Here is a 138348-nt window from a genome sequence, read left to right as displayed (position 1 = left end):
AATCCAGGGTTTTCCAATCTGGCTGCAAGTGCCTTAATATGAAAGGGATCCCTGCTGGAAGCATCTGACCAATCACAAACAGAAACAGATCTACTGGCAGCAGAGCGACTATAAAAAGAAAGAGATACAGAAAATGAAACTAGCTGTTTCACGCTACGTAGATGAACAGAATCCATTTTTTGGGATCTCCTTACCTAGATGATTGAGCATGCATCAAGACAAAATCAAACTAGTATACTAGAAAAAAACGAAGGATAAAGCTGTTTAGAAGTTGCCAAGAATCTACATTATATTTCTTACTGATGCTCATTAAGGAAAGAATCTTCCAGGAATGGCGGCGCTATTTTCCAGAGAACAAATTGGGCATGGTTTCATGGCTCCAGATCTGACCTGCTCAGCATCAAAACTCGCTATGGAGATGTAAACCTGTAAAACGTGAGCTGCCTTCCTGCTTTCTACTGCAGGCCTCCATCTTTGCTGTTCCTCTGACCTTGTCTGAAAGGTTGAGTGTCTTTTGTTTTGGACCACAAATGAACTCTGAACGTGGACTCCTTTCATCCGTGTGGTTTTAAGCTGCAGTGACAAACATTGCGTTCAACCATTTTTAGACTTAAAAGGTGATGCTTTGAACACCTGACTTTACTCATGGTTTTGAACCTATAGCAGCTCCTTTTTGTGACCAAAGCGTTTTCTGTAGCTGCGGTCGTGCACAAGTAGCTGCTGATAGGGTAACACTTTTGACAGATCCGCTAAACGAGAGCAAACGTACTTCACTGGACCACGAGTTCCCCAGACCACCAGAGATACATCACTGCAGCTATAAAGTCATAAAAATCAACAGAGTCAGACATACCTTGCTGCAGTTACTGAAAATCACTCTGTCACAATGTTTGAATCCCAGATGTCTAAAGTTCTTATGTAGTATTGGTTTTCCAGGTGACTGTGGTATGTAGCTACAAAACAACTAAAGTAGCAAAACTAGATTAGTAAGGCTCCAAACACAGCTGTGTAGCCTGCCTTGGTTTAATAAGGTACTATGATCGTCGAGGATTTCACGTTAGATCACCGAGGAAAGTTTGGCTGATGTAGCGCCAGGAAACTTGAAAGCTGCAGTTAGGGACCGTCTCAAAACAGTTCGACGAAACGAACTAGCAGAACTTCTGAAAAAAAAGTAAAAGTTTTCAGCATTATATCCATTTTCATGTTAGCATTCTGCAACAATCAATTTCGTCTTTGTGTTAATAACTTCATACATTTAAGACACTACTAAGCTAAGGTCATCTTCATCAGATCCACGTAAACAATCAGCAGTTTAACACATGAAATATTTGCACAAAGGGCAACATACTCCAAAAACCCCCCCTAACGACCAAATTAATGTCAACAGCAATCTGATTCTTAAATTAAATACAAACATTACTCTTCCACATTGCACCCATTGTATATGTAACATGCCAACAACTAAATGCATAATATCAGTTAGATAGTGAGAATCTGTCTGTGCATAAGAATGGTGACAGCTCTATGTTTTTGTTATTGTTACTAAGTGAGGCTAATATTATTGTAGGTTTACATAAAACTTTAGGCTCTAGACTTACAAAGATCAACTTTTGAAACTTGTTTTGAACATATGGGAACAAGTTGGGCTGTTGATAAGTAAGAAAGCACTAACAAGTGTGCATTTACAGCCGTTCACCCTCACCTTCATCCCTCCTGACACATAGCAGCTATCTGTCTCCTTATGTTGACCTCATTACCTATCTGGGGGTCAGCTGCAGGGAAGGTCAGAGACCTAACAAACTCTGTCTCTGTTCCTCTGCACTGTTAACTCATATCTCCTCCATTTACCTTTTACCTTCCATGCTCTTCCTTCTTTTATCAAAATTCAGCTGTTCAGAACATTTCATATGTCAGTCTTGTATGTCTAAGTCCATCTTACCTTTACCTCTACTAGTCTCCCCCGTACACATTTGCCACCCTGCCCCTCTATCCCAAGGTGACCCTGCCTCACAATCCCCACTATCGGTCAGGCTCGGGCCCCTATTAATCCTACTTCATTTGTCCTGCCTCTCCCCTTCACTTTGGGAGGAATTTATGACAGTACCTTAAATGCTAATGGAGTCTAATCTGTGGAGAGCTTCGCTCTTTTCTAAAGACTCCTATCACTCTTTGTGCCACATGCATACAATGAGTCCACACATATAGGGACGGAGCCAGACTGGTATTAAGAGAAAGTTCCCTCAGTGAATAGACAGCACATGTCCATTCAAATACATTTCCACCCAGGAAATCATGTTCTCTTTGTGGACTGGTGCAAATAATATTTTTTGTCAAAATGCCTCAGGTTGAAAAGATGAATCCTCTATCAAAGTTCAATGGCTCAGAGTAAGAGTCACTGTAGTGAACTGGAGAGATTAATTTTGGCCCATGGTATTTTACTGTGACTAAATGTATGTCTGTCCTGGTGTCTGTCAGTCTGTCACAGTGACAATTAGTATGAAAACTCCTGAAGAATGTTTAGCCTCACTCAAGGATAAAACCTGTCAAAAATAAATGCCTCCTTTCGAAAAATTCGTGTTTATAAGAGAGAGGATAAAACTGGACAATTTTCTGCCTCACTAGTTTATTCAGTGCAGGGGTAAAATAATGCACATTTTAAATGGATGTAATTACTAGTTATCATTGGCAGTTACTCCGAGTCACTTTGTGCTAGAATAGAGTAAAGGGACCAGTGGTTTTTCACTTCTCACTTGAAGCTATATACCAAACACACAATGGCTCTGTGAGGAGAACCATTACGACACTTTATTTCAGCACAGAGATCCACTTCATGCACTCAGTGAAAACAGTGTGAAGGACGATACTCGTGAACAACAAAGACGGAAAAACTGTGAAGGATCTGTGCGAGTAGATGGACCTAAATGACTGTATATACATGCAGATCACACACACATGCACACATGCTCATGCTTACCATCACAGACCACAAGCTGTGATCTCAGTGCATTAATCAGTGAGACATTTGTCTGTCTTGCATACCTTAATATTCTAATCAGTTTGAATTCAAATGGTCTGATAATGAAGTTCTGACCCCACTTATTTTGATTAAATGTCACATAACTAAAACTGCAGTTTAGACGTGCGCACACGCAAGCTCCATAATTACACTAATATTTAGCATGAATACAGTCCTGTTATAAATCTGAAATCAGTTACCTTTGTTGTCTGCTCATTTTCATTTTAAGATTTTACCTAAAAAAAGACGATATATAAAGAAAAAAGACGATATACTAGTACTAACTTAAGACAGGTAAAATTCCCAAACCACCGTAAACATTTTATTAATGAATGACAAGTTAAATAATTAAACACAAACACAGAAGTTTGAACTGTGGCTGAAATTGATCGTCGCTTCCTAAACAATACTGTATAGTCCACAGACAAATCTCTTTTAATAATCAACACAGCATAATTACATCCGTAATATCAATGGAGGAACATCATATTGGAATCCACTGAGGCGTGTGTGTGTGTGCGATTGTGTATGCGCCGGGGTGAGTGCGTATGTGTGTGAGTGCATGTCCACGCACATGTTAATTCTGTGCTGGTCACTGGAGGAAGCTACGCAAGAGAAGGCAAAGCTGTGATTGCGTTGAGCACTGTGCTGCGACCGACAGACTTAATACCAGCCCCACTGGGCCGAGATCAGCTATTAAGATAAACCGGGCCAACTTAGTTTAATTCCTGGGCAGAATTACGCTGAAACCTGGCCTGCATTTGCATTCATGGAAATTTCATTAAAAGCCTAATTTTTGCAAAGATTTAGGTTCTCCTGTTATTTCTTAAAGCAGACCATTGCCATTTGAATGAATGCATTATGCATGAGAAGCACTGTGACATAAAGCAGTTTAGGGAAAGACACACCTTTTATTTCAAGCCCTTGATTTATATGAGAGAAAAGAGCGCACGTATGATCCAGCATCATGCACAGGCCCCATGTACAGCTGTGCTCTCTTTGTGGTCATGACCTCTTTGAAGATGCCTGTGTGTGGTACAATTGTTGGTCCATTTATCTGAATATAAATTGAAGCAGGTCACCGACTGATCCAGCAGTTCAGCCACACAATCAGATTAACCACGTCTGCTGTGACTTCAGTGAGGCTTCAATAAAGCAAACTGTAACAAACCTGGTCACCCTACGGTTAAAACACAGCCTGACAGTGAGCTATTGGTTCCTGGAACTGTGGCTACCCATAAGGCAGTTCTATTCTCATAATCACCACACATAATGGATGATATGGGTCAACGTGGAGGTGGGGTATTTTTCATGCTCACTTTTAGCCAGCCAGCCTATTCTTTTTTAGAACCTCTTCATGAGCAAGTTGGAACATCGCTGAATCTCACACTGCATTTCTTCCTGTTTTAACCTTGGTTTGACTTGTTTACCTCGGTACGTCAAGAGGAGGTCACGCTCGAGGCTCTCAAAAGACAAAAAAAAAACCCTCTAAAAACTGAAAACAGCATGTTGTGACGGTGGCAACAAGTTTTTACAAAATTGTATACAGTAGACTAACACGATTCTCAAAAATGAATTTACACCAAAAGTGAGCAAATAGCTCTGAAAACCATTTTTGATGAACGTGTAATATGCACACACGTCTGTCAGATGTGTTATATTTTCATATATGTTTTTATATTCAGCCATGCATTTATTGCTGTGTCCTGAATATAAAACACAATAAACCATATGGCGTTTTTATTTGTTTTCTGACGCAGGTTTACGGTGACAAATAAAAGTAAATCTATAGGTGTTTTATGACAAAGGAAATGGCACGAGGCTCGCTGCACCCTGATGACTGAGGACAGTAAATATGACCATCAGCGGCCAAGAACTGTAACCTCTGAACATGACTTTTGCTCATCGCATCTATTCATTTGTATTACAAGACATGCACGCTGTTGACGCTGGCCCCCGGTTTGCCAGCATGCTTATATTTCTCTGCTTGTCACACTAAGACTTTTTACAATCATGCAAGAAATAAATGCATTTATCATGTCCAGTGTCTTCTTCTCACATACTGTACACACACACACACACACACACACACACACACACACACACACACACACACACACACACACACACACACACACACACACACAGAACAGCTATAGCCTCGTGCACTTTTGCCTCCCACTACCTAAATCCACACTGTAACACTGTCAGGGGGGTTTTAGTGAACATGTTTACAGTGCTGTGCGGACAGTGATCATGAAGTAGCCTCTTTTCCCCCCAGCTCCATCTCAACCGCCTTAAACTTTAATAGTGGACAGTTAAATATTAATAACTGATATCAGTGGGGGCTGCTTTACTGTTTTTGGCAGCGGTACAACATTTGGCCGCTTGAGCTCCATAACTACTGCACTGGTCCTGCTCCAAAGAATGCTTACACACACACACACACACACACACACACACACACACACACACACACACACACACACACACACAATGCAGAGACACAAAGGCTGTTTTACGGAGAACTGGTGTATTACTCTGTTAGGCGTATTGTTGCAAGTATTGTTTACTTAAAAAAACAAACAAAGAGAAAGATTATTCCTGGAAGTAAATAATTTGAAGTTACATAACACAAAAGAATTCAAGGTAAAATAATCCAAGAAAACTAAAAGTAGGCCAGAGAGTGCAGGTGTTTTTTGCTTGTTTGTTTTTCTCTATTTGAAAAGGTTTCATTTTTTTTGTTAGTTGAAAATAAAATATGACTAAGACAGATTTTTGTCCTGAATGTGGATTCATGTTTCTATGCTTGTACTATGCACTACAAAACATCTGATCTTAAGTTATTTATTTAATTTATTGTACTACCGTATATCTAAACAGTAATCATGTTTTAATAATACACTTCACCAACATACTTTAAAATACAGGCAGTTTTGTACAGTAATGTACTTTTATGCAAATATAGCTCAATACTGTAAAAGTTGATGACTTTGTGGACAAATTTATTAAGACAGGCAAGTATAATGTTATATATATATGAATGTAAACATGCTTTTTACTTTACTTGAAGGATCTTTACTGAAACATGAAATCTTTAACTTCCAGCCGCTGCATTAGAAGCATTGTTAATTTGAATTCAGTTCTTTATTTAAACGCAGATTGTTGTGAATGTGTGATGCTTCTCAGTCTATGTGTGACAGAGAAAAGCCTTATGATATAGCATAAAAAACACCACCATTACTATCATGCAGCGATTCATCCTCAGGATAGTTGTTAAAAAGGTAGCCAGGTGTGTCAAAGTGTAGTGGATTTGCAACAAAGCTGATATCCTGTCACAGGTGAAGAACACGCACACAAGCACGCAAAGTGAAACAATGCCAATTAACAAAGAAATGACATCACTGTATGCAGGTTTTTAGCTCACATTCTAACTGTTGTTGTGGATTACAGATACTTCCATGAAAAACAGTTTAATGCTGGTAGAGCTGGCTGGTTATTTATTCAAATTCTCAGTGAAAATTCCTTAAAATGTAAGAAACACCATTTGAACATTAAAAGGAAAAACACACATGACTGCACGTGGGTACAAATGGAGGACAGAGAACAAAGGAAAGGCTGTCATTGTAGTTCAAAGACACATCATCAGTTTGGGGGTACTAAAAATTAAGCATGATGCTTATTTTTATTGTTTATTTTCTGCTGTCTTATCTGTACAGTATGAGATCTTATTTCAAACAGCATCCATGTGCTCTGCTTCTTCATGTTCTCAGGTATGCCAGCTTGTTGACAGAGATGTCTCAGTTTGTCTTTCCGCATCTTTATTAACACGCCGTGTGTCCACAGGTCATCTGACATTCCCCTATCTGTCTCCTGGTGCTGGAGGGTCTCAGGTTTGACCTGGTACCTCCACCAACCTCCACCAACTATCAGCTTAGCGCTGCAAAAACACAACCTTTTCTGCCTCAAGGCTATAGTAAAACAGGCCACACTTCAATCACAATTACCTTAATTAGAAGAGAGAAACTAAAACTCAGCATTTGCACGAGCGACAGAAAATGCTGGAGACAGTCAACAGAGGTTTAAATCAAAATATAAGTTGTGTGCTTGAACTTGTGGTGGAGGATTTCATCAGCAAAACTAAACTAGTTAACAAGCCCTTGACTTGAGCCTTGCATGTGCACATTCCCTCATACACCCCCTTTTTCCATAGAATATTATCTTCGAGCTTCAAATATGGTCAACTCCTTTAAATTATTCTGAAGCATATGAATGTATAAATAAGCGAAAATGTGGAATCAAATTGTTCGGGGGTACTTCACAAATTTCAAAGTAAAAGTAAACAAAAACATAAATAAATATTTCTCAACTAAACACATATTCCCAACGAGAATTTGCCTATTTATGTTTTATCTGAGGAAAAGACTCATCCAGCCGGCACAGAAGAGCGGGTGTCAGCAGTTTTGGTCCGACTCCGTTCTCTCTGTTCTTGTTTTCACTGTTTCTCTCCGTCTCTCTCATCCTCTTGCCTTATGTTGTGCTTTGCATTTCCCAGATGAATCAGATGGGTTAAGAAGTGAAGTGAGCACATACGCAGTAATCCTTTATTTGCTTGACGAACATATTTGTTTACTCCAGGGTCCTCGCTCTTGGAGGTAATTACATCCCCCCATATCTCAACCTCTAATTACAGGTTTTGTAGTACAATCAAGGTCCTCAAAGTCACTTGCAGTGAAACACCTTTTTATGAGCTTTATTTAATATAATTTGCTGTTAATCATATTCCATAACCTAACATTTTGTACAAACCTCTTTGCACACTTTGAGAACAGCTCTCTTTTAAAAAAAAATGATACTCAACCCAATTTTAGTTAAACTCCTAAATGTCCTCTCTTTCACCCTCCCACATCCTGTGAAAGTCTCCCTATAACCACCGTTCATCTGGTGAAACTTTGTTGACTACCAGTCGCCGCGATGAAGCTTCAGGCATGCAGCTTGTAAGCCTGTTCTCATCCAGAGGTCATTGTGGAGGAGAGCTCAACGGGCCGGCACCGGTCCCCACTGCGCTGCCAAGACGAGAGCAGGAGCGCACTAATCTGAGAATTGGGGGGGATTAGGCTGCACTGTTATTGTCTGTTTGATGAGGGATTAAATTTGGTTAATCCAGACCTTCATATGGGATTCCTCATTTAAGATAGCAACCCAGTTCCATCACACAGCTGTACCAAGCCTCTCTCACCCACTCTCTCTGTCTCTGCCTCATCTTTCTCATACCAATCAATATTTCCTCACCCTTTCTCTCTCTCTGTCTCTCTCTCTTCCTGTATCTACACCTTCACTCTTCATTTACTCTGATTGTGATCTTTTGGTCACGTCCGAGCATGATTTGGAAATACTTCTACCTTTGTCTCAGCGTTAAGAGAGAAAAACATGTGTAGCAACTGCAATAAGTCTTAAAAAAACAAACTCAAAATTAATATGTGGGGTTTGTAACAAAGAATATCGTAATATTTCACAGGTGAATACTGAAGAGCGGTATTATGAAAAAAACATTAATGAGCTTCATACATTGATCCATCATCCTTCAGCCAACAAGTAATTTATTTACTATAATTTTGATTTATTTAGACAAGGTCAGATGTTCCATACGTCACCTGCTGAAGATAAAAATTATATTTTTCTTTCAATACTGTCTTGTTATTTCAAATATATTTTTTAATATATTTTTTTATATGTATGAAAAATAAAAAAAATCTGAGAACGATGCAGCTCACTTTCAAGTGTGTTATTTTGCTTTTTTTGCTTGTTTTTTGTCCTTAAACGTGCAGATTCAGCTTTGACAGACCATCTATCTTAGCATAATTTTTCAAAGATGAAATATTGACATCATTTCTCCTGTTCATAACACTGATTGATGAAAGTGAATAAATTATTTCTCAACTTCAAATATTCATGATTCAAATGTAATTTTCTATATATTTCTGTAGATGCAGCGAGTCTCCAGAGAACACATAAAAAGACAATAACAATTTTCTAAGTACCATTTTGCTGCATCATCAATGTCCCTGCTGATGTATTCAGTTTTATTGTGCTTTTCATTCAGTCGATACAAAAAAGGAAGTGGCTTCTAGATGGCTCGCCACTTGCCAATACAAAGGCACAACCATAAAAGTATATGATCTAATTGATTCGTAGTGAAAATATATTCCGGAGTTTTATGCATCCGAGTAGAGCCTGCACAGAAAACAGATGTAGATATATTTCATTATCTCCCAAAATATGCTTACTAGTGACAGGCAAATAAAGCCACATATGTACATTTAAACAGTTAATAAAACAAAGGCTGTTTAACAATCAGAGCGTGTGGGAGGGCAGGGGAGAGAGATGGGTAGAAGTCGGTATATCATCCATTTATATCTGCACAGCAGCTTGTAAAATCCCAAGCATTGTCCTTGCCACACGTGCACTGCTTCCTTCTTACTGACATCTCCCTCCTCCTCCTCCTTCTCCTGCGTTCACTCAGCTCCGACACCATTTAGAACAGTTGGCATCATTAATGGGAGGGATTGCCTCTAAATTGGCAACAATGAAAAGACAAATTATGAGTGGCAGAGTGCTGGAAAGAGAGAGAGGGTGGGTGGGAGGAAGAAGGGAAGAATTAGAGTATTTGAATAATTTAGCCCCCTGTGGCTGGGATGACAGGAGTGTTATTCTGAAGGAAGGCCCCGCTGCTTGAGAAATGAGAGGCTGTAATGAAACGTAAGCACGCGCGCGCGTGTCTCCGTGTGAGTGTGTACGTGTGGGTGAAATGCGTTGCTGTTCCTCAGTGTGTTTTTCCTTTTTGTCAGAAACAGAGAGGCAGTTTGGCATGTCAGCAGCGAGGTTTTTGTTTTGTAAGCTCTGTGCACACTTTCTCCAAGTCATTACTCTATTTACCCCTGAAACTATCCTGTATGTACAGCAGACCAGAGCTTCCACAACTTTAGTGTAACTTTTCTTAAACAATATTGAAAAAAGGAGCTAGTTCCCAAATGTGGTGCAATCCGTGAAGCATTTGTACTGGACCAGTCAAACAGTCTCTGTCTTCTAAATGTATGTGAATGTGGGCCCAGTGACAGCTCCGTCCCTCACCTGTCCCCCACAGCGCTATCTAGGGACCTCCTCCCAGGCCTTCTCTGTAGGGAAGAGGGGAGACACCCCAGACACCTCCCCACACTCAACTCCACTTCTGCCTTTGAACACTTCCACTACTTCAATGGGAACTTGTATAAAAAAGCTCCTGCACTCCATTCCTCACACAGCCACTTATAAGAAAGAATTCTCTCTTTCTCTCCTCTCCCACCAGTTCTCCTTCTCCCTGCCTTCTCTCTCTTTCTCTGCTGGCACTTGTAATTATCTTATGCCTGGGAGACAGGTTTTAAGCAGAGGTGTCAGGCCAGGTGCTTCCTGACAGCTGGGGATGATTAGGAGACTTCTGGAGTTCTGTCACTGGTCTCCATGGTGCTCCCCACGGCGGCCGGGATGCCTTGTTGTCACAGCAACAATAGCAACTCTTAATTTGTTGACGGGGAGAAATTCATCAAGGCCTAGGTGGCTCTGCAGCCCTAAACAACAGGCCCTCTGGGGGGTAGAAAGGCGCACCAAGGGACCAGGAACTGGACTACTGATGGAGAGACAAAACTTCTGCAGCTACTCCTCACTTTGCTCAAAGATTATACACACTTCAGCTTCTCACGTTTTATCCATTGCCTTCTCTCACTTTCTGTCTCCTGATGCTCCCTCTCTGCAAAACTCTCCATCCCACAAATTGACCTCGGCCCATTTATTTCTCTCCCTATCCACACACACAAAGACAGGTATACAACGACGCACGGACTGATTAGTTCGTTAGAGTCCAGCTCACTGTTCTTGGTATTCCCGCAGTGTCTGTGTGTGCATCTGTCTGGGGTTTTTGTGTGTGTTTTTTAGGTGCATGTTGTAAAGCACGTCTGGCAAATGTGCTTTCAAGAGCACTAACAGCCATGTGTGTAACTCTTCCTGTGTTATAACCTGTGTTTTGAGACTACAAGAGGCCAGAGAGTTGCACACAGACACACAGACCTCATAAATGTTGGATTGGAGTCCCTCTGCTGTGCTACAGACACTCTCACTCAGCCTAACAATTGAACCAGAGTGCTGCTGGGATACATTACAGCCCCAAATCACACATGCACAGCCTGCACAAGTACAGAATGAGACCTGCAATGTCTCACAACAGAACAGTTTGAATTTAAGCGTGTTAATATGTATATAAATATATATAAACTATGTAGGAATATTATGGAAATGTATTAATTTTTATTGGACGATGTGGATACATCGACCTGATGCAGGTCTGACAGTGTCAGTCTAAAACTGCATGTAAGCACAGTAATGCTGAAAAGAGCAATGCAAATATAATATTAATATTAATATTAATATTTACATGAATCTGAGAAAAACTATAGGTGGCGGAAACATAAGAGGTTAAGATGTCTTGATGCATGCGCAATCATCCAGGTAAGGAATAAAGACTAAGACTGAAGAAGTCACTTGGATGAGTGACGAAGCATTTCTCGCACCGAAAACGCTACGTCTATAAGAGGTTAAGGTTATCTGCAATGGCACTAAGGAGTACGAAAAGATGGAAACATCTTTTTAAAAGAAATGGCTAGTCTGAAAGTTAGAAACATCTGACACCATGTCTTTTTTGCCCTTTCTGAATCACTTCAGTTGACTTTGTGACTGTAATGTGTAAATTAATAACCAAACACAACAGATCAAGTGACTCCTTCGTCTCTGGTGCTGGACTATGCAGGCAAAGGATCCAGAAGAACAGTTTGACAGTAGTCTACCCTCCTTAAGGATACTACTTACTGAGTACTTCTTGCCTACTTAGGCATCTGCTAACATCATTTCTTTTTACAGTATGCAAAAAAAAAACCAAACCTGCAAGCTAACTTGTAATTTGGGGGTTTTGTATAGTGCGTACTGTCTCCTCTTTGTCTGTCATCTCCAACATGATTTTCTGCAGTTCTAGACATACAAAGGCAGTAGCTATCCTCTTCTATAGCATCCTACTCTTTGTTTCAGTTTTATGCAGGTTGTTAACCTGCATTAAGATCCAAATGAACGTAGCTTCCTGGACTTAAAAATGAAGCCAATGTGGAAATGGTTGAAACCTGCATTCTTCCTAAAAGCCAGGAGGGGGTGATTCCTCTAGTCAAATCAGACCTTAGCCTCAGTAAGCACTTTCCTCATTATTTCATGGTCTCAGTTGCTAGTTTCAAGCTGTAATGAATGCAACATGATACTTTTTTAAAACTTATGGTCAATATTATAGTAAAAAAAACCCAAACAATAAAGCAGGGTATGCTTTTGTGCAGGCCTACGTTTTGATTAACAAGTCACATCTGTATGAGCGTGCAGTGACCTCAGGAATCAGATCCACCCCACACTTAACAAATCTGGTTAGCAACGGCAAAATACACTCAGCTGCAGTCTTCAAGATGGAACTTTACTAATCAGTAGGTGGTGGGTATGTCCATTTATTATTATACATTTATAATGTTATGTTTAGGATATTATTATGTGTGTGTCATCAACTTGATATCAATATTTAATCGTTTTTATTTTTTTATTTTTTTTTTAAAAAAAGGCCTAAATACAGCAGGGCTAAACTCAACATTTGTTGGCTGTGCTACTGCGCCATGCAAGCAAATCCCTCTAAAGCTATGTATCGCTATTTGTGGGGCACACACACACACACACACACACACACACACACACACAGTGAGAGGAACAGAGAGAGAGAAAGAGTTGGCCTGTCCAATTATGTCTAAGTGATCAGTGAGAGAGATTTTCAGCGGAAACACTCTTCAGTTGTCTGTATGATGAACTCAGCGGGGTGAAAAGCACATAGAAACATGCACACACACACACACACACACACACACACACACACACAGGCTCTGTGGAGACCCACGGTGGCAAAGCGAGAAGGTCTAATTGAGGGGAGATAATGAGTGAGTTTGGGCCTCCCCGCTGGCACCACCATGGTTGCTCTCTCACCTCTCATCACATCTCCATTCACTGGCAGAGACAAGGTGCTCAACATGCAAAGGAGCCTCTTAGTGATGCCGCTATTGATTTGCCTTCATGAAAGGCCTGAAATTAATATTGATTCAGAAACATCCACATGATAAATTTATTATGCACTTGGTATGTTTGATACATCTTAAAGGCAAAGAGAATGAGCAGGATGCGATGGACTGAGTAAAGAATAACTTTTTTTTTTGCTGTTCCTACCCATAATGACATTTTCAGGGAGAGGGGGTACACTTTGAGAAGTAAAGAGAGAAAAAAAACAAGTTAAGAGGGAAAGTTAAGTAAAATGCTGATATCGGCAGAAGAGCGTTCGTTGTGAGCATTGTTCGTACGCTTTCTTGCAAATACAGAAAAGAGGAATACTAGAGGGGAATAGGAGCTAATTAAAACCAAGATCAAAGCTTCCCTCTAAGTGTTTTTCCTCGACACATCCGGGGAAAACTCAAAACACTGCTTTTATTTTTCTGCCACCTCAGATATTTCATTTTGGGAAAAAAAAGACAAATACAGTGAACTTTCTTTGAGTACATATCGTTAACTAATCATCCCATTCAATTTGCTAACATGACCTGGTAACAAAAACACTGTGTCAGTCACGATTTGTGTGTTGTGATAACCAGCACTCGTTTATGACCCTCCTGCACATGCCTGGAACCTTTTCACAACCAAGATTGCCCAGATCCTGATTTAATGTCTCTTCATAAACGATCTTGTCCTAATCCAGCACCAAGCAATTAAGAATTGAGTCTTCATCTCCATTAACATTTCAATTAATTTTCAGTGCAGTGTGTGTGCGTGTCTGTGTGCGTGTGTGTGTGTGTGCGTGTCTGTGTGCGTGTGCATGTGTGTGTGTGTGTGTGCGTGTGTGTGTGTGTGCATATGTGTGTGTGTCTGGGGCCCAGGGTACTGATAGATCCCCTGTAGCTCTGCGAGGATTACACCCCTAATCTACACTGTCACTCTGAATGAGCCCATAGACACACACTGCACTGAGGGGTGTGGGAGCTGTCAAAGCTTGTTATTGTGGATGGTATAGCCTCACACATACACACACACATGTGCACGTACACATAGGCCCCTCACCCACAATGGATTCTGACACAGTATACATACTGTATGTATGGCTGATATAAGGTTCCCTGTCCACAGAGAGTTTTTACCTCATCAGTAACTTCCAGTTACTGTCCCAGATTTGTGGGCTTTGTAATTTGTCTTGCTAACAGCATTAGGTAAGAAAATCTGGGTATGAGTACATGCTCTGTCTCTTTTGAAATCATAAATCTCTGTGAATGACAAAAGTGACATTTTTCAGAACGAATGCACTCCATCCTAGTGATTTTATATAGGTTTAAAGTAACTGAAAAGTGCTTCTGTTAGATTCAATACAATTTTAGCTCTGCAAAAGCAAAATACCAGTATTTTCTAAGTACAGTTTGCAAGTGCACATGTTTTTTAACACGTATTTTTCATTATCAGCTAACTATGGTGCAGTGATAGCACCTTTTTGCTACAAAGTAAGAAAGTTCATTGTTTGAACTTTCTTACTCTGTTTGGTTGCTTCAGCCTGGAATCTAAGCAGCATCTTTTTCAGGTGGTCAGCTGTCATGCAACGTTTCATCAAAGTATTTGTCCTTGCTTATACTGGACGACAGTTAGTCAGTAACACACCTGAAGATACCAGGAGTTGCAACACAGCCTTTCATTAGCTCTGCTGTTTATGGGGAACTAACCTTGTCCTTGCTGCCTGATGTTTTGGACATCTTCAGTAGCTTCCTCATAACTGTCCTACGAATGCAGCCCCATAGCCCTATAGTACAATCCATGTAGTGCTCAACCATGTACCCTGGTGCTCCATGCACCAGACAAATTGATGTTGCCACTCATGACTTGAAGAACTTTGGAGTGGATTTTACAGATGGGTTTATTGCCCGGAATCATCTGCAGTGAAAACATCAGCTTTGTGCATACGCTGAGACCTGATGATGATGATAATGATAAAAGGGAATGTCAGAAGACACACACACGCATGCACACACACACACACACACACACACACACACACACACACACACACGCTGCATTAAGTGTCCAGGAACTGGCCCACTGGCTCCTATTTCCCATTATAAAATGAGCAGCCCTGCCTTATAAAACCTTACATTTTTTAAAATTTAATATCTCAAGTCTTTATGCAGGGTTTCAGTTAAAAGTTTGATTGTGAACTATTTTTCAGGCAAATCGTCACTCTGCAGTTATTTAACTTCTTAAACTGATTATTTAATTTGTTCCTAGATAAGCTCATGTTGATGAAATAAATATTTTGTTAATATTCAGGGTAAAATGGAATTACATTTTCATGTAAAAATATAATATAGAAATTAACTTTTGATCCTTTGATCTCTGTTGAACTGATTTTATAGCAATAACAAAATATAGCAGTCTCCTGATTTGATCATGTCAAATTTCTACTACAAAAACGTTGCTTCCGTGTTATGCCCCTATTTCCATAATTGCAAAATGCTTCTTGGAACAGATTCAGAAATACTGAGGCGATCCACTGAAATTTGGTATCTACAAGTATGTGAGTCCCAATATGAGGGGAAACATTAAAGTAGATTTATACCCAGTTGAAGCTGTAACATCACCATCACTCTATAGGTTTGTGGAGGTCAGAGTCATCTTGTGATGCTCTCTGGTCCAATAGGAAGTGACATTATTACCTGGTCCACTCAGAATTGTAAGTGATTGAGTTGTGCTGTAATGTGACACTGTATTGAGTTAGACCCAGACAGGTCATGCCAACCCTTCTTTCCTCATTAGCATCACCAAGCCTTAAAAACGGCCTGCTCACACCGATCAATGACCCTAATATACATACATTTGCATACTAACCTAATGGATCTCTGGCTTGATCAGACCTGACCGACACATGGACATTTGACTGTGTGTCAAGCGCTTATTTGCACTAACATCAGGTGTCCTAACATGTCATGAAATAAGGTTTCAGCGCAAAATTATCAAGCTTGAATTCTTGATTTGGACACACCAACCAGGTTGGCAGTCGTTCCAACTTTGTGGCTCTCCAGCATTTGTTGTTATAAGCATCAAAACTGATTGGCCATTTTAGTTTTAATCAGTATTAATATTGTAAGATTAAGAAGATTAAGATTAAAGGAACTCATTTAAAGACAAAAATTGATTGTGATAATAATACAGTTTCACTGAGCCATAGTGTTAGTACAGACACTATATCAAAGATGGATGTAGCCACAGTGATGTCCCACATTGGTCTGTCTCTGTGGCCTTTGCTATCACGCTCTTTTAGGGTGAATAAACAAACATATTTGGACAAGAGAATGTTAGGCTAATGCCAGCAAGCTTAGCATGAATAGACTGTATAGGTGCATCCCACAGTTGCAGATGTCTATCATGTTTGAACACAGTTTGCACTCAGAAATCAGACTCAGCACAGTGACAGCAGTTTTAAAGTGCTTATTAAAAAGTAGGAATGAGTTAACTGAGAGCGATCCTTCAGTAGAAACGCAATCAGGAGTAATACCAGAGAAGATAGACGGAGTGAGAAGTGGCAAAGGTGAGTTCATCAGAATCTTGAAAGCCATGTGATCAGTTTCAGTGGCTTTACTTATTTGATTCTTGCACAGGAGGTCTGGAGGGGAAATAACAGGCAAGCAGAGATTCAAAGCAGCTGGGTGAGTGACAAGGGAGAAGGGAGAGGCAGGTAGATTACTGGTAAATACTTGGGTAAATGGGTAAATTGGCTGGCAAGTTCTGGGATCCAGGGCAGCAGTGATCCAGCTGAGCAGGTCTGCAAACAGACTTCGAATAGGAAACTAAGCAGCAGACAGAAAAGAAGCTCTGCCCATGTGCAGGCTGACAAGGAAGTGCCTGCTACAACTCCACCTGAGAGATAGGAGGAGAACTGAGAGAAAATAGAGAACAAAAACTCCATTCCTGCAAGGACCATAACAATATCTGTTAATACATCTAACAAAGAAGATACAAAAACTTTATTTGTGTCAGCTATATAATAGAGTTATGTGTAGTATACTAGATTCTGAACAACAATATAAAAACAAAACAAAATAAAAAACCTTTTGATGTTATGAACCTTTTAGTTCCCATATTGTAATCTAGTATCTCGTTTTCCTTTCAAAGACCTTTCCAAAGACCTGTGACACATGACTGTGCAGGCTGGAGGACTTGTTGTTCTACTCCATGGGTCCATATGTAGTATCTGTTGTTTTGCTGCTCCTTCAAAAAGCTAATGCGCTCTGAGATTGTTTTCACATATATCCAGCATTTATCGATATTTCTGTGTCTGTCTGCCTTTCTCAATATCTATCAATGCGCGACTCTCTCTGATCTCTAACAAAATCACTATCACAAGAGAAAGAAAGAGTGAGAAAGAAAGCTGACTGTGTAAACTCCTGCCAAGTATCCTCCTCAGGGCAGGCTTAGACGAGTCTGTGGCAGTCCATTTATTTATCAGTGAGTAAATTCAATAAAAATGCCCATTTATGAAAGAGGGGAAATAGGAGTGCTGTCTGACCAGAGGATATATCACAGCTGGGAAACTCACTGCTGCTCTTATCTGTCCAAAAATGTTCAGATTTTTCAGCGCTGATGACGTATAGCACTCCCTATGCGCTTTTACAGTGGCAGGGTGGGAGATACCTTTGCTGGGGGAGATACCATTGATTCTTTATAACGTGTAGCAGACAATGACACACACCAGCTTGTGATATAATAACAACAATGAATAAAACAGCCGCAATGTACATTTTTAGTGTCAGTTGCTGATCACTCATTTAATGCAAGTTTTTGCCCTTTTTCAGAACCGTTGCTTAAATAGATATATCCAGATTATTAATTAAGTAATTTCCAAATTTATAACATCTTAAGGCAAGACAAGACTTTTGGTATCGCAAGCTTTCTGGTTTCCATTTGTAGTCCACTTGTGCTGACTAGTACTGACCATTCATGCTTGATTTTGGTTGCTTTAAAGTCCATGCTTTAAAGCTGGACTGCAATCCCAAAGCCATCGGCTACCTTCAGATGATGATTTTAATTTTCATTAGTTTCTTTTTAATTGTTCTGAAAAACGACGGTCACACAGAACCAAAAATATTGACTGGGATGTCCCCAAAGGCAAATTTGGCAGGAAAACTATGCACACACAAATGCACACACCCCACACAGACAAACATCCCGTAAACACTCAAAGTTGTAGCACAATGACCTGAACTCAGAGCCATTACAGCATTATTAAGTTGAACAGTGACAAACACATACACACACCCTCTCTGAGTGCACATCCTGAGATGTTTACAGCTAACAATGTAGGAAACCTCGTTGGACACTTGGTGATTAAATGAGCAGGACAGGGCAACAGCACAGTCCCCTGTCACTCAGCTGATGGCAGATTAGTTGTCTGAGTGGCAGCCATCAACTGCCATTCTGGACACACGCATACACAGACACACACACACTTGCAGGTGTCAGCAGGCCTATCTCTGTTGACAGGTCTGGCCACATGTTTGCCTGTTCCACTGCCTGTCCAGCCCTGTCTCACCACCTATCTGTCTTTAGGTCCTACATTAACCACGTTACTTGAATCCTTTTTTTCTGTATTGCAGTTGGTGAAATGCATACACACCCTTTTCTGCTCCTAACCGAAAAACAGGCCGGGCAAGCGGCTGAATGACAATTGGACAGATCCATGCAGGTCCCCAAGGGCAACTGCAGTGAGTGTGATTAGGTCCACTCATGGGTCATTGCAGCAATTTACACACACACAAGCACACACAAATTGACCTGACATAATATTCTCGGGAACCATGGCACCTGCTATTGAAAGGTGAATAGATGTGTGTCAGTAACCTCGCACACATCTATTCAGGATTTTTTAAAACCCTCTTCATTAGTGGCTGTTGATCTGTGGTAGATCAAATGAGGGGATGGGATGGAGTAGTCTGGAAATGAATTTGGTATGAATAATTCACAGTTTGGGTTAGTTCATGCTCATATTATTAATCCAACAGGCTTAAAGATCAGATATAAGAGTGGTATTTTAGTTGATGGTTCACCAACATGCAAACAAGCAGGAATACCAGTTTTCTCCTTTAAATATGTGGATTTTTTTAATTGTAGGTTCTTTACAGTGTGAAAGTGGTTTATAAAATTTTGCCTTCATACACTTTTTTACACTTTCTTTCTACACTTAGCATGTTTTTTGTTATTCACAGTTTTATGACACATAGACATCAAAAGAACTACTTGGTTAGATTAAGATAAAGGCATTATCCATGAAAACCTGCTTTAATATAAAACCACTTGGCACTTTTAATGTGGAATGACCAGTATTGCACTGATTTAGTTTGTACGGGACTAGAAAGTGCCATGTAGCCAGTGTCAGTATCATTTGTCATTTGGAATACGGTGTTACCTTTTCTATTTCTATTTTTACTGTGAACCTGCAGTTTACTAACTGCTAACAAAATAGTGGAAAAATCTGAAAGAGGGTTTGCCTCATATTTTCTCCTTTTGGGTAAATTGTAAACTGTATGACTAGTTCATTTTCAGATTTTGAGAAAGCGTTTGTAAAATCTGTGATATGGCAGGAGTATGGAATGCATGAATGTGGTCAGGGTTGTCCATACACTTTCGACGACAGTCGTTCTTACATCAGTCAAGCTTTACAACTTAATTTTCCACCACACAAAGAAAGAGAACTTCCCCTTTCTCCATGGCTGCATTCCCATGGCAGTTTGCACAAACCCCTCTGGCAAAGCTTTATCCCAGAGCTAACATGCTGGAAAGCCTCTGAGTACCCCAATGATCAAAGTCGCCCATTTGTTTGAACACTCTGAGACAGAGTCATTAGAAATGCATATTACACGACAGCTATTGCATATTAACACAGTCAGGCAGCCAATTAATCATTAGCTCATCAATATCTCATTTGCATGAAATTATTCTCTTTTAAGAGCCCGTGTCTGAGGTGACGGGGTGAGCTCATCGATAATGCTAATGTCCCTGCGGGCCTGAGAGAGGAAAGGGAAGAGAAGGGGGGTGGGATAGAGAGGGGGAGACCTTGTTCAAGTGTTTGACTCCCACTTTAAATACCATATGAAGAGAATTAGCATGTACATCAGCTAGAAGAGTTTTATATCAAAGAGGTAAGGGGGAGTAAGTGCAGGAGAAATAAATGTATGCAGGTGAGACGTGCTTAACACATATACAAATATACGCACATGCACACAGACACACCTCCACTTATGCTATTGGCAAGGCCAGTGTGAGTGGAGTGTCTCAAGGTCGCCTAAGGCTCAGGGCTCTTATAGATTGCAGCTATGCTGTGTGTGTGCCCTGACCACACCTCACTGTGTGTCAGCGTGTGTTCGAGGGCTGGTAGATGAAAATGGCAGCGCTGGGACTGATTCTGTCACCCTTCCCTAAAGAGGAAGGTGAGATGTGCCATGCTTGTTATCCATCAAGACATCGATTCCTCAGACGGAATATAGAAAAAAGGGGGAGAAGCGGAAATCCAACAAGGAAAGACATTAGAATTACTTGTTAGCCAATTTGTATAATGATGAAGGAGACAGCAATGCGAATGAAACATGTTTACCTAAAGCTCTATGATAAACTGCATCTGAGCAATTTTCCAAATAAGCTTGAAAATTGATTTAGAGAAAATTTACAACAACTTGCTATTGTAAGAACCTGCTTTTTCCAAACTTTGAAACGTACATGTCAAGAACAGTAGTTTTAATGGTAAGAGCAGCTGTGCAAACTCCATCTGCTGATGAGCAAAGTGGGATGGGTTGAAAACTCCAATAAAAGCTGTTGAGTGAGTTAGAGTTCAGGTGTTTACAGTCTTTGCAGTCTGTGATTATAACGGTTCCAGTTACCGATAGATGTGAACAAAATCTCTTTACTATACCAGATGCAGATGTGTGCATATGAGCGTGCGAAATTTGTAGGCAAAGCGCAAGTTTTTGGCGCCAAACATTTTCTTGACCAATCATGTTTGAGCTGGTTTTGTTTGCATGCAGGTAGACAGTCTGTGCAAAAAGAAAAAAAATGGATATTCTGGTTAAATCAGAAGTTCCTGGTTTGCAGAGTTGCTGTCAAAGTTGTCTTTATCATATTTGGCATTCTTTGCATGACAGAACCTGCATTTGTGGATGGCATAGTGAAACGTTTTCACAGACAGTGATGTCTGGAAGTGTTCTGAGTTCGTGCAGTGATTTCCATATCAGACTCATACATGTTTTTAATGCAGTTCAGCAGGAAAATCATCAGTGTCCAGTATAGATTTTCAGCCTTGTCCCTTGCACACAGAGATTTCTCCAGATTCTCAGAATCTATTCATCATACAATGTACTGTAAATGATGACATAATACTGAATTTGTAGTTTTTTGGAGACTCTCTAAGATGCTCTTTTTTTTTTTTTATAGCGAATCGTGTTACTGAATTGTTCCAAATGTGTTTTTTTTCTAATACAATTTACATTTCCAGTCTTTTGCTACACCCGTCCCATCTTTTTGAGGTGTGTCAAATTGAAAATGACTGTATTTTTTTCTTAAAACTGTACATTTTCTCACTTTAGACTGTTGTTTTGCATTTTATTCTAATGTTCGATTATGAAAACTATAAATGTTTATAAGATTTGCAGATCACTGCTTTTTTAAAAGTTTGTAGAATTGTGGTCATATTTTGATGATTGACCCCGAGGATTATTACATAAAGCTGAAATCCATCTTGTCCTCTTTCAGCAGGCTTCTTTCTCCTTCGTGTCCTCGTCCCCATTCTAGCTCGACAGGGTCATACAGGCACTCTTAGCTGATTACCAAACATGAAAAGGGTTTCCTAAGTTCAAGACTTTTCATTGATTACTGATGTTCTCCTCTTTCTTCTCACTCTCTGTCTTTCCTCTCCTCATTGTCAGTCCTCCCACTTCTCCCCCACCTTTACATCTTTCTTGGGCCCTTCCTCTCTTTACTAGCACCAGACCCTGCACATGTCACCCACGTTAAGTATGGTCAACATAAAGCAACGCTGCCAATTGCTGTAACTGTGCATGTGTGCATGCACACATCTGTGTGTCTTTCTATTCAAGTGTTTGTGTTTGAGGATACACTCGAGGCCTAATTAGAACTGTTATAGCTGCAAAGGGAGTGGTATAATGGCACATAATGAAAAATGCCAAATTTCCTGTCCAATAAATGGGAAATTGATTAATGAAAAGCACTTTGATATAGAAGAGGTAAAGCGTTGTTGGATATAAAAGATGATGTATTAATCCTCTGCTGTTACAGATGGTTCAACCCTCCTGACAACTGCTATTCTGTCGAGACACTGTTAGCATGCATAATTATGCTAATTAAGACCTAATTAAGTGCTAATTCTTTAGAGAGTCTCTTTCTTTGGTTCTAATTTAACACGACTCAGCATTTAACACTTCTTAAAGAATTTCACACCCCCTGTGATCCTGTGATTCATTTGTAGTCCTCGTTTCATTTGTTATAAATTGTAGACACATGCAGGCCTCCGTGCTGGTCAAACAATGATGTAAAAAAAGGCCACGGTTGAGAGAGGAAAGGGCCTGGAGCAAGAGAGAAAGAGAAAGCGAATTCAGTGCATTGCAATGGTCATACACATAATTACATGAAATTAAATTATGATAGGTTGGCTTATATTAGACTCTGTCAGCCTATCAGCAAAATTTGGACATGGCTAATTAGTGAATAGTTGCAACACTTTATTGATTTTTATTTTTTCAAGATAGAGTTTGACAGGAGATCACTATTTACTGGTTGGTGTTTTCACTCTCCATTAATGATAACAATGTGCAGTGGCTACACACTTTGCATTTTTACTGTGTTTGTGCTTTTACTTGTTCACGTGGAATTAGTTTTCCAGCAGGGCGACAGGACATTGTTATTTTGAGTGACACACAGCTCAGAAGTTGTTACAGTATATTGCATCAGAGAAAAGTGAAAACTGTGTGACAGCGATCCAGTACGTGTTCAACAGTGACCCCCGCGTATATACAAGCAGTGACTCACTCCGTCATTAAAACAAAGCCATTACAAACTTGACATGACATCTGTCACCCCAGCCATCATCAGGGGTCAGGACTCTTGACCCTTCCCTGTCGTGGTGAATGTAGTGATCAGACATAACGCAACTCACTGATTGGCTGGGAAGCCCAGGAGCAAAAGCTGTTTCATAATGCTGTCCACTATACATTGTTTGAGTTATTCACTGTCCCATCATTGTGTCAGTTAGGACTTTTTTCAGATGCTGCAAATTAGGCGGCATGTTTTCTTGGATATATGATGTTTAATGGTTCCCAGCAATCTGCGTTTCACTGAACGTCACAAAAAAAGCCCTTACCGGCGAATGTTTTATCTGATGACATGTTTTTTCATAGTGCGTGGGAGTATATCCACACGTTTAAGAGGCTGAATAAATTCCAGATTGTATCTTTAAATTAAAATCACTGAAACCTGAAGTTACATCAACCACAGACAGAAAAATATTTCAGGAGACGAAACAGATGCAGTGCAGCGAGGGGATTTTCTATGTTACCTTAAATCACCGATAGGCCTGTAGCTTTGGAGCCGGGTGTGTGCACATAATGAAGTGTGCCACTAAGTAACTGTGGAGTCCCTGCCAAAGCTTAATTAGAGATTCATCCACTGGTATATATCACTGTTAGTGTGTGTCAACAGGGTGCCATGCATCAGCCACTGGCAGAAAGGGGTTTATGGCTCAAACTGTTTGTGTGTGTGAATGTGGGGGTGTGTGTTACAGCCACATCTAGGACTGTGAAATTAAAGACCAGTAATTAATGAGAGGTGGGAAGTTCAGCACCTGTTTCGCTCTATTGTTAATGGGGATCTTGCAGGAAATCCACTGCGTAGGGCCAGTGGGTGACTGAAAGATAAACAAGGTGTTTATGTCTGTTGTTCTTTTTAAATAAGCACCCATGTAGTCTGGCTCTGCATTGTTTCCCAATAAGCTTCATTAAAATAGCAATGTAAAGATTTTATAAGAAGTGAAAATATAATAATGGAAGTAGAGGATAAAATAGATTGAGTGGTAAATCTAAGAACCTCTAGTTTAGATCAAGTAACCAAAATGTAACTAAAAATCACAGCTTAAAACAAAATCTTCCAGTTTAGAACATTACATTTAAAAAACTAAACCTTATAAATAACATAAAAAATCGAATTCATTGCCTTTTTAATAAAATGCAGCCGCAGAACCAGTCGGTATTACTGAATGCAAGGAGGACCGGAAGCATTTTGCAATTCTGAACCTGTCAGTTTAGCCTGTAAAGTGATGTGGTGTTCTTTTGTCCCAGTTAAATCAATTTAATTTAGCACTATTTAAATGTTTGTTTTGTGAGCAGAAGTTGTGAAAAAAAAAAAGCTAAACCTTTTCTAAAATAATTTAAAGTTAATCTAAATCAAAAAGAAAAAGAAGCATAATTAACCTGGTGTGTGTAAAATATCCTAAATATTTAATTTAAACATGATTAAAATATACATGAAACAACGTTATTAGTTATTGTTCCTTTTTGCACAGTTGATCTAATTCACAGAAATATTGTACATACAGTTTACGGACGATTTGTGCCACAAACAACCAATGATTATTTCTATCATTTTACATCATTTATAGTCTTTTTTCACTTTAAACTGCACACTAATGACTAATGAAGTTCTAAAAAATAATTAATAGCACAAACTCAGTCCATCTTAACAACTGAAACATACACTTATCTGGGACCCATGTGTTTTTTTCTCCTTCATGCTCAGAGTAAAGGCAGACCTACAGTGTGGACATATTGGTGCCCCGGGAGAGATGTTCCACTCAAACATCTGGATTTATATCTGATTGGCCAATAAATATGCTACTTGATATTCAGATTGCAATTAGCTGTCTATCACAGTCTATTTTATAAAGGACTATATAAACATAATAATTATGGGCACAATACACTAAAACATTTTTTTAGCAGTGATTGCTATCAAAATAGTATTTAATGCAATATAAATATTTTTTTTAAAGATTAAAGTGTGCATAGGACATCAGCAGTAGACTTTTGAAAGGAGACAATGTAATTCAGACTAATCCCAAATATCCCTTTGTCCTCTTTGGCTCACTTACAGCTGGCGGTGCCTTGCTCACCTACTCCTAAAGACTTGTCGGCCTGAAAATGTCCTTGCAGACGTACATATATGCAAGTGGATGCTGGCACATATCAGCCCCCACAGGATGGTTTGTGTGTGTATGTGTGTGTCTTTTAGTGTGTACTTGAGGTAAAGGCCCCAAAGGAATTGATTACGAGCAGGTGACCATAGTGCCCAGAATATTTGGAGGAGGAAGCAGCACACAGTCTCTGGTCCAGTGACACATTAATGCAGCCCCTGGGACTTGAGCTTATACGGGCTCTGTGATGTTGCTGGCTGAAGTTGGAGTGACACACACACACACACACACACACACACACACACACACACAGAGTATAATGAAAAGGTCCCCCTGCAGACAGCACAGTACTCAGACAACACTGAAGGTTTGTAAGTGTCTGGCAGCAAAGGGCTTCACCACATCATGGCCTGTGAACTTTTATTTCAAGTGTGACCAAAGAGAATATTTAGATTGTCAATATGTGTTTGGTGCTAAAGACATTGGAATATTAAGTAATGTAATGTACACATCGCATGTTTCTAGTCTAACTGACCACTCAAAGTGCCAATGCAGTGCTTTATTTCATACACATTACCTACCCCACATCCATGGTCAATTTAGAACTCACAGGTAACCTAACACACATGTCTTGTGATGCATGACTGTGGGAGGAAGGCAGGAAGCCCACACAACTTCAGGAAGACCATGCAAAATCCAAACAGAAAGCTGCCAGGTGGGATTTGAACCAGGACCACAAGGTTTCTGGTTCCACTCCACTATAGCATTTATGAGATGCACACAGTGTGCCTATTCCATTCAAGACAAATTTCAGTTTAACAATATGACAGTGTACAAACTAGAAGCCAGTAAGCACAGTTAAGTGGGAAACCAGTCTAGATACCCAATAAACAAGCACTGTTTCTAATGATATAACAGAAAAGCATCCTGGAAAAGACAAGAAAGACTCTGAGGTCATGAAACACCAAAACAAACACAGAGGCAGCTACAACTGAGGCAGAAAGCAAAAGATGGCAGATTGTCACCCTTCTCATGGTGAGAGTAATGACTAAATGTCACGTTGCCCCCCAAATCACAGATAGGAAGAGTGAGTTGTTCACACCATTACTGTTCAACCACTCATGGAAGGATTACCTGTCCTGACACGATGATCATCAAAAAGAGTCAGCAACAGTTCTTCTGTGGGAGCTTGCTGGAAACCATAATTTTATTACAAGACTTCATAATTCATCTTCTAGTCATTGCAATCTCAGACCAGAGACCTCATTGGTGGTTTGTGCTGGCAGTAATCATTTCAATGATTCAGTTTTTATTTCACCTGCAAGTGAAAGAGCATACAACAATGTCCTTAGTGTTACTCAGGAAGCTCAGAAACTTGCTAAACAATGATAATTTTCTGTAGTTTTATGTCATGTTCATCATCATGCATCATGCTGCACATCATGCTACAAATATCTCAAATCTGAGATATTTGTAGTCATATTATTAATAAAAGATGATAAAAGGAAATGTTCTATTTCATTTCAGTTTCTTTTGCATGTGCAAAAAGCAGAAAAACAGGTTGTGAGGTAAACAGTCAGAGAGTGAGAAAGAAGACTGAGGGAACGGGAGAGAAGCAGAGAGTGAGTAGTGAGACAGAGGCTGACTGTACAGCTTCACCTCATTGTATTAGCAACATGTTTCTTAGCTGTGTCATTTAATCTGGCTAATTGAATGCTCCAATAATTCTAAAGAGATTATAGTCCGACAAAGCGTCACACGTGGGTCAGAGGTAAAGCAGGCCATGATCTATTTGTCAAATACATCAGGCTTTCCTCTAATTTGCTTTGATTGAAATTGATCATTTTGTAAATGCACTGTCCAGATGGCTGATGAGATTTATTCCCTTTGTGTTGGGGGATGTTGAGCTAATATTATGTAAAGGAAGTGCGGATAACTCTGGATTAACTGGAGATCCGTGAGGAGAAAGCTGGTTTAAAGGCTCCATCTGCAACAAGCTGGGGATTTCATGCAAAGCTATCATGGTTTATTTAAACATCCTGTTGTCTATGGATCAATTTGACCCTTTTTTAAGGTTTTATATAGGAAATAGTTTGTTTGTTTTTTATTTTGCTGTGAGAAAAACACTGATAATTTCATACAAAGCACTTTGTAATAAAATTAACGATTACTACTTTCACTTAATTGTTTTATAAAAATTACCCCCACAGCATATACTTACTCAACTTACTCATGTTGGTTACATCAGCATTTAAACCAGCATGATCTTAGTTAGTTAATTTTTAAAGAAATTTATTCCAGCCATTGATGGATTCACTTTTGACATAAAATAAATGAGCACTAATGTTTCTTGCACAATTTAGCTTTGTGATAATTTCACACTGACAAATTTGAAACTTTGGAGAAACAGAGATCAGATTTATAAACAGAGAAATGTATTTCTATATAAATCTCCTTTTACGTTCCCCTGCTCGGCTTTATTAACTGTGCTTTGGTTTGCTCAAAAGTCAAACATTTGAAAACTGCGAGTGGACAGCAACTGGTTCGACATGTATGCAAAAGTGAGAACGCCCTCCTTCCTTCCTATGTCAGTGGCGTTTTTTACAAAAACGTTTTCTCAGATGTTTTGATGAGTAAACAACACAACACAGCGAAAACACAAAGAATTCTGTGACGTTGGTGCTAGCATTTTTCCAACATGTTAGCTTGTTTGTATTTTACTTACCAATAACAGGAATTTGCAGCTAGCTCTGCAAATAAGGAAGGGAAACATGCTCCTATAATCAACTGCAGATAATTAATTACAATTGGTGCACAAAGGTAAATGGCCCACATTTAGCATCTTCTAACCTATCATCAACATTGTGCTTTACAACCAGTGTTGGGTAAGTTACTTTAAATTAGTAACTTAGTTACATTACTAGTTACTTCTCTAAAAAAGTAACTCAGTTACTTCAAGTTACTCGTTACTTTCAAAGTAACTAGTTACTAGGGAAAGTAACTTTGGTTTTACTCAGAATTCTCTTGTTAATGTGTTGCTTCCGTAACTGGATACCCAGCAAGATTACCAGTCTTCTAGCTTGCTTACTTGCCACAAGTGCACTGTGCCACCTACCAATAGAAAGGAAAAAATAATGTGCACATTTCCACGAGAGAAATCCCACGCCTGGACCGTCGTTGACTGCCGCCATGATTCTAGCCTGCTTTTTACATCCAACACAAAAACTGCAGTCGTGGTGCTTTTGATTGTACTCAGAACTTGGAAATTCTGCCTTCTGAATAGGAAGATGTAGGTAACACCAGACTGCAGATGAGCTGCATACAGACCTGGACTGGGACAAAAAAATTGTCCCGGGCATTTTGACTAGAGACCGGCCCACCATTATAGGAAAAATCATAAAGCCTTTGAATGAAAACAAACACTGTTGTGACAGTGATGTGCACTGTTCTGATGGTATATATGTATCAATCTATCAATTGTTTGTTGTAAGACTCAGATAATTATTTTTTTAAAAGCGAGACATTTTAAATGAGAATAATAAAGAAAAGTATTTCCTTGTGCCCCCCTTTCCCTGTTAATGCCCTACCTGCCCCCCGGCAACACTTTGCTAGACACGCCCCTGCACAGTTACCAGCTGTCAGCTACGTAGAAAAGGATCCTGGTGTTATTTGTCTCTCAGAAACAGTTCATAACTTCCCTTCAACTCATTCATGTCACCTAAAAGGTAAACCTGTTTCTCCATCACCTGTTCAGCTCTGATGATTCAGTAAGGACATCTCCTGGTTTCATCTGCATGTTTCCCTCTCACCAGATATACAAACCGATATCATGACCAGCAGCTTTACAGCTGTGGCTCCAGCAAACATTAGCTGATACTAGAAATTAATATTAAATAAATTCTAACAACAGCTGATCAAGCTTAAACGTGCTGCTGTTGTTTAACGCGACATCCGCTGGTTTCCTCTTTCTGGCGCAAAGTGGGCGATAAATAAACAAGAGAGAAAAGCTGATCAGCTGATCATTGATCAGTTTCGTGATTGAAGTAGAAACAGGAGAGAATGAGAGAAGAAGAGGCAGCTGTGCAGCTTCAGCTTTGTGTCTTTTTCATTGTAGCTGAAGTCCGGGACAAACTGTGTTCCTTTTCACCTCAGTACGAAACGCGTAATATTTTCTCTGAATACGAGACGATTCTGTTTTTTACGGGACGGTTGGCAACTCTAATAATTAACCGTATGAACAAAATAAAGTTCAACATCAGTAACATAGCACCCACACAGCTGTATAGAAACTCCGTCATGCTAGCTAGCACGCAGTACGAAAATGTCAGCATACCGAAAATAAACTCCACCTAAACTTGGTTTATATCTGACTCCGATAGACTGCAGGTCATAACTTCTTACCTGAAGTTCAGTTCACCTGACACGCGGACCGGCGGCCGCTTCGGGTCTCTCCTCTTGCCTCCCTTTTCCTTCATCCACCTGCTGGCTTCCACCACTTGCTAATGTTATTGAATCTGTGGAAGCTCCGCGATATCCACCACACGAAGTAACGAGTAACGGGCCTATCTAAATCCCAGTAACGAGTAACGCGTTCCTGGTTTTGGCATAATAACTAGTTACCGTGCTCGTTACCACAATAATAACGTAGTTACTGTAACGCGTTACTTAATAACGCGTTAGTCCCAACACTGTTTACAACATGTTTCTCATTCACTCAATGGAGCTGTAATAGCATCGGTAACAACTTGTGGTTCAGTGTTTTTTCAATGATACTTGAAGATGTGAAGAGGCTGGGGATCATACCACAAGCCCTGCAATTAGTGGACAGCCTGGTTGACCGCATGAGCCACCGCCAGACAAAAACAAGCATTAAAGGGAATACAAATACAAAGAGACAATATCTCCACCCTGATTTTATGAGGAATTCTAAACCAGTCATCTAACCAGAAAAGCATTTTATACAATGTGCCCTATCTGAAGTCCTTCAACCATTTGAAAGCACCAAACTGATTCTGGTTGATGTTGCACAAACCACAGCTTGAAGAAACAGTGTCGTAGAAAAGTGATCCAGTGAGACAGAGATGGAAAGAAAGAGTAAGAGAGATGACATTTTGAACCGCAGACAATTTGATATTGACCTGTCATTTCAGATGGTTTGGGTTTGACTCTATAGTGCAGCTACGAACTGCTGAAGTGCATTTCTCTCCTGACATTCCACAATATGAGAAGAGGCCAGATTATTCCAAAGTCATTCCAAGTTTACCAAAGCAGGTTGTTTCTCCCCTAAAAAGTCACAGTCTATGTTACTCAACGTGATCCCAGCTCAGCATTTCGGCGAGTTTTCTGTCAGCCTTGCAAAATAAACAGGTCTCTCTAATGCCCCCTTTCGCCCCCTCCCCTCTTCCGTTTCTGTCTCCCTCTGTCTTTCCCTCTCTCCCTGTCAAAGCTGCTCATTCGCAGGTTGATGGGAGGCATCAGAAGGGATGAGTAAGAGGCATTTGAGACAAGTGTGTGAGAGGCACGGCGTGATATCGGTGGAGAGCGACGTCTCTCTGAGAGCTTGTCTCTGGTCATATCAACAACCGGGAGACAACGGATGATGCAGAAGAAAGGATAACCGGGGCAAACACCCAGGGGCAGGACGGCAATGTGGAAAGGTTACCATAGAGCAAGAGTACACGGGGGCAGAGGGGTCATCAGGGTGAGTGTGAGCTGGCTCTCCAACTCACGTCCCATCATTTAAACTCTGTTTTTGTCTGCCTGATGCCCCCTCCCTCCACTTGCCATTCTCTTCCTGCCCAATCATTCCCTACATGTAGAGCCCCGTCAACCAGATCCGCACTGACAGGCCCGAGCTGCATGCGTATACTCTGACCGACTGCTCTTTTTGACTTTGCGTATGTGTTTGTGTGTGCATGTTTGCGTGTACATTTATGTGCAAAGAGAGGTGGGGGAGTAAATCTCGTTTCCCGGCCTCTGAAGGATCTTATTTTTGTGGCAGGGCTGTCAGATCTCTGTTGCCTCCACGCCAGACCAGTGCCAGCACCAAGTAAGTGGCAGCGCCTGATGAGAGTCACCAGCCTCTCTGACGGGTGCCCACCGTGACAGGGAATATGTTCTTCCAAATAGCAAGCTGGTAGCAACAGAGTGATGCGCACACAGTGGCACTATTGAGGGAAATTGGTTCCTTCACCGCTAACAGTTTTTGTTGTTGTTGTTGTTGGCAAACTGCAGACTGCAGGGACTTAGGCCTTCAGCAGGTTGCAATGTTTCTGGATTTTCCAACACACATGTGAACCATAAGCTTATGGGATGCTAATTCAATTGTAAAAATTTAAATGAAATTATCCTAACTTATCCCATTTATCCATCCTATCTTATATAGGATATACATACATATATATATATATATACCACAACAGACTATAGATAGACTAAAAAATTAAATAAATGAATCCAGTATCATTAACTCAACATTTTTATTTTAACCAAAAAGGTAGTTACTAAAGAAAAGTATTCAGGAGTTAATCATTTTTGACAAATTGCAGCTACACGTGTTGGTTGACTTCAGAGCCTTATTTCAGTAACGGTGAATATGCTTCTTCCCAAAATGCCAGTGGTGATTAAAATATGCAGTGTGATATTTATTATGTGACATACTATGAGAGAAGCAGGTCTGTTGAAAGTCTTTTAGATGATGGATTTGACTAATATGTAGCACGCTGCTTTTGCAAAGGTGACCGATTACTAAAGCCTCATAAAACGGATTAAAAACCCCTCATCACACAAGCCCACAGGATGGCACATTAACAAATATTTCAGCTCAATTTTCATTCTTTTTTTGTGTCTAACTTGAGGATATGACTGGATGCTGAATGTAGCCCAATATGACGGAAAGACCACAGTGCAATAAATTTTACTGAGCACATTCTTTACCAAAAGCCAGATGCGAAAGACAAGATAAAGGGACCGCGACAGAGGAAGGCATTTAATACACGGCACCAAAGCCATAACGCTAAGTAGATGCTGCCCACTTAAATCTTTACATTCTTCATTCACTTTAGCTCACCAAACACGACAGTCCCCATAGGCGAGTAATGAATAATCATTAGCAAAAGGTCCACAAATTATTGATGTAAAATAAGCAATGATTCTTTTTTTTTGTTTCGCAATTTATTGCCATTAACAAGTAACTTGCAATCCAATAAATGTCAGCATGGCTTTCAGTTAATTAAAGGGAAAGATATTATACAGTAATGCAGGGTGGCGTTTATATCTCGATTTCCACAGACTGCAATTTACTGCTGAGCCTTTATTTGAAGGGAACCACAAATAATGGCTATTAAGCCGTCAGAGGATGGACAGGGGATCACATTAATGAAATTAGATAAGGTGGAATGGTGATCTACACAGCCTGGACTCTGGAGGCGCACAAACCCATACAGACAAGCTGCATGCAAGCATGACACATTAGAATTGGGGGCTGTTTAGGTCCCTTTTCCACTTCTTCTTATTCCCCTGACCTGCTTGGCTCGTGTTTTCGTTTTCTTCTTCACCTTTTCTACACTTTGTCCGAGCGCCAGCCAGAGCCCAGCAAGGTGTTCAACATGAGGGCCTGTCAGCTCATCAGGGAAAGTTTCCCTGTTTGTCCTGAGCTCTGTAGGCAGCCAGTCAGTCCATCAACCCCACCATCAACACTACCAACACACACATACACAGACACACGTGTCCACATCTCCCCCACTAACAGGGAGGTGTCACTCGGGGAGGCAGCTGCAGTCGCTGGTGTGACGGCTCTCCTCAAATCAGAGACCCTCGTCCCTGTCAACAGCAACCTGGCCCTGAGGCTACCACTGTCACACAGCGTACACCCCTTCCAACACGCACGCACACACACAACCACACGCACAAACCCAGAACGAGGAGCTGAACGAAGAGCAGATGGAAGAGGTGGCTGTGTTCTATCTGGAGAGCTGAAACTTACTGCGTTAGGTGAGCAGGGTGATCGAGAAGAAGAATAAGAGCAGTAGAGCAAGGGGGGAAAATGGGAGAGGTAAGGATTAAGGGAGGGGTGAAGGATGAGTGTTTTAGTGAGAACAGTGGGCCTGATTTCCTTCCTGACAGAGAGGCCCAATTATTAGCTGTGACAGTTTAGGGAAATTGGCCGTGAGTGAGATGGGACAGATAGGAGCCGAACAGATAGACGACCTGAAATTCTTCAACAGATACTTAAGTCGGGTAGAAATCCAGCTGCGTAACTGTGTTTGTACAAATGCTACAAAGAACACTCGTGATCCGACAATAAGAGGGCACTTAAAGCATGTAACGAAACACTCAACATGTCCTTTTTTGCCTTTGTTCTGATCTCCTCAGTCTTCTCATCGCTCTTTGGACGTGGATGTGTGCGTGTATGAATGACTTGGCCTGCATTTGTGCTGGCAGCAAACATAAGAGGCCCTCTGTGCAATCGGACAAGGTGCCGATATCTCAGTCATGTGACAGTGACTTCCTGTCTGTATGTCAGACAGCAACTGAAGGCTTGTCAATACAAGCTCGTGCTCACATCCTTTCCCATCTCCTCACAAGCAGCGCAGACCTGAAAAACTGCGTTTTTCTATTGTCCCTTCCTACAGTAATCAAAAACTTTAGACTATGACTAACTATGACCAAGACTAATTTGTCTATAATCTTTACTATATTTTGTTATATTTTTTCTATAGCTGTTCAGTTGGAATTAATATATTAATATTGCTCAGGTCAGATGGTAAATTAGTCTCTACATTGAACTAGTAGCATTATGTTTAATAGATTATTCAATGAGAAAATGCAAAATTATCTATTTATACAAAAAATAATTAAAATAATTTGAAGGAGTTCCGTTTTGTCCACATTTTCCCTTTTTCGGCTGAGGACTATGTGCCAAAATCGCTGTGAGCCTGGAAGGTATTCCAAAGGACAACACTGCCCTCCTATGTCTGTATGATGCTATTAACTCAGTCATCCATGCTGCCTTTACTATCTGCTACATGTGTTACAAATGAGGATTTTTGACTGACTCAAAAATGTACAAAATGAACCTCATAACCTAATCTGTGCATATTTTATGTACCGTGTACCTTCAATTAATGGAAAATAAAAAAAGAATTAATGCGAAATGCACAAAAGGAAAAATCCCAGTCTGTTCCACCACTATCATATATGTTTATTTGGACAGATAGTTGCTTCGTACTGTTACTACATCCCATCTAGTCTATCCTTAACATTTGTCATTGATTGCAGCCAAGCCTGCATTGACAGTTTTAATTCATTTACGAACTTGTCATTCCACATCATTGATTTAGTTGTCCTTCATCCCAGCTTTAATTATATGCAAAGATAAAAGATTTTCTCATTATTGTGTTTAATCTAATGAAAGGCCTTGTGCTACAGCAGGGGCCAGTTCAGAGGTCCAGACTATTGACCTTGGAGGGCGTAGCTTGCGGATGAATGTTTTTAATTAGAGAGAGCAAACGGCTTTGGGAAAGAGAGTCTTGAGTTGTCTGTAATGCTGGTGGGTGGGACTGGTTGGCACAGAGCAGTTTAATAGATCTCAACAGGTCACTCTTTCTCACCTCTATTGACTACAGCTCAGACCTTATCAACATTTAGCACACTGCAAAAATATTCATCTTAAAGGGAATATAGTTGAGCATTTGTAACATTTTAATACTAATCCAGTAGTCTGTTATACAAATCTTTTTTTGTAAAGGAAACACTTTTTAAAAATAGCTAAGGTATAAACAGCTTGTCAAGATGTGTTTTTATTTCAGAAATAATGTTTGCTAGCTTGAACTTTATAAAACTGGACAGACTGTATAAGTATAAGTGGTTTTATCATCAACAGCTGAAATACAGAGTAAAGAAAGCGGACACACAATTCATAGTATGCGTCTGTATACGAGCTTTTCTTTTAATATTCATTAATAATAGATTTCATTCAGCTCTCATTATTGTTTTTTTACACCTAATTCGTTCCATGAGTGGAAAACCACTAGAGATGGAAAATTCATGATTGCTTAAAGCAAGTTTTAAGTTGAGGCAGAAGAAAGTGAACACATATTTTTGTATAATTTTTTCAAAACAACGATCACGTCTGCCTGTTTGACTTTAAAGAAAGAAAGAAAGAAAGACAGAACGAAAGAATGACTAAATATTTTTTCAGATTTGCTTCAAATTGTGAAGTTTTCAAGAGATGAAAAGGTTTTGTGTTAGTTTGAAGCGCTATTATAGTATAGTTCTTTGAAAAGTTACAATGGGAAAGTTCCTAAAAATCTAAATTTCATTTCACACATACACTGGCCACTTCATTAGGTACATTCTTACTAATACCAGGGTGGACCCACTTGCCTTCAGAATGTCCTTAATTGTTCATGCTGGCTACATGTTTTTTTGTTCCACGTTGACATGACAGCAACACAACTGCTGCAGATTTGTTGGCTGCACATCTGTGATGGGAATCTTCTGTTCTGTCACATCTATTGGATTGAGATCTGGAGACTGTGGAGGCCATTTGAGAACAGTGAACTCATTGTTATCTTCAAAGAAAAAGTGTGAGATGATCTGAGCTTTATGACATAGTGCGCTCTTACTGGAAGCAGCCATCAGAAGACGGATACACTGTGGTAGGCTGTGGTGTTTGTACTAATGGACCCAAAGTTTGGTTTCATGCTTTTTATGCCAAATTCTGATTCTACCATCTGAATGGTGCAGCACACCAGACTCATCAGACCATATTTTCATCTTCTATTGTTCAGTCTATGTAAATTGTAGCCGTAATTTCCTTTTAACTGACAGGAGTGATGCAGAGTGATGTCTTCTGCTGCTGTAACCCATCTGCTTCAAGGTTTGACGTGTTGTGATTTGCTTTTCTCTTTACCTTGCTTGTAATGAGATATTTGAGTTACTGTTGCCTTCCTGTCAGCTCAAAACAATCTGGCCATTCTCGTCTGACCTCCGGCATTAACAAGGCATTTTCACCTAGAGAACGGCTGGTCACTGGATATTTTCTATTTTCCAGGTCATGCTCTGCAAATCCTAGAGATGCTTGTGGAAAATCACCGTATATCAGCAGTTTCTGAAATATGCAGACTAGTCTGTTTGGTATGAACAACCATGCCAAAGTCAATCAAATTCTCTTTCTTCTCCCTTCTGATGCTCAGTTTGAACATCAGTTGGTCATCTTGACCATATTTATATGTCTAAATTGAAATGGCTGCCATGAGCTGCTGCCATGCAATTGGCTAATACAATGCTTTAGTACATAAACAATTTACAAATATTGCACTGGCTTGAATAAAAACATGACTCAAAGGTTTTTAAAATTTGAGACTGCACAGATGCAACAAACAGGACATACCACTAGGTGGAAGTGCTACTTCATATGGAGTCTTGCTGACAATACACACTCATATTTTATTTCAGTTTACTTTGAAAACATTTTGACATCCAGTTTATTTACAACAAGTAATCATCAAGACACTATTGGTGCATATAATAACACACAGATGATGAATGTTGATTTGTATTTGTATATTTGCTTGTATAGCTTTGGGATATTTTAGACCTTGACTGATATACTCTACATTTGTGGTTGTTTTTATTGCATTTTTGAACTGCATTTATTTAAAAAAAAAAAAAAAAGAATTAAAAGGAAAGGTTTTATGCAAACATCTTCAATTTCAAAAATTACTTTGTCACAGTCTTTATTAGCACTTTAACAGGTTCATGTCACTGAAATGCTTTAAATTACCTGAATCAAAATATTAAGAAAAGAATAGAAAACTCCAGTTACATATTCAAAATATGCCAAAAAATCTCATTTACAAGGCAGCACACAAAAATGGGCCACTCTAGGAAACACTTAATACCGTCACCATAATTACCACCACATCATTAGACAAAAACATGCGCAGACAAAAGATAAGAACACTTTAGAGCAGCTGTTCTGCACGTGTACTGGATATCAGTTCGAGCTCATGATGCTGAAGCTCTGTCTGTTTTTCTCTAGGAACACATGGTGTGTCACAGAATGCAATCAGCTAGATTTAGGACAGCAAGTCAAATGTTTACCTAATTAAAGAAAGTGGATTATTAGTCTAGTTATGCAAATGTTTTCAGGTTCTGTGTTGAATAGATTCATTCACTCCACATAACAAAAGAGCTAAATTTGGTACTTAACCAATAGCAGTATTATTTATTTTTTGGTTTTCTTTTCTTGTCACAGATTACATCAGAAAGAAAGACATTAAAGCAAATGAAAAATATGAAGAAAAAGAACAGGGACATGAAATGCAGTAAGGATCTTTCCAGCCAGGAATCAAACCCCACACTCACTGCTCAGGAAATATGAACCCATGTGGTATGCAGCCTCAGTCACTTGGCCATAGAGGCACCCCAGTGGGTTTTTTTTGTTTTGTTTTGTTTTGTTTTTTTGCATGATTTGCATGATTCATTGCAAACACTCACTAAACAATCCACCACCACTTTCCACTAGGTGGCAATATGCATTCATTAAGTCATTCTGCTATTTCATTCATACATTGACTCAGCCAAACCTGTCTGCTTGAAGGTTTCAGCCACCTGTCTAGAGTGCAGCATCTTAGCTGACAGTGCCTCAAGAATATCATTCTGGTCCACAGCTGTGGCTGTCCGGTAAATGAAGGTCCCCATAGACTCCAGGCCTCGCATGCCTAGATTCACTCCACAACCTGCAAAGGAAAGGAAAAAGGAAAGGAAAGGAAAGGAAAGGAAAGGAAAGGAAAGGAAAGGAAAGGAAAGGAAAGGAAAGGGGGAGAGATAAACCACATACAGCATAAATCCATTAAATAAAATCTATCTGTTAAGGTATAACACATATTTAAGAAGTCCACATTTTGCACACAAATATCAGCCTATAAAGCCTTGAAGTTAATCTTATGGTCTAAATGAAAACAACACAGTGACACATTAATAAATATTCAGCACCATTAAGACAAAAGCAGATAAGCGTCGGCTGAAAGGCCACTGAGTGCAGTAATGACTCACACACCCATCAACATGTGCTATACTGCATGCATAAAAAGGATTTATCCTCTCCTCGCATCTCTCTTTCCTCCTATCCTACTCTTTTTAATTTTCTCATCGGTTCAAAGCTTTTTTGTCCTGCTGAATGTGATTTTTCCGAAGGAAAAACACTCCGTCTTATTCATGGCAGTGCAATAACTGATGTTTTATAGACACCTACCTGTGTCAAAATTAAGGACACGTGCCGCCTCACCCTCCACAGTGACCGCCACATTGTCCCCTTCTATGTAGGCAGCACTGATGCGTCTGTGCGACAGCTGAATCTCAAAGAGACGACGGCTGCACTGCATGTGATGGAGGGTCACATCGTTGAGACGAGGCTCTATGTCTGTCTTATAAGCATTGAAAGATTGATGGAAAATGTTCTTCATGATCTGGGAAAAACAAACAAAAACAGCAAAGTTTCCAGCATGAGTAAAGGTCACTGATGTTTGAGGTGAATGATGTTTACACACGTATCAAGGCTACGGCACGGACTACTCTTAATCATGCTCCTGCCACAGAGATACAACAAGAAGGTTTTAATTTTCTTAATACAATGAAGCCTTGATAAAAAAAACAACAACAACAAAAAAATCAAAAAAACAAAAATGAAAAACTATTTGGCCTATGAATAGAGAGGATTTGGGGTTGTAAATATAATCATATGTTCTGATTATTATTTACAACTCTGTTAATGTACCTGGCTGTGCAAAATATATGTTACTACAATAAAAATCTGCAAAAATCCATCGCAAGTTCATAAATATATAAGCTTTGCTGATACAAGCTTTTTTTAATGAATGTTTATATGAACCAGAGCAGATTCAAACTTTAATAAAAAGATTTGTTAAAACAAATTAATTTGCAACTATTGCAACTGTAACTATAGCCATATACAACTATAGTCAAGCAAAAACTAACCTTATCAAATATAAAATGCTTGTCTTTGTCATATATCATATGAATAAAAGACAAATCTGTTTTGCTTTGTTAACTCAATAGAAAACCCAGTCTTCATCTTGGAACTCTGAGACATTGTGTGTGCGTGCGTGTGTGTGTGTGTGTGTGTGTGTGTGTGTGTGTGTGTGTGTGTGTTCATAGATTACACAGTTATTTGATTATCCACTAAAATACTCAGGAAATTATTTTGTAATGAAATAATGAAATGAGAGGCTTTATAGCCTGTTTTGCTCTGCACATACGCAAACTGTTCCTTTTATCATCTGAATTGACTTGTGAAAAATCATGTCAGTGCACAAAAAAGGAAGAAGAAATGTGCCCACTGATGGCTGACAACCATAACTGAGCATACTGAGTGGCAAGCCTCTTCTTTCACTCTCCCTGCTTAACTCTGCTCTTCTTCGACCCTTACTTGCACAGTCAACTGTTACCAAGTAACAGTGTATTTGAATGGCCACCCACATAGCAACAAGAGCTCCAAAGATGGCCTTGTTAAGTACCTGTGTATACTAGACTACATGTTGTGGCTACAGGCTACATATGATCAAGATGTTACTTGACATGAAAACCTGAAGACTTTAAGTAAAACTCCAAGAACGTGCTCTACAAGAAGCACAGGGGGTTGATGACTACGCAGATAACTACAGACAGCCTTTCTCTACACACAGAGACACACAGAGGGGTGTACTTCATCTTTCTCCATTTCTTCATCTTGGGTTCTTTTTGGCTTTTCCAAAAAACACACACACGCCAACACACATAGCTGCATGCAGACACTAACAGGCCATTTGCTGAATGAAAAGTGATGAATAGGCAGATTAAGAAAGAAGTGAAAGCCAGTGGTAATGTCATCTGCCTCTCTACTACATTAACAACTAAATATAGCCATAGAAATGCATTATCTGGAGTCCCTATCAATAACAGTATACAAAAAAACAAAAAAGCTGCGCCAACAAAGAGTCTTACAGAGGAGTGTGCAGTTTGCCTAAGAAAGCGAACCATCTTGGTGTCAGAGGCAGGGCAGACAAGGGCCATGTAGCGGTTTCTGAAAGTGCCATAGATCTTCAAGTGAAAGCCAGGCTTGGTGGTTTGGTTTCTGTGCTCTCTGAAGGCCTCCACTCCATAGGCAGACAGGTCAAAGTAAAGGCTGTGAGCGCGGATCTCAGGAGTGGGCACCTAAAGTTTAAAAAGAGAGGGAAGAGATCAAATTCTAGATGAAATTATATCAGCGTGAATAAAATATCCAACAACCAGCAATGAAAATAGTGTCATGTTACATATCATCACTAGGCCATTAACATGTAAGGAAATCTAGCTCTATCCATATATACATATACGTGTTTGGGATGCATCAGGAAGAAATCACCAGGCATTACTATTCACACCATATCTGCCTGTAGAGCTGTGCTCACGTGAGTGGAGCTTTAGAATAGCTTAATATTTATTTAATGCTTAAATCTAGCAGTTACTTCCCATTTTCCTTCAAGCTGTTATTGATTCATTTTCGTTTCAGTGACATAAACCAGAGGGATCAAACAGCATTTAGTGCCGCCAAGGGAGACAGTGACAGAACAGGGCAGCCACTGGGAGGCTATAGAAAGGACAGTAGGGACGGCCAGGTCATATCCTGGGAGGTAAATTCAATCACTACAGGAAACAGCCAGCGAGAAAAGTGGCCAATAAAAGGCAGCCACACCGCCACTAAAGAGAACGTGATATGAATTGTTATGGTGGCATACAGGGAGACTATGCTTGTGTTCAGATATTAGCCTGGAAGCTTTTCACCTGACGATGTTTATTTATCTTCCTCCAAATTAACCCTACGCGTTGTCAGTGTAGATAATCTATGCTCTAATACAACAACCTTTCATCCACACGAATCATACAATAACCAGCAAGAGCTACTACCTGAATGGTCTGGACAGGATCAGGAGCACTGATGTAAATGTCATTTGTCAGCATTTTGAATATCTCCACCTCAAAAGATTGGCAGGAATGTGATTTTGGACTCGAACATTTCAATGGACATCACATATTTGTGATTTTATTAATGGCTTCTATCTTATATTTGTATGGCTGGCATTGTCCACCAAGGATTCTCCCTCTCTCTATAGCAGCTGCATAGTGAAATGGTAAAACTACAGCTCTTCAGAACAGTGTTCTGATTATCCTGGAGACCCCTGCCTAGCTCTTCTCTCAGCCCCAGGTCATTTTCATATTCCTTTTTCCTGATGTTGTATCATGTGGCGTATCTGTATAAATATACATCTACGGTATATTTGGTATATCACTAAAGTTGTCTTTCTCTGATTATCCACCATGACCAAGTTTGGTTGGTTATTCAATTCAATTCAATTTTATTTATATAGCGCCAAATCACAACAACAGTCGCCTCAAGGCGCTTTATATTGTACAGTAGATCGTACAATAATAGATTCAGAGAAAGAGGTTAGCCATGTGTCACTATCTGGAAGTCCCACAGAAATGTATATAGTTGGCATTATCCATAAAAGGATTCTCTGAGGCACTGAGTCGTAGGCTTGCTTGTAGTCAATCAGGCAGTGCACAAGTTGGTCAGTTTGGTCTTACGGTCTTGGGTGACTGCTCTATCTACCAGTAGCTGGTGTGTTTCCCCTATGGTGTTTCTGCCAGGATCTTAGCTTGCTCAATCTCAGCCAGCTTTGGGGTTGTATTCCATTTTGACCTTGGGTTTCCAGGCCATACTTGGCACAGATGTTCCTGTATACCAGGGGTGGGGTCCAGCAGATTTTAGATATCACCTTGAATCAAATGATTAGTTCATTGCCAGGCCTCTGGAGAACTTCAAGACATATTGATGAGGTACTTTAGCCATTTAAATCAGCTGTGTTGGATTAAGGACACATATAAAACCTGCAGGACACCAGCCCTTGAGGCCTGGTGTTCCCCACCCATGCTGTATACTATGCCGGCCTGCATGCTAGCATCTTTGGTGGTTGCACCTTTCCTAGCTGTCTCTTTGTGGTTCCCATATACGTATGAGATTCCAAAGTGCTTATAACTATCCTCAGTGTCTGCAATGTTGCCTTCTGGCCCCTCAGATCTGATCTTCCCTCTCTTTGTTACCATCTGACTTCACTTCTAAAGTCCAAATTGACATTCCGTTGTCATTGCTGTGAATCCTAGTGGTGCGGATCAGTGATCAGTTATTTCTTGGCATACAGCTTGGTGTTATCTATGTAGAGGAGCTGGCTTATAAGTCTTGTTAATGATCTGGCTGAGGGGGTTCAGGCCTATGAAGGGCAGCAGCAGGGATATAGAGCATCTCCTTTGTAAATCCCGCACTTGTGCAATTGGCTCAAAGCTGGCCTCTAGTGTTGTTTTCCACTTCCTCATCGAATTTCTGATGAAGAAATTCAATGAGATCCTTTTAATCTTGGAAAGTTTTAGGATAAGATCTATGATAACACAGTTTGACAGTCATAACATAGCATTTCTCTGTCAAGAAGTTAGAGTTATTACCTGATATCATGGGATATATCGGCATGGTGTGTCCTTAAATATTTGGGGAAACGGGATAAGCAGAGGACAAAACAAGAAGCTGCAGGCCTATGAAACTATCTGCAACAGATAAACATGGCTTTTCAAGTGATCCATCTATTGTTCTCTGGAGGTTCATCAGAAATGATCTCAGTGGAAAATAAGTATTGAACACATCACAAATTTTCTAAGTAAATCTATTTCTAAAGGTGTTATTAATACGAAATTCTCACCAGATGTCGGTAACAACCTCTCCAATCTACACATGCAAACAAACGTGTAATAATGAGAAATGACACAGAGAAAAAGTATTGAACACATGAAGAAAGGGAGGTGCAAAAAGGCATGGAAAGTCATGACACCAGCTGAAATGTATCAGTAATTATAAAACAATCTTGCCATTTAGTGCAAATTAATATCAGCTGGTTCAGTCCTAACTGATGGCCCATAAAAAAGGAGTCTCATTACCAAGGTTTTGCAACCTTATAAAAACATACTGATGGGATTGGTTACAAAAGAATTTCTAAACTATTGAAGGTTCCAATCATTTCACCACAAAACGGCTACAACCAGGTGGAAAGAACTATGAGAAGAGTTGTCCGAGAGCCCAAAAGAATAAGTAATGTACTCATCTGCTATGGCCTGTATGCACGCTTGCCACGCACGACTCCATTGCTGAAGAAAAAGCATGTTAAGGTGTGTTTAAAGTTTGCTGAACAACATTTAGACAAGCCTGTGAAATACTAGGAGAATACAGTCTGGTCAGATAAGACCAAAACTGAACTCTTTGGATGCTATAATATACACCATGTTTAGATGTCAAAAGGCCACAAAAAATAAAGGTGTCAAATATTGATTTTCAATCCTGTTGGACTTGTACAAACTCTTTTTTTGCCTCATATACTATATTTTCATGCATTTTTGCTGATGTTTCAATAAATCATCACAGCTATTTGCTGTTTTTGTAGCAAAATATAAAGAAATAAGGGGTTGGGTTAATACTTTTACACAGTGCTGTAATTCTCTTGGTCAGTCACTTATATGATGCAAAGTAACCTTTAGTTCACTGTGTGGAAAAAAAACCCCCTCACAGCTGATGTTCTGATACCTTAATTCATATTCACTGAGCCAGGAGCAGATTATGAGTCTGTCAAGGGGAGTGTAATAAATCCAAAGCTTTATCATTGCCTTCACCTGCTCCATCAGAGCAGCAGCTGCTCTTTTCAAATTCTTTGAGTAAAATCAAAATAGAGCCACTGTTGATGCTGATGAGATTCAACAGTCTTCCAAAATCTGGCTATTCATATGACTCATATATTGTGCGTGGCTGTTATCGGCTGGTCTACATCAGTTTCTCTTCAGATTAGTTTTATGGGAGTCCAAATAAAATCATCCACAGTGGCACATCCCTTCACTGTGTTTATTCTTTGCACAACTGACAACCTGTTGACTGTTTTTGTGCACACATGCTTTCTTTAGTCTTTGCATAATGTTCATTCATGCATCAGATCATTGTGTGTGTGTGTGTGTGTGTGTGTGTGTGCGCGCGCGCATTTCCTAACCTGTCTCTGGTCTAATCTCTCTATAGTTGCATTAGCTCCATATGCATGGCAGGACTCCACAGTGTAGTCAGAGCTGATCCCCAACACAGAGCAGGAGTCGCCACAAGATCCATCAGCTACCACAATCACACGTGGCCAATTATTGTGTGGAATCTGTCGCAAGTAATCCTCGGTGAACTAAAACAAAAAGAGATGATAAATTAGTTAACAGCCAATTAGCAAAGAAGTGAAGATAACAAAGCTTGTAAAGGAGTTCCAGCTGTAACTATTAAGCAACCTGTAAAATACAGGCTAATTTACCTCCAAAACAGGTAAAATGTTATAAATTGTATACAGGTTAGCATGGCTGCAACTACAATCCTGCTTCCAAGTAGAGGTGGGATGCTGTGTAAACCTTAAACCTTCTGCATTAAAAAAATTATAAACCAAGAATTGTTTCTTGAAATATATGCAATCATAAAAGATGTGTGTAAAAAGATGGTGAAGAAAGGTTGACTGAGGCGAGGTTCACCAGCTTGTAAAATAATGTATGGGCAGGTCGCTAAACTTTTCTTGTGAATCATTTAAAGATTCAGAGAATCTTCATAAAACTCTGAATGAAAGGGCAAATCTGGCTATTTTCTTACCCAAAACATTGAAACATCTACTTTTTAAAATTATGTTTTATATTTACTGCTATCTTCATCTTTGCTTTTTGTTGCATTTGGCATTATTGCAACTGCTCCTTGACCAGCTGGCTGACCTGTTCTTCCACTACTTACTGATCTAAGTGGCAGATGGGTTGTAAATATACCAATAGCCTCCAAAGGCTATGTTTCTCTCAGCAGCTGCACATCTTTTAGAGACATTTATTACAGTCATGTTGTATGCATGATGGCCTCAAAGTTAAACAATATCTCCTACCCTGTGGATAGGAGGAGAAGGATCAGACCAATTTGGGTACACAGTGACAGGCTTATAGGGACAATAAAAGGGTTATACAGAGGGTATAAGAGCTCATAGCCTAATAGATCTGTATTTAATCCATTTAGTCTACAGTGAAGAGATGATTCCTTTTGTATTCTCAGATCTTTGAAGTATTGACAAGCTAGGAGGTAAAAAAATACCTGTCATCACACCCGCTGCCCTTTCTAATAAAGAAGAAATGGTGAACTTGGCAGTGATTCTAAACATAATTGAAGTCAGATGTGTTTGTCGACCTCGTCTTCCATCTTCCAAAGGTTAGTGAGTCACTGAAGAGCAGAGGAAAGATGAGCGGCTGCTAGCCAGAACCAAAAAAGCAGCATCAGCTATGATACGGTCTGACAGATTAAATAATGCTTTCATTCTGTTTGATGAGTAGTAAGAAGGGAAACATCAAAGTGTACTAAAAGCACCGTCAAACACCCACAGCGGCACTCACATTCATAAAATCTAGGTTTTATTTTCCAGTCATGCCACAAATATTCGCTGAACACTTAACCATTGTTTGCCCACTCTGAGCAATGACAGCTTCACTCTAGGCAACCATTCTGAGGTCTTTGTGTTAGTAGGTTAATTCTTTGTCATAAGCTGATGTCTAGCTGCAGGAGAACAGGAGCTGCTAGTGAGTAAATGCTATGAAAACTATGAAAAACAAGCTCACAACAGGTATATCAGTCATTATTTCATCATCAAGGCTGTGTCATGCAATCAGGTGCAAGAATACAGAGTTATTATGAATTTGGGGTGGGAATCCCTTAAAAAATCACTGTGGAAATCTATAAAAAATATAATGGATTTGAAAAAGGATTATAATTTGAAATCAGTTTAATTTTTGTTCTATAATATGTTTAGGTTGGGATGTGTTTACTGTAATTCTGCCATTTGTAGAAAGGATTCTCCTCAGGTCTAAGGTCAGCTTACATAACATGTTATTTCAACTGGCGGTTTCACTCTGACATTTTACATTATTTTGTGAGGACCTAGGAAAATGGTTCAGTAGTATCTTTATATTGTGACTAGAGTGAATGATCAAACTGATCTACAGAAAATGAAATGTAAGGCTGAGGGCTTACTCTTTGCTGCCAATATAAAAAAAAATGTTCATTGTGTTTTAGTGGTGAGTTCAGTGTCATGCTGAGAGATATACAAAAATAAGAATAAGATTCTTAAATGCAAAAAAAAAAAAAAAAAGAAGAAAAAGAAAAGAAAAAAGTGAGATGCAGCATCAGACATGGTTCACTGGGAGCCTGAGATTGAGCCTTCGAGTAGACACAGGGACATGCATCTATGTCACCATCACTGCTGATGGCGATCAGACCCCTGCTGGAGTGGAGGCACACACCAGAGTCTTTTGGAGAATCGGGTTTTGACAGTCAGTCATTGCAAAATGAGGTAGCGTGGGAAGTCCGCCTTTCTTCTGGACTGACTCATCGCACATTTTCTCCTCAGCTCACTGGCGTCTGTGTTGAATGAATTGAACGAAATGAAGTTGTATATCCTTTTTCAGTGAGCAACGTGAGGATTATTTTGAGAATTAAGCTATCTATAACACAGAAAACACCGAGGAGATTCAAGACATGTTGCATACAGAGACCGTGCGATTATCAACTCATTGACCTAACTCAAAATCGGGGAAGAGGGCATACCTTGGTTCCCAGCTGCACCTTGACGTCCACCCTCTGTTTCTTCTGCTCCAGGATGCTCAGCAGGTACTCCTGAAACACGCCTATTCTGGTGAAGAAATGATCGTTGTGCCAACAGCCCTCCATGTTATCAAAGTCCACCCCGAGTCCCAGCAGAAACTTCACACTGCGGGGATCCAGGGCGATCTGCTGGGGCCGGGAGAGCAGGGCGGTCCGGTACCTCTCGTCCAGCACGGTCAATTTCAGCACCTTCCCGGAGCGGACAGCAACCAGCGCGGCCGTCAGTCCCACGGGTCCCGAACCCACCACGAGCACGGAGATCTTGGCCCGCCACTGTCTGAAGCCGTCCAGGCTCACTTTTATTACGACATACAGGGCCACTGCCACCAAAGTGCTCAGAGCGGTGTCATAGGCGAGTGCGCGATACTTTTCCTCCGCGTCTTCCGCGATGCCACCAACTCCAGCATTTTGTGACTGTAACCCGTCCATACCGCGAGAGCAGTTCAGGCTTTTTAACGTGTGGCGCGTTTTCCCCTCTTTTTTTAAATCAGCCTGCCGTTCTCTCGCCACCTCTAAACATACACGGTAAGATAGAAGCAGGCTTCATGCACACAGCCTGACCAGCTGCGACTGGCCTCATGTGTCCTCTCCTCGCTCCCTCAGCTGCAAGTTGCCTCGCTGCTGCAAGCTCCACTCTCTCTCTCTCCTCTCTGTCTCGCCTAGAGTACACTTAGGTGTGTGTCCTGAGTGTCAGCAGAAAGCGAGCAGTCTGACAGAGGCAGTATACGCACACACTTATGAAAGCACCAAGACTTTAAAGAGAGGCAGTTCCCCATTCCTCTTTCCTGGATTCAGATGGATGCTTGACAGGAAGGCGCGCAGACTGTTTGGTTTAACTCTGTGAGAAATTATTGATTTACCTTTTCTAAAACAAGAAACGTCGATACTCTATTTCTCTCCCACACACACACACACACACACACACACACACACAAGGTTCGTGCCACTGTAAACCGACTGCGCCGAAGCAGGACTTCAACTAGTGTACCAACATTTTACCAACTTTAGTGTTGCATTCTAACATTCATAACAGTAGAAAGAAAGAGTTAACAAATCTGACTGATCGATGAGTCAGTCAAATATTGCTGGCAGTTTGGGGAAAAAAGCAAAAAGAGAGGAGATGCTGGAGACTGTACTGCAAATCACATCTGCCTGTAGGAAAGCTTCTCATCCCTTCTAATCTCTCATGTATCCAACTGTGCTATGTAGTTAATGCAGTCAAAGGACCATGTGTGCTGCCATCTGTATTTAATGTAGTATGCCTTCACTTCTGTCTTTTCTTTCCTTTTCTGATTCATTTCTATTTCATTTCCTCCGTGGACTAAAGGAGGCAGTCGCTCGGAAGATGCTTCACCATGGTGATGGCTCCTCTGAGGACAATTCATATGAAAAGATGCATTTCTGTGGTGCTGCTGCTCTGTGAAAATGGATTTATTGGCAAATTGAAAGCAGCAGTTGAGGATGCAAAAGCAATGTTCTTTTTTTCCTGTTTTGTGCATCTTATCTTATGTCTTCACAATAACAAACAAGAGGCCCGTCCACACTGCTCCCTTCACATTTTTATGAAAAAACAATCAAAAAGGTTAAACACACACGTCACCAGAACCCTCCATCACTTCTGATTTCTCTGCTGTTACCCCAGAATTATTACAGTGCATCTCATTCATCATACTTAGCATTTTAACAGATTCTCTGACCTTTAAGCCCCATTGGAGCCCTGCTTATAAACACTTCATAGGTGACAGTGACATCAATTTATGTAAGTGGCTCCAGATGAGACAAAGCCTTTAGGTAGTCTGACAAGGATGGCTATTTTGCTATATTTGTTTCTAATTATGTAGGAACAGTCTGCATATTTATCAACCCATTTATCGTGCCAAAGATTTGAAAGAGAGAATAAAGGGGAGGGAAAAAAACAAAAGACAGAGGGAAAGAGAGAAAGCGACATATTGGCGTGACACGCTATACTTTCACCGGTAATTGGTTTCCACCTCTACTAAGGTGCCTGGCAACGATCATACAGTCCAGCCAGTTCAGATGAAAAGAGGAATGAAGCTCCAATTACAGTTCAAACCTACAAACTGGCATTACACAGAAGGGGCTTTTCCAGGAAAATGAATGGTCACCCAAAATAAAATGTTGAGCTGAAATAATCTTTAATGATTGACTGATGACCACTTTTTGGAACTAACTCAATGCAAAAAGCAAATCTTGCCAAATCTAAGAATAATCTTTAGCTATTTTTGGCACCGTTTAGCTTGAAATAATAAATTAGAAAACAACCAAGCATCAGAGCAACATTTTGCTTTAATTTCTACATTCTGTAGCTGGAGATAATCCTTTCACAAATCCTAGAAGTTTTAATGTGTTTTGAGTGACTCCTTCATGGGTCCCACGGCAGTCTTTCGCCTGAGCAAAAACAAGCACAGAGAGCAAATTTTCATCAGGTTTTCCCACATCTTACAGCCAGCAAAGGGCCTGCCCGTGGATCTGTAGGTCATTAGACAGAAAACAAGTTGCACCCTCACATAATGGATACAAACCCTCATTATTATCTGGGAGTTCAGGCAGTATTAAATCAGCGCCTCCCTTCAGGCTTACTGCCAAGAGAATGGGATGGGGCCAGCTATTAATTTGTAGTCTTCTTTCACATTTGAATGTTTTGGACAAGTTGGAGTGAAATGAAGAGGATGATCAAGAGACAGAGACAATGACTTAACATGAATCGGATGTTTGTGTTTTAATTAGACAAAGAGCTTTTCAAAGAGCGTGTCAAAGAAACAGTTATGCTGATGTATAATTCATCAGTGTTGGGAAAAACAAGTTGTGGCTATAAACCTAGCGTGTTTCCGTCATTGGTTAAACAATTTAGTAATTATTTCAGCTGAGAGTGAACTGATATATACAAATATAGTTGTTCAATTCAAATATCATCTGCCTTGCTGCACAGTTTACCCCATAGTGATGGTGTTTCTTAGCCATGTTGCCCACTGTGCCAGGATCCGCTTTGGACTTTTCAATTTGACATTTGCCTGAGTAAGGCCATCTGATCATCACTGCGTGGCCTGCTATTGGTCTGATGTAGTTAGCATTCCGGTCCAAACCTGAATAATTAAGAATCTGGCTTCATTTAATTTTGAATATTAATTTTATTTTTTCAATCAACACTTAACAGAAACCCTCAGGTATTATAGGATACAGTGACGTTTCTTTGCTGTTTGGTTTTTTTTTACACTGAATTAAATACTTTCTCCCTGACCATCATTCACCATTCCAAGGCCTTGGCAAACACCACTGCTGTGGTGATGGACTGGGAAAAAAGCCAAAATATTTAGCCTAACTTCATCCCAAGGACTAAAAGATAAAAGCCTCACAGGATGGATTACTTCACATGATGTTATTTCTCGACTTCAAATGCTTCCCCACTGTAACTGCTGAAAGGAGACAGTCTTCTTTCCGCTGAATTAGACGTGGATCCTGTGAGAAAGTTCAGAGGAAAATCCAGCACTAGTTCACGGTATTTGCACTGCCAACTGTCAACCTGCCCAGCTGGGTCTCCAGTGACGTGGTTGGATTTGACAGCCTGAAACTGTAGTGACGTGGGTTCAGGCAGCTGAGAACGTGCTATCACAACAAGGAGCACATCATATCACCATGGTTACTCTGTTTAATAAGGTCAGAATTATGACGCTGGCTGTTAGCGTCTTAAAAAAAAAAAAAAACAGTGGAGGATTTTTAATCAGCAATCATTGTGCAAATCTAGTTTTCAATAAATAATGCTTTGGATTGCAGTTTAGTCATTCACATAAAAGGCCAATGATTTCTTAAATTGTGTATTTATACAAGAATATTGCCAGTGAATTCTTAAAAACATGAGCAATAAAGAACATACTGAAGCATGCTATGGGGAGAGTACTTCATTTGAGATTATCTTAATAATTTAAGAAATCATTGGCCTATTATGTGAATTTTGCAGTTAAGGTTATGAGAAAACAAATCTTGACAATCACTGAATCTCATTTAAAATTGGGAAATTAATACTTTACACTATATTTAAAAAGTTTTGATACACGGTGTTCAGAAAAACAAAATAAGAAAAACTACTTCAATGACACAATGATCACTTTTATTGTGTTCTTAAAGCAAGTACACAGAAAATAGTCTGCAGGAAGCCTCAGGTGTAATAAAACTTGCACTTTCTTAGCATGAAAAGTATTTGTTGATGTTAAGAATTAGAGGTCTATATTAAAATTAAAAGCATCCAAATAAATCTATGCTCTCTGCCACAGTAACTTTCTAGATTTTCTCAGTATGTTACAAGGAAGGACGACAAGTCTACTGGCACAAAAGAGTTGAAATACAAAATGTTGGTTTTTTACTCTTACAAGTTGGCATAATATTGACTGTACATAAACAGGCTTACTAACTCCAGTCTTCTTTCATTTAGAAATCTTTTCCAGAGTAATCCCTTACTAAAGAAGATTATGCCACAACCAAAATTCAAAAAGTACAAAAAAAGAAAAAAGGAAGAAAAAAAAATCCAACTTTGAACTGTGATACAACGGATCAGGCAGGCTTAAATAACGAGTTAAAGAGCATTGTACTCCACGCACTTTGATGGATCAGTAGAGAAGTGTTTCTGGCAGATGGTCATTAGCCTCTTTAGTCCCTGTAGAGAAAGGGAAAAAAAAATCAATCGAGGAAATTAAAGTTTGAGTGAAAAGTGTTTAAAAACGGAGACTTCAGGCTAAATCCCACTTTTAGGTCCAGCTGAATTCCTCTTTAAGACAAGAATAAGGTTATATGATTATTACTGGGCATGCCAAGGAGCTCATTTCCCAAATTGCCTCGAAATGTTGTTTTTTTTTTCCTTTTAAACACTCAGTAGCCAAATAAACAATGTAAGTCTTAAGAGTTTTGGGGGATGCACAACTATAATGAAAATGATTACATATTGTTAAAAATCAGTTTCTATTCAATTTTATTTATACAGCGCCAAATCACAACAACAGTTGCTTCAAGGAGCTTTATATTGTAAGGCAAAGACCCTACTTAAGGATAAGCTTAAGTAGGGTCTTTACCATAATGTTACAAAAATGTTTTCCTGATGAGGCAGAATTCTAATGTCAATTTGTTAATAACCACCAAATGTAAACATACTGCATGATTGCAAGGACCATGTTCATAATGTCCACAAATACACACTGTCTTACATGTAGTGGTTATTTGACTGTATTAAATCTTATAAACTGAAATGCGGGATGCTGTCCTGAAAACAAACGCCAACCTAATAATGATTAAAAAGTCACCTGAAGGAGAGGAGTCAATTTTGTTTTCCATAGAAATATGTTTTGGTCACAGTTTTTTGGTTTACATAAAAACACCACTGAAATCAAGAGGATACACATGCCTGTGTGTAAAACCATATGAACATTTCTAAAATCTTTTAAAAACCTTTAAAATCTTTTCAAGTTGTAATCTTTAAAGTCTAAGGGTGTTTTCCCACCAGTACTATTTAGCTTGCTTGAATCAAATTATGATTTGCTTTCTCACTGGGTGTGGTTCTTTTGTGCAGATGTGAACACAACGATTGGACTCGGGTACAGAAAAAAATCCAACCTGACCAAATTACAAGGCGCACAGTGCAAGTTTGAGCTAAATACTTTCCCGTAACCAGGTACGCTTTGTATTCTGGGATATGTCATAGCACCATACATGTGCAGAGTACACAAACTATAGCAGGTAGCTGTAAAATCAACCACAGGCCAACTACTCCAAAACACAGCACCTTCTTCCTGTACTTTTGTTGGCCATGCCCCAGACACAACTAAAATCAAACTGTATGAAAAAAGTTCAACTTCATCAACTGAATCAGATCAGACAAACCAAATTATAGACGTGTAAACACTCTGAAGCCTTGATTATATTTCCATATCTGTAAGTCAGCATGGGTCAGGGTAATGTAAATTTCCAAAGTGCTGACTCGTCAGTGAGGAATTCACATTTACATTATACTGCACCAATTATACACGCTGCACATGCAAGTAAAATAGGAATAACTACTCAGCCGTGATATCTAAAGCTGTTCATGTCTGTCTCAGCAACAGGTTATCATAAAAACATAAGTGTGTGTGTGTGTAACTCTGGCTCTAACCTGAATGTATTTTCTCTGCGTCTCGTCATTAAGAACGTGGGCCACGTGCTTGGAGAAGATCTTTTCTCGTCCGGTACGGGCGTGGATTCCCACCATAGTCACACCAATTGGCCAGGGGGCATTACCAATGGCCATCTGTAGATATGCATCATTTGCCTGAAAGACATTTAGGAAAGTTTATAATGGATGCAAAAATAACTTTGCAAAAATAACAACAGAGGCTACATGATATTATCATACCTTGACATATTCTCTCTCCAACATGAATTTTATGATGTCTGTGATTGACTCTTTGATGTCAGCTTGTAAGTTCTGTAAAAGATAATGATGAAAAGTAAATCCACACATGAAAGAACCACGCACTATAGTTTGTTTTGCTCCGGTCACATAAGTTACCTTCTTCCTGAGCTTCCTGAAGAGAGGCTTGAGGTAAGACTCGGTCTGCGAGTGTGTCGCACTGGCCAGCTTGCCCTGAACGCTGCGCTTCACGTGGTCCTCTCGGCTGTTCAGATCTTTGGCCCAAACGCCAAGAAGAAACTAGAGTCCAACAACAAATATTTTCTTTGAGGAAAATGTTTCCAAGAAATGCAGCGGTAACCAACACTAGACAAATATCCATTATTTGAACCACTTCAAAAAGAATAATGGTGCGAAAGGTTAAACTTTTTTAACTATGTAAACATATAAACAGCAGCAGGTATAGTAGTATGACTTTTTTAAATTTTTATAATTAATATTAACCCAAGAGCTCCCTGTAAACTAGGGGTGTCAAACGTAAGGCCCAGGGGCCAGAATCTGCCCCAAAAAACACACCAATTAGCCCCACTGGAAAGCTTTGGAAATTGTGAAGGGTATAAATTTGTGGAAATTTAACTTTAGTTTTACAATTTTTCCTATTGATCTAGACCTCCCCTAGAGTTAAGTAATAGATATACATTGAAATGAGAGAAAAGCTCCTGTTTTTCACCATCTAAAAAAACAAAACATTTTCTTTAAATTAATAAAAACTTTTATTAATAGAAACTCTTTTATAAATACTAGACAATCTGTTCCATAAGCTCACAGAACTTTTTCTACATTTATCATGTAGAAAAACTGAGATGCACTGTTCAAATGCTTCTTCTTTCCTTACATCAAGTCATCTCATAGACTACATATGTAGTTAAACGTCTTTACACTGAGAGAAAGGGGCTTTTCACTCGTCTGTCCCACTTAAGATCAAAGTGGGCTGTATGTGACTCACGGTGTGAAATACGTTTGACATCCTTGCTTTAGATCAAAAGGTCAAGCATGAAATTCTTACCCTCAAAAATTTAGCAATAACATCCTGGTCTCCATCATCATCACCTGTTCCAAGAGTTTTTCCAAGAGCCTAGGGGGGATAATTTCATTATTAACACAAAAACACCACCCACAAACATAAAATGATTGAAAAAAAACAAAAAAAACCCCAAACAAACTGTGCCCAAAAATTGATCTGACAAAAAAGAAAAGCTATTTAATAACTGGAGATTCATTCTTTCTCCTTGGACATTGTGCAATGTACCTCAAGTTCTTCTATTGTGGTGTTTTCTTCGTGCACTTTTAGGTCATGCTGTGTGTCCAATTCTCCTGACTCTGTTCCTCCAACAATCTCATTCAGGTACTGCTGGTCAATCTTGTCCATGGCGGCTTTCAGATCATTCCTCAAGCCCTTGGCACAGTTAAAGCAGCAAATATTATTAGTGTCACTAAAATAAATTCAATATGTCCTTAATACAATCAAGAACATTAGTAGTGACATACAATTTTCCAGAGTAGATGGAATAAATGTGAATTTCAACTGCATGTTTTTTCCAAAATCCAGTTAACTCTCAATCCTACCTTGTTTACTTCTGGGGCCAGAATCTCAATTTTCCGGAGCCTCTGGAAGGCATCATAATCGGACTCGCCAAACAATCGGATCGGTTCCCCTCGTTCTCTAAGTCGTCGAATAACCTACACAAACACAGTGATGCAAATCAAATATTTATACACTTGGTGGTAAGCAAAAGAAATGTTATGATATTTAAAGGAAAATGAATTAAAGGAAAGTGCTGATGTTTTATACTGACTCACCTCCTGTCGTGAAAGTGTCATTGGGAGCTTCTCTTCTGTGAGCTCCAGTTCCAAGACTGGATTAGTTGAAGTGGATGGCTCATCTTCCTCTTTCTTCTCAATCTTATGGACAAAATTGAGGGAATAGAAATACGCCAGCATTATTGGAAGAACATTAGGGCAATTTGGAGGATCTGAATTTAATCTAATCTTCCTTGGCCAAATGGCAAATAAAACTACTACAAAAAGAGGGGGGGGGGCATTGGCAATTTCTTCATGAGCTGAGACCTCATGACCAAAGAGACAAAAAGGCATCAACAAAATAAGCAGAACTGCAAACATTCACACCACTCCCTTACCTGCAACTCTTCAAGAAAGACAAGTAGCACAATAAGTTACCAAAAAAAAGGAAAGAATATAACAAATAGTACATCAACATGATAACTTTCGTGGCTGTAACATCTTATGTGTGATTTAGGCTTCTGCGGGAAATCTACATCCTAACTAACGACGCAACCGGAAACCCCTGTTAACCCTAGCCGTTGCGGGCTGTGCTGACCTGCTGTGTAGTTACATCAGATTACATGCAAGGTTACAGCATAGGGTTAAAAAGTGTTTTTGGTTACATTGTAAGTAACAAGGTCGATTTCCCAAAGAAGTCTAAATCACCCATCAGGCGTAATCACAGGAAAAGATACTCTGTATTCTTTGCACAAAGAAACTCAAAATATACCCAAATCATGCTTTAAAAGGCACATGCATGCCAGCACTCTTAGATTGTGCTTTTTATACCACAATCTAAAAGAACAACCAGCAAATGGTGACAAAAAGCCTTCTGAGCAAACAACAGCTCTTTCGCTTTAAATAAAACATAGTACGCTGCCCGTGTACAAAGAGAATGGCTTAATGAGCCAGGTTTTTAAGCTTTACACAAAGTATAACATAAATACAATCTGCCACTGAGCAGCTGTTAAAATGTCACGGCAAACAAGTTGCACACCATAATTTGCTTAAATATTAAAAGCTTCTGTCACAAATTATCTGCAAAAATAAGAAGCAGAGCTTGATAACAAAAATACTTTTCCATTTCAGTACATTATCCCATGCTGAAATCAACACCGTGGCAGTGTCCCACTTTTGCTTTGAAGCTTCCTTTCCGTGTTCCTTTGCTTTCTGACAAGTGGCTGTAATATGTAACTAGCCTGGCATAAGGCAAAGCTGTGATAATGACTGTGGCACATATAAATATTTCATTTATATGACATTTAAACTATGTTGATAATTTGGAAATGACACAGTTTACCATCCACAGAACGCAGGTGAGTTTAAATCAAGCTTTAAAATGCTTTCATGTTATTGACTAAAATTTTAAAATCACCTTGAAAAGTCTAAATTTATCCAGCAGAAGTGAGCTGGTGAATATTTCCATTTGTGTACAGCTGATATCCAATTATTATACACTAAGTTACTACTAGGTGAGTCCAGGCATCCTGTACCAAAATATCCTCGTGCTTGTGTGGTTATTTGTAACAACCAGAAAATGTGCCCTCCGCTACGTCTTTTCTGTTTTCATCCCAACAGATTTCAGTAAGAACTTCCAGAAAGGATGCCTAGGAAGCATGAGCGTTTAGGACACAGTGTGTTTTATCCTTTTATCATGCATCCTGTTGGCTACTTTCACTGTGCAATGCCATACCTGGCTCTCAGGAGTCTCTCTCTGAACCTACAGATGCAGGCAGCAGAGGCAAATTGGGGAAAAACACCACAGTAAACACAAATACAGACACTGTTGTACACCTGACCATCAACACCTGTCCTTATCTTTTTTGCTGGCAGAAAGTTTACTCGTTATTTTGTGTCACACTAACCAAGCCAGACAGTGAATTAAATAAGTCTGAGTGTCTCAGGAAAATCGAGAGAGTGAGAAGCAGAGTGATGTTGACATGAACCTTGTATCCGCATCTTCTGAAGTAATCTTCTCTTTCCTTCTGTGAGAGCTCAGCCCTTTTAAAGAATCTTTTGGAGTCCTGAAAAGAAAAGAAAAAAGCAGGTAAAATGAATTTATGCTATCATATGATATCAATATCATATATTATTTGGTGGTGGTGATTGGCGGGGGTATTGTTGATACAGTGGTACAGGTAGGACGTTATGCAATAGATAGCATGAGTTTGAGATGAATTTGAGCTACGTGTACCTAATGAACTGCCATGTGCCCCTAGCTCTCCCTAGCTTACTTATGTTTGCATAAAAAAATTATATGTTAGGATGAGTTTAAACGGCATAAATACCAGAATTTCTGCTTAAATCGTGATACTATAAAGGTAATGTTCTGTTACGTAGCAGCAATTACAATTCGTAAACTACAGCTCTGTGTTTAGCTTAATCCTAAAGTTAGCTTTATATTCTACTGCAGATGGAGTTCAGTACTTTATAGATAAAGCTATCGATATGGATGAAAAACGATCATTCTAGAAATACTTAACTAGCCTGGTTAAACGACGTGTTAGCAACATAGCCAAGCTAACAATAACAAGCAACTTCGTCGAATACTTACTTCAACAAGATTTTTTTCTTCGAGGAGTTTCCTCTTTCTTGCGATCTCAGCTTTAAGTATATCCATCTGAAAGGTTTATTCTAACAAAAAACGGCACATTAAGGTCAGTCTGCGTTTACCCAAACGTTAGAAACACGATTGCCTAAACCGGAAGATAACAAGAAGCTTTTCAGAATTTTCAAAATAATTGTTTCAAAATAAAAGCATTAGAACACAATGTAACCTGTGTCTAATGAATCTGTTTTTCAGTGAATTTAAGCAGACACCAAAAGAATAAGGTCAAACAGATAGAAGAAAATAGATACTCCTTTATATATTATTTTCTGGATATGTATGCACACTAGTTAGCCAAACATTGGGCTAACCCAACAATTAAACCACTGAGTTGTGGTTATCGCAACACCATGTTCTGCTGTGAAACATTTGGATCCTAGACTCTTACCTTGATAATTGCAACCCACCAAAACAGACCAACACCATTTCCAAAACACTACACAGTAGCTAATATTTTGAGGACAATGACGGGGCCCAGTCAAGCTCCAAGCCCGAAAACCTCTAAACTCACCACTGTGATCCCACTGTGTCAAGCATCAAAATGGACCGAAACAGGTTCAATCCACAGATGCCCCAAGATCCTAAAAACTGCTGCCAAACAGGGAAATCTGGAAAAAGGGTCAACACTTAGGGGTGTTTGTTTTACGTATCTGGCAGTTATGCTCTATACTCCAAGAAGGGAAGATGAAAAATCCTCACTCAATCTTTTTTAAATCCTCCAACATCTTTTCTAGATTGGTGATAAAGAAAATTATAGCGAAAGAGACTAAATGGCCTTCACTTGTAATAGGTGACTCAATAGTACTTCCTATATTTTCTGCCAGTGACTCTAGAAGTACACAGTTGTTATGACTGGAGGAGGAAGCATGATCCCTTTAATGCACTACAATAGATTTACAAAGATATCAACCACGGTAAACACCAAATACCTGGTAACTGAGTTATTTGTTTCTCCTTTCAGTCAAACAACGTTTGGCTTTTGGCTCTTTTTTTTCATCTACAGTAGCCTGTAAAATGAAGTCCTTTTAAAAAAATCTCTAAAGTTTGTTTTTCTGTTTCAATGCTGTTTGTGTTTAATACCGGTTCACAGTTTGGACACCACTAGCAAATGTCTGACTCGACCTTTCAGATGAGAACATACCATCAGGTGGCGCAAAGGGATATGTGACGATTTTTTAATATTAAAGTCATTAATTTATTTACATGACGGAAGCCAAGAAGCAGCATCATGCTGGCAAAGGGAATGGACTGTAGAATACAACTGAACGGGTCACTTTGAGCTTAACACTGCGAATATTTGCGAAGAGATGAGAGAATCTGTAGCGCAAGCAGGAAAGAAATTTAACTGATTAATAAGGCAGACGGACAGTGATTCCGCTGAGTGTATCCTAGTCAGTGATTTCGTCCTCCCGAAGAGCGAATATTTTTCCACTGCACGACTTACTGGATATTCCACCTGAAGATGGAGTTTGGAGAAAGGAAGAGGAGAAGGAAGTCGCAGAGCTTTAAACTGGTCACGGATGGAGGTAAGCTGCTGAATGAATGCAAGACCTTGCAAGACGCGCGTCTGTGTCTGGGTGTTTGTCTGGCGCTGTGCGCCAGCAGAGACGACTCTGTAAACAAAAGCGATAGCCGCGACAATGCCCAGTCTGTGCTTCGGTTTTAACCAGCAGCTAACTCTAGGGATTCACATCTTGCATGTAAAAGAAAATAAAAGAAACATCCTGGACATCAGTCTGAACGCGTCTCATTCCGGGTAGATTTTTAAGACTGAATTAAGTAAGCAAATTGAATAAAATGTGAAAATATATTGCGCACTCTGAGCTCGTAACAAGGAGCTTCAACTGTGCACTTTTTGCTTAAGCTGTAAGGAACACACCACCTCTCTTGACTACACTACTTCATACCACCTACAGGTGGTGGTTTTTGCATGGGATGGGGTGGGGGTGAGGTGGAGGGTTCTGCTTTGGCAGGCATCACAGCTCATTAGCCCGCACAAGCTTCAACCTTAGAAGGCAAAAGGCCGCAATATCATTCTATGACATCTGTCACCAAGGTTTTGTTGCGTTTCTTTACAGCTGTGCTTCATAACGAAACCATTCTTTTTTTTTTTTTCTTTGCAGATTTCGAGCCTTCATATGTGATTAACTCCAGCTCCAAAGATGCCAATGGGGAGCCAAAGGATGGTGTTATGTCTGATGGTATGTGGGATTCAGAGAATGAATTTTGATTATATATCATACAAGATGTCGGTAATTACATGAGCACCATTCTCTCTTAATGTAGTTTGGCTGGAGGATGAGGGCATGGAGATCAAAAGACAAATCACAGGAATGATGAGGCTTCTGAGCGATAAGACCAGCAGAGTATACCAGCGTGCTGGTACAGAGCAGGATAGCTTAATAAAGGAGCCCCAGGAAAAGCCTCTGAACTGGGTAAATCAGCCTGCACTTTTATCTCTGGTGTCAGAGGACCACCAGAGCAACAGCTGGAACTCTGCAGAGGACCCAGGGCCTTCACCTTCATCCATATCCATCCCAGTCCCAAACGGCCCAGGCTGCGGCCAGTACAGCACACGCTCCAGAGCCCTCAGGATTCTCAACAGCACAAAGGATTTAATCAAAGTGAATGAAACTAATGGTAGGATATGCATGTTTGAAAGGAGAAAACTACTAAACAAACCTTAAGTTATTTGAAGAATAGTGAATTTCATTAAATATTGAGTGCTGAACACCAGAAGTGGCTTACACCTTTGTTGTTACATTAAAGCATGTTTGCACCTGTGTGCATATGTTAGAGTGAACGAGCGCTAACAAATGCATCCCTCATTTCCCAGCAGATGTAGTTCCTCCTACTGTGCCAGAAACCCCCTGCTGTATGTGTAACTGTAAGGGCACCTTGCAGGCTATTTTGCAGGAACTACGTGCCATGAGGAGGTTGATGCAGACTCAAAAAGGTTAGTAAATGAATACCAATACACACCCTAAAATAAAGAAATAAAACACAATATAATGTTTTTCTGCCTTTTAATAGCATCTTTAGAAAGGCAGGAAAGGGCAGCACCACCATCTCAACCTCGCCTAGGTGCAGGACCCAGTCCTCGCCACAGACCTCGAAAGAGGAGGCCAATCTATAGGATGACTCCGTTATCCGTGTTTAGCACCAGAAGAGCTGGTCTTGCTCCTCTGGATGCATCACTGCTAAAAGCTGCACCTATGGAATCTGTAAAGAGGCGAGAATGTGAGAAACAAGACTCATCTACACCCAACAATCATCCCATCTCCTCTGACATTCCTGTGCCGCCACCTCAGACCAACCCAGTGACGATCAACAACACCCCTCCTCTCCTGAACCAACTAAGGGAATCACAAGCATTAGAGGTAATCTGTACCTTAGTGTGGATGTACATATGCAGCAACATGTGTGCTTACCAAGCCTCATTTGCATGCTTAATTTGATTCAGGTACACTGCACCTGTCTTATGAATTTGAACGTGTATGTGTATTTGCATGTAAAAATAATTTGCAGCCTAAACTTTGCTTCTTTTGTGAAGCTCCATGCCTAAAAAAAAGTTTAAGTACCTTGATTTTTCCTTGTTTTTTGCCTAATGAGACATAAACCTTTGTGCAAACATTGCGGTTTATTTTACAGCACATCTATGATTCGAGCTAATGCTAGAAATGAAGATAACGTCTTCTTGCTTTTTCTTTCTAAAAACTCATTTATATTTCAACTGGTGATATTTATTTAATCCTTTACAATTAACACTCTGTGTTGCTTGACTCCTTCACAGTCTGAGGTGCGTCTTGCAGAGGATTATGACGTGTTTATCTCTAAGGCCCAGCTAGACTCCATTCTGGTCAACTATACACGCTCAGGCAGCCTGCTGTTCCGGAAACTGGTGCACGTCTATGATTTTTAAAAGCATTTTCTCCTGCTCTGATTATTTTATAATCGTGTGAAATGTCAACAAAGAACAAAAAATGCTGCTTGGTCAAGAGCTGTGCTGTGTGTTTAGGTGTGTGCCTTCTTTGATGACGCCACGCTGGCTAACTCCTTGCCAAATGGCAAAAGGAAGAGAGGGCTAAATGATAACCGTAAGGGCTTGGACCAGAACATTGTGGGTGCCATTAAAGGTAGGGCAGAGAAAGACAAACTAAAGTGTAACTACATTTCTGAGCAAACATTAATGTAACTATGGTGTGTGTCCAGTTTTTACAGAGAAATACTGCACTGAACACAAAATAGAGAAGTTGCCTGGACCACGAGACTGGGTTCAGATCCTTCAAGATCAGATCAAACTTGCAAGGAGGAGGCTGAAAAGAGGTTCTGCTGCTAAATCATTTAAATCATTTTAATATTTTCCCTTGATTAATGTGCTAGAGGAAGCCCATTCCTTTAACAGTACTTATAAGCCAGCTCATTTCAAGGCTAAAGAAAAGGCTGTCTGTCAATCTATGTTGTCTTTGGCTCTTCAGATGCTGTAGAAGCAGAAGACATCTCAAATGGACCATCCACAAGTATTAAACTCATTATTATGATTTTTACACTTAAGGTGTCTGCCACACGTGGGCACACACACAGACACATACATTAATTCAGTTGTCTGTTTTGACCATTTTCTGGTAGCTGGTTCCCTTCATGTCAGCCCTCCATCTTACAAAATCTTTCCATCAGCCCCCCTCTGAGTACACAATGGCTTTACCTCTCCCCACATCATTGTCACAGCATACACACACACACACACTCAAGCTGGTGTTGCCAGCTCGCTCATTGGCTCATCGGTCTTTGTCATGCTGTCACAGTGACTTTTGACATTTTCATGCAGCTTTCCAAAATGTCAGCTAATTATCCTCACACCATGCCGCATATCCACTCTTTCACCTCTATATTTCACCCTCATTGTCACAATAGTATTTCATTTTGTTGCCATGCTCATTCATTAAGACATCTTTTTGGTGATAATATATATCATTTTGACAATATTTTCTTCCTTCTTTTAAAGGCTGTGATAATAAACAGGCTGCAAGTGAAGAGAGGACAGCAGCGAACACAACTGGTTAATCCAATGGCTGCCACGATGACCTTACAGTAGAGTCTTGTCTTCATTATTTCTCTGAGTTGATGCATTTTGCCACTATTTGCAGCTGTTAACTGCTATGTGCTATGGATGTAAAGAGACATAAAATATGACCAAACAAGAATCCCAATGCAGTATTTGTGATCCAAAAGGCTTTTCATTGGGGCCACATTAAAACGCTGAGATTTGGAATTTTGTGAAAATAAACACTGAACTATACAGCGGTTAGGTAATGAGATCGGTCACTTACTGTTTACATAAAAGACAACAGCCTTAAAAGCTAACTTGTTTTATTTTCATGCAATTAAATAAAGATCAAACATCTCAAATGAGACTAAGTACTATAACAGTATTGCGTTCATTTATTTAGCAAAAACTAAACGTCACGGGAAGCTGTTCATTGTGAATTGTGCCTTTCAAGTAACTTTAGTGGGTTTAATGTGCAGTGCAGCATCCACCTTATATCCTGACATTACATCCAAATGCAAACATCTTGTAAACATGGTCCGATGTATTTCTTTTTGGGGCAAATTTTAACTCATTAAAAAAAATCTGCAAATTAACAATAGGTTTGCAGTCTACATTTGGTGAACATATAAAAATATATCACACACTATAAATGTTTTTTTTTTCTTTATTAGATTTTTAGGCTATGCATACCACTGCAGCTGGTGTCAATATTGTGATGGCATTATGTATTTTCCTTTCATTTTTGCTAACTGTACATATATTTAAAAAAAAAAGTTGATCCCACCATTAAATCTACTTTATCCAAAGTTGCTGTTCGTGTTTTATTTTTTTAATATATTGTGGAAAGTATAATTACCAAAACAAAGCACTCAAATATGTTAAAAGAAAAGTTTCAAATTTAGGCTAATTGTTATTAAAACATAAGCTAAAAATAATAAAATAAAAGTTCTTTTATCTTTTATTAGGGTAACTTTGAGCCAGGCAATGTTGTGTTGCTGTAGTTGCACTTGGAGGGAAACAGTAAATTAAAGGTACACTCCATTGTTGAGATTTTGTTGCCAGACTTCACAGCTCATTAAAGGGGATGTTGAAGCCGCCAGTGTGCAGAAGGAGGACCCTTTGAGATCTGGTTAGTTTCCTTCTTGCATTCTAAGTCACACATTTTTTATAAAGGTGAGCAGAGGTTGGATACATTTTTTTAAACACAATATGCTTAATTACTCGCGATACTTCGACAGTTTTATTCGCCTGGACCGATGTTAGAAGTCAAATATGTGTCACTTTTCGTCAGGCTTTCTCGCAGGGCAGCCGTTTGTAGCCCCGGTGCATGCTGGTGCCTTCCCCGCTCTTCTGTCGGGATCCGCCGCTAACGTGAATCTGGTAAGGATAAAATGGTCAGAGCAATTAAAGGGGAAATGTTGCAAGAATATACCTCCGCTTTGGTCCTAAAATCACATCTAGAGCAGTTGTAAACACTTCTATTGCACCGCAGCGTTACAAAGTTTGCACACGTAGCAGGTGCAGCGCGGTTTTATTCGCGTTGACGCTGATGTTGCACACATCGCATGGCGAGGGACAGGAAAGGGTTAATTTTTTCCGCCGCCGACATTTTTGTTCGGCGGTCTACGGCAACTTCTTAACTTACATGTGCTACGAGCTGACACTGCGACTCAACGCTACGCGTCACGTTTAGGTCGCAGTGTGCATCTTATCTGTTTTTAGATGTGCGGCAGGTCTTGGAGTGGGCTGCTCATCGGCTCTTTGTTACACAGAGCTGTTCAATGGCTCCTGCATGTAGCAGCGTTTGCTAGCAAGAGCTAGCAGCAGCAGCAGCAGCCAAAACTGCATTTTCAGCAAAACAAACAGACGTAGAGGGTGTAGCTGTCATTATCAACGCACGTGTCTTAAAGCTGAGCTACCGACAGTGTGTTATGCCGCTCACATCACACGGAATCACTCACACATCATTACTTTTATTGTTAGCCTGTGCCCAAGGGTTGAATGAACTTGGGATCATTGCTTGTCTTGAACACTACCCCACTATACCAGTAACGGGCCCCCTTCAGCAGCTCACGCCGGTTTATGTTAAAAACCAAGATTATAAGTAACACCCAACTTGCACGGCGTTTCAGTTTTATCAACTATATGGAACTTATTTTTAGGAACACAAAAGTTTATTACATTTTCAGTGATTGGAGAGTATGGGGGGAAAAGCCATTTAGGTGATGCCACATTCATTATTGTGCATTTCAATTTTAAAAGTATCCGACACCCCGTTGCCTTCAAAAAAAAGAGAATAAAATAATTATAAAAACTAGTATTTAACAAATTAAAAACATTTAATAACAGCTGTGCATTAAAATCACCATGCAGTTTTTATTATTTATTTGCAAACTTGTTTCAATCACAAAATACAACACGCCTGCAATAATATCACACTGATCTTTGAGTCATGTTTATAGTGGTAATTTCTAATGTACTTAGGTGTTCCTAATATTTTGTCAACAGAGCTCCGGGACAATATTAAATGTCACTTCACCGCGGAAGATTTCTATCATTGCAGCAAAAGAGATGCCATTGCATTATTTTGGTTGATTTATTCTTTCCAGCGTTGCTCCTACAGATGTTGTACTTGGCTCCGATTCACTTGAAATGTTGCACTGTTGTGTTGTGTCATTTGTGCAACTTAACATTTGCATGTATTTTCTTGACACACCCAGACACTGTTTGTAATCACCAGTTTTATTTATTTTTCATAATCATTGATGTGGTTCTAGTGGTGCGGACCCAGAGCTTCTTCAGATATGTCTGTGAGGGAGTCTTTTAACCCTGAAAGCTATGAGCTGGACAAGAACTTCAGGCTCACGCGGTTTGCTGAGCTCAAAGGCACAGGCTGCAAGGTTAGCTGTCCACACAAAAATCTGCCTTGAATGTGTTATTTTCTTTGCACAGATTAGTGAGGAAATAATGCATCGAAATTGTGGTAATTTTCTCTAATCACAGGTCCCCCAAGATGTGTTACAGAAGCTGCTAGAAACTCTGCAAGAGAACCACTATCAAGAGGATGAACAGTTCCTGGGGGCGGTTATGCCTCGATTAGGTAATTCTTAAACTCATATAGCACATGAATAGCAGTGCTTGCCCCCCCCCCTTTTTTTTTTAAGCATAGCAGAGAGATCATGTTGGGGCTCTTTTCAAAGTGAAACAGAAGTCATTGTTTGAGGTTAAAACAAGTTTTGTGGCCGGACTGGAAACCGTGTTGTATATTTAAAGCTTGTCCCACCTCCACTGGTGCTCAGAAATTAAAGGCAAGAAGTGAAACTTGACCCTTGGCTTTAAAATGGACAGGTCACAAGTGCACACACTCTAAAATATTTCATTAAGAGAGATTTTCTTTATGAAGGCATCGGCATGGACACATGTGTGATCCCCCTCCGGCATGGTGGCCTTTCTCTTGTCCAGACAACAGACTACATCTATCCCATTGTGGATGACCCTTACATGATGGTAAGTACCTTCCCTTCTTCATTAGCATTGTTTTTCTGGTTTTCTTTCATTAAATTACTTTGCATACCAAACCTGTATGTGATTAATTTTCATGATCTCTTTTCTATAGGGAAGAATTGCTTGTGCCAATGTTCTAAGTGACCTGTACGCCATGGGAGTTACTGAGTGTGATAACATGTTGATGCTTCTGGGAGTCAGCAACAAAATGTCAGAGAAAGTAAGACACATCTTGCTTAAATGAAGGTACACTTGCTGGACACTTTACTAGTACCGGGTTAGACATCCTATTGGCTTCGCAAATGTTTTAATTCTTCGAGATTCACCAAAGTGCTGAAAACATTTCTTGGGAGATTTTGGTCTATATTGACATGATGGCTTCACACAGTTGCTGCAGATTTGTTGGATGCACATCCAAAAATCCATCCAAATTTTGACTTTTATCATCCAAGTGTGGCACCACAAATTGAGACTCATCAGACCAGGCAACATTTTTCCAGTCTTCAGTTGCCCTGTTTTGGTGAATTTGTGTAACTGTAGTCTCAGTTTCCTGTTCTTAGCTGACAGGAGTGGCATCCTGTGTGGTCTTCTGGTGCTCTGGTGTGTAGATGCCTTCAGGTTTGATGTGCTGTGTCTTCAGGGATGTGTCTGCAGACCTTGGTAGTAACGAGTGGTTATTAGAGTTACTGTTGTCTTCCTATCGGCTTGTAATGGTCTGGCGTTTCTCCTCCCATGTCTGACATCCAGTATTTGCTGGATAGTTTCTCTTTTTTGGACCATTAGAGATGGTTACAAAGGAAAATCCCAGTAGATCAGCAGCTTCTGAAATGCTCAGACCATCAGCAGCCATGCCATGTTCAGAGTTACTTAAATCAGCCTTCTGCCCCATTCTGATGTTCAGTTTGAACTTCAGCAGGTTGTCTTGACTGTGTCTCCATGCTTAAATGCATTGAGTTGCAATCATGTGATTTGCATCAATGAGCAGTGGAACAGGTGTATGTAATAAAGTGACGGGTAATATATATTTCATGCAATAGCCCTAGTACTGGAATCAGATTAGTTTGGGACATCTCTTATTATCATCAGTGCATTTTAAAATGTCCCGAGCCTCGACTCTGACATTCTTCTGTGTTTACAGGAGAGAGACAAAGTCATGCCACTGATCATCCAGGGATTCAAAGATGCATCAGAGGAGGCAGGGACGTCTGTAACAGGAGGTCAGACGGTGCTCAACCCCTGGGTAGTGATGGGAGGGGTTGCAACAACAGTTTGCCAGCCCAATGAGTTTATCATGTAGGAATGAGTTCCTGCTGCATATTTAGCTGTTTTTAGCTTTCTTAGGTGCCTTAAAATAAGCTTGACGATGTTGTGTCTGACATTTTTCAGGCCAGACAATGCAGTGCCAGGAGATGTGTTGGTATTGACCAAACCACTTGGAACACAAGTGGCAGTTGCAGTGCATCAGTGGCTAGATATTGTAAGTCCGTCAACTCGTTTCTGAATATTTTGTTTAAAACCTGTCGTTTAATAATAACCAGTAACATCACTGCCTCTTTATGCTTTCTTTGTGTCTCTGAAAAGCCTGAAAAATGGAACAAGATCAAGCTGGTGGTGACGCAGGAGGACGTAGAGCTGGCCTACCATGAAGCCATGATGAATATGGCTCGGCTCAACAGGACAGGCAAGACCATTAAGAACATGTGACTTTTTCTGCCTGAACTTTTTATTATTCTCAGTTACATTTTAACAATATCACTACCGAATATGTGGTTCTAATGACTCTGTTTTCTTGTAATTAGTAGTTAATTGTTACAAAGAATGTAATGAGTATTATTACCCGTTAGATTCTATTATATTACTAGTTTACATTATTGCATCCAGATTACCTGTGTGTTTGCAAATTTTTGGCAATAAACAAATTGATCATCACGATGCCTTTCTTACTGTCTTTTGCTTGCAGCTGCGGGTCTCATGCACACCTTCAATGCTCATGCAGCAACCGATATCACAGGGTTTGGCATCCTCGGCCACGCTCAGACGTTGGCACGACAACAACGAAGTGAGGTGTCTTTTGTCATCCACAACCTCCCAGTGCTCGCCAAGATGGCCGCCGTGTCTAAAGCCTGTGGGAACATGTTCGGGCTCATGCATGGCACCTGTCCTGAAACATCAGGTGTGCGCACGTGTATTTTAATGTTTTCAAGACATTGAGATTTTACCAAGGAACAGCCAGTAAGTCCTGGACAAAGATCTTAGAAAATGAAAAAGTGTAGCTAGCAGCAGCTCGACTGAATTTTATGTGCCGTCAGTAAAGTAAAGCCACTTCTCACTGTAACCAATTTTACAAAAGACTGTGGTTCTATTATTATTAATCGGCTTCTTTCTCTTTGGGGAAAAGTTGTTTGGGGATGTGAATTGAGAGTTTAATCTCCTAACAATTAGGTAGCTAAATAAGTCAAGCAGCAATAATAACAGACCATAATTGGCTGATGTTCAGGAAGAGAAGCAAGACATGTTATAAAACTTTTACATTTTGATGTTTTGTCTGATTGAAAGTCCTGAGATAGTAACTATTATAGGTTGAAATTTGGCTGAGGTTCAGCTGTCCTTCTGATTTATCTTTTAACCAAATCACACTTTATAGGCCATTAATTTCTTCAAGACAGTGTTGGAAGATGGCAAGCTTCTGTAATTGAGGCAGTTTGATGAAAGCACTCAACTACAGTCACATAAGTGTCTTTGCTTAACTATGTGGAGATGTTACAGAAGCCGAAGAAGTTGTTAAATAATCTACAGGAACTTGAGTGTCATCAGTTAAAAGATCTATCTTTGTGAGTAGTTTATCTGCTTAATGTTTCATGCTGTGATCAACAATCTGCAGCAGAATTGATATCAAATCTGTTTTCACACATGCACTTTATGCATTAGAGCTGTGTTTTTAAAAAAAGTCTGTTATATCCAGTTGGGCCCATGTGAGAATGGTGCACGTCATGGAGAATTTACAGAAAGCCAGTGGATGTCATACTACCTGCAGGCAGTATTTCCACTAGTGAGAACACCTCAAGCACCGATAATCTCCAGCTGTGTGCTACATGCAAGAAATAGCAAATTTGGACCATGCTTGGACCTTGTGATTTTGTTCATGTATGAAAATGCCTTTAGAGTGTTCAGTAAGAAGGCCGAGTACTCCCTACCAGTGTCACATTCTAAAAATTAGTGATTTAATTGGACTTAAATCTTCATTTAAGTCTCTTGTCTGACAACATCTCCTTTCATTCCTAGGAGGCCTGCTTATTTGTTTACCTCGAGAACAAGCTGCCCGCTTCTGTGCCGAGATCAAATCCCCAAAATACGGAGAAGGTCATCAAGCTTGGATCATCGGGATTGTAGAGAAAGGAAACCGCACTGCTCGCATCATTGACAAACCACGAATCATAGAGGTGGCACCACAGGCAGCCACACAGAATGTCAACCCAACACCTGGTGCAACTTCTTAAACCTCCTCTGTTGCATCACAGACCGGACCCCAAAAGCTCTGAGTGATTTTAGACACATAAACTACAGAACCATCCTAGAGTGTTGAAATATATACACAAATAGTATGTACACAGAAAAGACTGGGTTGGCGTGCCATCAACATGAAAACAGCTCCACACAGTGGCCCCGTGGGGGCACATCACCACCCAGTGGACTCAACCTGCAGTATCCCCGAGATAAAAATTGGTAAGAAATAGAGCATTCTTAAAATCCACTTGCTTTTGTTGTCTATTGTATTCTGTTTTGTTCAGTGTGCTTGACTGGCAGGCAGCTTCTGATAGGAGATAATCTGATACTGCTGATTCATTTTGAATCATTAGGAAGTCTGGAGTCGGTTGCCTCTTTGGCTCTCTTAAAACTGTTCTCAACAAACCACGGTGGCGTTTTTGTTTATTGTTCATTTACTTTGTTGTACAGTTATACAGCCTAGTTTTAGTTCATTGTAACTGATGCCTTGAAAGAAAATAAGTGCGACCAGAATGGCATGTTTTTTATTACTTTGACTTTTTGTATTGTCCCTGCATAAACTAATAAACCATCATGTATTTGAAATTTGGTCTCGGTTGTGTGGATAAACTAAATCAAATTGGCCATGATGTAGATGCAGTATTTAACGAAAGTTTTATAAAAAACAGATACTTCTCTAAAGTGGTTTCTTATTAAGTTATAAATCATCGTGTAGTCATAGATGCATTAAAAGCTGCAGAACCCTCAGGAGATGAACTGTAAACCATCTGCATTCTCATTATGTCATGTTTAACAATGCAAAATCTGAATTTCATACGAAAAACCTGCCTAAAACTTCATTGTTAGTCCACAAGTACAGGATCAGGATCTGCCATTTTGTGTTTTTTTTTTTTTTTCCCTCATCATAGCCAGAATACGTGCAGCAAGATTGTTGACTTACAGTAATGAAGCTTCCAGCTGGTCAAAGGTCAGATAGCAGGGATGAATCAGGAAGCTCTCTGTAAAACTTCAGGAACATGTCAAAATCCCCCTTGCCACCTCTTAAAATAAACTTCTCTAATAAAAAAAAAAAAAGGTTTCCTGTGTCTGTTGTTAGTGTATTTAAAAGCACAAGTACTCGTTTTATTCTGTAATGAATAGGAATACAAAACTGCAAAAATCTTGAGTCACCCTTCATTTCCTCATATTTTGCGAAGGAATTGGGAAATAGCTGCAGCGAGTTATTGAAACGTTCAAGAATTAATCTGAATACAGTAAATGAGACAAAAATAGAGTTTATACAATTGTAACAAGTTTGAAAGTCAACATTTGGTATGATCACTTTTATTCTTTAACACAGCATGAACTCTTAAAGTTTGTTGTAATTTCTTTAAGTAGTCTTCAGGAATACTTTTCCAATTTTCTTAAAGGACATTCAAGCTTTAGATGTTGACTGCATTCTGTTCTTACACTGCTTCAATGATGCTGAGGTCTGGACACTGGGGAGACCAATGCATGAGTGGTAGTGCCTGCCCGCCAATTCTTTTATACAATAAAGACATGAATTTCAGATACTATTCATCTGCTTTGGATAGTTTTTTATTTTCTTGGGCAATTTTTGTAGATTTACCTACAGTAATGGGAACAAATTGCATGTTTTTGCAACAAACTGTTAGTAACAAAATGCTTTATTATGATTTAATATTGGTTCTTTGCTAACTTTTCTGTTGTATGTTTACACAACACTGGTTCATACCTCGAGTTGGGCGCCTTTTTATGCTTGAATGAATCATACATCAGTTTTATGTCGCTTAACAAACCAAAAAAAACCAACCCAAAACAAAGACTAGTCAGGTACAAGTACTGTACAGAAACATAGTGAAAAAGCAGCCAGTGTCCACAGAAAAATTTTGAACGATCTTCAGAAAGCTTTCGGAGCTCTAGACTACTTTAAATAATTATAAGAAGATCTGGGGCTTGGAAGCCAAATACAAAGAAATTAGGCTGGTTCAAGACTTCTGCACAATACTTTATGTTATCCCAATTTTGACAGCAAATTTCCCACAGCTCTCACTATGACCCGTCAGTGCAGTGCTGCTCTGTCATGCCTCTTTCAGTCATATATCTATACACACACACACACAGCTGATGTAATGATCAAACTGGATTTTCCAATCTTCCACAGCAGAGCCACAGAAATCCCTGATGATGACTGCACTAGTGATGCATTAGTTGCATGTGTTATATTTTTAATCACAAATGACAGCCGCCTTAAAATCAACAGCAAATTCTTAAATACCGGCACATAACAAATAATTTAGATCTGCAAATACAGGAACACATTCTTTTGGCAGATATATTTACAGCTTTCATAAGATCATGAATAAATACATATTGTAGCTTTATTTACATTACATTGGCTTTATATACAGTGAGTGTGGTACGTGTATGTGAGGACCTATTGTGTAAAACAAATGACATTTGTTTCCCCCAAATATAAACAGGAAAAACATAGATGTGTAATAAATATTGCTTTTGTCTGAGGAATGCCAAGCTCCTGTACTGTGACTCACCACAGCAGCCCATCCTGTCACCAGAACCTTGTTTTACTTTTATGAATGAAGACTGAGTCACAGGCAGTATGTGCTCCAAATCCAACATATCCTCCCACACTCTCTGTTATATGTGCTTTTTCCCATTTTCCAGATGGACATACTTTGCATTCTGTGCTGTCTTATCATTTTCAGGCTTGAAAAGAGCTTGGATGTCAAGCATGGCCTTTCGAATATGCTGACCAAACCGATATGAGTCCTGCAGGTCAGACAGAGAGGGAGCAATCATAAAAACATAAAATCATAAAAACAGAAAGAGTTGGATCTATAGTAAGCAGTGCTCTTTTTTCTGTCTTACTGTGTCAGGACTGGAGAACTTGCTGGAGATGTGGAATGTGATGAGGTTTTCCCCAACAATGATATAAGACACACCATAACCATCGTCAGCTACCTAAAAAAGATAACAAAGAGACGCTGTTACATTTCACTCGTTGATCAGGCCAGCAGGTAAGAAAGCTATAACTGTAACTTTTTGCACATGTTTATATTGCATCAGATTAACTCACAGGGCCAAATCCACCTCCACCACCCACATATTTCGGGAACTTGTTGATGTCAACTAAATTAAGCTGCTGCTGTGGAGTCTGGCTGGTGGACAACTTCCAGGGCTCCGAAAGCACCTTTAAGCAAAGACAGTGAATTTAGTTTGGAAAAGAGCATTATAAAACAAAAATACATTTTAAAAACACACGATAGATAATAGTGCTAACCTTTGTAAGAAATGGTGAGTCGACACCAAGGTATTTAGATACAATATAGAGACAGAAAAGGTGACGATCGATCCCAGAACCAGTCATGGCCAGACGATACATGTTTTGGTGCTTTTCTGCTGCTTTCCGAAACAGGGCAAGTCTCTGGGCATTCTGACAACATAAACAACAGACAATGTAATTTCAAACATTTCCAAACAAATTTTTTTATATAAATAAATTAATAAAAACTGCATTAAAATCATTTTTAGATTTCTTTATCGATGAAGGAAAGTATCAGTTTGACCCTGCCAGAACGTCCAAGAGCTTAAAGTCCAGGGCACTGAGACACATTTACCTCTAGGTCTTGGTCACCATGTTCTTAGTAGAACAACATGTTCTTTAACAATGTGACCTATCGGAAAATCTAAAACTGTGTACATGAACATCCTGTGACTACAAGATAAACATTTTAAACCACATTAAGTCCAAAGTTGTTGTCTATTTTTATTAAAAACTCCTTCTTCTTAAAACACCTTTGACCTGGGATTCTCTTTATACACACCTGTCGAGCAGCTGAATGATGTCATGACCTTTTTATTTGTTGTGGACATGGTTGTTTGTTTTGCCTACCGTCGCACCAGCGTCCTCCATGGCTCTGACGAATGCGACCGCCTCAGAAGTGCAGGAGCGTACTGTCTCTGTCCGCCCATCTCTGAACATACGTGTCATCGATGACTCGTACGTCAGACAGAACACACGCTGGTCCTATAAAGGAAAGAGCTACCTATTAGTCGATGGTTGTAGATGCATTTAAAGAAATGTCAGTGATTCTATGAACTATGGCAGGCCTACCCTAAACTGGGCCAGCTGCAAGGCCAGCTGAATAAAGGCATCAGGGCTTGTCCTGCACTTCTTGATCAGGCCTTTCCCAAACTCAGCAAACAGATAGCCATGGAAGTCCACATCGTCAGCTATCTGCTTGGCTGAGAGGTATGATGTTTCAATGACATTTTGGCACTTAGAGAGGGCACAAGAATATCCTAATTAGTTTGTGAACAGATCTTAAACACCAAAGAATCCATTAAATTAAAAGAAAAAAGTAAAAACAGATATAAGAAATAAACATTTTTGCTATACCTCATTTGGAATCTGCCATTGTAGTCGAGTGGGATGAGGCAGGTTTTTGTTCACATCCCCTTTACAGTGTCCCTCCTCAGTGTATCCAAGATGGAAGCAGTCTGTTGCTAGAATATACTAAAAAGAAAAAGAAATGCAACTGAAGAAAATTTGCATTCTTTGAATCATTATTTTAGGATTTATTCAGAACACATTTCCTACCTCCCACATGTGTCCTACAATTGGTGCATCAGCCCAAGAATGTTCAACATTTACACCCATTTTTCCATTTGGATAAGAGATCAATGTAAAAGATTTGTCAAACCACCTGCAAGAAAAAAACCCCAACTTCTTTTAGGGAATCAATTTGGGAATCGATAAAAGGCTTGGCCTTCTTTGCCTACCTGTCATAACATTTTCCATGCAGCAGGGACTTGGCGTAGCTATCAAGTGAGTTGCTCTTTGCAGGATCATAACCCTGCGGCTCATCATCCAGTGTCAGGAAGAAGGCAGCTGACTCGATTGCATCCAGGGATACTTTGTTTATGCCCTGGCTAAAATATTTTATCCGAGCCTGAGCCCATGGAATCCTAAGGGTGAGAGTGAGACTGTTTCCCTTTTCTCCTGAAAGTGTTTGAACATTTAACCTGCTTACTGAATCATTTTTAAGGTGTTTTTTGTTTGCATATACCTGTATCCCGCTGTCAGGGCAGCTAGTTTGAGTTCTCCTGGTTGAGGTTCTGATGTATCATTGAGAATCCTTTGAAACTGTGTCTCAAGTTCACTGGGCAAAAGGTGACGCCCTCCAGTGTAAAGCCACACCTGGAAGAACCGACCCTTGTGGAAGACAACCAGGTGTTTCCGATCAGTCAGGTGCTGCACAAAATCTGTAAAGATTGTTAAACCAGTAAAAGAATTAGATTTCATTTAAGTTACACACAGTGAATTACTGAAAGCACAGAATCAAAGATATGTCCCAGTAGCTTTACAAAGTGATGGAACCTATTTGCTGTGAAACCATTAATAGAGATGTACCCACTAGTGCTGCATACTGGACAATGGGAAGTATCTATGACTCAGTGATGATTGAACACTCATACAGTACAGATCTAAACATTTGCTCACCTGTTTCAATGCCAGGGATACGAGTGGTGTTAAACATCCTCTCCATCTGAGTAGAACACATAGGAACAGTCCCCAAAGCCCTCAGCTGAGCAGAAAAAGTTAAATAGAAGTCAACTTAGAGTTTAACCTTGCAAAAAAAGAGAGAAAAGAGTAATTGTAATGGCAAGCTATACCGGTGCAAGTTCACCACGTTCCAGTTTGCGTCTGTATTGCAACATGGCATGTACCACATTTCCTGCTCTTGCAGCCTGACGGTGTGTTGGGGTCACATACAAGAGGTCCTTCACACAATAAATGGAGTGACCAAACACAAAAAAGTGACAACACAAAACAGAGAGCAAACATATAAAAACAGACACATTTATTTTAAAAGTTAAGGATTACATTTTTAAATTATTTAAAATAAATTATTACCTCATTACTACTAACTACTAACAGAAAAAAACACTCAACTGATGTACTGACAGTTTTACATACCATTATATAGAAGTTGCTGTTGACCATGATAGGACTCCTGCCCCTGAGGTAAATGTACTCCTCCCACCAGTCACTTACCTGGAGAAAATTACAGGTTTTTATTGTCTAACATTACAATTCAAGACAATTTCAGTAGCATGTTAGACAGAAAACACTACTTACATAATTTGTTGCCCACCATGATTTTAAGATTAGGCATCTCTGCAGTTGGGCTGCTTTGTTTTCTTTAAAATCACTGGCCAAAAGCTCCATTTTATTGTACTGCTCATTGTCCAGCAGAGGTCGAACTGACTCAAGGTACTGTGAAAAGAATATCATACGCTGTCAATACAAGGGAGTAGTGTTACATAGAAGCAGACGTCACATAATGAAATTTCTTCTATTTGCGCAATATGTCTAAAATTAGAAATATCCTGTCTCAGAGTGATACAGAAAAACTAGTTCATGCATTTATTACTTCTAGGCTGGACTACTCTTATCTTTTATTATCAGGATGTCCTAAAAACTCACTGAAAAGCCTTCAGTTAATCCAAAATGCTGCAGCAAGAGTACTGACAGGGACTAGAAAGAGAGAGCATATTTCTCCTGTTTTGGCTTCCCTTCATTGGCTTCCTGTTAAATCCAGAATTGAATTCAAAGTCCTGCTCCTCACATACAAGGTCTTAAATAATCAGGCCCCATCTTATCTTAATGACCTTATAGTACCATATCACCCTATTAGAGCACTTCACTCTTGCACTGCAGGCTTACTTGTTGTTCCTAGAGTATTTAAAAGTAGAATGGGAGGGAGAGCCTTCAGTTTTCAGGCCCCTCTTCTGTGGAACCAGCTTCCAGTTTGGATTCGGGAGACAGACACTATCTCTACTTTTAAGATTAAGCTTAAAACTTTTTCCTTTTTGCTAAAGCATATAGTTAGGGCTGGATCAGGTGACCCTGAATCCTCTCTTAGTTATGCTGCAATAGGTGTAGGCTGCTGGGGGTCTCCCATGATGCATTGAGTATTTCTTCTTCAGTTACCTTTCTCACTCACTATGTGTTAATAGACCTCTCTGCATTGAATCATTAATTGTTATTAATCTCTGGCTCTCTTCCACAGCATGTCTTCTATCCTGTCTTCCTTCTCTCACCCCAACCGGTCACAGCAGATGGCCCCGCCCCTCCCTGAGCCTGGTTCTGCCAGAGGTTTCTTCCTGTTAAAAGGGAGTTTTTCCTTCCCACTGTCTCCAAAAAGCTTGCTCATAGGGGGTCATTTGATTGTTGGGTTTCTCTCTGTATGTATTATTGTAGGGTCTACCTTACAATATAAAGTGCCTCGAGGCAACTGTTGTTGTCATTTGGTGCTGTATAAATAAAATTTAATTTAATTTAATTTAATTGACATAACATATATCAGCTGATGTATAACCAGAAATAATGGAAGACATCCAAGACAGGTTTTCTGCAAGAGGACGTGCGGGGTTCTTCTAAAGAAGTTACTGAACAACTGTACACAATGTGAGCAAGGTGCAGGAAGGCTGCTGGAGCAGCAGAGGTAATATTTTTTATATCTGTGCTTGGTTAGTCTAATACGTTTTTGTATATTGACTGAACGATTGACAAGAACTTCATGGTAGATTGAGTTAGGTGTGAGTTTAGATTCAGGAACTGATGGAACAAACAATAACGAAAAGCTTCTATGCATAAAAATCTCACATACTTGTAATGATGTCCAGATCATGTTTCTGTTTATTTAGAAAACTATGGGGGCACAATTAAGCTATATGTTTCTGATCATGCAAATCCATTACTCGAACTACATACCCTGTGAATTGTATCATCCACACTGGGCACAGGAAGCCTGGGTAAGGAGGCCTGGAAACTGTAGAGCAAGGGTCTGCGTCCAGAAAACATCTTTACCAGGCACTGGTAACAAAAAAAACAAACAGAAAAAGAAAAAAATCAGTGAAGATACCATCTCTATAATGTCAGAACCAAAAAGTCCCAAATGAAATAAGAGTCATGCCATGAATGAAAGTGAGACGAACATACCAGCCACACTTTAGTTGATGTACTCATTTTTCCATGGGACTCAAAAATCCATCCATGATAGGACAGCAAAGCTTTAAGAGTGTATCTCAGGAGGTAGATGAGGAACAGCCACAGTCCTGTGGCAAACAGGATGGCACTCAGGACTGCTCGTGTCTGTACTGACATGCAGTCTCTGCTCAGAAAATGCAAAACACCGCCTTTGTCATTAATGACATAAAACAGATAAATGACTCAAAATAACTGCATAGCTTGTCCAGTGAAGTCTAAAGGTCCAGTGAAATACTTCAAAACTGGGATTTGTGGGATTACTGACCGATATGGTAGGTTTTCCTTGATGGCATCCATCATTCCCAGAGACGGGTCTATGTGGATATATAAAGAGCTCATCATGGCAATCACAACTATTAGCCAACTGGATGGACTGGCAGGGTAGACTCCTGCCAATACACCATTCTGTGGATATAAAATACCACTATTGGTTAGTAACAAAAGGCCTCTCCTTTCAGTTTGGACATTATCATATTAAGTGACAGTTTTTGTACCTTGAATTGAATGGCTTTCTTCTTCCATGCTGTCACTCCTGATAGGTAGATATTTTTGATGACTTCTTGGCTCAGTTTAAAGTCCACACCATCTGGGCGCACAGTGAACTGGAAGCCTACTGCCTGATGTGCCTCAGCCATCTCTGTGTTCTGCTAACATGAACAGGATTGAGAAGATTTACGTTTTTTTAAAATACAGTGCACTATAATATTTTATAATATCTCATAATAAAAAAATACACATAATAAATGAATATTAATTCGTTCAGGGTTACAGAGACCAAAGTGGTGCCCAGAAAAGTAATTTATTTACAATAAAATGTATCCATCCATCAAGTTTCTTACCCAGTATAACTGAAAATGATTCTAAAAATTACTTACAAATAGGAAAACACTCCCAAACAATAAAATAAAAAAAAAAAGAATCCAAAAAAAAAAAATAAAAATACAAAAATAAAAATTCATCAGCAAAAACCACGTAATAAAATTGTTTAAAAAATGTAAAATACTTCTACTGGTGACGTAATGCCTTAACTAATAGTTTATCCACTAAAGTGTTTTTTTATGACAGCTACAAATGTTTGTCCTACCAAGATCTTAATGTCCAAAATGCATACCTTTTGTTGTTTAAAGTCCCACACAGGCCTAGAGGGAGTCTGCACCCGTGGCAACCATCAGATGCCTGGTAAAAAATGTACGTTTCATGCACCGGATTCAAGCACCAAACCATGAAAATCTGAATAGTGGTTTTTAAAGGTTTCAGAGATTTACGGTTGTCAGGGTATCGACTTCATTGTGATAACACACTCTAAATTATTTTCCACAGAACAAATAACCTACATCTGTACAGATCCAAATTTTGAATCATGCCTACTTATTACTGGTCCATTGAAAGGTCGTCACTGAGAGGCTTACAGACTGATTTTCAGCACTTGCCACTGAACTCCCTCATCATGCCAGATGATTTCTTTCCCCATTGGGCCATGCTCAGGTTTGACTAAACACTGGGTATTTCATTCACTGTTGTTATACAAACAAATAGGCTGATCATTCAACAGTTAACCTCAAGAAAAAAAACAATCTTCCACAGATGTGACTGACGGCAGTTTCAAAGAAAGTGGCTCTATTTGTCCTGTTTGCTCATAATGTGATAAGGTGGGTCACTGACAGAAGTTTAACAGGTGTCTAAATGAAAAATAAATACACTGAAGGTTGAAAGGGTTCAGTCTTTGTCTGAGAAATACGATGACCTTCTGTAATTCTTAACAAAAATATCGGCACTTCCCAAACCAGTCCATATAATGGTTGGGGGCAGCAGGTCTAGTATTTCTTTTTCCATGTCATATGACTGAACAGTCACCAAGTGGGACAAAGTTCAGTGGCCAGATATAGTGGTACACCGGCTGAGCATGTGCGCAATCCGCAGACGGGCATGGAAATATAAACACAGAATACAACACGCAAATGTGTGCAAACCTACTGGTATAATTTTAATTAAGAAAAGCTCTGCAGCTTTGTTATTATACAAAAATTTCAAAATCTTGCAGATATCTTAAGATTTTAGTCTGTTATTGAAAGCCCTCTTATAATTTTCCAATTTTAATGCCCAAGCAAAATTTTAGCTTTACACTTAGAAGCAATCAGAAAATAAAAGCAAACATGCAGAAATGAGCAAAAATAACTTTACCTTTTTAGGGCAGTGTGAGCCTAAACCAATGGAGCAAAGGAAAGCTATGACTTTGATTTGAGTCAGTGAGGCAGTGAATTTCTTCAGCGCTCAGGCGTATGTGCTCTGTGCCCTTGGAGCGGCTTTCCTCAGGTTGTGGTCAAGTTTGTCCTTTCCTGTGCTTTACACACCTCCCTACCACCATCCTCGGTTTCTCTCTCTCTCTCTCTCTCTCTCTCTCCCCCCCATGTCATTGTAACAAGACACCAAACAGAGACAGAGCCTAACTGGCTACGTAACTGAATCCGCTGCAGTGCTGTGTTAAGAAGTAACAGAGAGCCATGTGACATTTCACCTACTTAGAAGTACATCTCTGATATGGCACCAATAAATAAATAAATAAAACACTGTAATACCAGTTTTATATTTAAAACGGATGAGAATGGTTAGTAGGAATTAAAGGTGTTAATCAAGGCAAGAAATGCATTGCATTGTATATACTGCATTATTTTAATGTAAACAAATCAAACATTCAACATAGCGGGGTAAACCGGTCTTACATTTTAGGATACTTTATGGAGACTAAGACAAATGAACAGAAATTTTGAATCTCTCTCTCTCTCTCTCTATATATATATGTATATATTCTCTTTATAATTTCCTTATAAATATGAAGGACAATATAAGGACTGGCAAGTGATCTAGAAGTACTTGGGCTATTGCAAACTACAATCAGCCCAGAAAAACCTGCACACAACATATGTGTGCAAAGATGTTAACCATAGCATTAGAAATAAAGATAAAAGGTAGCTTCATAGCGAGTGGAGATGGGTAGAGGAGGGAGAGCTTTGAGGGAGAGCGTTTGGAGGTCCATGCTAACAACAGTGTTGTGCTCAACACTCGGCATCATCAGGATCTGATCACCAGCCACTGTCCCCTGACCTGCAAATGCCACTTTCTCAGCGCTGTACACCTGGGGAAAAAAAGAGCATTATCAACATTTTAATTGGAGTTAAAAATTACTTTGAATGAATATGTTATTTAGGGATCCAGATAATCCAGTGCTCTTCTAATATGAGTGTGGGTTTGTTAAATGTTTACCGGCCCCCATTTCTGTTTTTCCACACAAAACGAGGTTATCACATTCTCTGAGTTGTTGCCACCAATCACAAGCAGCCTGTTTGTGGCCCCCAGGAAGTAAAGTGTAGGGAGATCTACGCTGGCTCTGGTAAGGGTGGGAAGCAGTTCAGACCATACATCTAATAGAGAAAGAATGAATTCAAAAAAAACATTTAGGAATTGGTGTACAGCTTGTTAATGTAAATCTAGAGCCGGTGAACTATACTGAAGTCATTTTGCAGACAACAGCACACATAAGAGTGAGCTTTCTGTGCTGGAAGTAAAACCAGGTTTCTTTTGCTGAGCTTGGTTGCTTTTTTCCAGATTTATGCACCTTGCTTTGTGTTGTACTGCAGTAATAACTTCTCTCCAGTCCTCTGGATGCTCCCCAGCACATAGATACAGTGTCCAAGGCTTGTAGCAAGAGGAACATCGTGAGACAAAGACATGGTGAACTGGAAGTCAGTGAGTGGCAATGAGGACACAAACCTGAGGTAGAGATTATAACAATAACTAAAGGAAGCTTTTTCTGAAAGAGAAACAGTTAGAAAGCATCAAGTGCTGCAGAAAGCTGTTAGCTGTTTTGAACTAACATAGAGGAAACAAACCTCCACGTATCTTTCCATGGGTCATAGCACTCTACAGCTGTGTAGAGAGCTGTGCTGGAGTCTGGAGTTACTAGAGAGTCCAAGTACCAGCCTCCCACTGCGTAAATGCAGCCTTCACAGGCCACTGCACTGAAGTGCCTTCTGTGCTGTGGATATGACAGATGGCGACACTTTTCATTAGTGTTATATAAACGATGGAAAAAGACAAGGCAAGAGGAATTTGCTGGGGCTAAGACAGACAGGCAGACTGGCCACCCGCTTGAGACACAAACTGGGAGGCTGCTTACTTTTATCAGAGGAGATGTGGTGACCCACGTCTGAGTAAAGGGATTGTATCGAAAGGAAGCCATGCTGAACTCCCAGCCTCTCTTCATACGCTCCCTGTAACCTCCTATAACATACAAGTAGTTGTAAAGCACCACTGTTGTAATACACCACTTATCAGCCCGAAAAGGAAGCTCTGTAACTGCACACCAATCCCCACTGTCCTCTGATCCTTGCAGGGTGAATATGTGTCGTGCATGTTCTGTTTCTGGATCCTTCCAAGAACTCAGGTTCTCTTTCCGTAGGGTGCAGAGGTGTTGGTCTCCTCGAGTCCTCAAGTGGACAACTTCTTCCCTCTCCTCATCATTCAGGCACCTGAGGTATAAATCGATTTTAGTGAAAAAAGACAAATATTTAAAATCAGGGAATTAAAACTATGCTTACCTGATGATGTCCGGAAGCTCCAGCAGGTTTCTACTCAAGTAAGTCAGTACTGTCATCTTCAGTTCCATACAAAAGATCTCATGAGCAAGACTCAGGTATGACAAACAGTTAGATGGGCTGAGCTCATCTGTCAGGACTGACAGGCACTTTGAGAGGAAGGCATCTGCTAGAAGATAGTTGCTTACCTCCAGAGACAGAAAGAGAAATTTAAGAAAGCCTTACGTGATTCCTAGGAATTTGAATTACTAGCCAGGGAGGTTTATATATTATGCTGTACCTTGATATGTGCTCCCAACTCATTTAGGGGAACTTTGAAATTATTATTGAAGGAAAACTCAAGCAGATTGTGGAAGATGGAAGAGGACACGTGATCCATGTGGATGAGGCTCTCAGAAGTCTCTCTCATGCTGGACTGGGACAAAGCTCGGAAGTACTCACTACACTCTGAAAGTCTCTGTAGGTTCACCTTCGAAATAAATTATTAAACCAAGTTTTTTAAACGGCCTTCTGTTAACCAGTATGACTGGAAATCTCACACTTTGCTTAATACTCACAAGAAAGGCATGTGGGCTGGTTTGGACTGTAACCTTGGTTTCATCACCATCTCCAAGGAGATATGTGCGCAGCGCCTCATTAGTCTTCCATTCCTCTGAGTCTGTTTGGCATAATGCTCTGTCTGTGACACCTGAGGACGCTATCCAGTTGTTGACTATTGGAAAAGCATCCAAAATCCTTCTAAGAATGTGTTTCAGCCAAAAGCTTATCCACTCAAAAAGTATCATAACGTATTGCCTGAGATTATTCATCTGAATGACAAAGCGCTGTCTGGATCAAAGTTTAGGCCATTTTTAACCCTTTAAGTTGCACCTCACTGTAATTCAGAAATGAAATGCAGGTCCTCCATATAAGGTAAGCCAGGCCCGCTGAAGAATTCCAACAACCACTGCACAATGGAAAAATAGAAGCATTTTAGTCCATGTGCTGCCAGCTGCTCTCCATTTCCCTGCCTCAGCTCTCACAGTCACGTGACCTTTAACAAAGTAAACACCAAAACGTCAGGGTCCGATTTCGTACTGCTTGGCACTCGAATAAGCACGGCAAATAAAATGCTAGAAAACGTTTCTTGCCCTGCAGCAGACCCGGTGGATTCAGAAGTGTCTCTTGATCTTAGAGCAGTGTAAGTCTTTCTGCCTGGTCTATTCTTGGATCACAGAGGTGGGATAGTGTTCAGTCTGAACATCATCGGACACTCAAATTACTTTGTAGTTAGCTTACCTTCTCATCTCTGTAAAACTTATCTAGACATGAAATAAATCTTTAGCAGATGAAAGACGTGAGACAGACTTCAAAGCACATATGTTTATTCGCATTTAAATTGGATTTCATTAACAAAATAAAATTACAGAAAAACGGTTCCTCAAAAATAAAAACAAAAACAGTCACAGGTAGTTAATGAGTAAACCCTTCATGTAAAGCATTGTTTTGGAAACTATTTAGTGTCAAATTGGTGTACATTCATTCAAATATAGAACAAAGTCTAAATAAATAAAAGCATGTCAAAAAAAAAGAAGCACTTCACATTCAAATGGGCTACAGTAATTGACTGTAACACGTTTTTATTATTGGTGAAACGTGCACAAATATACCAATTTTTTTTAATATTTTATAAAAGATTGGTATATTTGGTAAGAATGTCACATATTTGAAGCAGCAGTTATAGAAGCAATTTTAAAAGAAGTGGAAACAAAACAGAGTTAAATGGGCAGGTAGTTAGTGCATCAGAAATGCACTGTAATAACAGTTATCGTATTTAGTGACAAGGACAAAGACTGACATAAATGCTGTAAGCCATTTTCATACATGAACTCTGCATGTTGCTTTAAGTTGCAAAATGCTGATGCAGTACATAAGAGAGCCTGTTTCAGATGTGTTCTCATTATGGGAAAGGCTTTGTGCAAGTAAGGAGAGGGTGCTGTCTGGATAAAGCATGCAGGAGTTGCCATACACCACTACCACTTGCGCAATTCCCACATCAGTGCGATAGGACACCACGTAAACTTTCTGCTTTGAATGACAGGTCACCGCTCCAGTTCATGTGTACAGCTTTACACTTTCTAACTGCTCTAACAGTTAAACTGACAGTGTTTTTTCTACAGTGATGAAAAGTTATGCAAACTTTTTATTTAAAAAAAGCCCTCCCATAATAATTTGCTAAATGTAGGCAAGTTTGTAATGTAACAGTTAAAGAATAACTGGAGTGGAATATTTTTAAATAGTTTAAGAAAAAAGTTATGTTTTCACACAGGACAGATACAAACCTTATAAGATTTATACATATCTTTTCCATATGGGTAATGGTCTCAGTTATTCCCTCACTGAATAGTCAGAATCAGCCCTTTAGGATGAAAGCTATGCACCCTATGAACATCACAAGGGTGAGGTAGATCTTTCACACAAATGCGTCCCATGATAACCAGCCAGTGTCTAATAATGGTCCAAGGAAGTGAAGTGCATCTAAAAAGTGTTTATATGAAAGAAAACCAGCTGTGAATCAACTGTGGCCCCCAAAATGATGACAACATTTCACAATAAGGGTATTTATGCGTAAAATAGAATGCTTGAGGTGTAGAGGGTCTTTTTTGTCATTTCACCTTAAGCAGACAGGCATAGTTCCAACAACATGTAGGGGGCAAGCTTGAAGAATGATAACGACAGACATATGAGACAGTACATTTTGATTAACAAGTTGGATCTCAGCTGAAGAGCTTCTTTTGCTTGAAGTAGGCATCAAAACGACACTGGGCGTAGTCCTGCAAGACAATGCGGTTTATTACAAAGCATATAAATGTGTGACTTGTGCTACACTAAAAGAGAATAATAACAACAGTAATAAGAATCAAACCCTCCTTACCATGTATCCAAACTCAATCTTGGATATCTTAGCTTGTATGATGGACCAGAGCCCCCAGAGGAAGTGTGATGCTAATGCATATCTACAATTTAAAAAAAAAAAAAAGAAGAAAATCCGGTGATCTGTTGATCTGCTGTAAGTTGTTCTAACTGATCGTCAGCACTGCTGCAAAATCTATTTAAGGCTGTTTTACCTGTTTGCTTCAATGATTAAATCTTCTTCAATTTGTGTCTGGTCCACAGCAACGTTGGTGTCTTTGTGCTGTTCTGCCAAATAACTTCTAATAAAAAGAAGCTGAAATCATAAAAAAAAAGGATTTGTTACATGTTAGTGATTTTGGCGAAACTACCAGCTGTTTCTGATTTAAAGCATTTGAGCATTTGATCTCTCTATTAAACATAAAAATGTATGAAGTTTCACCATTAGATGGCACTGCATAACCAGTCTATCCCATCAAGGGCGATGACTTCAGAGTTTTGGTTTAAACATCCGCACAGTTTTATTTTTCAAGGAAAGATTAGTAGAAAGTTCAATAACTAGCTTCATATCAAAACAATAAATAAGGAATCTGATCCCAAATGTACCGAAGAGAAAGAAAAACAAATATAGTAAAGCTGTGTGAGTATTAAATCAAGACAAAACACGGCACAATAACACGGTGTCATAATTGAATGCATCTATTATGCATCTATTAAAAGTGACTGCAGGACTTACTGTCAAAAATCTACGTGTGTGCATATATAGTAAATGTTTCAAATCAAAGTTTTCTGCATGGTTTTCCTTAATGGTACATCAACTACCTTCTGGATTATTACAACTTATATATTCATAATTAATTCAATTCAATTCCATTTTATTTATATAGCGCCAAATCACAACAACAGTCGCCTCAAGGCCCTTTATATTGTACAGTAGATCCTACAATAATTACAATGCAGCATGTCAGGAGTAAGTAATTTAAGCAGTGATAAAAATGCAGCTTGATGTGAATACTCTTTATTTGGCACTAGTGTTTTTTCGGACTGACCTGCTGCTCTCTGGTTGGATAGTTCTCTGGTGTGGCTTTGTAGAAAGGCCACTCGTTGTAGGTGTAGTCATACATCCACTCACAGAAATGGTTGCCGAAGTCAAAACCCCTACAAAAAGCAACATGTTGAGTTATTTACCTTCACTTACAGGGGGGGAAATTATTTGATTACTAAATCAAGACAACAATCCCCTACACATTACCTGTAGTTGTAACTGCTGTATTCAAAGTCAATGAGCATGAGTCTTTCCGCTGAGGAATGCTTTCCATCTTCTAGCATGAGGATGTTGCCTGCAGGAAAAAAAACAAAAAGTGAGGAAATAACAGTCATCCACCCCGAAGAATCCCGCACGAATTGCTTCAGCTACTATTAGACCAGAGGTTAGCTTAGCTTAACAAAATGAAGTAGTAGCATTTACTGCCAGACTGGTCTTCCAATATCACATTTTTTTTGACATTATAAAAAAAACTTCAACGTGAAATACATTAGTTTGAATGGTAATTAAATGATAAATCTTCACTGTATAATGCAAAAAAAATATTAAAAATTCAAATGTCCTTTTTGCCATTACTTCGAATACTGAAAACATTAAAGCATACAGTGATAATTTACAGTAAACTGTGCCTCTAACATCACGGCACAAGCCTTTTATGTTGGCTTCACAAAGACTGTCCTAAAGAGCTGGACTTCCAGTATTCCCAGTTTGGTTTAGAAGAACTTGACAGAGTCCCGATTTAACACCTTTAAGATGACACGGAACGGTTTCTGTGACCTAAGTTTATCAGCTGTCAGCTTATGAGTATCAAACCCTGAAAATGCTTTAATAGCTGCGGAGCTATGACTATAGCTGAACATGAGCGGTCCCTACTAAAAACAACCCAGCTTGCTCTTGACTTATATAATGCACTGCTTTCATAAGAATTGTGACCGTGAAACCAGAGGGTGGGATCAATCAGATCACACCAGAGGCGTGATGATAGGCGGAGCTATGACTGGATGGATGGATGGAAGATTTTACCTTCTTGGACGTCATTGTGGCAAAACACCACTGGCGAGGGAGTTGCTGCGAGCAAAGCACTGTTGTGGAGACATGAGGCAAGAAAAACAAAGTGGGTGATGAAAGAAAAAGAGAAACTTGAACACAAATCTTAGTGATGGATATGCAGGTAGCGCATTTTATGCAATATAACACTACAATTTAGAACTTCCATGAGAAAAGTGCAGACATCCTAATCTGCCAGAATTAAACTTAAGCAATAGCACACAATAAGTGAATAAACTGTGTCAATATTTCACTGTAAGATAAACTGAACTAATCAACAGTTATTACAGGTCCACTCTTATTTATTGACAGCATGGATAGAGCACTGTATAAAAGTCAGGGGTTACTAATACTACGATTTAGCACAATTATTTCTGCTATTCAGCCAGGATATGTAAAGATATTAAATGTGATGCACACTAAGCCATTCAAACCAAGTAAAAATTTACAAATCAATACTCTTGTACGAAAGCAAAAACTCCAAAATAACGTCAGTGACAAAAGCAGTGGATTATATAACTGACACTTTGATCACTAACAATTCCTGACCATAGAGAGAAGGCTAAACTGCCTAGAACAAGCTAAGATAACAGTACCCTGGAGTCAAATATGCAACATGCTGTGACAGATACACTTTCAACTCAGATAAATCCGAAGGCTCAAGTTCATTGCAGCAGACAGCAACTACATATGTGAGACCAGTACATACAAACAAGATAACATTTGTTCATAGATAAACACAGACAATAAACATTGGTCTGATTCTCTAGCTGTTCTAAGGTCAGACTACCCAGACAACTCAGCAAGTGAACTTGTGGAAGCATTGGGACAAAGGTCAGCTATCAGATGGAAGCATGAATTCCAAAGATTACATTCATGTAAGTAACGTAAGCAGAGCTACAATCCTTGCAGCTTTCATTAATGCAGCAAACTTTTTCACATAAAGACTCATTTTAGTGGTGAACTTACTTGTCTGGTGGTGAGGATACATGACAGTTTTCTAAATGTCTCTAACAACACTGACAGTCATTGATTTATACAATGACCTACAACTTTGACTTACCAAAACTCATTTTCAAAAGCCTGATGTTGGCATGGTTACCTTATGACCTCACCAGCAAACAGAAAGTCAGCACAAACTGATCAGCTGCTAAATCTCTCTCCAATGCGTGACTCATACCCACTTCGTGAAGTTTTTGTTGGCGTTCCTGTATGAAAATTCGAGCATGTAATATGAGACGGCTCTGATAAGAGATCAAGCAGTTGGCTAGAGCAATGCAAATTACGTCATTGTTCACATAATGATAATAATAATAATGATAATAATAACGGATTGCATTTATATAGCGCTTTTCTAGGCACCCAAAGCGCTTTACAATTCCACTATTCATTCACTCTCACATTCACACACTGGTGGAGGCAAGCTACAGTTGTAGCCACAGCTGCCCGGGGCAGACTGACATAAACATATTATAGCAGGAGCTTTGTACTGTTTGTACTGTCTCTTCCTGACACTAGTGTGAGAGTCAGGAGGGGACTCACTGATTTTTCTTCTTCTCAATCTAAGGCTTTATTTAAACTGTGTCCAAAAGGACAATATACAGAATCTAGAGCCTGCGTTCCAACTCACCGGAGGCTTCTCAGTTCAGCAGGAAGGTCCAGTTTCATCAGCTTCTTGTACTTCTTCACATGTGCATCACGTACAAAGCTAATATTCATCACTTGTTCCATGTATCTAAAAACACCACAAACAGAGTATCTTTAACTGTGACTAAGTTACAGTTTGAGTAGTAGAGAGATAACATTCACATGTACTTACTTATCAATGGTCCCAAACAGCCACTTAGGCTTTTTGTTAAAGGGCATAACCATGTTGTGGAAACGGGCCAGCTTGGTGGCAATCTCAGCGGAGATGGCTGGGTCCGAAAGCTGATTTGTGCGCATGCGAGTATTCTGGGAAAACAGAAACACAACAATATCTCTCATCACATGGTTTCAAAGACAAACAAAACAAACTGATGGGAATGACTGCAGTAGAAAGCAGCATAAACCCACTGTGTGTATGAATATACTGTGTGTAAACACTGAGATGTACATCATACCGGAAGGTACTGTTCTAAGCGTCCCAGGGGGAAGACGCCATAAAGCTTTGGGCCTAAAGCTCGTTCAGCCAAAATGGCAAACATCACACTCTCCAGTACCAAAGAGTCCACTCCCTATACCGTAGACACACATGTGAGAGAAGACACACTTATGTGAAAATTAATGGCATTTATAGCATATACTGATAACAATAAAGGGGTGCAATCTTCCACAGAAACAGACACAGACATTCAGATGCAACTTCTTGACATACTCGACAGACTAACCTGTAAGATGGCACCATAAACCCTGAGGAGCACCTGGCGAGGTTCATCTTCCACACATTGCACATAGTCGGGCAAACTACATAGGTACAGCAGATTACTCAGTCCACCACTGCAAACAAAAACAACAGTGTTATAACAGCTAGGCCAAGCTAAAAATCTCTGCCTTATATGGTTTCCAAAAGACAAGGCCATTCAAAGTTACTCAAGAAGTCTTAAGGGTAAACCGATGATTGTTGGGTGCAAATTTAAGATTACATCACTGTATGACTCGTTTTAAGTAGATGCCTTTTTATTATATCTTAAGCCTTAAAACCAGTAAACGGCACAAGCTTCTTTAGATCAGCTGGAGAGACTCCCTACTGTAGTTGGTTGGTGTTAATTCACGTGTCCCTTCAAATTTGGACAGTTTCAGTCGGTGTAAACCTCTCACACTGAGATTAGTCTTAACAATTTTTCAATAAATCACGTGACAAGATGTCCCAGGTTCATTTTCCTTTTGTTTCTTCTGGACTCACAATGAGCTTACACACCACTCCACATAGTTATTATTAATCTATGGCTCTTTTCCACAGTGTGTCTTTTGTCCCATCTTTACCAACAACCCGTCGCAGCAGATGACTGCCAGAGGTTTCTTCCTGTTAAAAGGGCGTTTTTCCACCCCACTGTTGCAAAGTCCTTGCTCAAAGGGGGCTGTTCTGATTATTGGGGGTTTTTTTTATTGCAGGGTCTTGACCTTACAATATAAAGCACCTTGAGGCTGTATAAATAAAACTGAAGTGAATTACAGTAATGTTGAGAATTTGGAGGTCAAGGCTGTTGGATGGACATACAAAACACTGGGTATGCTATCACTCTGAACCTACAAAGCAGTGTGGGAGGAAAACAAACAAACAAATCTCCAAAAGTTGAATCTGTTCATCTGGACGTAGCGTCCAGATGAACAGATTCAACTTTTGGAGATTTACTTTCCTGGATGATTGAGAATGCATCAAGACGAAACAAACAAATGTCAGCTCTGAATAAGCCCACAGCTGACCAAGTGATCTGCCGTGCCACTTTTCCAACACCCACAGCGTCATAAGTTGTCTGACAGCGAGATAACCAAAGGGGTGTCCCTGCAGCTGATCCAACGTAGCATAAACTATCAAAGGTCTTGGGTCTTACAGTAGCTTTAGTTGAAACCATGAACACAAACATATTAGTCCCTACACATTAGTATGTTTTTTTAAACATACTAATGTACTATACATACTAACAATAATCCCCTTATCATTTAAATGAAGACATTATGGTGTTTTATTATCCACCGTACTGCTGTAACTTTTCAGAAATTTACCTGACAATGCTGATTTGAAAATCAGCATCTTCAATGGTCTTCCACGACCCCGACAGAAAGTCTCGGCACCAATTTATGGCCTTCTCCCTGGTGTCCCGGTCGACCTCTTCGCTTCTCCCATCCCGGAAAGACTCGGCCTCCGAGTCGTCATCACATTTGGCCCCTAATAGCGGACTATGAGTCCTTAGGTGTCTCTGGTTTAGAACAAGCGGGCTCTCCACTTGCTTCTTCACATCTGGAGGAACGGTTTCTTCTGCAGTGACAGTGGGAATGCAGGTCCTGTAATTCTCCGGCCCTGAATTGCCTAAACCCACTTCGCCGCAACTGCTTGCCACACTTCGGCTGGGCTGCATGTTGAATTTCCGGGCGGAGAGTGAAGGAATAGTAGGGTGAAATGTCGGTCTGAGGCGGCAGGAGGGGCTCGCTGACACACGCAGTCCGCCGGTAAAGCCGCTTAACCGGAAGAGCCAAACATAACTACACACTCTGAACCGCATGGGAGGCGGCTGACAACGTAACCGTAAGATTAAGCTCGTTACGCAGATACGCACCAGTGGTTTGATGAGCCGAGATGAAGAATTCGACGTCCAATCAGAATTCGAGAGCGAGTCCACACACAAACCTCATTGGTAGTTGCCGGCAGTACGTTCATACGTGGCCTTCACGGTTTCTGGGTAATGAAGTTTTTATTTGTTTAATGGCCTGTGGCGCATATCTTTGAATGAATTCATTGAGTGCGATGAATAATATGATTTCTGAGTGTATTCACAGATATTGTTTAGCAGGAATGTGGGAGGCAGGCAAGTTAAAGAGCAGGTTTCTTAGTTTCCATTTAGTTGAAACCAAAATTTTTATTTGCAGAGGCCCAAACAGAAAAGGCCATGCATTATTACTCTTACCTTATAATTAATTTAGGAACATTTATGTTTACACTGCATTAATTTCAGTTGAAGTACTTTATATTGATTACACTAAAGTGAGGAAGCTGTTTTGACTAATTGACTATGCCATTGTTTATTTGTTTGTTGGATTTGAGAAAAACACATTTTAATTTGCTGTTTTGAGGTGTACTGCTCAACTAATTAACTTTCTCTAACCCTCCTCCTCCTTACTTTTCATGTCATTTTAACACTTTTTTTTTTACAGCAATCTTTACAGCAAATAGTGACAACATAATTGGTGGTCATAACAACAGCAATAACAATATAAAACAAACAAGCAAAAACTTTTCATATCATTACTGTAAATGATCAATGAAGAACTTGGGATTTGTTGTGAAAGTAATAGCCATACAGGATATGAAAAGTTTTGTAGTTATCAGAAAATTAAAAAAATGTGAAAGTTTGCCTTCGCTGTGAATGTATACATGAAGCTTAATGATCCACTTCCATGCACTGAAGGAGTAGTTTCAAATTAGATGTGTTTAGATGTGTTTTTGATACTGTTATTTTAAAGAAACTTTTCTTCACAAGACTGTATTTGACTAAATTTATCTTTGTTGTGAATTACTAACATACTTTTTGTTTACAATCGATACAAATAATATTAAAATATGAGAACTAAAACATACAAAATGTTCAGTAAAAATAACTTAAAACTAAGCTAAATCCCACTGAAATGTCGTATGGATAATAATTTGAGGCCTGCATAAATAATTAACCTGAATAATGCTTTGTGAGGGAATGAAAGGATCAGGCAATGCTTTTACAATATTGAAAATTTATTTGAAACACAGTCATTTCAAAGATTTCATCATTGTAATGATCTGTTAGGATGTTGTCACTCTGTACTTCTTTCAACAAAGATAAGCCCTGGGCTGCTAACCACAGTGGTTTCTTCTCTTGTGACTTTCTTGACAGAACCAGCAATTTCTCTCCCTGCGGACAAAACATGGCAGGTGTCAGCTACTATCAGACTTGCACTAAGTAGATAATAAAATGATGGGAGATGTACTTTTTCTTTTTCAGATTAACCTTTTCAGCTGAGACCTTTTATGGTATGATCATGATCTGTTTAGCTTCATTAATCATCTTACTCAAAAAAAAGGGATCAAACTCCAGGAAACACTGCACTGATGGTGTCAGTGTACAACTTACTTTTTCTGAAGCACCTGGGTTCACAGTTATTTCCAAGAGTAGGTTGGCAAATAGCTACGTTACAGTGGATGTACAGCTGGTCAAAAAACAGAAAGAAAAAAAAAGGACATCTTTGAAAATATGTTACAATGAAAAGTAAGCACGAAATGAAAAGAAAGATATTTTTCGCTTGGTATTGGGATGCTATACCTATTCCTGTAAAGGAGGCATAATGTTTGGCTTTTTAGCTGCTGGCTGGGTTGAACTACCTTCACCTACAAAATGGAACATTTTGAAAACAAAGCGGTTGTGGTGGAAACTTGAATCCTGATGAGGGTCTGAGAAGCAGGGTTGTTAGGTAGCGGTCATCACGATAGGGGCAGCTATGTTTAAAGGAAAGCATGTACAGTAAAACATCAAAAACATAATACAAATGCCTCCAAATTAAGAGCACCACCTACTTTTACCCATCAATCAGCAAATCCCACTGAGGAAGACTATGAGGATAGGAATCCGAGGTTGCCCAACATCTTCCAAGAGTTAAGACAAGGTTGGGATCGGTCCTCTCCATCAAGTAGACCTCAACGTAAACAGGATCCCTCAAAACCTTTCTGACAGGGTATTTGGCAGCAGTGTAAAAGGAAGTGTACACTTCTTCTTCTGTCCCAAAAAAGATAGTAGTTATAGTTGTTGACGCATTCCCTGCTAAATGAGACTAACTTTGCAAAGTTAGCTTTACCTCTCCAATACTAACCTTCAACACAACCCTTGGCAACACATTGTCCGTTGGCCAGCTTGAGTTCTACACGCACAGGTCCAGCAGCTGCAACTGAGTTTGGCGGAGGAACCAGACCAATATCAATAACCAAAGCCTCAACTGTGGTGCCAACATATCTGCACTGGAACAACAGCCTGACACAAGAAAAACAGTTTATGTTAGTCACTCATAAAGTAATTTAGCTATGAACTTTGAATAACAGTTTCTTTCTCACTGAACTTTTTCAGTCTTTTAGTTTCTCCCCATGCGTGGTAATGTTGTATCCACTTACTGATAAAGACATTAAAACATTTACTCATAGTAGGTGTCCCTGGTAATGGATCCGTGGGGTCCAGTAATCACTTGGTATAAGGAAGACATCCTGTTCTCGTAGATTAGAACACCCGGTTCCTCCTACAGTATAATGACAAGATTTCAGTCTTTATAACTGCCTGAAAAAACTATGTAAAAAATTACCTGAATAGTGAAATTATTAATTGTATGTATTCTAATTTCTTCCATCTCAATTCCGGTAAAAGGTTCTAGTGCATCAGCTTAGAGAGTTTCTCTAAGGAAGTTAGTCAGTGCATTGGCCCCCTCGCCAATAACTTCAAATCATCTGCTAAAAACCTTGGTATTCAGCACCTGAATTTTGAAACTCATATCTCAATGTTACCCAGTCTTGTTTCTTTCATTTGAGAAATGTTGCGAAAATCAAACATTTACTGTCGGTCAATCGTCTTGAACTTTTAGTACACACTTTAATTTTCTCCCGTCCTAATTATTGCAATTCACTTTTCTCTCAGTCCTCTATAGATTGTCTCCGATTAGTTCAGAATGCAGCAGCAAGGCGGCTAATGAAAATTACAATGATCACATATTACACCTGTCCTTGCATCCCTTCACTGGCTTCCAGTGAAATTTAGAATCCACTTTAAAATTCTGTTATTGACATAAAAGGCTCTACATGGACAGGTCCCTGCTTATTTAGCTAAGTTTCTAACACCTTATCAATGCAGCCGGCCTCTCTGATTGTCTAACCAGGGTCTTCTAACTGTCCCTCACTCTGATTTTAAAATCAGAGGTGATTGTGCTTTTGGGGTTGTAGCGCCCAAACTGTGGAACAGCCTTGCTCAGTCAATGAGGTTAGCTCACTCTTTTATTTGTTTTAAGCGTCTACTGAAAATAAAGTAACCATTTGTGGCTGTTTGTGGCTTTTATTTGAACTGTGCAGCAAACTCTGTGTTTTGAAAAGTGCTATATAAATAAAGTTATTATTATTATTATTAGTAGTAGTAGTAGTAGTATTAATAGTATCATTATTATTAAATCAGTTTCAACCCTTACTTTTACAATTGTACCACAGGCAGTGACAGGGAACTCATAGATGGCAAAAGCTGAAGTGCTGCCAACTGGATTGCAGCTGTGACCATTCTCATAGAAAGAAACTGTCTCCAAGTCAATGTTGGGCAGAGTTGCATCTCTGGCCACCACCACGATGAACAGGCCTTCCTTGGTGCACTGAAGTGTCACTGGGACAATAACAATAAAAAAGTACAATAATACAGAAAACAAAGACAAATGCAAATGATTTTACCCTTTCACCACTATGTATCAGTGGTATAGTTGATCTATAAAGCACAACTACTTACCAGATTTGCCATAATAGCACATGCGTCCATCAAAGCAGCAGTTTATAGTGTCACATTCGGAAGCAGAGATTTCATTAGTGCCGCAGGGTATCTTGTAGTTTTCTGCAACTTCACAAGTGTGAAATGGCTCTAAAGGCTTTTGAGGGTTCTGAGGTTTTCTGGGCTGCTGAGGCTGCTGAGGGTATTCAGGGTTATTGATTGGCTTCTGCCCCTGTGGAGATGGTGGGTATCCAGGATTCTGAGGGTTCTGAGACCCTTGCCCATAAGTTTGGGCATTCGATCTATAGCCCAGCAGGGCAAACAATAAAAGGCGACAATAAGTCTGCTTTAGGGCCATGACTTCACAGAAAAGAACAGCAGATTCTGTGAAAAGTATCCTGCAAATATGTTGACTTTTATAAGGTATGGTTAATGATAGCCTGTCAGGACCTCACATCCTATTTGTTGTCCACAGCTGCCAATCAAATGCTCCAAATGTTGTTTTGTCTATTGTGATGCACTGAGGTAATAAAAATAAATCACTCACAAATTAGAGCAATTTTACAGATATATGATATCTGTAGAAAGCAAAGAAAGCATGTACTGTATAGCGTACTTGCTAAACTTTACTACTGTGTATAGCTGGACATGGTTTTTACTGTCTACATCATGTGTGATACAGAAACCCAGCTGTTTTTTATTGATTCAGAGTGAAAACATTCTGCTTTGTTTGAACAGTTTCATAACAAGAACCTTCACAGGGTCTGTCTGACCGGCACTGTGCCTTCACAGTGTAAACAAAGACTTTTGTTTATCTTTCATTTTGACATCGCTGCAAATCTACAACAGGATGAAGTGTTCTTTTTGTGTGATTAAAAAAGATATAAATATATGTAAGCAGGTCATCTGTGGAAAGAAGGCAACAGCTTTTAGGATTATGTATTTTGGCTGCATAAGCTAGTCGGTCATTTTATTTGTGACAAGTTAAAATTTTAGTTTTAAAAATCCTAAGATTCATTTTGTAAATCTATACTGTGCATGCATCTCAAACAGAATATACAGTTTCTTAACCTCCTCAGAGTCAAGCTCTTGTTTAGGATGCATTTTTATTCATTTGTTTTTTAAGTCACTCTTCATACGACTAAACTGTTTATTTTACGTTAAAACCCAATAAAGTCATGAATTTGTAATAATAGCATCTTGAGAGGCAATTCTGAGTAAATTAAAAAGTGGTATAAACAAATTAAACCAGAGAAGAAGTATTGTGTAAATTGTACAGATACTATTATTTATTTATCTGAGCCACAAGAGAAACTTGTGTTTCCACAATTAAACATTCTGTCACTGTTGTCTGTACAGCTGCACTCATTAATCACATAAAAACAGAGACACTTCTTTTACACGTTCTTTTATCCCCCCCCACCCACACAAAACAATGTACTTTTGCAAGATCCCATAAAACCTTTTGCGAGATCCTGAGAAAGGCTTTTCCCCCTGCATTTATCGTACTTTCATCGATACCTGTGAAGCTGTCCAGAGTACTGCAGCTGGTTGTTAATGAATTCTTTCTCATATCCGCTTCTTTCATTTTGTGGTTGGTGGTTAATCTGTTACGGATTAGAGCCATATTGATCTGCAGAGCTTTACACAAGGTGCTTTGGCAAAATATTGATTTTGATCTACTATGTTAGGGGCACCTAAACCAGGGTCAACATAACCTTTTGTGTCCTGTTTTTCTGCTGCATCTTTGTCACCTGTTTGAATATCTTTTCTCACTTGTTTGAAGAAAACATGCTTGAAGAAGATTTGCCTGTGTGCTCCACAGTCACATTTTATGACTAAGAAACTGAAGAATCTGAATCCAGATGTATAAAACAGTTGCTGGATATCTCCAAAAGTTGAATCTGTTCATCTGGACGTAGCGTTTTGTGGGAGAAACGTTTCGTCACTCATCCAAGTGACTTCTTCAGTCTCAGCTGACTGCAGGTTTCCCCAAATCTTATAAACAGTACATTTGCATAATTGCTGGATAGTGACTGCAGTCATTCCACTGGCTAAAATTTGCACTCATCAACCCTGAGGGGAATGGTCAGCTGAAGGGGTGGGAATGTAGCGAAAGTAAACAAGTTGACTGTGTTATAAAAGCAGGTGGACATTTCCAACTCCCTTACAGCACCTAGTGAACTACTGTGGGCACTTGTTGTTGTGAAACCATGCTGCTGAAGTGTGCCACTGTTTGCCTTGTGGCACTGGCCTTGCTTGGTTTCTGTGATGCTCAGGGTGTGAGCCGTACCTCACCACCTTTTGTGCCTAAGGTGTGGCCTCCAGACCTCCAACAACAAAAACAAATATTTGAAAAACCACTCACGTGGACATACCCTGAAGATCCTAAGCCCAAACCCAAGGCTGACGTGCCGTTCCAGCTGAGATATCCAGTTTCTGCTGCAACTGTTGCTGTTGACTGCAGGGAGGACATTGTTCATGTGGAAGTCAAAAAGGATTTCTTTGGAGTTGGCCAGCTGATAAATTCGGCTGACCTTACCCTGGGATCATGCGCTGTTGTCGGAGAGGATACGGCAGCTCAAGTGCTGATTTATCAAGCTCAGCTGCAGAATTGTGGGAGCACATTAAGAGTATGGAGAATAAATATTACATTATTGTGAAATTTAATTCAAGTGCTGGGAACAGGTTTATGTATAATTTGACTTGTTTTGTATATATATGTTTGATAGATGACTGGAGATTCCTTCATCTACACCTTCACAATGAACTACAACCCCCAGCCTGTGGGTGGTTCTCCTGTGATTAGGACCAACAATGCAGCTGTAGTTGTGGAATGTCACTACCAAAGGTACGTAAACAGTTGGGAAGATTTGTTAAGATAAAGACATCAAAACAACAGAATTATATTGCTATTTAATGTGCTCTATAGTACGACCTAAATATTTTTAGTAATCTAGAATTTACCAAATGTAATCTGGATATTTCAATGATATGTTATTCTTGCTTTAGTTTTTTGCATTCCTGTAAAACATGTCCTGTCACTTAGAAAGCACAATGTAAGCAGTCTCGCTCTTGAACCCCTCTGGGTGCCATTCTCTGCCGCTAAGATGGCACAAGAGTTTCTATACTTCACCCTGACACTCATGACTGGTGCGTTTAAGATCAGTTTCTCAGTGTATTTTATATCGTATGCGACCTTGATTCAAAATGCATACTTGTTTGAATTATAAAATTGTCATGTCTTGTTTCACAGATGACTGGAAAAATGAGAGGCCAAGCAACCAGTATTTCCTGGGTGACGAGATTAATTTTGAGGTCTCTGTCATGCAGTACCACCATGTGCAGCTCCGTGTTTATGTGGACAAATGTGTAGCTACCCTTTCAGCCGATGCATCTTCTAGCCCAAGATATGCATTCATAGAGCATGGGTAAAGCAGTTTGATGAGATTATTGAAGTTGTTTTGTATATTAGGACCTGATTATCACAGACGCCTATGTTACTTTGGTTATTTCACATTGTTTTCTTGTGTGCAGGTGTATGATTGACGGTAGGCTCACTGGATCTGTCTCGAGGTTCCTGGATCGCACTGCAGAGAACAAGCTTCAGTTCCAGCTTGAATCCTTCAAATTCCTGAGTGCTAACAGTGGAAAAGTATGCAATTCCAAATTTGAGTTACTGAGTGCACTGTGTTATATTTTCAACAACATTACTAATGTAGAACTATTACATAGAATAATAACATAAATTCTCTCCTGTTCTTAAAGCTGTACATTACCTGCAACTTGAGAGCAACATCTGTTGCCCAAGCCATTGACAGTAACCACAGAGCTTGTTCCTACTTCCGTGGGTGAGTCTACCTTTGTACACATGTATCAATGATCATTAGACCAGAACTGATGTGGCGGTACTGCTTACATTTCCATTTCTCCCAAGGTGGAAGGAAGCTAGTGGATTTGATGGTGCTTGTGGCTCCTGTGAGTCTGGACAAACTAATACTGGAATTATAAGTGACAGTACTGGAGGTGGATTTGGTAATACAGGCACGGGAAATACAGGAACAGGGACTACAGGCACGGGAACTGGAAATACAGGAACAGGAACTGGAAATACAGGAACGGGAACTGGAAATACTGGTGGTGGAACGCCGGGTTCTACAAACTTGGGTACTAAGGTCCCTTGGTTTAGGAGGACACGGGACGTGTCTCAGCAGGAAGGTATGTGTTTTAAAAAAATACAAGTATTGCAACATTTTAGTAGAGGGAAAGTTTCATTTCATTTGGTCCTACAAAAAGATTAGTAATTGTTTTATGCTTTCTATTTTTTAAGTAAAAAAAAACATAATGATGCATACTGCAACAATTCTTCTTTCTTTTCTCAGTTTTGGAATGGGAAGGAGAAGTCACCTTGGGTCCCATCTCCATTGAAGAGAAGACGATAGCTTAAAACAATTTCCTGCTATAAACACGGCCATTAAAATGAACTTCATCTGTGGTTCATGCCTGAACATATGTTAATTTCATTCTTCTTATTCATAGCTCACAACAATATAATAAGACATTGAGGAATGAAAAGGCCCTTCACTGAAACGTAACTCCTTTTACATGCCCCCTCTCTGTAATTACAAATGTTTTATATGGAGCTTGTCTGTCCATGGATTGGAACTATTCACATGTAATGGAAATAAAAATGCAACTGTTTGAATTTATTGTGTAATTCATTCAGAACTTTCTTAAGCTGTGCATTGAATCTATTGTAAATTGAAACAAAAAATAAAATCTACTCATAAAGAAACATTGAATAGATATAATAACAAGTATAATGAGTTAAAAGAGCAATCAGGGGTTGAGCAAAAATTACTCAATAGCACATGTTAGACAATATAGTCATCTGTCTTCTTGTTGTAATTCTATCAATATGCATGCTTTTAGGGTAAAACAAACAAACAAAAAGGTAAAACAAATCAATATCATATCACTCAGAAATCATAAGTGGATGAAGGAAGAAGCCATTCACAATCAGCACAATCAGATGCCATTTCAGTCAATTATCAGAGTCAGCATCTACACCTCAAAGAGCGAAAAAACCGGAAATCCGGGCTCTAATCATGGCTTTTATTGTGCTTCCATGTAAGTCCGGTTTTCATTCAGCAGTGAGCTTTTGCTGTCACCGTGTGGTATAAATGCTACACTTCAGTTTAGCGAGAGAGATTTTCAGCACCACATGCAGTGAACAGCTACACGGGAGGTCTGATCATAGAGCAGTATAAGTAGCCAAACACTTCAAAGTGTGCCTATAGGTTTTATGGATGTTCTCTGTGTTTTATTAAACTCATTTTTATTTGGGTCACGATGGAAATCGGCAAGTTATGGACCGGAAATTAAAATTCATATAATTAGATTTCATGTGTTCACCCACACTGCAGAGGCCACCAAATGGGACACGTTACAGTATACAGGCCTTGTAGACCTTGCAATTAAAAAGCGTCCTCCAGTCCATTCTAAGGCACGGTTACAAAACGAGGATTTAAAGTTGAAGTCCCTGCCTTTTCCCGGGGAATCCTCGGATCTCCCCAAGGCTGGTCCACACGGACGTTAGCGCGAAAAGCACGTTTGCTTTGCCTGCAAATTTTACTCACTATAATGTCATCTAAACAACTTTATGGCCGCTGTTTTATCTGTTTTGCTCCGTGTGACCCTCTAGGCTCTGACTACATCCACTCAGCACAGCCTGTTCATATGGTATCAGCACTGACGTTATACCGTCTCCGCTCCACACCCCCTCCTCCTCCGTCTCTGCCTGTCTCCGCACTGCTGGCCTGTATCTGTTGTGTGTCACGGGCAGCATCACAGCGGCAGACATTTGGAGAGAAAAACACGGACTGCGGATACAAATTGCCCGCTTCATGTTTTGCAAGGACATAACCGGGGAACACAGAGATTTCCGTGTTACTGCGCGCTGCCGCTGAAGCTCTTTTTTTTTGTCTTATTTGCCTTGACACCCCTCCTTATCCTGCCTGTGTGGATGGTTGACTGCAGATTTCATGGTGCTGAGCAGGCTTGTCTGATTGAAGGCTTGCGGCCAGGGGGGCATCTGTGGGGCCGCAGATAGAGAAACCTCTGTCCACTGTCCCGTCCCGTGCGCTGTAATTGTGAATGGACTGCGCTCCCTCCGTGATTTTCTGCAGTCGCTCTGAGTCATTTGTAGAAGAAGATGGCGGACAGGGCTGAGATGTTTTCCCTATCCACCTTCCATTCTCTCTCTCCTCCTGGATGCAGGTAAGAGCTCGTATGTAAAGTGACAGTGAAGGGTCGATGGAGGATGCGCTGGGCTGATATGAAAAAGCGCCATGCATATCGGTCTGTGCTGCTTTGATGACTGCAGTAAAAACGCACATCCCCAGCCTAGGTTGTAATAGATACTGTGAATAACCTGCTCGGCCTTCTGCTGCCTCACTGCGCGCATGTAGGTGCTGCAGCTGAACATTGCTGGTTGTTTATGTTTTTGGGAGAGACGACTTGGTGAAGAGGGAAAAAAAGACTCGCGTTTTAGTAATTTCTGAAAATTGCAAAGAATGGCAAATTGTAAAACATATTGCATATGACTGATCTCTAGCTGTGGCGACAGTCACCCGCTTTGCGCATTCTCTGTGTGAGGCCCACGCCCTGTTGAGTCCAACCCAGGCAAGGGCACGTTGCTGAACAATGATTTACGGAAGTCCTACTGATATTGATGTTGTGTCAAACGCCTCTAATGTGACCTCTGCGACAATCAGCATGACAAATCACCCCCGGTTTCTTCTTGTAGAAGCATATTTGTGGGTGGGTTACTCTTGCAGAGGCAACTTATTTCACACGTAGCGTTAAATCAGTGCTCTCTACAAGGGTGTTGTTGTTGTTTAAAATATACAGTTTGGCTTGTTGTAGTGTAATTGGCCTGGTAAGATGAGAAACACTGAGACATCTTGTAGTAAATTTAATGAACTGTGTGAAGAGAGTGCAGTAAACCTACTTTTGATCCTGGATGTGTATTGGTAACAGTGTAACATAACAAATAATATTAATGTGTTATAACAATGTGATCAGCATAAACAGACTTGCAAGACATCACTAACAAAGACCAGAGTTAAAGTAGCACCATAACTTACAAGTATTAAACAAGTAAACCAACCTGGTATCTTTTCTAAGCTTTAGACAAGAAATGCAAAAAATAAAAAATAAAAAATAAAAATAATACAGTTCTGGATTAAAAAAAATCAAGCTTCTTATTAATTGTAGACATTCTTAAATCATAAAATATACAATAAAGAAAAATATTCATTTTGATTTTCTCCTAATTTACATAATTTGTACAGCCTTTCATGGTCCTGGATGTATTTTTAGTGCTATATTCAAGGAAGTTTGCAGGAATGAAGGTGTCCTGTTCACAGTCCTTTGACTTCTTGATAAGTTGGCAATAACGTGGGCTTCAGTGTTGTATTTTTTCTCAGCGTGGATATATATTTGCAATTTAATCTATAACCAGAGGGCACAGCTCTAATCTGTATAGTCAACCATTTTACATCTTTAAGTTCCTGAAGCATAATTTAACACAATACTTTGGATTTGTTGATAATAGACCCCACTGGCTCTTACAGCTGATTATTTGAATTCTAACCTCATAGTTCATAAATTCATCAACAGTAAATCCTATATATTGATGTATGTACAATTCCAAAGGCCAAAGTTCTTACACTACTTGCAGTATCTTTTCCCTGGAATGATTAATAATAATAACAACCTGTCTCTATTTCAACTTTTCATATGATTTTCATATGTTATGACATATAACCTTCAGGGGCTGCTGTAAGGCTTTACTCTGTGTCACCAAACATAGCAGGAATAATAAAGAAAACACTGATATTTCTAACTGTGTTGCACCACTACAACATACAGCTACTATAAATTACTAGCACAGAGTAGCAGAGAGAAGCTGGATAAACTACTACACTAAAAGTCTGTATCTGGCGTATTTATCAGGATAGCATAAGCCCTGTGCTCTAATTTGTATGAAATAAACACATTTCATTTCAACATGCCTGCTTCTGCCTCCAACATGGCTCATATCCTATAGAGGCAATCACATTAGCAAACCAGTCCTGGTAGATTTTATATCCACAGCATGTACTCATGTGGGATTTCAACTGCATTGCTGGATCATGTCAGATCAATATGACCAGATCGTTTGCATGACTACCGGTGACCTTAGTCAGCTCACTCAGCCAAGCCCTGGCCATGGTATTAATGTTTTAAATTCACGGCACTACAGCCAAATCTAACGAATCTTAATTATATTAGAGGAATCATGTGAGGAGTAGTTTATTGCATTACTCCTTTGTGGAGGCTAATCGGTTTGTTTCTGTTGTTTTCAGGTAGTTTTTTTTATACATTTGAGAGGGAACAAGTGGTTTGTGTTTATTTTTGGTTGGCTCTTCACTTTTTGATTATGAAATATCAGTAAGAAGGGATGTAGAAAGAGAGTTTTTCTGTAAATGTCTGATTGTGTCACAGCTTTGGTGTGTGTATGTGTGTGTGTGTGTTGTCTCTTTCTCTGTGCATCTGTGTGTGACTGATTCATGAGTGAAGCCACCAGTTGTGTGATGGTGTGGTCTGGTAATCTGCCTTGCATAACCCTAACACTGTTTCCAGTAGGCAACAAAATCCATGAGAGGCAGCACCTCTCTCCCCGGAGCACCAGAATATTATTATTGGTTATAAGTTCCCCTTTGCGGATGGATAACATCCTCAGCTGGAAATTTAAACTTTAAAAGAAGCATATGAATATGGTTCAGTGAGCAATTGATGAGAGATTTTAATTCATTTCTGTTAATAAGAGAAAACATGGTAGCACTTTCTTCCAGCGTAGAGGCACAGAGAGCTTTATACCTTACATAGGGGTAGAACTTAATGGTGATTAAATTTATCCAAAGCATCATCTTACAGCAATGTACATATAAGCTGTTCCACTGAGCTGTGCTTTGTTTCTTCATCATAAATATTCCCTGCAGAGGATGAAGGCTGTGTTGGATTATTATAATGCAAAACCTTGTCCAATGCCAGGAACCCACACCTTGGAGTTCATTGACTACATTTTGCCCAAGGGTTTGGTCGGTCGTTCTTAGATTTGCTGAGGCAGCAGTCTTACTGTGCGCAGTCATTTGTTTGTTTTTATTTCATGAGCATGAACTGCTCTGTTTTCAGTTCTGCTACCTTTTTAAAGATGCCATTTTTAGGCTCCAAATTAATCAAAGGTCCTATTGACTGATTATCTTTTTTGACATTATTCACATAATACACAAGTAAATCTACACAAAAGCCTTGATTATTTGAACGCCACAATTATTCTTATTTTTGTTCTTATTTCATCCCTATACATAACACATTTGCGAATCACAAGTTTTGGGAAACTGAATACATTTATTTGTCTCTAAACAAAAACTAAAACAACTGTTATTTTTTCATTGCTAATTTTGGAAACAAAGATACAAACAGTGTATTTTTCATGGCCTAGAGGTTAACCAGTAATAGAAATAGTGATTTGCTTCAACCTCTAGTTTAATATATAGAAGTTTTATGAACATTTCGTGAACATGACTATTTTATGAAGTATGCAACCCCACCCCTCCACCCCCATGAATCCCATGTTTTCCTGTTAATGTTCTACTTTTGCCTTCCAACTCTTTGAAGGCATTTGGAGAAAAACAGAGGGGGAGGGGGTAATGGTGGGTATGGTTACCATGGCGTAAGAGGCTTAAATCAAATACAAATGCATTTTAGCTTAAGCGTTCCATCCTCACTCTTTTTGTAGATTTTAGTTTCAGTCTCTCTCCCACTGTCTTCCATTTTCTGTGCAACTATCACTTGCCATGCCTTCACCTGTCAGTCTTTGCAGCTTGCTATTTTTTTTCATTTAACAGCAACAAAATAATGAGTCATATTTACACATTTTCCTCGCATCTAATGACTTCATTAATCCAAATCCAGACCAATCTGCATGAGATCATGTGCTCACAGCAAGCTGATGTATCATCAGAGCCTTTGACTCAAACATGGCATGATCTTTGCATTTGGAGCTGAGGAAGACATCATGGAGTCCTTCGTTAGGATAAATGTGTGACTCGTGCGCGTGTGTGCGTGCAAGTTTGCGTATTTGTGTGTGTGTGTGTGTGTGTGTGTGTGTGTGAGGGGGGAGGGGGTTGCATGCATGTGTCTGTCTCTCTGATGGTGGCTGAAAAACCTGGAAAATTATCTTGCTAATGAGTCACTACCAACTACAGCATGTCCTTGGCTTTTAAAGATGATGTCACTGTGAAGCAGGTGCTCATGGTTAAAAGGCAGCTTAATCACACCACCACTTCAACCCCCACCCCCACCACCACTACCATTGCCACCACACCCACATCTGTATCTATTCTAATATTGTTATCAGAGTGTCATCAGATTTCCTCTCAAGCTTCTATTTTTGCCCAATTTCATTCTCGGATTGTGAGCGTATACTGATATATATTTGCATATTTCCTGGCATGTAGCCTACTAAATATTCATTCAGTGTGATTAGGGTTATTTAAAAATAACTAAATACCATCTGATAGTAAAGGGTAAGTGAATTGTCAAAACACTACAAGCCCCTTTCATCCATTAACGAACACATTCATGCAGCAGATATATTGATGGGCGTATCAGGAAGACTTTGGGGTTCAGTGTTTTGGCCAAGGAGACACGGCCACCCCGTAATCTAAATTGGGATCACCCCCAACATTTACATCCATAATACATTTTCAGAAAAGCTTTATTGCATGTTTGAAAGAGTGTGGAGACTAATTCTAAAATAAATTACAGAAGTATTAAAAGTCGAAGTCAGTCTGATAACCATGCAATCTTTCATTTTTCACAAGAAAAAGGACGCTTTGAATGTGTGGATGTGGAGACAGTAAATACAAAGATGACAGTTTGCAGCTTTGAGAAATTCCGTTCTGGACATGACGGTGTCAGAGATGATGGAAATTAACTGTTAGAACAAATGTGGGCTGGAGCAATTAACTGAACTGAAGCTAAATCTCACGACACAGAGACGAGATGGGAGGAAAACCTTTATGTGGCAGTCAATCTGGGTGTGCCATTGCAGCAGCATGACCAGCGTCGGCAATGGTAATTTTCTGCTGACTTGAGTTTTGGGAGGTAGGATTCTCATCTTGCTCTGAATGTCACAATGTTGAATATCTGGAGATGGATCAGATGTTGGAGACTGGTACTGTGTATAGATGATTCTTGCTATGTTGCTCTGAAGCCTCAGCTTGAAGTCCTAACTATTAAGACAATAACCGACACCAAGCGTCAGATAAGTAGTAATCGATAAACCACGTAATGTGACAGACACTGCCCGCTCGCTAAGACACTGTCAGCAGTAGTGTCAGCACTGCAGTGGTGTGGCTCAGCTTACAATCTCATATGTATCCTCAAAATATAATGCTATTTAATACAAAATGCTTTAGAAAAAGACAAAAGTGTGTCTGCGTTTGGTCTTTTCTTCATTTGAGTGGAGGAGACATGAGGCCACATTTTACTGTGCAAACTGATAAGCACACCAAGAAAATGGCACCGGGTAACATAGTGGATTAGGTAGCAGCAGAGGAGACAAGGAATAAGAGACTGTGAAATCTATTACAGAGATGTGTCCTGAGACAATGGAAGAAAATGAACATTTGTGGTGCTTGGCATTAAAATGTTTTTAAAATCTGTATTTATATGTTCTTGTCAAAGCAAAGCAAAGATTTTAATTTCTCTTCGCCTTTTTCTCCCTTTGTGTTCACCGTTTCTTCTTTGATACAGCATTTTCATCTTACTCCTTGTCTGCCTTAGCATCTTATATCATTGATTCATCTGTCGTGTCCATCAGTTTCACTAAAATGTCACCTAAAAATCAAACATGGGACTTTCTGCTTGTGTGCTGGTGGTGACTTACTTGGATACAGCTTCACAGATGCTGTGGGTTTTTCCCCGTTGTGAATTCCACACCCACAAACACCTACGCTTGCAAACACAGGTTCCCTGGAGAGCTCATTAATGAACTCCTTTCTGACGTTTGGTTACTTATAGTACTTATTGTACATATAGTACTTATATTTCTATTTTTGTTTAACCTTTATTTATACAGGTAATCCCACTGAGACTCAGTGTCTCTCTAACCCTAACCCTACCTGTTTCAGACAAGTAGAATTAATAGATTTTGCAATAGAATTACAAAATTGAAAGAATAAAATAGCAAAAATTGTCTAATGTTGAAACAATAGACACTTTTATTTGATGAGGACAGATGCTGACAGTCATGTCACAACAACAGATCAGTCTCACTGATACTGTGATGAAAATATAATATAAAAGTATAATTTTGTGCAAAATGAGCTTTTGCCCCACAAGTTCAGTCCAGTTGTTACATTTCAGTTTCACAAATTTTAGCTTAAATAGATATAGATACCTGCAAATAGATATACTGTGCAGCATGACAAGTGGCAACACTGTTGATTTATTAATTGCTCTTTTATGTTTTGTGGAAGACGAGTGTGTTCCCTAGCCTACAGATAAATGCCCACCCCCAATCAAAATCTCATCCTTGCACAAAATCCAAGTCTGACTTGTATAGCAACATTTTCTCTGACAATTTTATCAAACAATAGTCCAATATGCTTGCTTGCAATAGTTCTAGAGAAAATGTAAGATGTAAACAAGGTTTTTGGCTGTTTTTGAGCAGATACAAAGTTAACATCAGATTTATGTTCAGCTCAGATCTCACTATTGACATTTAGACAACTATAGCAAAACCAACTTGGCTGTTGGTCCAGCCATACTAGATTGAATATTACTCTCTGAGGAGCACGTCTCCGAAGGTCCGCAGGGGCTGGCGATTAGGGCTGGTAAGTGGGGGTCATACTGTCAGAGCAGTACTGGCATCCATTTTGGTTCTGCTGGAGGTTCAGACAGGAGATTCGATTGCTCATATAATTATGCACTAAAAAGTTAAAAATAAACAAAAACATGGGACATTCTTACAGGCATGGGTGAGCATGCTTTCATTTGCTTTTCATTAACTTGAATTACGTAAGCAGGAGGCGGCAGCACTAATAAAAAAGCTCAGAGTTGGCAAATTGTTGCACTCTGAAGAGAGAGTGTTTGTCTGTTCAAATTTCCTACCTATCCATACTAATTTTATTGGGCTCCATGACACTGCATGGTGTAATTCAGAAGCTGGTTTGGGGGAGTCAGCATGGAGGTTTCTAAAATGGCCTGGCAGCCCTGTGAGCACCAGCCAGTGTTTATCAGGAATCTGCATGCAGAAAGATGGTTTTTGTGTCATATTTGGATTCGTCACTAATTTATTTTAAAGAAAAAAAAAAGTCTGAACAAAATGTTGAAAAGCACAGACCCTTGGACACCAATCTGCCAGTAGGTCTCAGAGGTGGCAGGAGTCCAGCAGATGATGTTGACTACTGGTACAAGCTACTGTCTATTCTCTGAAAGAGAGCACACTACCCAGCCGTTCTCGTCTGAACCACAAATCAAACCACTGCTTAGCTGCTATCTGTCTATATAACAAAATTAGTTCAGTGCTGCTGAAGTGCAACAGCAATGTAAAGTAATGTAGCTGAGGCAGGACACAATTGTTTATGTTATCAAAGTTGTACCTAGACAAGAAGAAACAAAAGATTTTGCTACTCAGCAGGTTTTGAGTATTCATGTTGTCCATGAGAGGGGTCCGTCTTCCAGCTGAGATGGAAAGATTAAGATAGTCCGAGAATGCGGTCAAAAAATTCTCATTAGATTCATGTCTGCTCAAACAAGATCAGATCGCCTGGTTAGTGATCACGATACCACCAACTTACAAAATTCAAAATTACCCACTACAATGAACAAATGATAGAACAGACTCACACATGTGTTTATACTGTTACAATATAATATTGTGGTGTGGGTTTGACTCACATTAACAGTGTCACATCTGAAGACTCCACCGAGGCTTCGGGTTTCATAGGGTAGGTAGAAATACAGACATTTTGCAGTGGAGGTTGAGGACTGCTGGGGATCAAATTTTCTACACGTGTCAGTAATTGACATACATCTGGAATACATCTGGAGTTTATGTCTCTATGCATTGGAGAGTTTTTTGGGTTTCACTTGATTTTTAGAAGGTGAATTTTAATCAACTCCAACACCGATGCTTTGCAAAGAACATAAATGCCTGGAATTACACTGAAAATCTAAATCCCACGTATGGACCATATATAATCTCTTGGAAACCGGATGACCAACTACCACCTTTGCTCTCGTAGGCTATATCAGCTTTAAGTCTCCCATAGGAAATTTTTACAACTAAATGTGTTCCGACAAAGTGACTGATGAAGGATGTGGTAGAGTAAAGCGCGTACTCACTGCAAGCCTGAGTGTTACAGCAGAGTCCACCCACAGGTTGGCAGAGCTGGTGTCAAACAGCACCTCAAAGGACTTTGGGGGGTGTGCCAATGTTGATGTCTCCATAGTAGGTAGTCTAGGCAACATAATGATTGATGGTAGAACAAAATATAGCAAGTTAGCTATTTACTGCTCGCTACAAAAAGTTGTGTATAGCGCATAAGAATTGATTTCCTTACATCAGCGTAGTTATTGATGCACATATCAACAGAAGCAAACTGATTTGATGTTTCAGAGCTCAATCTTGGTAAGGCAGCTCAACCCCCCCCTCAAGGCTTGACAGTTACCGCTTATCGAGAGGAGCCCTAAGTTATGAAGATAGAAAAAAAAAGCAACATGGCTTCTGCCTTCTATCACTGGCATTGAAGCTCTTTGAGTTATAGCTATGGGTTATTTTTTTCAGATAAAATGATAGCAGTTTTCTTACTTTACAGTTCCCTCGGCAAGCACCACCCACACCAGAACAGCAACAAGGCACTTGTGATCCCTCCTTTGTACACAACGTTTCTTAATGGCTACAACTCAGTTTGGAGCTGTACTGGTGTATTACCACACCAGTGTAACTGTCAAAAATGAAGTCATGTCAGTTCAGATAGGGTCACCTCTTTAAAACAAACTTTATGCATAACTTCAGCATGTAATAGGTCTTCAGTACACACCACTTTTTGTGATAACATTTTAGAAACAAATTCAAAAGCTTTATTATGAAGCTCATTATAAATTCGTTTGGGATATCTCACTGGACACATGGAATTTCTGCACTTCCAGCAAAATGCTTTCTCTAATTGTTTTCAGATTATGCTTTTGCTTGTTCAGCATCATCTCAAGTGAAAAAAATAAGCACTTGCTCATGTCGAGTCTCTAGCAAACAAAAAGACAAAAAGAAACCTATGGTTATTAATTTATTTCAAGTATTTTGCTAATAGGAGCGCTCCGTACTGTTGGGACTCTTCAAGGACCACTTTAGCACCATTTTATCTGATTAAATTTACATATCAGCACCATGGTTACACTAGTTTTTGTGCAGCTGTAGTTTTCCAATAATGAAAAATAAATATATTATGTCTGAACTTCTGTATCAACAGTACTTTAAACAGCTTTATCAAAAGCTTTTGTCATTCACCTTATTATAATTATGATGGTAATATTTGTCTACCATAATATATATTGTTTATAAAAAAATATGTTAAGAAAACTCATTTAGGATAATAGTATTTCACTACAAACGTATTTTTCTAACATTTAGCCCATCATTCAAATTCCTCTTCTGTTAAGAACCCCAATAACCCTTTTTAAGTCATTACACATTCAAGCTGACAAGCAGTAAGGGGAAACTCTGATTACATTAACTTTTTCATGACCCCCTTTTGTATTACTGTGCATCAGCCTGTCCTCTTTCAGAACCACAGACCCAATGACATTGTGTACTTTGGACCCCTATATGATTATATGATGTAAGCTCGCATTCATACGTAATATGTACAGCGTCCTTATCTTTGCAGGAAAGCTGCAATGCAGCATTTCCTTCAACACACTGCAAGCCAGCTGCTGTAGAACTGGAAACCTGCTGTAACTAATGGAGTAAAGACGGCATAGGGTCTGCTCAAGAAAACTTGGAAAGCCATGGCTCATTACAGAGATACACTTCCCTGCTGTAAATGAAAGTTTAGAAATCTTGGCGTAAGAGATAGCAGCGAGTAACGCTTCTGAGTCTTTCTGAGGCATTCAAAGCTCACATTTTTTACGATCATACCCAGCTAAGTGAATTTAAAATATTGACACTGAATTTGGGTGTTTTAGGTGTTGCCACTGTCATTCACTCGATTCAGTGAATGTGCCAGACCTTGTTAGTGTGAGATATTATATAATTGGAGATGATAGCAGGTGTTTGTGTGGTTGCTTTTGTTCAGCATATGAGCTAGAGATGCAGACAGAGCCTGACAGCCTATGAGTTAGAGCAGGTTTCCCCTTGATCAGTGTGTGAGCATGAATCAAAAAGAAATTCCCTTTTGGACTGTTCACTGACGGAAAAGACATATTGCAGGTATCAGTATTCTTTCACAGAACTTGCAGTGAATATACCCTCTCTTGTGTATTCCCAGGCCAGCCCACGACATCAGCCTGGAGGAGTTTGATGATGAAGATCTCTCTGAAATCACAGATGACTGTGGGATTGGACTCAACTATGATTCTGACCCATATGAGAAGGTGAGATTCTTTTGTTTTCTTTTTTTTTAACAGTGTGTTCTATTTTCTCCGAAGACATTTAAGGATATGTTTCATTTGCTGTGCTTCGTGACACAGAAATAGTTCTTCAGATTGCCACATGTGGCTGGAATAAACATGTTTACAATCTGTTAAAAAAGACATTTTTGGTCATCAGTGTTAGTGGTGTTGATGCCTTTTGGAGCATTTTTCCATTTGTTTTTATTATCTGCTGAATAAAATGTTTGTAGTGTCATAAAGGACATCAAACAGGTATTTTACTATTCACTTGGAAATAATTAACTGTTATTTCCACGTGTGTCAATGACTGCTTCACAGTCAATGAATCATGCTAACAAAACAGCATTAGCTGATAACTTCACCCTATTCTCTAAATATGGTCATGTTAGTTACAAAGGCAATAAACAGTGAGCGATATCACTGCTGATATATCCACTTTTGCATATACAAGTTAAGCAGAGCAAGTCTTTTCACTGTTTTCAAATGGCCATTTTAGGACATTCAAGGAAAGTTATGTGCATGTACATATGTGCTAGATCTGCAAAATAATTAATGTAATGAAATATTACATGAAAGAGACTGTTTATCCTAGTTGATTAATGCTAACATGAAGCTGAGAGCAGCAGAAAAATGACATGACAAAAATATAATTTTATGAGAATCAAGGGTGGAAACTGACCTGGTTTGTATAGTGATTAAATGTTGAGAACAGCTTATTTGGATCTGTTATTTAAGCATCTCTGTACCTTCAGAATTTTATCTAAAGGAAGCCTTCCTCACCAGAATTGCAGTCATTACAGTAATGCCCATACGCCTTAGATGGCTATAATACACAAGGAAGAAAATGATAGCTACAACAGCTTTGTTTCACTAGAAGGGTGAGTCACTCTCTACATTCTGCACTTTATCGTCAAACAAATCGCATACATACTGGTTCTGAACTACTTTCATCATATAATAGAAATTCAAAGCAGGGGTTCCCATAAGGATCACATTCAAGCCACTGTGCTGAAATATAAGGAAGTAATTGAGTCATTAGCTGTATCATCCGACATGTCAGAACGGCTTAGGCTTTAATTACACCATTTCTAAGAACTAATCTTATACCACCAGCCTCTATATTTTCCTCTGTCCATCCTGTGGGATATAAATGTTTTATGCTGGTGGCGTTGAGCCATGGCTGCAGCAGAGGGTGGGTGACCCAGTGCAGTTTGCTGCTATGCAGAGACAACCTCCTTTCCTCTGTCTTTTCCTCCCTCCCAAGTGTCTTTCCCTCCCTCCCTACGCAGTGTTGCTTAGAGACGGAGCTCACATTCTCTCCTCATTCTCTGCCCCCTTTCCCCTTAAAGCCTCCCTCGCTTTATTTTCTTTCTTCCCTGCCGAGGTGCCTGGGAATGAGGATTTAGCGCTGGGATGGTTGGTTTTGAGGGTTAAGCTCCTGGCATAAATCTGTGCTAGATTTTGCTCTTTCCACTTTAATCCACCAACAAAACATATTATGTGAAGAGTTGGCAAAGCTGTTCTGTAAGAGAGGTGTCTTTGCATATCATCTAAGAAGACCTCCAGAGAAGGAGACTTCAGAGAGTGGATTTTACTCAAAGATGTTATAGATACACACACACACGCACGCACACATGCACACATGCACACATGCACACACAAAGGTTTATTTACTTGGTGCCACTCGCCTCCAGGTCTTTACCTGGCAGTCTTTACTGTAAGGTAAAGACCCTACAGTATTCGGAAGAAAACCTCAACAGCCAAGCAATCCCATATGAAAAAGCACTTTGCAACAATGGAAAAAACCCCCTCAATTTTAACTGGAGGAAATCTCTATCAGAATTCTTTAACAGGGAGCCAATGAAGATAAGCCAGTATGGAAGAAATATGATGTTGCTTTCTTGTCCCTGCTGCTGCTCTCACGGCAGCATTTTAAATTAACTGGAAGCTCTTTAGGGAACCTTTAGGACAACCTAATAATGATCAATTTAGTAGTCCAGCATAGAAGGAATGAATGCATTAACTAGTTTTTAATTTCAATTTTAGAAATGTTGGAAATTTTAAAGAGAAAGCAGTCCTACATAATGTTTTATATGGGCACTGAAGGACATATCCTGGTTAAAAATGACTCCCAAGTTCCTCTCAATGTTACTCTAGGCCAAGGTAATGCCATCCAAAGTATCTGGTTAGACACCATGCTTCTAAGATTTTTAGGGCCGAATATAATAAGTTCAGTTTTATTTAAATTTAGGAAAAGAAAATTACAGGACATCCAGGCCTTTATTTCTTCCCTATAGTTTAATTTAGGTCATCTGTCTCTCATTGTTAAATATAACTGGGTAACATCTGTATGCAGTATTTTCTAGTAATATTAGATAATAAAGCAAGCATAATAAAAAAGGTATTGATCCCAGTACAGAACCCTGTGGAACCCCATGGCTAACTTTCATGAGTGAAGAAAACTCCCAATTTTCATGAACAAATTGGAATCTATGAGATAGATGCAAGCCAAACCATTGCAGTGAATTTCCTTTAATACCAACAGTGTGTTCTAGTCCCTGTATTAACCTCCTAAGACCCGAACTCTTCCACGACATGCATTTTTAATTTCTCTTTGATATTTGGGCATATTATGGCCCGATGAATGTAAAAACAAAGAATTTCCAGATTTTTTTTTTTTTTACCTTATTTTTGTTTTTAAGAAAAATGAGAGCCACAAATGAGGATATTCATTTAAAATTTTGATAGAACAGTAGCAGTATAATGTCCTCGTAAGTGGATATCAGGCTCTTGTGGAGCAAAATTGAGTATTTTGGTCAAAATAACCAAAAATGTGATGTCCACATATGTGGACGGCAGGTCCTAGGAGGTTAAAGTATTAGATATGACCACAAGTACTGAATCCTGCACTGAGGTCTAACAGGACATGTATGGAGATGTGTCCACTGTCAGAGGCCATGAGAAGATCATTTATAACCTTCTCTAGTGCTGCTTCTGTGCTATTGTGAACCCTAAATCCTAAGTGAAACTCTTCATTCTTCTGTAGATGATCACCTCTTAGTAATATTGAAGCTACTGTACTTAATGATATGTCATTCATGAAGTCATTACTAGATAAACCCAAAGAAGTTGATTCTCTTCATCTGGACGTAGCGTTTTAAGTGGGAAAAACATTTCGTTTGCCATACGTCAGGACAATATGTGATAATGATTACTTAGAAGACTGTAATTAAAACTGCTCATTTACAGTTTAAGAAAAGCCAATTGAGTATAATAATAAATTAATAAATAAAATGGAGGCTGTAATTTTATCTACATGAATGTTTAAATCTCCTACAATAATAATTTTTCTGAGCTGAGCACTAAATCAGATAAAAAGTCTGAGAAATCTGATACAAACTCTGAATAAGGGCCAGGTGGACGATAGATAACAGCTAAAATTGATCTTTTTTTTGCGTGTTTTCCAAAGCAATGCTAATAGTTTTCAAATGAATAATAACTATCTGGGTCTTTAGTTTATTGTTAGGTTACAACAAAGTCTGCTGCCATTCCTCCACCTCGGCCGGTGCTGTGAGGATTCTGACAGTATGACTTGGGGGTGCTGACTCATTTAAATTAACGTATTCATCCTGCTGTAATCAGGTTTTTGGAAGGTGGTGTAGGTATTTAATAATTTACTACCATGAACTTAGAAGAGAGAGAGACCTAATGTTTAACAGTTCACACATTTTACATTTGGTACAGTTGAAACGATATTTTGTTTTCTTTGTAATTTTTTATCATTAAAATATTTTCAGCTGGTATTTTGTTTATTGAGGTCATGATGAGGTCACGGCATTCTGTTGGAATAATAATTATAGTCTCTGTTAAGTTAAGCTGCTGAGTGTGTGGGTCGATTGTGATAATTAGATTTGGGAGTATACCTAAAAATGGTTTGGATCTTGAGGACATCAGATGCACATCAGCAGAAGCCCTGACTGCTCAGTTCACAAACAAGAAAGCACAGGCCAGAGACAGTGTCGGTCCTCGTTATGTTACATCATTGCCCAAAGGAAGTAATCTTGCTGACATAGGATAGATTGGACACACAGCCAGTTGCCTTTTGAGTGTTTGTGTATGTGTAGATAACAAAGAAAGAAGGGCAGGAGAGAGAATTTCATGCACATTGTGCTTCACATGGTGTTTGATTCTGCCTGCATCAGTAGGGTGTATGACAGTTTGGCAGCTCCTCATCAGCAGAAACAGCAGTCTCTTCCTCATGCACCACACTGTGCTGATGAAGAAAGAAGCTTTTGGTTTTGATGTCAGCACGATTTGCTCATATTGGGCAGCACGTCTTTGATGTTTAGGACGAACAGCCAATCTGAACAGTGAGATTATCCTGCGGCCTCAATCCCCCACTCTGATTAATTCTAATTTGTTATGGTGTTAAAGTCTTAATCTGCAGAACACTTTGGGTTTGTGGCAGGCACACACACACACATGTGACCAAAACAACCAGACACATGTGATTTCTGATTGAGGAAGCAGTTATTCGCAACCAGATGCCAAAATTCTACAGCGCTTTTGGCCCTGGTTGTCCTTTTCCACAATCTGTAATGTCACTATTGGTTCAGTTTGATGGTATTCTTTCAAGCTTTCAAACAAGAGCGACCACAATCCCAAGCCTTTTATTTGTGTATTACCCAAACAAACACACAACTCTTTTCTGCCTCGCGTTGCCCCTGACTCTTGACTTTCTGTCCTTCTAATAGCATCTCTGCCTCTCCAGAGCCCCTGATTGAATGGCATGAGCACATGCATAATTCAGTATGTGACAGAGCAGGGGTGCCTGTGTCTCAGCTGTGATGCAACTCTGATTTTAAAATGTGGAAATATAAATGAAACACTGAAAGATGGAGTCCATCATATGTCATACGGCTTTACATGCACCCACATACAGACAGATAAAATTAGATAGACAGACAGACAGCCTGTACATACTTATAGTTATAGCATATTCATAACATACCTTCATATCGTGTACATTGTAACATACCCATAATAGACCCATATTTTGTACCCTCATACCTATAACAGACCAATTTCTGTAATATATCTATAAATCTATATTATTGCTAATATATATTTTGTAATATATCTATATTATGGCTAAAGCACTTTCTGGATGGATGCAAACTGCATTTCGCTGCCTTGTACTTGTGACATGTGCAATGACAATAAAGTTGAATTCTATTCTATTCTATTCTAGATAGGAGAAATGGCTTTTTCTATACTTTTACAGTTGTGCCTGTGGAAAAGAAATGTCTTTTTATACATTAAAGGAATATATAGATGAAAAGAGACACTTCTAAATACATAATTCATCCCAAAACCAAATGAAAATTTATTCTGGGCAAAGAATAAAGGTTCAGCATGCCCTAAACATTTAGGGAGCTAGTTTTAATTATCTTAGATTTGTATCAGATACATGCCTTCTATAGGTTGCCGATGACCTCTTAATTTTCCACACCTATATAATGGTGACTCTACAATGACAACTTTCTCTTATAGTTTCTGCTGTCATTAGTCAAGATAGTGCACAGCTCTATGAAACCCAAAGCTTTCACTCCACTGGGGAATTAGTTTAAAATGGAGCTGCCATCTTACTGATCTTCTGATATGTAGCACCAGCAGAATCAGTAGATCGAGTTAGCCATGCTGAACAAGACTCTCGTCTCTTAATTAGAGATCAAAAAGCTTGTTTTTTTGTAACTGCTATGTTTCTTTGGTAACTGCTATGTAAGAACAGAGCTGTTTAACATGACTATGAATGAGGGCATGCTTGATCAAGTCTGCTGAGTGACAGGGAAGGGACAGTCACAGGGTTAGTGGGGATGTCCTTGGGAACTGAAAACCATGGAGATTGAATCTCGCCAACGTACAACTCTTATTTATAGTTTTTCTTTTTTTCTCTACCTGCCTGTCTGTCAGGTGGCCTTGTCTCCTGACAGCAGGAAGTATTTTCCCTGGCAGATGTGGCATTTTCACAGCTCACTGATGAATCTGTAGATTTTTACACACTCATGGAGTTGTAGGTCATATATCCCCAGTGATGGATAATAATGGTTCAGTGTTTGCTGCAGCTTTGCTGCAAACATTTGATTGCATCGTAATAGATCATTCATGCAAAAATAGGTATGTTAATTAGATGTTGATATGCAATATTATGTGTACTTCATGGGTATAGACTGAGTGTGCATTTCAGTTGCTGTGGCACAAAGTGGCTGCATCCAGCATCAGCAGAACTGTAAGTGGTAGATGGGTGAGAGCGTTAGCTTTGATTCCTCCATTAAACAGACTGCACTGAGAGGTGGAGAAACTGCTGTGCTGTCCAAAATAAACAAGCAGGCAAATCAATCCTTGGAACTCCATTATAAAATTCAAAGCAGGGGAGAGATGATTAAAACAAAACAAAACAAAAAAAACACCCACAAATATTTGGTGGAGTGATCATGCTCTTTTTTTTAAAACTTGCACGCGTGTTGTTTTTTTTACTCAGTTGTTCTAGTTCCTTAGGGAAATATTTGGTAGAGATGACTGTAGTTGAGTAGCCTCGAGTCCTACTTGAGGCATTTATATTATTTAAAAAATACTTAAAATTTATTAAAATGTATATTCATACGACAGCCCTTCGAGGTGTAGTCTCATAGTTTAGTAATTAAGCCTGTATTATTACCTTTGCTCCATTAGTACATATTGGAACGTATAGCAAAACACACAAGCAGGCCAATGAAGGTGTAGCCTATGAAACCTGAAAGTCATTTACTACATGGGTTTCCGGTAAACTAGCTGAAACCTGAGACATGCCTGATTGATCCACTTTCATGTCAGCGGCCCCCACCCCTCCTTCTCCTTCTCCTTAATCATTGCATTACGTCTCCCCTTTGTTCTTTGAGCAGTTCATCGACTTTACTGGTCTGCTGTTTGACTTTCTGAAAATGTTTTGCAATGTGACTTTGTACAGTTGTGCTCAAATGTTTATGATGTGCCTTAATGTCATTAATTTTAGGCTTTTAGTGATTTATTTGAGCTGTTCCTTTTCCAGGGTGGAATGACTGTGCAGAATATGTCTTTAATGACTTAGAAAAAAGAAGTGGGTGAAAAAATTTGAATTTATTTTGGAGAAAAGTATAAAAAGTATACATACACACCCACTATTTGGTTAAATATCTCGGTAGCCATCAATAATCTTCTGGAATGCTGTAGAATCATCTGTTCACCAAGGAAAAAGAAATCAAAGAAAATCATTAAAAGTCCAACATTATCATTACATTTATGCAAAAATGAGGTTTGTTCCTCAAATAATAACAGCCTGGTTTGAAGACCCAAAAATAAGATTGAAACATACTGTAAAGCTTATCTGTTGTGCTCCTTTACAGCTCTAGCACATTTATATTCTCTTTGTTTCAAATTGCCCCATTAGACAAACCCTTAATCCAGGTCTAAAAGAATTATTTTGAGTTCTCATCATTAAAAAACAAAAACAAATTATATTCTAAAAGGTTAGCCCAAAAATGTCAGCTGGCATTTCAACTTTGGATTATGAGTGAAGAATTAGCCTTAATTGTGGACTTTTTTTGTGTGCCTTTTCAGTAGCTATAGTTTTTATGTACACAAAACTGTAACAATTACCTATAAAATGATTTTTCGTATTTGTTTTCTTTGTTAATGTAAAAAAAAAAAAAAATACTCTATAATGTTTCAAAAAAATTGCTGTACAAAACATTGTTGAGGGCTACACTTAACTTCTTTGGTTTATGTACGCACACACACATTCATGTATTCATGAGTGTGCATGGCAGCTGATCACTGCTGGTGTTGGTATATGTTTATTTCTTTTTCCTTGATGCTGCTCTGCTAATTTTACTGATTTCCCAGACAGGCCTGTTCTCCTCCTTGTTTCTTTTCTGTTGTCAGAACAGCTGATGCTTTAATAATATCGCTGATAATAAAGATGTGGTTCATCCTCTCTCTCTCTGTATCTCAGGACTCCCTTATTCTGGAGAAGAATGACATACACCACCCAGTCTGCTCCTTTCAGGACGACTTTCAAGAGTTTGAGATGATTGATGATGAAGATGAAGATGACGAGGAGGAAGATGAAGAGGATGAAGAGGTTGATCCTGATGCACCTCCCTCCCCCTCAGCCTCCCCTCCTCCTTCTCCTACTCTTGGCACTCTAAAGAGCAGACCCACCACACTGAACCTAACCACTGCTGTGTCGCAGGTAAGCATACTGAGGCTCTGATCCCAAACACATTGCATCAACAAACTGTTTGATGTGTGTTTTGAAGTAGTTGCTTGCAATTTATCACTAACAATAGTGTTTGTCTCTCTGTCATCATTAGGATTCACTGAACAACAATAGCAGTCTATCCCCAAAGAAAGGAAGCTGGCAGGACTCTTTGCGCAACCCAGCCTCACAGGGTTAGAACATCATTAGTTATTTATTTGAAAAAAAAATTGCTGTGACCTGATACTGTATGTTTTCTTTCATATTTTTATTTGGCTTTCTATTTCACAAAACAGCTATATTCTTTGTATAAGCTTTAAAATGTATAACTAACATAAAATAATAGGCTGATCTATTAATCCTATAGAAAGACCGTGCTACTGGATTTTATTCTCTGAATATCTTAATGCTTTTTTTGTTTAGTAATTGTTCCACATGAGAATTCTATTCAGATACTATTATCAACTGTATAACACACAGGGAATAAAAATCTGTTGAACCTCCAGGTCGTCTGTCTCCAACCCACTCATGTCTGGAGGATGGTAGCCATGTGACAGGCCAGTGCCCAGCCTCTCCAATTTCCCAGGTCCCAGGGTCCCAGAGCAAAGGTACTCCACCAAATCAGACAGGGGAGGGCGGGAACCCCCAGTCTCCTCATAGGCCCCTCCTCTGCGACATGGAGGGCAACAGGCGAGAGAGGCCCGAATACGGTAACAAGAAGGCCAGCTCAGCAACTTTAGATCATCTCATTGATCACTGTTATTTAGTGCTGTATTGTGATGTGAATTTGACTTCAGTGATGCACAAGATCAGCAAAAATCTCTCATGCTGATTCTCATAAACCAAATCATACTTTTTTTAATACTTAAAAAAATCAAATATTTATGGTTTTGACAATGAAAAGTTTGCTGAACTTGTTCATGCTGCTTTCCATTTTCAGCTCATTGTGGATTCCTTTATATTGACAATCATTGTTTTATTGCTTTATTCTAATCTGCTCTCATTAATTGTAAACTCTTCTCACATGTCAGCTTATTTCATTATGCAATCTCACCATAATTAACTTCAAAATCACCTACCAGCCTCTAATCTCTGGTTTATTTCACCTTTTATCGTCATAGGCTCGTTTGGTCAACATAAGTCTCACCCATGTTCTGGTGATGCTACCGATCCAAAGGCTGATCCCTCAATACAGACAACCAGAGTACCCTCCGTAGATGAGCACTCCCAGTGTTCGGACACAGAGGTGGACCACGATCTCAACAGCGACCACAACCACAAGCACTCAAACCGGCGTGCTACTGATACCTACACCATCACCAGCGAGTCAGGCATGGAGCCAGAGAATGACCTAGATCTAGATGGAACCAGCCGCTGCTTGTCATCCACCGCACCCATGGGAGCTATCGATGGTGCAGATACACCCTTGTCTGATGAGGAGCTGGAGAAAGACTTTGACGTAGAGTTTATGTGTAAGGAGGCCTACGATATGGTTTGTAAGGAGAATCACTCATCATATGTGGAATTCCCCTCCATTGAACCCTCTGAGCCCGCTTCCTTCTCTAGTTATGTTTCATCTAGCCGCTCAGAAAATATCGACCAGTCCAACAGTTCAGATGCTCAAGAAGCGTCTAATGTGGAGGCAGCAGCTAACGACTCCACCTCTCCATCCTCAGACCCAGGAATAGCAGATATGAACCAACGGGGTTATGTGACTTCAGACCAGGACAAAGACCTTAGCTCTCCAGGCTCTGATTCTGACATTGAAGGGGAGCTGGAAGCAGCATTTGCTTGTGGTGGTCCTGTTGTCTCCAACATGATCTCATCAATCTCAGAGACAGAGCTGGACTTGACCAGTGATGAAAGTAGTAGTGGACGCTCATCTCACCTTACCAACTCCATCGAGGAGGCCAGCTCACCTACGTCAGATCAGGAACTGGATCCAGACACAGAGTTGGAGCAGGACAGTGGAATTGTTGGTCTGAAAACATCTCTACTTCTAGGTCAGCCAGATCCAATCAAAGAAGGCTCTCCTCTACCCTCTCCATCCCCACTACCCTCGCCCACAATTGCTACACCATCTCCCGTTGATTCACCTATCTTACCCCGTGAGGCCTACGACGATGGTCAAGCTCTTACAGGGCTGCAGAATGTGGATGAAGACCTGCCCTGCGAGCACCAAGCTGACCCAGATGAGACACTTCCTCCAGCTCAATGCAGTGAGGATAGTCTCTCCAGACAGATGGTGCTCCAGATAGAACCAGATCACAGCCTAGAGAGCTTCAAACGCTCCTTCTACCTGCCAGTGGGACCCAGGCTAATGCCAAGCTCAGATGATTATGATGGAAGTGAAGGAGACTCTGAATCTGAAAGCGAAGATGACCTGAGTGAGAACTCAGACTCTCCATGGCTGCTTAGCAATTTGGTCAACAGGATGATCTCAGAGGGCTCCTACCCAATCAGCTGTCCTGAGGAGTGTTTCAAGAGGAAAGTGTCTGTGTCTGATACCATCTCACCATCCTCCGATATTGGAGATGGAGATGGCTTCAATGATGAGGACCAAGCTAAGAAAGTTGGAATGAATGGATCCCAGGAAAGAGGCAAAGAAAGTGAAGAATCAAGAAGTATTAACATGCAGTCTTCAAAAGGAGCAACAGTGATAAATTCTCATCTCTATATGAGCAATCCAACTGCTGATACCATAACCCCACTGATTTTAGAGCGTTGTGCAAACACCTCTTTGCATACTACTAAAGACTGTGACAAGAACTTTGTAGATAAACCATCTAAGAATGCCATGAGACAAGAAGATGATCCCGAGCCCAATAACGACTTGATGATGTTGGAGGAGAGGAAAGATCTCGACTCACCCAGCCTTAGTGAGAGTGTGATCAGCGACAAAGATGAAGGACGAGAAACAGAGCCCAAGCCAACGAGCCGTTCCTCAGCCTCTCTCGAGCGTATCACAGAAGTCAAACACAGCCTGACACTCGACATACCCAGTGCTCAGACTAACCGATGCTTCAGCCTCACTTATTCCACAGACAATGATGAAGAAGAGGACGATGCAGACTCTTATCCTTTCCTAGGTGGCTTAAGGAAGCAGTCCCGTAGAGGTAGTGACTTAGAGCTGGACAGTTCACCACCCATTGATTCCAGCGTGCAGAATCATCCTTTACCTGATCATGACCTCCCACTGTGTGAGAAAGACCTGGAACTGAGGCAATCAAATGAAGACGATGGACTGGCCTATGACTCCATGAAGTACACACTAGTGGTGGATGAGAATACTACACTGGAATTGGTCAGCCTTAAAAGGTAGGGTCTGATAATATGTTTGAAAGCCAGTAAATTGAGTGTGTAGTGAGTCTGACACAAAAATCTCTCCTTTAGTTATGAAAATAGAACAATTTTCCTTATTGTGGACCTTATATCAACACAATCTTGCATTACAAATGTTTATAACGCCTTAAATTGGGATTCAACTTGTCTTCTCAGGTGCACTTCTGTTCTGAGTGATGACAGTGAGCTTTCAACTCTTTGCGATGAGGAGCCTTTGGGGACTGCTAACGTGGACTATGGTCATGATGATGAGGAGGAAGTGAGGCCAGAGCTTCTGAGCTCTTCTGAAGACTCTTCTCCCGAAGCTGACCTCCCTTTCTCCAAGAAATTTCTCAATGTGTTCGTCAACAGCACCTCCCGCTCCTCCAGTAAGTCATAAGCAATTCTGTTCTCTTATTATTAGGAAGTGTTCATTCTTATCTCTTCCCGAGAGGTAAAAGAGAAGATCGAGACTGCTCTAAAATATTACCCCTAAATATGTGATGATGCTCCGGTGGGTGTTATCTTACGTTAAGGATAAGAAATGGGGGGGAAACAGTTGGCCTGGCTCTGTCGAAAAATCCTGACTCCTTCAGCATTATTTCTAAAATTATCCACTCACAGTCTGCCCTTAGAATGAATAATGTATTAGGGTTCAACTCATCACTGTCAAAATGATATACTAAGATGTGATCTAAATATGGCAGGGTGCCCACACACGACTGATGGAAGGGCTCTACCAGAGCATCATCAGGCAGACCTCTTGTCTCAAGATTTATTTCTCTAATAAAGGGTGATTTGCATAATAAAAAAGCTCATTATAACAGCCCCCATTTTCATTGCATTTTTGATATAATCCATTACCCTTCATTTAGAGCTCACCTTACAGATTTGCATAATAAATGTTCCTCAACAAACAACAGGTTATGGAAAAAACAACATTTTTTTTTAAGTAATAATCTGAGAGGTCTGAGTCATGTCTGTTTCCCATGTAGGCACAGAATCCTTTGGACTTTTCTCTTGTACCATCAATGGAGAAGAGAGGGACCAGACACACAGAGCAGTCTACAGGTAAAACAAAGTCAAGCTTGAAACTAGCACCACTGAAGGAACAATGGGCTGGGAGGTCAACCTCCCAATGGGATGACCTCCCAGTCCATTGTTCCTTCAGTGGTGCTAGTTTCAATCATTATGCAAATGTACTGTTTATAAGGTTTGGGGAAACCTGCAGTCAGCTGAGACTGAAGAAGTCACTTGGATGAGTGACCAAACGTTTCTCCCACTGAAAACGCTGCGTCCAGATGAACAGAATCAACTTTTGGGCAACACTAATTATTTTGGGGAGGAAGACAGATCAGACATCACGTGCATCTCTTTGCCACCCATAAAGACAAAGACCAGAAGAGAAAAGGCAAACTGTGCCTCGGTATTACACAGTACATGTTGTGTACAAATAATTTCACTTTTTTTTAACCATAGGTCTCATTCAAAATACCCCATATTTACAACTCTTTGCCTTCCTCTACCCACCCTATTATCTTTCTTTCCCAACTGTTTCATCACTGCCTCCCACAGGGAGCCACCTAAAACCCATAAAAGATCAAAATAACTCAGGTCTATAGGAGCAGGGACATCATGTAAGGAAACATCTTTTTACAAAGGCAGTTTCCTTTTTTTCCCTTGACTTCTCTGCTGCCCTCTGCAGGTTCATTCCCAGGCATGCAGATGAGCTGGAGCTGGATGTGGATGATCCCTTATACGTGGAGGAAGAAGAGGACGACTACTGGTACAGAGGCTATAACATGCGGACAGGGGAGAGGGGCATCTTCCCTGCCTTCTATGCTCATGAGGTCATAGGTCAATCCAAAGAGCTGCTGGGTGAGTGCAAGAAAACAGCAGCTTATTTTTTTGCTTTTTTCACATTTTGAAAAAATGGCTCACATTTTCTATGCGTATTACACTCTGTAGGAATGAAAAGGAATCCAGCGTGGATCGAGACTTTCAGCGTGCAGTTTTTGGGGTCTGTTGAGGTACCTTATCACCAAGGCAACGGCATTCTCTGTGCTGCCATGCAGAAGGTAAGAAAAGCACATTTACACTTTTACTATTATGGATTGTTTACTATGGGCAGGATACAAATGTGGTTTCTCTCTGTGTTAGATTGCAATATCAAGAAAACGGACGGTACATGTGCGACCTCCCTCTCTATGTGAGCTGGAGATTAGCTTGCAAGGAGTCAAACTGATTATGAGCCTGGAGGATGAATATGACACCCTTGATGAGGTATAAGACAAATAAACATAAATGACATGATTACTCAGGTAATCGGTTGTCCCTTTGCTTTGGGATTATGTTGCACTGCTTCATCAGTGACTGAATTCCACTTTTTTTTCTGTCTCTGTCTATATTTAGTATGACAGATGTAGTCACTTCTTCCAGATGAAGAACATCTCGTTCTGTGGATGCCATCCGAGGAACAATTGGTAATCAAACATATCCATCTTCTGCCCGTCCTGCTGCCACCGTACAGTGTAACATCCGACTGATTGCATTACACTGTTTTGTTCTCTCTGCAGCTACTTTGGCTTCATCACTAAGCACCCAATGCTGAACAGATTTGCTTGCCATGTGTTTGTGTCCCAGGAGTCAATGCGACCTGTAGCAGAATGTGTCGGGTATGTCCAGTTCCACACCCACTGAGGGCTGTAGCTACAAAAACAAAAAAAGAAAGAAAGGAAAAAAGGACTCATAAAATAAAAAAACAATTGCTTTTGTTATTTATTTTAACTAAAAAAAAAACAAATACATTAAAAAATAAATAAAATTAAAGTAAATCATTAGGAAATAAATCTTTTAAAAAACCACACCACTGATTTCAACCGTTTAAGTTCTCAAACTAAGGGATTGCATTCACTTTGCATTTTTTTGTATATATTACACTAGAAGCCACAGTGCTTAATTTGACATATTTAAGTAATAAAAATGACTATTCAGCTACTACTTGCACATATCTTTGCTGGAATCTAATCTCAAAGTGTGGATTAAAGTGCATTTTATTACAAATCTCTTTTGCAGAATGCTTGACAGTAATCCAGTTTGGGGTTTTTTTTTGTTATTTGCACACTAGCCATATGTTTGTGTACCTGTGTAGGGTTAAATGGCAGCAGAATTACTCATGTATTATTCAGCCACATTGTGTTTGAATAATTAAAGATGCACATTAGCCCACTCTCTGTGGCTGGATTAAGAGGAGGCGGCTGAGTACAGGATGCGCAAAAATGTTTCATCCATCAGATTCTCGCCATGAAGTCAACCAGAATTTGTGAAAAACAACTTCTGTTTTTGTGTCTTTCACACAAACATTGTGAAACATCAGAAACACTAAAAAGCCGTACAAAACTGAATCTAAAAATATCTAATACTCACAGGTAAATCTTTAGTCCTCATATGTCTGTATTTTCTGCAGACGAGCCTTCCAGGAGTACTACCAAGAGCATCTGGAATATGCCTGCCCCACTGAGGACATCTACCTGGAGTGAGAAATGTTGCCATGACAACCTTCTTCCTCCACAGCTTGTGTATGTTCATCAATTTTGCCACCAGAGGGCATTGTCAGTGGGGATTTTTTTTTTTCGCTCCATTGTAAAATACTCTTCTGTCCCTCTAAAACTGGGATCTTCATTTCTACAGTATGCTAGACATTTGACTGATTTCATTCATCCTTTTCTCTTTGTTTATTTCCATGATCTCAATGGATTGATTGCCTGTTTATTTAATCTTTTTCTATGATATAAAAATTAAGATGCTGAGCACCTGTTTATTTCAAGATTCTTCTTTCGAGATGAAAACAATGTACCTACTACTGCTGTATCACTTTTCAATGCATGGCTAGTAGGATTACTGCACACAGACACACCAAGAAATACACATATCCAAGTGAATGGCAAGCAGCTCAACAATCAGTAAAGGAACGCTGTCGAATCAAGACGTCGGTGTTTGAGTTAACTGTATATATGTTTTTGTTCAATACTGAAAAACAGGTCATTTAATTTATACTTTTAGTGACATTGGAGCAAAGTAGAGAGAGACAGAGAGTACAGCGAGCGGTCCTTGGTCCAAGCTTACCCCTGTGTTGTGTACAAATCGTAGTGTGTTGTAAATACATGTATAGAGAGTAGACATACAGGCGCCTCATTCAGACTAATTAAGAAATGCTCACAGTTGAGACTGATGGTGGGAAATTTTGTTCTTGCTCTTGATGTATCACTCTGACAGGATTAACTGCAGTTTTAAGAGAGTTTCGATGAGTTGACTTCAGATGAACTCTGAATGTCGTTAACTGCAGATATATTCGTTTTGGATTTAGGGACAGTAACTCTCAGCAAATCTGAATGACAGAACAAATTTACTTCCTGTTCTCAAAGTTGCACTGCTCTTAGAGCTTCAATAGCAAGTCATCCAGCTGGTACAGTTGCAAAATATTAGATCAGTGTGTGCTTTATATGGCTGATGCCACTTTTAGATGAAAGAAAGCTAAGGCCCTCTGAAAAGCCATATTCTCACATCTCTGACTGTTTAACTCTGCCTTTCAGTGCTGTCCTGGTCTCCGTTTTCTTTGACAAGTTTCAGTGAGGGAAAAGGAATGACTAGATCGATTGATAGGGGAGTGTCCTGCTAATACGTGGTATCCCAGTGGAGTCAAACCTTTAAAATGTAAGATTTACAGTTTTGTTAATAGTTGGGCATTTATCTAATGTTTAAGCATGGTGAACAAGGAGAGAGATGTGTTTCCACGTTTAATTATACCTTCATTCACCTGTCACACAATAGGTGAATGAAGGAGGTTGGAGCGTCAAACCATGCCTTGCAGTCTAGCACCTTATATAGAGGTGGGGGTAGCTGAAGCCCACCTCCCCAATCCTCCCCATTGTTCTCTCAGACACTGTTTAGCATCTTTTTATGCTGCTTTCAGTCAGTCCAGCAGAAAAAACACATCTGATTTGCAGGATTTCAGTGTTAAATATTCACTGAAAGTTGACATGGCAGGAGAGAGGGTATTATCTACATATGTATTGCTGTCAGTTAGATCGTGTATATACAATAGCAAATCTATGATAGTGCTGTGTCCTTTATGTTGAGTATGTTATAAAAATGAATATGTACATGAATTAAAAAGAAATTTAAAAAAGATCACGAGCAGATGAAAACCCCTGAAAGAAAAACACACAAATATCTGTGATCTGCAATAATTTTATTTCAGTGTCTTTTCATGTTTTAACACACGGTGTAATCTCAGTCTGTCACACAGCTGGCATTCGGGTTCCTGAAGACTCCATAACACTCTACAAACAGGCTTCAGCAGCAGCACATTTAGGGCACATTTGTGAGATGTGACATCACTAGTGTGTGACACACAACCAAACTACTGACCAATCTGCTGTTAGAGCTGAATAGTGACTCAGTCAGCTGCCACTGGAAAACTATTATTGTGTCTTGCCGATTATAGTAATCACCTTTGAGCTCCAACAGTGTGACCCATCTCTGATCTGTATCTACTTGCCTCTGATTCTGTTTTTCTATCTTGTTACAGCCTAGTTAAAATACTTCTTTTCACACAGCTACACAAGAGCAACCACTGAAGATCTAGTCCAATATAGCCGCTCTGAATTACTTCAGCAGTTAAATCAACTTTTGACTTTATTACTTTAACAGGATTCTTCACTGTATACCTAGAGCAAAAGAGTATGTGACAGAACAAACATATCTTATCTTGTATCTTTAAAAACAAGGACTTGTAAAGTTCAAGGGAAAACAAAGAAAAAAAAAATCATTCGCCTTGTCATGGGTTTGGTCTTATGAATAAAATATATGCTTGATGTCTGAACCTTTATTGTTGTCCTCATTGTTTGGTTAAGTCCTAATTGTGCGAGTTAAAAATTGCTTACAAAGAATTCCTGAAGTGGAAATTTAAAAAAAAAAAATCAAAGAAAAAAAATGCTCAAAGCATAAAAGAAAGAAAATACAGTACACTGTTAAACATTATTTCTGAATTTAGACAGTATTAAATCTTGGAAAATCACCTCCTCACTAAGGAAGCACATTGCCTGTACACTGCTTCTTAATTTGTAGCAATTAAAACTCAACTCTCTACAAAAGAGCAGCACTGCAGTTCAACTTTCCCTTTCTTTATTGTCATTAGGAGCTGCAGCAATGTTTCTCATCAACAATGACAGCAGCTAGGTTTGGGGCTACACTCAGGGTTGCAGCAAGGCTCGAGGCTGGGGTCTTTTCCTTTTGCCATTTGGCTCTCTCCAAACACCATGGAGGATTCAAATTGCTCCTTAACTGTCTTGACCTGTTGCAGCACAGATTGGATGTCAGATTCATCTACTGGTAGAGCATAGAGCTCACATGGGTCAGCCTCCAGATCGAATATCAGAGGAGGGTCGTGAGTCTCGCGCAATGCTGAGCAGTCTTTGTCTGGTGTAGTGCTGCTGTGGAAAGCACCTGATGTACAAAGGTGAACAAGGAGGAGTCATGACCAGCTAAAGCTTGACAGTGTGAACATGCAATAATTAATATGTGAAGTACCTTGTGTGTAGAAGTGGGCCTTGTACTTTCCCAGCCTTAAAGCAAACAGGCCATAGTCTTCACTGGGATTTACAGGGTAGAACATCACGGTCTCCCTTTTACTCTGTAAAACACAGAGAAAATACACGCATGAGCTTGTTTTTTTTCATTATTTCACTTTTTGCACAACTTTAAACATAATGCTCCTACCTTTCCTTGGTTAACAAGGATATCCGTCATATCGACCCCATCCAACATCACCGGTGGTAGTTCAGCTCCTGCCAGGCGCGCCAATGTGGGGAGGATATCTAGAGTGCTGGCCATCTCATGAGTAACACCTTCAAACAATTTGTTCAAAAAAAGAATCACTAAAGGCTACATTTTTGTTTTCATTATAGTATACTTTGATGCTGGAAAAAAAAGAGAGCCAATGCTCATTTCTGGAATAAACAAACACACAGTGTTTTCAGATTAGGTTTATAAACAGTTTTCAAAACAACTTACCTTCAGAACTACATTAATTATTATTGGCATTGATTCAACAGGGTGCTGAAAACAGTCTTCAGAGGTTCTGATCGCAGAAAGGCTTTGACATTTAAACTATGCTCAATTAGTACTAAGGTGCCAAAAGTATTTCCCACACCACTGCACCACAACCAACAGTATGAAATGCTGTATTGGCTGTAAATGGTATTTACAGCAATTTCTGATCCTACCATCTGAATGGTGATCAAGTTGTCTGGCACCAAAAACCATGCAGGTAAAACTAAATGTAACCAAACTGTGTGGCAAGATCAAGGATGGGTCAGGATCTTTTGTGCTTGAAGGATAATGTAGTCTAGACTTTTTGCAGACCGCTAAAATGTCCCGACCTGGCTTGATGGTCCCCGGCCAGTAGGCGATGGCAGGTTCTCTCATGCCTCCTTCATATGTGGTACTTTTGCCACATTTCAGAGGACCAGCAATGCCTCCACGGGACCTACGCATCAGTTCAGGCCTACATGCAGAGAAAGAAAACAGACACCATTTAATAAAACATGATAAATGCAATATTATCACAAGAGTAGAAAGATTTCTAGAAACTTGACTACTGAACAGAGGAAAAATATTTTTTCTGGAGGGTGGTTAAATGTCAGCATGAGGAATTAAACTCAAAAACTCTAGTGCATTTCAGTCATCATTGTTGTCTTTAAGTTACTGAATGAAATATGTTGCAGTCATACACTTCATGGCAGTCTTAAGAGTTTAAAAAAGATTGGAACTAGCCTTCTTTGATATTTAAAGATTTAAACGTTAAGAAGTCCAGCCACCTTTTCAAGCTCATTAAATGGGATACAGAAATGGAATAACAGTAAATACAGTTCATAGATTAGCCAAAAATATGATCATAAACTGAAAACCAACCCATTGTCTGATGTAAAGAAGACCAATGTGTTGTTGATCACTCCTGTCCTCTTCAGAGTTTCCACCAGGTGGCCTACACTGTTGTCAAACTCCAACAGGGAATCTCCGTACGGACCCCTTAAAGATTGTCCAGCTGCCCCTATACCTGCATACTGGGGGTAGTGGGTGTGCTGAAGCAAGAAAACGTGATTTTTAGTGGTGTGTGGATCGATACTGAAATATAGATTCTTCCGATACCAGATATTTATGTTCTAGAATCAATTCTCATATTACAATATTAATATTTTAGTAATTTGGGGTAAATTTTTTATTAGTTTACGTGGACAGAAAGACATTGGAAAGTAACTAGAATCAAAAATAGTCATTGTAGGCTTTAAGAAATAAAAATACAACTCAAAATATTTCTTACATAACATGGATAATGACATATATATAAAAAAATGTTTTTCAGCTTTATTATTATTTTCTATCAGTCACATTTGTTTTTAATTGTTTATTGAATATTTTAAAATGGACTTTTCAGGTTTGTTTGTTTGTTTCTTGTGTGATAATTCTTCATAATTAATTTTAATTAAATTAAATAAGAAGAAGTCTGATGTCTTGTAATCATTATGAACATATAGTTTGAAATACAGAACTTTTTTTATTTTGGTTTTCCAAACACATTAAGTTTTTGTTCAAAGCTTAGGTATCGGATCAGTATCGCTGATTCAAGCTCTGATTTTACTTGACATGGGATAAGAAAGGAAATCACTGGTATTGCACATCACAGTGATTATTGAGGTACTCAAATCTGTCTCCAAAGGACTAGAAACATTTTGAATTATCCCGATATTTACCATTTTGAAAACACATTTTTAGGCATTCAAAGAGCTGACGAACCACAGTAGAGCTTTGATTGCACTCAAAGGTTGATTTTGCACACTTTAATTCATGCATTTTTTTCAGATTGCTCTTGTTGCTCACATGTGATGGATAGTAGAGGAAGAATGGTTGTTTTTTCTCAACCGATGTGGTTATGAAGTTTGTTGCAAAGTCACTGTAGGTTTTCTCCAGATCCAGGAAGTTGACTGGTTGTTGCTTTATGATCTCATTCTCCATTAGTGGGACGGCTACGCTGCCAATATCACACAATCCGTAACATTTTATATCTGGAGGGAAACAAGTCAGATTCTTACAGGGGCCCTGGGGAAGAAAAGACAAAAAAAAATCAACAGACAGCAATACAGAGTGAAGAATAGTAAAGTGAATATAGTGAAAAAGAAGAAATTTCATGAAGCAATTGTAAGTAGCACAGATTGGAAACACACTGACCATGTCATGGGAGTATGGGATCCCCAGGAAATGGTCAAAGCCCTGCTTGGTTGGGAGAAACATGCCATTATGCCCAACACCTAGGTGCCACTTTCCTATGATCGCTGTGGCGTAGCCCAGGGGCTTTAAAACTTCGGCAATGGTGGTCTCATTCAGAGGAAGACCACCTATAGATCCTGGATAAAACACGCCTGGGTAGATGCCTGACCGGGTCTGATAGCGACCTGTCAACAATGATGCCCTTGGAAACAACCAACAAACAAGGCAGTTAATTAACAGTGGAAAAGACAGTGGGGTCATTTTGAACACGCTCTTGTTTCACTCAGGAAAATGGCCTGAAGAAAACCACTGCATCAATTCATCCAACAATGTAAGATGAAAAACTACAGGACATGTAGAGAAGATTTCATCACTTTGGTCAACGTAAAAGTTTAAAGGCAACAACAAAAATTTCATGTACTTAATGAAAACAAAACTAAAATAATTACTCTTAATTCAAATATTAATTCTGTCCTCTAAGCTTTTCTTCCGTCAAAGAATCACAGCAATCTTTTCTTCTTTCCCTTAAGGGGTCACCACAGCAGATCGCTTTCCTCCATCTCACCTAACATCCCCCAAACCAACCCACAGCATCTCCTACTTCACTACATCCATGAACCTCCTCTGTAGTCTTCCTCTTTTCTCCTGCCCCAGTTTCATCTTCAAAATCCTTTGTCCAATAAGTCCACTATCCTTCCTCTGAATATGTCCAAACCATCTCAACCTTACCTAACTAACTTTAACTAAATAAATTTGTCTTTAAATCTGAGCTGAAAGATCATTTTAAATTCTCTCTATGCTGGTCACTCCCAATGAAAGTCTTGTTCAACTCTGCCACCTTTAGCACCACCTAATATCTTTTTGTTATTGCCATTGATCTCAAACCACACCTCATAGGAGATAATGTGTGGTTTGTGCTATCACAAATATCACAAATGAACCCTGATACTAATCTCCACCTACTCCACCCAGCCTGCTCTATCTTCTTCACCACTTTTGTGCAAAGTCCGTTGCTTTGTATGGTTAACTACAGGTATTTAAACTTATCCACGTTCATTACCCCCAATATATCAATTTCGGGCTGCAGTGATTCATTGAGTAACTCAAAAAACTCATTAAAAATCGTTTTTTGTTTCAATGCTTCATTTTTAAAATGTATTTTATTTGAGCTTTATTTATACAGGTAGACCCAGTGTCTTATGTAGAAAAGAGACCTGTTTCAGACAAACATATTAAAACTATAACAATAAAATAAACAATAAAAGAGCAAAAATTGGCTAATGTTTACGGCCAATTATAAATCTTAATGCCCCGTGATAAAACAGATTACACAAATGGGCAGAATGTGCAGAGACAGTCATGTAAATTATATCATCATAATCTAGGAGGGGTAATAAAAAAGGTGGTATCAACAAGAGAAACAGATAATATTGTATTGTGATTGATAATAACCTAAGTATTTGTATGAGGCCACAGTTTCAATAGAAATGCCTTGAGCAGATACAAGAGAGGGAAGTACTGCAAGCAGGCTCTTTCTGCAGGCACATGACTTTTGTGTTTCAGCATTTACAACCAGTCTGAGCTGACTCTGTGACTGTATTCAATCAAAAGGTAGCTGTCATTTTCGAAAACCACATTGACAATATGAGCACAACAACAAAACAATTGTATCATCTGCTTAAAAATGGACAGATGCATTTAGATTTTGTCCCAAGTCATTAACATAAAAAGTAAATAACCCTGCGGCACTCCGTTGGTGACATTTAAAAAACTGGAAGAGAGACCATTGAGCTGCACATACTGCCTACGGTCGGAAAGGTAATTTGAAATCCAGCCAACTGCTTGGTCTGAAAGTCATATTTCTAATGGCCCCTGAGATAAAATGCCATGGTCAACAGTGTCAAAGGCTTTTGATAGATCAATAAAAAGAGCAGAGTGTCGGGGCTCTTCAAAGCCTTGCATACCTCTTCTATCACAACTCTAACACATTTGCTACTAAATACAGACCTGCAATAGAAATATATCTAAGAGCATGACTGTGAATGACAAGCATTACATTAAGCCCATGTAGGCCCCTGTTTTTCTATAAAAATATTGATTACAAGGTTGATTTTGTATACACACATGTTGAGGAGCAAAGAGGTGGAATCATTGCCAAGAGGTGAGCTCAAGTGTAGTGGGAATTCTTTTTTTTCCAGGGTCCAAAAAAGCAGTGCTTGTTACTGTAACCACCATTAAACATTTATAGTGAAAACGCTGGCAGGAGTCCTTCATCAAACCACCTTATTATCAATCAAATCTAAGTAAAGCTGTAGAAGTTACAATAATATATGCAGATGAAATGTTAACTTTGTCTTAGTCTACAATGTTTAAATTACAGGCTATCAGCAGCTGTCCTATATTATATGGCAGCAATACCTGCAACAAGCATTGGGTGGGGGTACATGGGGTGTACCAGACCATAGTTATTTGAAGGGTTAAGTAACATTATTTTGGATTTTTAGATGATAGAAAATATAAATATAACATGAATTAAGTTATATTAATACTTACAAATATAGAAATTAAAGGTTTCTTTGTCTCATCCTGCAGCACAATACAATTATACATGGGCGAGTAAAACTCTGAGCCACAAACCTGGGGCTGTTACATTGAACACTGGAATATCATTGATATAGATTATTTGTTTTCTGCGGCAGGAAACATTGCATCAAAGCACAGGACTACAGCATTATTTGTAGCTGAATGAAGTTTCCAGGTGAAACTATAAAACTATAAGGGTGAAATTTTTTTCTTAATTAAATTAAAATTTGTTTTATTTTAATTTTATTTATTTATTCATTTACTGGAAAAAGTTTTCGATCTTCCATTTCTCAAACCAAGAATACTCCGTTTTAGAAGAAAGTTACCCCTCTCCCATTTTAATAATACTTTATATTACTCTAGGACCTCAATAGCTATATCAGAATCAGAATCAGAAGACTTTATTTATCCCCAAGGGGCAATTAACATACAACAGAGCAGCATGACATTGAAGATAAGGACAATAAGAACAGGCAATAAGAGTGAGATGAAGATAAGGACAATAAGGACAATAACAACAGGCAATAGGACCGAGGTATGTTTTCGTCTTAAAAAAAAAAAAATTAATTCAGCAAACCAGTTAATATGAAAATCTCTCATAAGGGAAATAAAAATGTGCTACAGGAAGAGAGCAATGCTAGAATAGACTGTTAGAAATGACTGGTTGGCCTATAACCTTTGAAACATATGTCAAACATATGTCTCGTCAACGATATTAAGCAATTTTAAGCCTGGAGGAACATTTCTGTCATGAGGTAGAGGCTGCAATCAGTTTTTTTGGAAAGAGGCGTTTATATATGTTTTAATTATGAATGTAAAATGCTCATTGACATAAAAAAAATATCTCTTTTTCAAGAATGTAGACCAAGAGGACAGCAGAAACCGCAATAAATATAACATAACAGTTCTACAAAGTTATTAAGTGGATTAATGCAGAACTATTTAATGTACAATATATACAATAACGCAGTCTACCATTAAAATGACTTATTTATTAATGAGCCCATTAACAATTTGTCAGTTACAACTTTAAAGAATAATTTAGCATCAAATCGACTGGAAAAACAAAACAAAACAAAAAACAATAAATAAATGAATAACAGAACCTTTTGAACAGTAGTGCATACTTCACGGCCACTTTCATTACTTTAAAGTAAAAACAAACTGTTGAGCTAAGTCTCGGATTGATTTCTGTTTTATTTACAAACGCAAACAGTCAGTACTGATTACACTGGTACCTGGACGGTGTGCACACGGGGCAGGTGCTGTAAAAATCTGTGAATCGGAGTCCTTCAGCTGCCAGGCGGTCCAGGGTGGGAGTGAGTGAACTGGGATGTCCATAACAGCCCAAGTCCCCGTAACCCAAATCGTCAGCGAAGATGAGGACGAAATTCGGCGGTGAAGCCGAGCAGGTGCACAAAAGAAAAATACTGAAAAAGGCGAAGCGGCTGGATTCCATGCTGTTAAGTCTGACTGAAAGTAAGGAAGCGTCAGATCCCTAAAAATAGTGATGTGCGGATCGATACTGTAATATCGATTCTTCCGATAGCAAATATTTGTGTTCTAGACTCAATTCTTATTTCAAAATATCGATATTTCAGAAATTTGTGGTAAATTTGTAATTTGTAGGAACACAGTGAACATTGCATTGTGAACATTTATAGGAACACAGTGGAAAGTAACTATATTATTGGGACTGTCTAAATGATTGGCAGGAACTACTTCTTCTTCCGCCTGTCATAGTGACGTGCAAAATACGGCTGTATAAATGCATCACGGCTCACGTGTGCTCCTCAGTTGATAACCACAAGAGGAGTCCCGTGTGAGCCTGTTGCAGCTCCACAAACAGCCAAGATGCGGTTTTTGAAACACCACAAACCTTGTCAAACACAAACAAAAGTAAATTATAACATCAGAAAATGATGATGAGGCAAACTGAGGGAGGAGGAGAGGGACAGGAGCTGCTAGCCCTTTTGCACCATCCAGCTATAGAGAGAGAAAATGTGAAGCTGCTGGTGACCTGTAGCCCTGTTGCTGATTTTTTTTTAAATTATAGAGGTGGGCAGATCGATCCAAATATTGACAGTATTGATACCAACACTGGTATCAGTATCGGATCTATACTAACGCTGTTCGATACTTTGTTTCTATCCTCAAAGTCCAGTATGTATCCCACTGTCCATCCAAATGAATGTCGCAGCTGATTTTCTGATGAA

At 39.5% G+C, this 138348-nt stretch overlaps 11 protein-coding genes across 23 annotated transcripts; 4 read left to right on the top strand and 7 right to left on the bottom strand.

Annotated features, from left to right (window-relative positions):
• Nucleotides 1-36819: 36819 nt before the first annotated feature.
• Nucleotides 36820-48065, bottom strand: si:dkey-234i14.6 (uncharacterized). The gene is made up of 5 exons (XM_005470883.3): nucleotides 47122-48065; nucleotides 44513-44689; nucleotides 40398-40607; nucleotides 38650-38863; nucleotides 36820-38134 (listed from the first exon to the last, which is right to left on the bottom strand). The coding sequence occupies exons 1-5, from the start codon at nucleotides 47605-47607 to the stop codon at nucleotides 37956-37958; spliced, it is 1266 nt and encodes a 421-aa protein (XP_005470940.1). The 5' UTR covers nucleotides 47608-48065; the 3' UTR covers nucleotides 36820-37955.
• A 3217-nt stretch (nucleotides 48066-51282) lies between these two features.
• prpf18 (PRP18 pre-mRNA processing factor 18 homolog (yeast)) lies at nucleotides 51283-58137 on the bottom strand. Of its 2 annotated transcripts, XM_005470882.4 has the most exons (11): nucleotides 57966-58137; nucleotides 57358-57435; nucleotides 57105-57131; nucleotides 55430-55531; nucleotides 55196-55309; nucleotides 54879-55025; nucleotides 54636-54704; nucleotides 53729-53869; nucleotides 53573-53644; nucleotides 53333-53488; nucleotides 51283-51847 (listed from the first exon to the last, which is right to left on the bottom strand). In XM_005470882.4, the coding sequence occupies exons 1-11, from the start codon at nucleotides 58029-58031 to the stop codon at nucleotides 51767-51769; spliced, it is 1053 nt and encodes a 350-aa protein (XP_005470939.1). In that variant the 5' UTR covers nucleotides 58032-58137; the 3' UTR covers nucleotides 51283-51766. The 2 variants fall into 2 exon arrangements, with proteins under 2 accessions (XP_005470939.1, XP_003440426.1); XM_003440378.5 differs by lacking the exon at nucleotides 57105-57131.
• On the top strand, nucleotides 57335-63869 carry bend7 (BEN domain containing 7). 3 transcript variants are annotated; one of them, XM_013268639.3, is made up of 10 exons: nucleotides 57335-57458; nucleotides 60143-60220; nucleotides 60306-60659; nucleotides 60856-60975; nucleotides 61053-61399; nucleotides 61813-61920; nucleotides 62038-62155; nucleotides 62232-62345; nucleotides 62498-62539; nucleotides 63025-63869. In XM_013268639.3, exons 2-10 carry the CDS (start codon nucleotides 60211-60213, stop codon nucleotides 63081-63083), a joined length of 1272 nt encoding a protein of 423 aa, XP_013124093.1. In that variant the 5' UTR covers nucleotides 57335-57458; nucleotides 60143-60210; the 3' UTR covers nucleotides 63084-63869. The 3 variants fall into 3 exon arrangements, with proteins under 3 accessions (XP_013124093.1, XP_005470938.1, XP_005470937.1); XM_005470881.3 differs by lacking the exon at nucleotides 57335-57458 and adding an exon at nucleotides 58261-59545 and having other exon boundaries at nucleotides 60859-60975; XM_005470880.3 differs by lacking the exon at nucleotides 57335-57458 and adding an exon at nucleotides 58261-59545.
• A 253-nt stretch (nucleotides 63870-64122) lies between these two features.
• Nucleotides 64123-70781, top strand: sephs1 (selenophosphate synthetase 1). Of its 3 annotated transcripts, none has more exons than XM_005470877.4 (11): nucleotides 64123-64198; nucleotides 64361-64449; nucleotides 65847-65969; nucleotides 66073-66169; nucleotides 66473-66576; nucleotides 66686-66793; nucleotides 67712-67866; nucleotides 67960-68050; nucleotides 68155-68254; nucleotides 68534-68746; nucleotides 69856-70781. In XM_005470877.4, the coding sequence occupies exons 3-11, from the start codon at nucleotides 65874-65876 to the stop codon at nucleotides 70068-70070; spliced, it is 1179 nt and encodes a 392-aa protein (XP_005470934.1). In that variant the 5' UTR covers nucleotides 64123-64198; nucleotides 64361-64449; nucleotides 65847-65873; the 3' UTR covers nucleotides 70071-70781. The 3 variants fall into 3 exon arrangements, with proteins under 3 accessions (XP_005470934.1, XP_005470936.1, XP_005470935.1); XM_005470878.4 differs by lacking the exon at nucleotides 64123-64198 and adding an exon at nucleotides 64224-64242; XM_005470879.4 differs by lacking the exon at nucleotides 64361-64449 and having other exon boundaries at nucleotides 64175-64198.
• Nucleotides 70782-71335: 554 nt separating this feature from the next.
• cpt1b (carnitine palmitoyltransferase 1B (muscle)) lies at nucleotides 71336-80677 on the bottom strand. 4 transcript variants are annotated; one of them, XM_005470876.4, is made up of 20 exons: nucleotides 80336-80676; nucleotides 79266-79330; nucleotides 78649-78801; nucleotides 78420-78559; nucleotides 78107-78278; nucleotides 77879-77980; nucleotides 76241-76378; nucleotides 76079-76156; nucleotides 75775-75882; nucleotides 75602-75686; nucleotides 75168-75363; nucleotides 74881-75066; nucleotides 74699-74804; nucleotides 74498-74614; nucleotides 74213-74377; nucleotides 73991-74125; nucleotides 73379-73531; nucleotides 73175-73288; nucleotides 72967-73059; nucleotides 71336-72867 (listed from the first exon to the last, which is right to left on the bottom strand). In XM_005470876.4, exons 3-20 carry the CDS (start codon nucleotides 78787-78789, stop codon nucleotides 72736-72738), a joined length of 2361 nt encoding a protein of 786 aa, XP_005470933.1. In that variant the 5' UTR covers nucleotides 78790-78801; nucleotides 79266-79330; nucleotides 80336-80676; the 3' UTR covers nucleotides 71336-72735. The 4 variants fall into 4 exon arrangements, with proteins under 4 accessions (XP_005470933.1, XP_019217064.1, XP_003440600.1 ...); XM_019361519.2 differs by having other exon boundaries at nucleotides 78649-78798; XM_003440552.5 differs by lacking the exon at nucleotides 79266-79330 and having other exon boundaries at nucleotides 80336-80677.
• A 1478-nt stretch (nucleotides 80678-82155) lies between these two features.
• Nucleotides 82156-84093, bottom strand: LOC102076618 (kelch-like protein 21). The gene is made up of 6 exons (XM_025908468.1): nucleotides 83304-84093; nucleotides 83027-83215; nucleotides 82750-82934; nucleotides 82516-82680; nucleotides 82329-82432; nucleotides 82156-82187 (listed from the first exon to the last, which is right to left on the bottom strand). Exons 1-6 carry the CDS (start codon nucleotides 83553-83555, stop codon nucleotides 82156-82158), a joined length of 927 nt encoding a protein of 308 aa, XP_025764253.1. The 5' UTR covers nucleotides 83556-84093.
• A 69-nt stretch (nucleotides 84094-84162) lies between these two features.
• chkb (choline kinase beta) lies at nucleotides 84163-91979 on the bottom strand. Of its 2 annotated transcripts, XR_002062878.2 has the most exons (12): nucleotides 91436-91979; nucleotides 90100-90208; nucleotides 89833-89946; nucleotides 89550-89683; nucleotides 89361-89465; nucleotides 87707-87765; nucleotides 86891-86978; nucleotides 86688-86796; nucleotides 85854-85954; nucleotides 85661-85742; nucleotides 85401-85559; nucleotides 84163-85263 (listed from the first exon to the last, which is right to left on the bottom strand). XR_002062878.2 is itself a non-coding variant. In XM_003440553.5 (11 exons), the coding sequence occupies exons 1-11, from the start codon at nucleotides 91930-91932 to the stop codon at nucleotides 85503-85505; spliced, it is 1455 nt and encodes a 484-aa protein (XP_003440601.2). In that variant the 5' UTR covers nucleotides 91933-91979; the 3' UTR covers nucleotides 85069-85502. The 2 variants fall into 2 exon arrangements, 1 of the variants encoding a protein (XP_003440601.2); XM_003440553.5 differs by having other exon boundaries at nucleotides 85069-85559.
• A 1183-nt stretch (nucleotides 91980-93162) lies between these two features.
• LOC100699364 (zona pellucida sperm-binding protein 4) lies at nucleotides 93163-97408 on the bottom strand. 4 transcript variants are annotated; one of them, XM_025909263.1, is made up of 7 exons: nucleotides 95920-97408; nucleotides 95615-95799; nucleotides 94584-94681; nucleotides 94265-94422; nucleotides 93972-94170; nucleotides 93532-93607; nucleotides 93163-93312 (listed from the first exon to the last, which is right to left on the bottom strand). In XM_025909263.1, exons 1-5 carry the CDS (start codon nucleotides 96254-96256, stop codon nucleotides 93974-93976), a joined length of 975 nt encoding a protein of 324 aa, XP_025765048.1. In that variant the 5' UTR covers nucleotides 96257-97408; the 3' UTR covers nucleotides 93163-93312; nucleotides 93532-93607; nucleotides 93972-93973. The 4 variants fall into 4 exon arrangements, with proteins under 4 accessions (XP_025765048.1, XP_025765049.1, XP_025765046.1 ...); XM_025909261.1 differs by lacking the exon at nucleotides 93163-93312 and adding an exon at nucleotides 93721-93893 and having other exon boundaries at nucleotides 93536-93607; nucleotides 93978-94170; XM_025909264.1 differs by lacking the exon at nucleotides 93972-94170.
• A 650-nt stretch (nucleotides 97409-98058) lies between these two features.
• Nucleotides 98059-100603, top strand: LOC100699900 (zona pellucida sperm-binding protein 3). The gene is made up of 8 exons (XM_003440380.4): nucleotides 98059-98531; nucleotides 98631-98749; nucleotides 98948-99051; nucleotides 99155-99329; nucleotides 99436-99553; nucleotides 99667-99749; nucleotides 99836-100116; nucleotides 100281-100603. Exons 1-8 carry the CDS (start codon nucleotides 98112-98114, stop codon nucleotides 100343-100345), a joined length of 1365 nt encoding a protein of 454 aa, XP_003440428.1. The 5' UTR covers nucleotides 98059-98111; the 3' UTR covers nucleotides 100346-100603.
• A 1073-nt stretch (nucleotides 100604-101676) lies between these two features.
• mapk8ip2 (mitogen-activated protein kinase 8 interacting protein 2) lies at nucleotides 101677-130110 on the top strand. The gene is made up of 14 exons (XM_005470872.4): nucleotides 101677-102177; nucleotides 112503-112608; nucleotides 120656-120895; nucleotides 121017-121095; nucleotides 121408-121611; nucleotides 122023-124219; nucleotides 124400-124611; nucleotides 125218-125293; nucleotides 125928-126100; nucleotides 126191-126300; nucleotides 126383-126505; nucleotides 126635-126705; nucleotides 126799-126897; nucleotides 127689-130110. Exons 1-14 carry the CDS (start codon nucleotides 102113-102115, stop codon nucleotides 127759-127761), a joined length of 3828 nt encoding a protein of 1275 aa, XP_005470929.2. The 5' UTR covers nucleotides 101677-102112; the 3' UTR covers nucleotides 127762-130110.
• A 148-nt stretch (nucleotides 130111-130258) lies between these two features.
• LOC100699901 (arylsulfatase A) lies at nucleotides 130259-137949 on the bottom strand. The gene is made up of 8 exons (XM_019361522.2): nucleotides 137371-137949; nucleotides 133511-133751; nucleotides 133163-133381; nucleotides 132197-132366; nucleotides 131665-131789; nucleotides 131003-131130; nucleotides 130814-130916; nucleotides 130259-130729 (listed from the first exon to the last, which is right to left on the bottom strand). Exons 1-8 carry the CDS (start codon nucleotides 137589-137591, stop codon nucleotides 130443-130445), a joined length of 1494 nt encoding a protein of 497 aa, XP_019217067.1. The 5' UTR covers nucleotides 137592-137949; the 3' UTR covers nucleotides 130259-130442.
• Nucleotides 137950-138348: the final 399 nt, after the last annotated feature.

The sequence above is a fragment of the Oreochromis niloticus genome, linkage group LG7 (genome assembly GCF_001858045.2).
Source record: "Oreochromis niloticus isolate F11D_XX linkage group LG7, O_niloticus_UMD_NMBU, whole genome shotgun sequence".
NCBI classification, from domain to species: Eukaryota; Metazoa; Chordata; class Actinopteri; order Cichliformes; family Cichlidae; genus Oreochromis; species Oreochromis niloticus.
Note: the sequence above shows the minus strand (reverse complement) of the source record. Positions and strands in the feature narration are given on the sequence as shown.

Coding starts and splice junctions, on each gene's coding strand:
- cpt1b (XM_003440552.5), bottom strand. CDS start 78,789: ATGGCTGAGGCACATCAGGCAGTAGGCTTCCAGTTCACTGTGCGCCCA. Junction 74,378..74,497: donor AATGGCAGATTCCAAATGAG/GTATAGCAAAAA, acceptor GCCCTCTCTAAG/TGCCAAAATGTCATTGAAAC. Junction 73,060..73,174: donor GTGGAGGTGGATTTGGCCCT/GTGAGTTAATCT, acceptor TATCTTTTTTAG/GTAGCTGACGATGGTTATGG.
- si:dkey-234i14.6 (XM_005470883.3), bottom strand. CDS start 47,607: ATGGACGGGTTACAGTCACAAAATGCTGGAGTTGGTGGCATCGCGGAA. Junction 44,690..47,121: donor AGGTGCAGCTGGGAACCAAG/GTATGCCCTCTT, acceptor TTTTTGTTTTAG/TTCACCGAGGATTACTTGCG. Junction 38,864..40,397: donor GGCAAACTGCACACTCCTCT/GTAAGACTCTTT, acceptor TGTTTTTCCCAG/ATCATGAAGAACATTTTCCA.
- LOC100699901 (XM_019361522.2), bottom strand. CDS start 137,591: ATGGAATCCAGCCGCTTCGCCTTTTTCAGTATTTTTCTTTTGTGCACC. Junction 133,382..133,510: donor TCCCATACTCCCATGACATG/GTCAGTGTGTTT, acceptor TTTCTTCCCCAG/GGCCCCTGTAAGAATCTGAC. Junction 131,790..132,196: donor TTCTTTACATCAGACAATGG/GTTGGTTTTCAG, acceptor CTCTGCATGTAG/GCCTGAACTGATGCGTAGGT.
- bend7 (XM_005470880.3), top strand. CDS start 59,482: ATGGAGTTTGGAGAAAGGAAGAGGAGAAGGAAGTCGCAGAGCTTTAAA. Junction 60,660..60,855: donor CAAAGTGAATGAAACTAATG/GTAGGATATGCA, acceptor CTCATTTCCCAG/CAGATGTAGTTCCTCCTACT. Junction 62,346..62,497: donor AAGGAGGAGGCTGAAAAGAG/GTTCTGCTGCTA, acceptor TTGGCTCTTCAG/ATGCTGTAGAAGCAGAAGAC.
- LOC100699900 (XM_003440380.4), top strand. CDS start 98,112: ATGCTGCTGAAGTGTGCCACTGTTTGCCTTGTGGCACTGGCCTTGCTT. Junction 99,330..99,435: donor TATGCATTCATAGAGCATGG/GTAAAGCAGTTT, acceptor TCTTGTGTGCAG/GTGTATGATTGACGGTAGGC. Junction 99,554..99,666: donor TGAGTGCTAACAGTGGAAAA/GTATGCAATTCC, acceptor CTGTTCTTAAAG/CTGTACATTACCTGCAACTT.
- chkb (XM_003440553.5), bottom strand. CDS start 91,932: ATGCGGTTCAGAGTGTGTAGTTATGTTTGGCTCTTCCGGTTAAGCGGC. Junction 89,947..90,099: donor TTTATGGTGCCATCTTACAG/GTTAGTCTGTCG, acceptor TCTACGGTATAG/GGAGTGGACTCTTTGGTACT. Junction 85,743..85,853: donor TTAATCATTGAAGCAAACAG/GTAAAACAGCCT, acceptor TTTAAATTGTAG/ATATGCATTAGCATCACACT.
- prpf18 (XM_005470882.4), bottom strand. CDS start 58,031: ATGGATATACTTAAAGCTGAGATCGCAAGAAAGAGGAAACTCCTCGAA. Junction 57,436..57,965: donor AAGAAAAAAATCTTGTTGAA/GTAAGTATTCGA, acceptor TTTTCTTTTCAG/GACTCCAAAAGATTCTTTAA. Junction 55,532..57,104: donor GAGAGACTCCTGAGAGCCAG/GTATGGCATTGC, acceptor TTTGTCCATAAG/ATTGAGAAGAAAGAGGAAGA.
- LOC102076618 (XM_025908468.1), bottom strand. CDS start 83,555: ATGAATAATCTCAGGCAATACGTTATGATACTTTTTGAGTGGATAAGC. Junction 83,216..83,303: donor CCAGCCCACATGCCTTTCTT/GTGAGTATTAAG, acceptor TTTATTTCGAAG/GTGAACCTACAGAGACTTTC. Junction 82,935..83,026: donor AGTTGGGAGCACATATCAAG/GTACAGCATAAT, acceptor CTGTCTCTGGAG/GTAAGCAACTATCTTCTAGC.
- LOC100699364 (XM_025909261.1), bottom strand. CDS start 96,256: ATGGCCCTAAAGCAGACTTATTGTCGCCTTTTATTGTTTGCCCTGCTG. Junction 94,423..94,583: donor ACCAGGGACACCTACTATGA/GTAAATGTTTTA, acceptor TTCTTGTGTCAG/GCTGTTGTTCCAGTGCAGAT. Junction 93,894..93,977: donor TGGGATTTGCTGATTGATGG/GTAAAAGTAGGT, acceptor CTTTAAACATAG/CTGCCCCTATCGTGATGACC.
- mapk8ip2 (XM_005470872.4), top strand. CDS start 102,113: ATGGCGGACAGGGCTGAGATGTTTTCCCTATCCACCTTCCATTCTCTC. Junction 112,609..120,655: donor ATTCTGACCCATATGAGAAG/GTGAGATTCTTT, acceptor TCTGTATCTCAG/GACTCCCTTATTCTGGAGAA. Junction 126,101..126,190: donor TCAATCCAAAGAGCTGCTGG/GTGAGTGCAAGA, acceptor TACACTCTGTAG/GAATGAAAAGGAATCCAGCG.
- sephs1 (XM_005470877.4), top strand. CDS start 65,874: ATGTCTGTGAGGGAGTCTTTTAACCCTGAAAGCTATGAGCTGGACAAG. Junction 66,577..66,685: donor TGGATGACCCTTACATGATG/GTAAGTACCTTC, acceptor TCTTTTCTATAG/GGAAGAATTGCTTGTGCCAA. Junction 68,255..68,533: donor GGCTCGGCTCAACAGGACAG/GCAAGACCATTA, acceptor TTTTGCTTGCAG/CTGCGGGTCTCATGCACACC.